The sequence below is a fragment of the Phalangium opilio genome, unplaced genomic scaffold (genome assembly GCF_054372755.1).
Source record: "Phalangium opilio isolate 3A_F unplaced genomic scaffold, DU_Popi_V2 ptg000070l_1, whole genome shotgun sequence".
Lineage (NCBI taxonomy): Eukaryota > Metazoa > Arthropoda > Arachnida > Opiliones > Phalangiidae > Phalangium > Phalangium opilio.
The window spans coordinates 6,987,449-7,112,534 of NW_028324182.1; the positions used below are offsets into that span (position 1 = coordinate 6,987,449).

The following is a 125,086-nucleotide window of genomic DNA, read 5'->3' on the forward strand; positions in this document are numbered from 1 at the left end:
TTGCTCAAATCGTTAATTCGATTCCTCGAAGCTTTTAAGGCACTTAAGAATTTACAGTTAACTGACGTTTGAGGTATTTGTTCCGAATGTAAAACGCGCGCAAGACTAGGCCTAATATTGAAAAGATTAAAGTCAACTAAAACCATTTGCTGTCCGTATTGGGTGCAAGCATTGCCTACGTTAACGTAGGCAACGGTGCAGGAATTAGAATTGTCGAAACGTGTTTTACGTTTTCCAGCTTTTTCATTTTATAACCAAGGCTTAGCTAAGCTCGAGTTTAAACCTTCAGTTTATGGTAGATGCAGATTATCATTATGATACGAAACGTACCTGAGGATGATCTTTAAACTGTATTTTACTTAATTAGTTATAAACTTGTTGTATTAAAATAAGAAAATTATAATTACAACACTAAATTACAGTAAGAGCCACGTGCCACGTTGGCGCACATTTACGTATTTTTTTATTATTTGTTAGAAGCCTAAGCATAGCCCACCCGATCACGCAAGCAGCTTGGTAAGCTCCCGCTCCCGGAGCAGCCCCCCATACGTAATAAACCAATACAGAATCAATGAAAATTATACATTTATTGATGCCATTAAATTAAGAGAACAGTTGTTCACATATAAAATTTACTATAATATTTACACTGTATTTTTTTTTCTTCTTTTTCTTTTACTCTCTGATTTTCAAGATGTCAGAAGATGCCCAAGAAACTGTTCACGACATTCTGAAAAAGCGCATTTTTTTTCCAGTAATTTTTTGTCTCAAAATTTTAATTTATCCCTAATTAAGGATATATTTTAGTTTTTAATATTTAAAAAATGGTTATTAGATTATATTTCTTATTTTGAACTTTTTAATTACATAGCTTGGGTTGTTTTAAGATTGAGGGATGGGGAGGGGGAAAGATATTATGAGGAAATGTGCCCTTTTCATATATGATATATTTTTATTTAATTAGTTGTTAGTTAATTAATTAATTTAACTATTCTAATGCGCTTTTTCCTTACTCCTGAATCATTTTATTTTTAATTCAAATTTTTATTTTCTTCTCAAATTTACTTAATTTTTTTTTTAAAACTAAAAATCTTGTATCTACATAAACCTCGTATCATTTTTATTTTACGGGATATAAGGTTATTGATTATTTACTTTTATTTATAATAATAATAATAACCTGACGGAAAACAATTAAAAAAAAATTAATAAAAATTGAAATTACTTTTATTCCAATTTTTAATTATTTTTACCTTTTCGTTCGTTCATCTAGTTTGATAAATTTAATAAGTGAAATTTTCACCATTGCGCTTGTCAAAGTATTTTGTCTAATATACAAGTTCACAGACTATTTCTTTAAAGTTTTTTGAACAAAGATAGTGTAGTTTTTCGTATGAAGAAATTCCGTAGAACGATTTCAAAGTTTGTTTAAATTCCGATCGCGCGCTGCTAAAATTGACATTTTAAAAAATGTTTTGGATATATTTTTTTTTTATTAACATAAGGCCTCTAATAGTATTTGGGAGACCTTTTTTTATGTAAATATTTTCAGCACCAAATTGTCTAGCTCTGATTTAATTATTTTTCTAAATCCTTGGTTAGTCACGGTGATGTTATGTACAAATTCTTTTTTAAGTTGGTTAAAAAAATTATATATTTCGTATATCCGTTAACGAAACATTTCAAATATGGGGGGGGTCAAAGGTCAAAACTCTAAGCTTTTTAGTTACGTAGTCCCAGGGAAAATAAATAAAACCAAAAATTAATTAGTGAATTCTAACGTGAATTGTTAGAAATTAATTAATAGCGTTGTTATTTATCTTTTAATATTATTTACCCGTGGATATTAATCTTTACGTTGTGGGGTCGAGGTAGTTACAAGACGGCGGTGGACTGAGCATAAACCAGCGGTTTGAAATTTGAAGCTTCCATCCACTGTCGTCTGCAACGGTAGTCCTAAACCCTTTCAACGTGTCTGACAATTCTAGCTAATTAATTATTTCGCACCCAAATTAAGCTTTAGTGTAAAGATAGGAATTAAGTTTTAGTTATCACCATTATATGCATAAGTCTTTTTTTTTTTTTTTTTGGGAGTTGACCTAATTTATAAAGATACTTAATTTACGTTAAAATTAAATCTAATCAGTCTAATCTTTTTAAGTTAACTCAACGTATTTCAGTTTTTTTAATAGCGCCATATTAAAATTGCATAGAACCTGACCAAACAAAAATTTTCTTTGTCCAAAATTAACTGAAATATAATTTATCTGCAAAACGAAGTTAAGGGCGGATTATGAAGGGGGGTTGACTAATTATATTAACTAAAGAGTTAATTAATCTAATTAAGAATTAAGGGTTGATTAAAAATATGAATATACAAGTTTATGTAAGTTTTATGTCTATACTGGGCTCCCCATAACGTTTAAATAAATTGTATTTCACGAAGGAAAAAAAAAAGATATTAGAAATAATTAGAATTAATTAGAATAATAAGATCACAGTTAATATCTCTAATCGATGTTTTATCAATCCTAAACCGAATAATATGCAATAAGGTTTTAAAGAAAAGCTTTACTAAATTTTGAATTTCAGTTGAGAATATTAATGAAGCCAAATTTTGCCAACTCATTAAGCCTTGTAGCCTAATTTTGCTGACTCGCTAAGCCTTGTATCGTAATTTTGCCGACTCACTAAGCCTTGTATCGTAATTTTGCCGACTCACTAAGCCTTATATCGTAATTTTGATGACTCACTAAGCCTTGTATCGTAATTTTGCTGACTCACTAAGCCTTGTAGCCTAATTTCTCAAAAATATTGAGAAATAAGCCTTTGATAGCCAGGTCTGTCCTTTTCCCCACCGTTTGTTTAAATATTAAACCACTAACCACGATTTAAATAGAATTTCGATTAAATTTATTTTCGATAACATGCTAAATCAACTGGAAAAATTTTTTACCGGTACTAAAACGCGAATAATGGTATATAACCAATTACCGCAAGTAGAGTGAGAGAGAGAGAAAAAATAATCATTAATTTAATTAAAATTAAATTAAATTAATTTTACCCCGAATTAACATAACCTTAAGTTTAAGGTTAACTTTAAGGTTTTTTTTAAATTTCGTTAATTCTAAGTAGGCCTATTAAAAACACTTAAAAATTTTTTAATTTTTATAATTAAAAAAAAAAAAAAGAAAAGAAATTGACCTAGCCTTTTTCCGTTTCTAAAAAAAAAATGTTCAACTTACATCAATTTCAAAAATAAATGGGATCAACTAATTCGTTCCCTTTTTGCCGTTGTTTTTCGTCATTACAAGTTGTAGCCTCGACCGTGGTCACCGTTTCTTTGGCACCGACCGATTGTTTCTCTAATTCCTGAATCGTCTTTTCGTTTTCAATGTTTTTTAAACTATCTTCGATATTTTCGAGCTCGTTTTCGCCATCAGGGGACAAAGGGCTTTGATTAGTACTATCCAAATCGGTAACTGGTAGATTACTACAATCATCCTCGATAACTTTGTTAGTCGTCGAAGAAGAAGTGTTTTGCTGATGAGGAAACGATGTCGGAGCATCCACGAACATTTCTCCTCCTCCCTCTTCGCTAGTGACGGACGTCGTTAAAGTGACCGAAGAATCGTTATCTTTCAAAACGTTCGCGCAATCCGAAACGTAGTTTGTCGTAGAGACGTCTCCGCACAAACGACGATTCAATTCGGTAGATGACTCGTTTTCTATTAAGGTATCTGTCATACACATTGCAACAAGTAAGATAGCTGAAACTACAACTTAAACTCGGGTATGGTCTAAAAAGCTCCGTGACTGTCTACAACAATAAGTAGCTGTTGCACCTTAATAAGGTGTTATCAGAAGTATATAATACTTCTCTTCGAGAGAAGTGTACAAGCACAAAGTGGGGTAAGTGTAACGTCACTCTTCCCAACATCGGAACATTTAGAGCAAGGTTACTAAACCGAATCACATACACGATAAATAGTTCCCTCATCATTACTCTATTAGCGTTTAAATATTTGGCAAGACGCATGCGCTTGTGCATTTTGACCCACGTCAAGACAATCAAGGTTTGTGGGATGATTGCTGGGGATTTAGCGCCAAAAAACTATAGAATTCACCTTACGGTGCGATGCCCATTTGTAGTTTATTGAGCGGGAAAGCAAACTAAAAGGGGGAGCCTGGGAAGAATGACGTTACATAACTAAAGCATTAAGAGGATACAGAGTGTCATCCTTCTTCTATTATCCCCTTCTGGTGTTATCAATTTTCATAAGGCATTACGCGTCAACATAATGTACTTACCATTATCACTATTGTCAGTTGAAACCAAAGGATTCGTTAAAAGAGCAATATCATCGGCGGAAGCGTGATGCAAATCGCAAACGCCTTCGGACGTTGATGAAGCCACCGAAACGAAACTATTTGGGCGACTTTGCTGGGAAGCGCTGTGATTTCCGCTGCTACTAGGAGACCGGGACCGAACGGAGCAATGTCTGTGAGCTTCGTGCATCAAATGTATTTGCTCTCGAGAATTATAAAGTTCTTTCCGAAGTTGTTTTCGTTCTTCTTCTCTACTACTTACAATAACCTAAGGGGGGGGGGGTGCAAAGTAAAAGAACAGTGTTTTACACACACGGAAAGGAGCCAACTACTAATTGGTAAATGAAGAATGAAGAATATAAGGCACGAACGAACTTACCAGTAGTTGAGTTAAATATTTATTTAACGAGGCTGATATACTTCTGAGACTAGTAGTAGTGGAACCAACTAGTCTCCCGTATTTGCGACCTATTTTAGGAGATGGTGAATTGCGAACTGTGCAAAAAGAAATGAAAAATAATGACGGTAAAGGGAGGGTGAAGTAGAAAATCAAGTGATTTTTTTATCGATTCTTCTACTAATTATAAGACCAGTCTGCATAGTGAAACATTCAGGAAATACCAACTCCGAATGATTTTAAAATTCAAATTAGGTTCAGATTTTAAGGATAATTTTAAACAAGGACCTCCGACCAATCGCGTAACGCACTGCCTTCCATTTAACAAAATTCTCGTGGCACGCTCCATGTCTCGCGCCACAATTGTCACGTCGCGCGCCTAATTTTATCAAATCTCGTGATAAATTTCATTCAACATGGAGCGTGCCACGAGAATTTTGTTAATAAGAAGGCAGGACGTTACGCGATTGGTCGGAAGTCCTTCTTTAAAATTATCCTTAAAATCTGAACCCCTAATTTGAATTTTAAAATCATTCGGAATTGGTATTTCCTGGATGTTTCACTATGCAGACTGCTCTTATAATTAGTAGAAGAATCGATAAAAAATCACTTGATTTTCTACTTCACCCTCCCTTTAAATCACGCAGGGATTCGCGTAATCCGAATGAAGCGGTGTATTCCTGAAACATTTCAAAAGAACAAAGTAATAACTCACCATCATCCAAACTAGTTGCGCTAATCGCGTCTTCCTCCGTTACTCTTAGGCTTTCGTTTAGTAATTTCGTTAATCGATTGGCTGCAAAATCATCGCCATCATGAACAATTCAAATAAAACTTCAATAATAAACAACATTATTTTACATTACCTTGATTAATGGCTGAAAGAAGCAATTCCTGGACATCTTTCTCGCCATCACCTTCCTCCGCCATTTCTAAGATATGTCCAAATTCTTCCTTGGGAACCTGTAATATTTTCGCCACCAATTCCTCCTTTTCCGCTAACGCCGCTCTAATTTGCATATCTTTTCTTTTCAGTTGTTCTAAAAAACAATCAACAACGAGAGTTACCAACAAAAATCTTCATGCATGAAGCTCAGCAATCAATGACGCGCTGTCTCTCTTACCAACTGGGGTTAAAACTGGTTCCGCAGTTTGTAAAATGGCACTTGGCCTGACAACCACTTCATAGGGTTCGATCAAATGAGGTCCATCAGCTATCTTCAAGATCTCAACTCTCTGAACCATCCTTTGCTGACCATCGTCATTTTCGTCTAGCTTACTACCAGGAGAGGACGCGACGACGTTGTCGGGTTGAGTCGGTGGGGAAAGAGCCGCGTCCATTTGAGAAGGTTGCGAAGACGCGCTTTCGTCAGAAGTGGACTCTGGATTACCATCTTGAGGGGAAATATCAAAGTTTGGGCCCGCTTCTTGATTCTCCATTTGGTCGTTGGGCTCCAAATGAGGTTCAACCGGAGCGACGCTAATTTAAGAATAAAGTTAATTGAACACTTAAATTAAATTAAATTAAATTAATAACTTACTCGTTTTGCGACTCAGCTTCTTCATTATTTTCCTCCGTTGATTCTATTCGATCAGGAACAACTAAAGGTTCTTGAGTTCTTGGTTTAGTTTTGTACAGTTCGATCGCTTCTGTTATATGCCGGAGCCAACTAAAGTATAACACGGAAGTAATTAGGTTGAGAAATGTCCTTACCGTACTGAAACCTTACGTTTTTCTCTCTGACATGGACGCCGCGGCAAACTCGTACATGGCGTGCTGATCAGAAGTAGTTAGGAGAAAGAAGCCCTTTTTATCTGTTAATTAAACTCATAATTAGTTAAATTACAACAACTTCTCCAAGAATAATTGCTGAAATAGTAAAATACCTGTCGCGACGTTTCTAGTGAACAAATTCCTAACTCTCAAGATTGGACTGGTCAACATCTTCCCCTCCTCTTTGCTCGTCGTAATGTTGATATTTTGAAACTTTAATACGTATTTCTCGTCCTGTTTTAGCAGCAGAACCAAAATATCTTCGAGTAAAACCACGTGAACATCTATGGACTTTTGTTTGTTCAGTTTCCAAGTTAAGGGACCCTCGTAAACGAGTTTGTGGTTGTTGAAGTCCAAGTGCTTTAGTTAGGAAGAATCACGTCAATATGTACACTCACTACCACAAGACAGTCGGGAAGTATTGGGCACTTACCCTAAACGCGTGAGAGATGGGCGAATCTATTTTGACGAAGGAGCTCTTATCGAGATTCTTCTGAAGCTCGCTAAGCCTGTGAATGTTTTCCGCCTCTTTCACGGCTTGATTGACGTGAGCCAGAATTTGGCGACTACATTCCACCGCTTTTAAAAGATTCGTGTGCTCGTCGGAGTTAGCTACATTCGAAAACCATGTTAGGATTATTTTAAACTAGACTGTATTAGTTATATAGGCTTACGAGTTGTATATTTGGCAACATTTTCTAATAGTAGAGGATATTTTGTGAGTCTCTGAAAACCCGTAACAATGATATCTTTTAGTTGAAGCCGCCGACAAACGTTATTGGCTTCAGCTTCGCTTAAGAACACAGCGAGTTTTTGATCTTTCCGTTGTCTATTCTTTAAGTTTTCGAGAGCCATTGACTGATTCCTGCAGAAAGTGGCCGCCGCTTTCTTCAACATTTCACCGGAATGGCCATCAAGCATTTGTAGCATAACTTCGCCGATATTGCCTATAATAGTGTCCTCCTTCCGCAAGCATTTCATCTTTTGATGAAATCCATCGTGAATTTCCAACATTTCTTCCACATTGGGAAAAAGTAATTGTAGCTGATCGGCAGGCAGTAACTGTTCGTGTAACATTGGTCGAAAAAACACCCTGTCTAACACCTTCAAGTTACGAACGTGTGTTCTTTCCGTATGGAATAATTCTAAAGATAACCAAAAAGTTATGTTAATCACGCGCGCGAGATTCGAGATTACATGACTCGTAATACCATTGATGACGTCTTGTCGCTTCTTTTCTTTGGGTTTCATCATTTTAAGAAAGTCCCAGTCGACGCTTTCCTGCCAGTTAGGCGGGTCAGCTTCCGCTTCCATATCGGAATCATCATAAGGATGGTTAAGTGAAGATGTGTTGGACGAAGGACCAAGAGTCAGGGTGGTAGCGTTGCTATTAACGCTATCGGTGGTCGTAGCGCTGGAGTTTGTCCGGTGGACCATCTCCTGCGAATTGCTAGGACTGTCGAGGCTAAAATTACGAATTGAAGCCAATTAACAGACTAAACTGACAAAATTGCTTCAAAGCAGTTTTCAATCATTTTCTATCTACGCAGTCTACAAATATACACTGCTTTCAAAATTCAAACGTTATAGAAGGAATTAAAATGCGTTAAATATTGTGTTGAATAAAAAACCTGAACGCACCCAACATACCTGGCTGACAGGCTAGAGTTTGATGAGCTTCCGGAGTTATTTAAATTAGACTCGACCTCCACATCACTCTTGGACCTAGGGATATTCGGATCACTCCGTTTTCGAAAAGAAGGCTTGCTATCTCTCTGTAACAATAAGAGTGGAATTGTTTTAGTACTTGGATCGCGTCTATTTACAGAGTAAAATCGTCGGTCAATTTTGAATATTTCTTTCAGGGTCAAATTTTTCTTTAAAGGTCATCCATCATAAATCAAAAACCCGAGAGTTATCGTTCAAACAAAGCGAAAGGCACGTAACGGCGCTCAAATTACCCCAAAGATCTGAAGTACCAAAATATAGTACATTTTCCTTTTGGAACCAACTTGACTGGTAAAACTACACTTCTAATGTACACAGTACAGCAAATGTGCCGGCTAACAACTCACGAGTGTTTGCTATTCCATTACATCACCCACGGATATATAAAAAAAGGTTTTTGAAGCTCACGTTCTAAAAGTGCATCGAGATTCAAATAAGAACGCTCCAATAAGTTCTAAATTAGATTAACTATCAATTAACCACTTAGCTGGACCCAAAAATAAAACAACAGAATTAAAGCGAGGTACGAAACGCCCTTTCTTGCTCTTCAATTAACAGTCTAGCTTAATTTGGCCAGAAATGAAATTACGCAGTTTCACGTTTTCATTCGATATGGAAGCAAATACGTGAATACGTTAAATACAACCAAGAATCTTTAACTATTAATATATTGAGCCTTAACATCATTTATTCCGAATGGATAAACGATTAATTTTCTAAATTACGCCCTAAGTGCAATTCACAAAAGTTACACGTACTACTTGATTCCCAGCCTATGACGCGTTTGACATTCATGAAGTTAACCGAATTTATTCAGTCAAGCGATAGGAGTGGAGTCGGTAAATTAAAGGTAACCATTAGCGAGGCCACTCAATCTTAGTGGTTTGGACGCTAATGACTCCATCATTTTTGCAATAACTAGCTAGAGCTCGGAGCCTCCTCGGCCTCCGTTTTGGCTTATCGCGTTGGCTGCATGGAAATTGGCGCTAATTATATTTTTTCCCCTTTCAGAGTTGGCACTAAGCATCGCGGTTATTAACTAAAGACGAGCTACCCTGATCCAGAGCACTCGAGAGAGCGAGTACGTAACAGAATTAAAATAATTTCTACAATCGAATTAGCTCGGAACTTAACGAACAATGACTGATGATCTAGATTATTTGACAAGGGATAATTCTGGAGCTTAATCACCAACCTACAGTTTTCCGTAAAAAGTTTAAACACAGGTTGTTATTAATTGCGTTTGTAGAAGTTCTGGATAATCTCACCCAATTGGTAACCTACTTTCAACAGTCGATGGAGATGATGGTTAAAACGTAAGTTCGGTATAAGTGTTCAGTTTATTTTCTAACGTAACGGTACCAGCAGTTTACACAACACGGTTGCAGAATGGACAAAATTCCGCTTTACCCCAAACAACTACGTTACAAAGGCTTTGAGGGAAAACAAAAATAGACTCTCCTCTTCTAGAGAAAAATCACTCACGGAGGCCCAAGAGCATCTCTTTTTCCGAGAACCTAAGCCTGTCAGACATCCTACGACAATTACTCGCAAATAATTAGGAGCTGGTATTCCATATTTGTCCAATGAACATTGCAGAAACAACAAGGGTGGGTATGCTTGGAATATACTAAAATTGCAATATTTTTTTGTTGCTTCCAAGCCACTTATAAACTATAATATTACATCAAAGCGACATGGTGGCGACAGCCTTTAGGAAAGAGGAGGAAATTCCCAGTAAAACAGTGTCTCCCTTAATGTGAAATATTTTATTGATAAAGGCAGATGTGCTAAGAAACAGTTCGAAATATCCATCAAATAGGCCTATTAAATTGTAACTAATGGAAACGTATTAAATAACCTAAAATTGTCTAATAATTTCGGTGTTAATTTCGTTCTACGGAAGTTTGTTTTTTCAAGGGGGGAACCCTTATTTCCCGTTGTATTTACGTGAAAACGTAGGAGCTAATACGAGCCCTAATCAATCTTGTCTTTGGTTCGTTTTTGGCGCTAAAAAAAAAGGCGCCAAACGAGTCGTAGAATGACTTCCAGATTTCTCGGAGATTAGGTATTTTCTCGGGCGCCAAAACCAACGTTAAAGATTCCAAAAATAGGAGACTTAACGCAACAACAACACAGACTCGTCACAGATCGATAAGATGGATAAAGTAATGGGAAGAATCCGCAAAGAGCAAGATCAATAAAAGAAAGCCGGGATGAAAGTTAATCGAGAAATTCTCACGGACCCAGCAGCAGTAGTTCGAACTCTAAACCTAGGCAGAACCCCCTGCCTAAACATATGGCTGTACAAATCATGGTTTTCTTAGAAAGGGGAGAGATGGGAAACATTTCCAAAATCTGTAGCGCATTTTTCAAAATAGTTGGATGAGCAAGAATAACCAACCGTAAATGTCAAAGGATTCTACCGCCATTTTTATAACCTGAATCCATAATTCCACAAAAGAGCTTAAGCTTACGTTTTCACGTTTAAATTCCGGGCCATCTTGGAAAATGGCGACTCAATAGTAATCACATAACTACAGCTTAATTAACTTCAGTTACAAAGTACATAAACGTTCGAATGATATCACGGTGTATAGAAACGTATCGGGGTTGTTTTTTTCTTTCTCAGGCAATAAGATGATCAACATTTTCAAGACCGTCGCCAAGTTTTTTAGCGCGTGTCGACACTCTTGTCTGGGGGTTAAATATTATTAAGGGTGCTTCGCTCGCTACCAGAGTCGTAAAACTAAAAGCATAAACCTTGGCATAAACGTATGTAGTTATGAGGAAATCTTTCAACGTCAAGGAGCGTGTGTTTAGCTTACGATAGCGTCGTAGTCGGCAATGAAAATACATAAAACGGGCCCGGCTAAAATTAAACTTTTAAAACTAGTCGTGACTTAATCGCCTCGCTTCTAAAACAACCCTTTAAACCCTCTCCCAGGGGAAGTTTCCACAGAATAAGAAACCCTGAAACGTAAATTAACTACATACTAAGCCTATAAACTGAAATAAAACAACTGGTAAGAAGTTATTGCGAAATAGGCCACGTAATTCTGATGTCTAAGACACCCTTCAGTTGTTAAATATCTTTTTGTCTAGTATCACTTAAACTTTCCTCACTCCCTGTAAAGTTTAAGGTTACTTCTGACTCACGTTAAGATATCTTAGTACGTACTATAAAAGTTTTGATCTGAATAAAATGACACACTAATATTCGGAAAAAGAAATATTTAAAGTTAGAAGAAATCAAATAGAATTCAATTCAATTCAATAAAACTTAGTGAATTGTAAATAAGGGTATTTCGCTATATGATCTATCCAATATCTGTCTCCTCTATCTGGTTAAACCTTCTTCCTTAGCGTTCAGATTACTTTGGACTCCTTTAGATTTGACAAACAATCCTTTTAAGTTTGGGGTCCATTAGATATAATTCGAGCCCATTACGCTTATAATTCTATAGTCCTTGGGCTAAGCTTTCTAATTTTTCATCCGTAGGTAGTCTAGAACTCAAGTATAGTTAAGAGTCTAAAAATTTTAGAGTAATTTACTAGACAAAAATTTAACATATATTATTGAAAAATGTATAAGCCAAAAATTCACATGGAAAGGTGTGTTAGAAACTTATACTTGGGCAAATGGTGCGCGTCGCAACGCATCTTCGTAAAACTTTGGGAACCACCGCTCCGCTATAACGGTGTAAGTGGAACCCATTCATACATAGGAAGCAATTTGACACTTGGCTTTAGTCCAGTAATTTGGTTCGTCGAGGGTTAGCAATAGCACACACGCGGCATTCTTTTGAGAAAGGTTTAAACCTAAAGCTCTTACTTCCAATTGGAAGGGGGGGGGGGGTTCTACGTCATCAACCCACAAATTTGACTTGGTAAACCACCCCCCACCCTACAACATTTCCATTAATGGCACTTCCCCATATATAAACTTTTTTTTCAATTGAGATTATATCATATCATCTCTTATTTCGCGTCATCAACTTCTGTAAACAAAGACATCCCTTTATGTCACCAAGGGCTATTTCGAGATTTATTGATTAGAAAAGACTAAAACATAAGAAGTCGAGGAGAATTCGTTCGAGATATGGGCCTGTCTGTTTTCGCTCTTATCATCTACATTAAATCATGCAGTAGGTAGTAAGTAAGTAGAACTGTACCAAGTTTCAAAAAAAAGGTTCTAGGAGTTTTCTATGGTAACGGTACGGTGTGCAAGTCTAAGTAAGATCTTGGCAGAATTCGAAAAGCTAACCATGAATTTTTTTGCCGAACGTTGAGAAACACGTACACTGACTGGCTCAGTGGCTCTTGACACCAAGAGTTAATTTAAAGTGAAGTTGAAACACAACAATATTCTTCTAATATTTAACAGGTTGTCAAGCTACCCTAGCTTTACTTGATTAGGAAAGTACTTTGTGAATGCAGGCAGGGAGAAATGAGGTAATGATGATGGGCGACCAGCGGCACTGAAACTCTCCAGTGTACCTAGCGCACTCCCCTATCCCTCGGCAGGGCTTGTTAAGTGCTGCCGCGTAGCGTCATAGTATTTGTATCAAAACTAGCTTCTATTTTTATGACAGAGGGGGCGTCCTTTACGCTGAGGATGCTGGGAGCCTGGGAGGACTTTGGTGCTGTAGGTGAGGTACAGAGGCAACGTTATAGGTATGGGGGTTTTCACCACTCCATCCCTCTCTCCTTCAAGATGAATGCAGCCTTTCTTTCACCTTCCCTTTATCATCTTTCCCAGGCCATAATCACGTTTTCTGACGTCTGTCAAATTTTCTAAACTAGTATTTAGTATTTTTTCTTTTACTAAAATATAATTTTATATTTCCACCCACGAGATTGGGACGGTATCGAATTTTTCAAGAAATCCTTTTCATGTATATAGACTTTGGGTTTGAGTACTGAATGCGGGCGAGAGTCTATAATGGTCTGATCTTTAAGAGCGGAGTTGGGTCAGTGAGCCTAAATTTATATATACGCAACGCCCACAGTTGCTTAAATATTGGAAAAACTAAAATAATTCGAGGACATTTTGCCCTCAAAAACAATCAATACCCGCGGGATTAAGAACAAACAAACACACACGGCCTACTTCGAATCTTTACAGCTCGTTAATGAATGGTTTACACCCCCATATACGGTTAGTGGTTAGCGGCCGTCACGCGGAAATTTCGTTTAAACATTCCATTAGTCTCACCGGTAAAACATTTAAGTGGGTGTCTTTGAAAAGATTTTTAAGAAAATATTTCTAAGAAATATCGCAACGATTCAAATACAAGTTTTTTCCGTAGGCAAGCTAGGTGTAAAATTACATTGGAAATTCTTAAAAGCTATGACTACCTTCCATGGCAATTCATTCCAAATAAATTTAAAATTCACCAACCACAATTAGAGTTATCTTAAAATGTACACCAGGTTTATCTGGACCGACGGCAAGTTTCTGGTGTCGTGCAGTGTTTGACTTCTAACGGAAGTTTGACTTCTAACTCTAAAGTACTGCCAGCGCCTACAGTACAATTTAACATGATTGATAGAAGTCATCATTTCAATGTTTCCCGATGTTTACAGGGGATAAGTATCCAAATTAACGATAATAAAATGTTTTACCCGATGATTTACTAAGTGTACTCTTCAATATAACCAAAAGGGTGATCGAGAGTTCAAAACATAATATTAAATTATTTTCATAGCAAAACCGGAACACTTCCGGTTTAGGGATGGGTGTGTGTGAGCCGCGGAAGTTGTTAAGGAGTCATAAAAGCGAAAGCGGTCAAAATAAAAGTGTGGAGAGCAGATGGTAAACGTCAACAGAAGAAAAACCAGTAAAAATAGGCGAGTGCGCAGATGCCCGAACTAAGTCCAGTTCGGACCATACATTTTACTCGCAAATAATGGACTAAGAACTAATATAAAAACAGGGGATGATAGCTGACTGACCTTCGAGAGTGATCCAATTCGATTTGTCTTTACCATGATGGTATTCTCTAGTAAATTAATCCATGCATCGCAACAAAAGTCTCACATTATGTTGCCAACAATTTGGTGTTTAAAATATCCATCGCTTCAAGGTACAACATACTAAAATTAATTTGTTACGCTACATTTTGGTAAAGAAAAACGGTCGATATTGTAACCCGTACCTAATAATACACGGCGTAATAACTATGACAAAAAAGGGCCAATATATCACGTGACCTTAGCACCTAACCACGTGATGAAACGGTGCTAATACGCAAAATAGGTTACGACAAAAACCGCGAAATCTCGCGCGGGCACTGGGGAACGACCGAACAAACGAAAAAAATATATTAAACTTGAGATTGCCGGAGCCGAAGAAACGCGCTCAAAAAACCCTCCGCTAGAACTAGAAGCATTTGATGAAAATAAAGAACCTATACCATTTTGGGGTCATACGCTTCGTTTTCATTAAAAATGTCGGTATACCGTGAGCGCCAGAACGTTTCGGCACCCCAGGCAGTAAACGAGTTTTTCCAATTCTACTTATACGTAATACCTGGTAATATCTTTCGCTATTAAAAAAGGCGCCCCTTAATACATTCAGTTTACACCTGCGCCGTTTTCACTTCGATGTATATATTTCTCCAGCTCTGTCTCTCTCTCTCTCTCAGAGAAAGATTTTGGATTGAGAATTTGGGAAATTGAATTTGATTACATTCGCCCAAAAGCTCTTTTAAAATTAAAAATGTATCTCGGTAAGGGGTTGATTATATAATTTACGCTTGGGTTACGCAATTTTCGCCTGACTTATTTATCCTAAATGAAACCAAACATTAATGTTTGCTGTAAACAACTTAACGTTCTCGAGTATAGACAACAACAACAAAGAAGAAAATTACGACATCTGATAATAAGTTATCAGTTAATAGAATGACAAATTTGAGGCCTAATAATTAATTTCGTTAAAAATTATCGTTTTTGTCGCTAAAAACTAAACATTCTTCTTTTTCGGTTCGATGTCCTCTTCCCCATATCCCAAAAATTCTTTCGCCTCCGGTAAAAACACGAAAAAGTCTCGTTTTCGTTAAAAAAATTCCGAAATCTTCTTAACGAATTCCATATTGAAGGTCGCGCCATCAACAACTCCCTAATATCATTCCAGCGTAGATGATCCATAACAGCTCATTGTTTATGGACCGCTTTTAGGTTTAAGAGTTCCCAAAGTTCCCCTGATTCATTAATGAAGACCGCGAGGTTTCTTGGTGAAGATACTCCGTTTTTTACAGGGTTATTTAAAGGGCCAGACCAGGTTTTGGGGGTTTTCTGGTTCGGAAGCAAGTAAGTAAGGTTTAAGAGGTCCTAATGGTGCGGAGACATGAGGCTTACGGCCTTACTGGGGACGGAAGAAAACCTTCAAAACCCAATACTTCCATACCAACTTAAACTTTCATTCTATCAGTTCTCCTGATAAGGAAGAGTTAAGATTGGCAAGAAAGACCGTGAGGTTTCATGAAGATACTTTATTTTTTACAGGGTTTTTTAAAGAGTCAGGTTTGGGGGTTTTCTGGTTCGGAACCAAGTAAGGTTTAAGAGGTCCTAATTCCTAATGGTGCGGAGACACTATGAGGTTTACGGTTTTACTGCATGGGGACGAAAGAAAACCTTCAAACTCCAATACTTCCACACCAAATAGAACCCTAACTTTCGTTCTTTCAGTTCTTCTGATAAGGAAGAGTTAAGATTGGCACGGAAGACCGTGAGGTTTCATGAAGATACTTTGATTTCTACAGGGTTATTTAAAGGTCCACGTTTGAGCAGAGGCTTTCTGGTTCGGAAACCCCTTAGGTTTAAGTAGTCCTCATGGTGAGCAAACACTGACGTTTGGGGAAATACTGGGACGGAAGTAAACCTTCAAAACCCAACCAATACTTCCACCCCAAATAGTACCCATTAACTTTCGTCTTCTCTACCAGGAGCACCACATTTCCCGTTGTCACTGTTACCAATTATAAATCATTGGCGAACACGAAAAAACCCTTCACTTTTAAACGATTAAAATACCTCGAAATAAAAATAAAAGAACATCGTTTTATAAATTAATGGTTTCGACATTGTAAATACAACGTACACGTGATTAGCTTCGTCATCCCCGAATCTCCATTCCCAAATTCTCCACTCGTAATCAACCAAGCGTAGATAACGAGGGTGGACATTAAAGGTGATCAAAGGGCACAAAGCGACTATAAAGTACCCAACATAAATTTCATTCTCAAAATACACCATGAACAAGGCCCGCGATTAGGAGATTCCTTCGAGAGTCCCGAGGCCTGAAAGCCTAACTTAAAGAGTATGGCAAACTGAAGCATGAACGGCATGGAATGGATCGATTCAATTTTACAAGGTTTATCCGTGAAAGATAGGCAGTGAGGGGGAAAAGGAAGAGATGATGGCATTGAAAAGAGAAGAGGGCCATTAACCGTGAAAGAATTGGGGGTTTTCGTTTTTGACAGGGACGGGCGTTGCCTTTATCGGACCAGCGACCAAAAAAGAAACAGATCAATTTCATCGATCTTTATATAAAGATAAAAGAAGAATCGGTGGGTAAAGGTTAAGGTACAACCAAAGTAAGGTCACGTCCTGGTTCAATTATTAAAAAGGACTAATAATCATAATCGTTATTCGTTCTTATTAAGTAATGATCGGTGGTTATATAACCACAAAAACTGAAGAATTTTTTGGGTAAGCTACTGAATTCTATTTACTGGTGTACATACAACACGAAGTTGAAGGTTACGTTACTCGTGTCAACTGTCTAACCGAAGGTCTAACACGGGTCACGGAAGTCAATTTAGTAGGTGAAATGATGGGGAATTAACACGCGAACACGAAGATGACTTCGAAACCCATCATCGTTACTTTTTGTTAGTATGGCAATACCAGACAGCTTGTATTTTCCAAAAAACCTTCTCATTTTCTTTTTTTTTCTTCTCCGCACATGGCTTTAATGGTTGTGGGTGCCGAGGAGAGAGTAGACATTGAAAGAGGCAATGGCGTTGACAGAATTATAAGATGATTACTTCTAAGTGAAGGCGATAAATTGAGGCAACAGAAAGGAAAACGAAACGCGAGATATAAACAAGATCATCCGGACAGTATAGAAAAGTTCACACAAACGGCGATATCTTGATACGAACATTGGTGCTACCCTAAATTAACTTTTTTACAAGTCCAGCGTTTGGAAGAGTGGCCTGGGTTAGCGCGAAAGTACTCGACGTAAGCAAATGAATGATGTCTTTTGAGTATTAGCAGAAGGGGATAATAGAATAAGGATGACACACTGTATCCTCTTAATATTTTAGTTACGTAACATGATTCTTCCAAGGCTCACCATCTATAGGAATAGCATTACACCCAACTTTCGAGGCTCATAACTCTGGTTCTACTAGAGATACGGGGGTGCCCTTTGAGTACCTTATAGTCCAATTTACCCCCCATCCAACCATACTAAAGACTTAGGGTTACGACAAACAGGGGTCGAGTAACTAAGCAAAATGTTCAAAAACATGGCCCGCCATAGGAATATCATTACACCCAACTTTGGAGGCTCATAACTTTGGTTCTACTAAAGATAAGGAGGTGCCCTTTGAGTATGTTATAGTCCTACTTGCCCCCCATCCAACCATACTTAAAACGTAGGGCTACGACAAACAGAGGCCGAGTAATTAAGCAAAATGTTCAAAAACATCCCCTCCATAGGAATAGCATTACACAAAACTTTGGAGGCTCATGTTACAATTACCCCGATTGTGAGATACTTCTGATATTAGGAATTCTCCGTATTTCCCTTGGTACTTTCAAATCAAATTGATTTACCGAAGTCTTTAAAATTAGACAGAATCTGAAAAGATGTCATCCTCCAAGTATAAAACTACTACAAACGGTCCTAACACAGTATCTCCCCGGGTTTGTTTTTTTTCTCTGCAACGGGTCTAAAATGAGATTATGGCAGAAGTAGCGAATGAAATATGATGTCGGCGAGGAGCACCCTATTCCTATTATAACTGGCAGCTCTGTAAAATTACCAGCACGTTTCCGCCAACCCCATACGCCCCCGCTCGCGCCAGAGAGAGAGAGAGAGAGAGAGGGAAGAACAAAACCAAGGATGAGAGTGACTCGATAGAGAGCGAAGAAAAATGGTGTAGGAAACCCTGAACGTAGAAGCTAAAAACCCTCACATTCAATGTCACCTAAAAGTACCAGAAGAGAAATAGAAAAGTCGCCTAGCCTCTGGTAACGGTCTTAACTGAAAATGATAGCGATTATAGCCGCCCATAAAAGCTCGGGAAGTTATAACGAAAAAGAACAAGCACGGTCTACGCAAGAAGATTGCTGAATGCCGAGGCTTAGGAGCAGCATAGTCCTATAGGACCTAGATCTGGGGGTGAAGGGTGCTTTAAAGGGTTACCCTCACACCAAATCACATTTCTTATTTAAAACCTTGTATGTTCAGTTTTAACTTGAGTGATGGTGCTTGCTTAATTCTATGGCTATAAAAGACAGCAGTATCGATTTTAAAAAAACAAACCGTTTTTCAATTTCCGTGACTGTATTCCTTTAAGGAGGAAAAGATAAGAAATTCTAAGGATGAACGGGACAAAGTCACGCAATCATCGGCCTTGAGAAATGACGCTTTCGTGTCTTCTTTGGTTTGACAATCGGAAAACAACCTCATTTTTCAGTTCGTGTTAAGCTTTTCCATTTTATCGGGGAATGAGTTTGTTTTACCGGGGTTTTGAAAGGAAATATTTATGAAGGAGAAAATATACTTAACAGATGCGAAATTTCGGTAAATAGTTAAGGTGAAATCTAGCTGTATTAATACTGTTCCCAATAAACATAATATTTTTTAGTAAACAGTAAGGTTTTTACATTTCACATCGTCCTATTGCCACTCTATGTTTACTAGCAAACCCATGTAAAACGCAACATAGCAGGACACACGATGAAGAGCAACATCTTGTCCTTGATGGAAGTTACCAAGAAGCGATATCTAGTTTACTAGGGAGAAGATATAAATTCGCCACATTTCTAGATTTATCTCCAGTCCAAACGTAGATCCGGAGTTAATCCCCGCCTCTAAATTACAACCAGCATCTCATTGGTTTTTGAAAACTCACGTCAGCGCAACGCGAATGACGAAAATTACGTATTTTCCGACTGAGGAGAGGCGAAATATCCAGGCCTCCTTTTACGCCCCCCCCCGGTATTTTGAAAGGGGGACTGGAACTATGGCTCGCGAATACTTAGGCATCTTATACCTTCTCCCTAGTGAACTAGATATCGCTTCTTGATGGAACCATGTCATGAATCCGTGTGAGGATTGTAAGGTGGTGGTGGTTCAAAGACTGAAAAAGACCGCTGTTTCGGTGATATACCCTACAGAGCTTTCCAAAATGGTCTATAAGGCATCGCCGCACGTAAGGATGAATCGCGAAACGTAAGATCTAATGGAAACCGAAGTTGGTTATTCGCACGTCCTCAAGTCTTACGTGTGCTCTTGAAAGGAAAGAATATTTTCTATGGAAGTCCTCGAAACTACCTTTTGTATTTACATCAACGTCATCTCCTTACATTGAACCATTCATTGTTGGTCTGTATGAGTCGAGAGGTGTTCTTACGTAACGGTAAGAATACACGATTTCATTTCAACGACAAAAACGGTTGTTGGTTTGTATTATTCCTTGGGACACTCTGAATAGATAACTCAAATAAGACCTATTTCTAAAATAGATCAGTTCTCTTTAGGCTTTTTAGTAGGCATGGTTTTCACGTGTCGGACACGGACTCAAGGCCACTTGGACACTATATAGAGTACATAGACAGTTTCGTTTGCTTGATCAAAAGAAGGATCCTTTCTTCAAAAGAGTGGGTGTAACATTACACCCAGGGTCACGTTTACTTTGGAATGGATGACAGTGAGTAAAGGCGGATGCCCACTGAGGTCGCTCGAAATTTCGCGTTCGCTTAAAACGCGTTAACGCGGATGTATTTCAAACGTTTCACGCGAAAACCATTCACACCGGAATTTTGCTTCCCGCTGGAGTCGCGTGAAAAAAGTGTAATTTTAGTTTTGAATGAAAAAAAAGAACAAGAAAAACTAATGGTCAAAATGGGTTCGAGAAATTTTTCTCAAAAGAAAGCAACAAGGGGACCTTCATAATTTGTTAGTGGATCTCGAAATTTCCGATCACAGGGGTAGATTTTGCAAAGGCTTAAGCCGAGAAGGTCATCGTATTCAATGGCTCATAATGATCAAGCCCGAATGTTGATAGAAAATTTTTGTACTAATAATTTAACAGTAATTAGTTCAATACAACTCTACCCAAAGACTTTAAGTAAATAATATTCACTCACTATCCGTATTCATTGCCAAAGCAATGGATCGCCATGAATTCCGATGCACTTCTCTTTTGCGGTGATTTTGATGTTTAAAATTATCAATTCTTAAATTAATTTTACGTTAAAATCCATTTTAATCCGAAATCAGGTATCAACGAAGGCTACTGAGTGATTTGTCAGTTTTAACAGACCGAAAAACGCGGAAAAACGCAACTTTCACAAATTATTCCACGCCATCTGTCGCTTATATTTTCGCGCGCGAACTTACGAAAATAGGAAGCTGCTCAAATTTCGCAAGTCGTCGCATGAACGCGTAGAAATTCTCGCGCGACAACTCTCCACCGATTTGCGCATGCGCACGCGCGAAATTTTCGCGTGAAACTTACACGCGACGCCAGTGGGCATCCGCCTTAAAGCAAACCAAGGTTAACTTATTAATTGCTAGCCTAGACAACGTCTCTCGATATTACGTGGCAGACAAAAACAGTATCGTCTAAACCTTAAAAACGTCTTAATTTCAAGGAGAATAGGTCACGGAATAAGATCAGGAAGTTGCGTAGTAAAGATACAGTTTTAACTAACGCCATAAAGTATATTGTTAAAAGGATTGGAGAGATAAATATAAATCCAAACATTTCGTGCGGAGAAAGCTTTTAAGATAAAATGAGATTATCTTAACAAAAATAAAACGAATAAATAATTAAGGACATGTCGATAAATTTTGAAGGCATATACTTCCGCAACTTGTAGTTGTTGTAACCCCTATTATTTTGTATTGGGGTATTCTCCATCGCGCCAAGAAGCGAGACCAGACGGAGCCCGGGTTCACTACATGGGGAGGGAGGCTAACCGACTCGCACTGCCTCTGGTGGGGCTTCTTGGCGAGAAGAAAAATACCCAATGGCGATGGCGACCTCGCCCCTGCGTGTTAGTTTCTCTGTATGTAATTCCGAATCGGTCTAAGAGTAGATTTTATCCGCCCGCCCCAATTGTATGGAGTAATAACACAGGAGTGGTTTTTTTTAGTTGAAGCAATCCCTTCAGAGCATACGAACTCAAACGTAACAAAATTCCCTGAGTTTTCCAGGTTTGTATGAACCCTGTTATAAAACTGACACTTCTCAAGCTACCCTGATTAAAATATACATTAAAAATTAAAACCCCTAGCTGCAAATAAAAAACTTCAACCTCCCTTTAATAAAATATTTAACGATTTTTAAAACGTTACAAAGGAGAAAGCGGTTTAAAAACTAGGTATTAAAAGGAGAAAGGGGAGGGTTCGAAAGGAACTCGTAGTAGAGGCTTGTTGTGTTACTGTTTCAACCTCCTTGACACGATTTTTACGATTTCACAAGCGTGTTGAAAGAAATATTTAATTTCGATAATGAAAACGAGGAAAAAAAATCTCCATCGGATAAAAAACAAATGCTTTAAATGTTCAGATTTTTTCTCTCGACACTAGGCTTAGCTCGCTTCAATGTTATTACAAGTAGAAGTATAGCAAAGCTACCAGTGCCACTGTGTTAGTTAGAAGTTTATTTTGGGTGATAAAAGCGCTAGGGAGATAAGACGAAACTCAAAAGCTTGCACAAAGAAGCGATATCTAGTTTACTAGGAAGAAAGTATAAATTCGCCACATTTATAATCTAGCTTTATCTCCAATCCAAACGTATAGTAGGTCCGGAGTTAATCCCCGCCGCCTCTAAATTACAACAGGCCAGCATTTCATTGGTTCTTGAAAACTCACGTCAGCGTGGCGACGCGAATGACGAAAATTACAGTCATATTTTCCGACTGAGGAGAGTGTAGCGAAATTAGCCCGGCCTCATTTTACGTCCCCTCTTGTATTTTGAAAGGGGGACTGGGACTATGGCGCGCGAATACATAAGCATCTTATACCTTCTCCCTAGTAAACTAGATATCGCTACTTGCTAGCACTTAATGAAGTCAACGTCGAGCCTTTGACGCTTAATTGTGTTGTAACAGGGATAGATAGACTTTTTTAAGACGGAATGGGTAACAGGGTTATTCGGGTGCGCGTCCTAGTCCACGACCCCCTTACCCGTGACGGAGGGGTATGAAAGAAGAGGCGGGTCTTATTTTCGTTATGGCTTTGTATGTATATCCGGGTCAAGTAAACGTCGTCTGCCCGTCGTCTGCCCATTCGTCTGCCAAGTTGGAATGGGCTCGGATTGTAATTTTTGAAATAACATTGTTTAAAAATGGAAGTTACACAAGACATAGGGCTTGCAACTGATAAAAAAACGGGGAAGACCCAAGAAAATTAAAAGTGAGTTAGAATTGAGTAAAAGTCTTCATAGATATTACAGCACGAACAGGTTTTAACCAAACACTAAGCTCACAAAACTCCTGACCATTCACTAAGCCTTGGTTGACTTCATCAAATTCGTTTACAAAATCATGAGGATAGTAGAAATGATTGGCTTAAGAAAGAATTAGCGAACACTTTTCACCTTTACAGATGTACTCCAAATCCAAAACACCGGCGCCAAATTCACTAACAACCTTCTTAATTGCTATTAAAAACAATTCCCGAATAATTGCCTGGACCCTCGCATTTAGACGGCTCCATTTTGAACCCCTGTGAAGACGCTTATCTGTACAACCATAGCCCACTCGATCCGCGCTCTATAGCTATAGCGCGAGCAGCTTGCGTCGTGACGCGCGTGATCGAGTGGGCTATGGTACAACGCAAGAGGGGTCGTAGTCATAGCGACAGAGTTAAACAGGAATTACGTATTTTTGGCCCTCCTTGTCAGCAACGTCACCAATACGTAGTTTTTGTGAGCCAATAAGATAATTTAATTTTTTGGTTACGTGTTGAAGGAAGGGACTATATACTCGTCTATGAGTCGGACTGAAGTAAAGGCCAAACATTGTTTATTCCGTCTTAAAAAAGTCTATCTATCCCTGGTTGTAAAATATGATAAGGTTTGTAAAGAGGAAAGGAGATTTATACTTAGGTTGTTGAGTTTGGTTAATTTTGTTATACGATGAATAAACCAAAATGTATTTCAAGGGAAGCGTGAAGACTTTAAACAAACTCATATAATTTGATGTTGAACGGTAAAAAATGCTCCAAAACGTTAATAAAGTTCACAAAAACACTTCACGTTGTTTTTTAACATATTTTCAAACTTGGCTTATAATCCGAAATGAATATTTTATAATTCTAATGCGAATATTGTTCGAACTGTTCATGCTTCGTTTACCCAACAACACATATTTAAATATATCTTAAAACGTTTCCGGAGCTGTAATAATATTCTCATGTGTCTAGGTCATTTTCACTCTTGATAAATTTATCAACCATTTCCCTAAATTTACAGGTATTCTTTTTAAGGTACGCAAACTGAATCGCACGCAGTCACGTGGGACCTAAATTAGTAACGCTTGAACGATAATAATTTTTGGGATAAAATTTAAGCAAAACTGTCGTTAAAAGATTAGAAAAAGATAGCCAAGATAGAAACCTCAAAAATTGCCTTTTAAAAAAAATTTACATAATCCGGCAATTTATTCTGGAGCACTAATTAAAAATTCAGGCGCTTAAGAAAAAGAAATATATATATATATATTAAAAAGTGACACGTTTCGAGGGGATATATACCGACTATATTGTCCTAGATATTTTCAATTACAAAACAACGGCGTCAAAAAAAGGGAAAGATCAGAAACGAAAAGAAAAAAAATGCTAGAAATTATGTTCTCTCTCTATCTCTTTGGTGTTTGAGAGGGAAACAAATTTAAAATTCGTGTCACGACTGAGTAATTAAGTTCTGTTAGGGCCCGGATATATTTCGATTTTAGTGTTTTTCTTATTTCTCGACATGAATTAATACATATCGTAATAAGTTCATAAGATATGTTCCATAAGTTTGTAACTGGTTACTGAGAGCAGGGTTGCCATTACCTGACTTTTCCAGGTTTTCTCTGACCTTTTCAGGCCGAAAGTGTAAATGTTTACAGCACGTTTTTAAGTGCTTATAATTAAATAAACTCTCTACATTAAGATTTCCAACGTATTTGTTGCACCAAAATGATTAAGAAACATTTTAACCATAAATAACAGTCTAAGAGATTTTTTTAAAGGCATTTACTTTATAAAAACAATTCTAGACATTTTTAAGGATTGCTCTAGAGTTTTCTGTGTTAAGAGAGGATGAGGATTACTCTTTCAATAAAGACTTATCCCCATACATTTTACCCACTAAAATCAAATTCCCCGACTTTGCTGAAATTTTCAAAAATTCCCTGACTTTTCCAGGTTTTCCCTGACCCGTGGCAACCCTGTGACTAAGGTGAAACGTCACAGATTCTCGTAAAGCAACGCCTGGTGGGGCGCTGTCAAAGGCTTATTACAGACTAAATAGGACCCAGATGGAAAGTGCAAAAACCGAGCTCTCGAACGAGCTCTCAGTAGGCCTAATACTCTAGCATTACAAAGTATGGGTAATGTCATACTTATGGTAGGAACATATCTTATAAACTTATGATTTCGTTTATAAGAGGGTCGACTGTGGTGAGAAGCATATATATATATATATATATATATATATATATATATATATTTCATATTTCGCCACGAAACTATTTCCTTTATATTGAATTGGGATTTACGTTTAATTCGAATAACGTCATAGGAGAGAGAGAGAGAAGGCAATTAGTAAAACTCAACGTTCTTAGAATTAACAGTAATGATTTGAAGCTAAAATTAGGTCCAGAGAAATAAATCGATTTTGCGCGGACGATTCTTGGAAATTTTGTTTACCACTTCATAAGTTCATATATATTTCAAAACTAATTTGAATCGTTACAAAAATTATTTAGACTATATTTCAAAATCGGTTATTCGGAATAACTTGTTATTGACGCTGTATTTTCCCGTTAGATATTTAAGATTCTAGTATATCAAGGTCAGTCCATTACTGTTTAAAGTTAGGCTAGCGGGACAAGGATCAGGGTTCGTACAACGCTTGGAAAACCGATTTCCCTGAGTTTTATCCCATACATGGAGTAATAACAACGGGAGTGGGTTTCTTTTATTGTTGTAGAGCAAACTTACTCAAACCTCACAAATTTCCCTGAATTTTACTAAAAATCGAAATTTCCCCGAGTTTGTCAACTATTTACTTCCCTAGGTTTTCCAGGTTTATATGAACTATGAACCCTGAAGGATGTAGGCCTATATGAGGACCTGTATTTTTTCTCGAATATTAGAGTACCTCAAATTCGTAAACCTCAGAAGATGTTCTCAAATAAAATCAAAATGTCCTGACACTTTTTAGCCTATTTTTAAACTTCCCCGACCAAAAAAATAAATCAATCTGGCCTAAAAATAATTAGAGAATAATTGAGAAACAAGGCCTGCCATCATAAATTACGCGGAAGTCTATATATATAAATTATTTTAAAACATATTTCAAACTTCAAACGGATATCCTTTAAAAAATAGTAAATCCGACGCAATCACTGTTACTCGATTCGAATATCAGATCTCGGGCATATCAGAGTTAATATTACAATTAGTTCCCGAACCAAACTCTAAGGAGTTCTATACCACAATATTTCTAATATCTGACTAAAAACGAAATAATTCCAATTCCATAATTTTAGCACAAATATAGCTAAATTAGAATTTTGGAGAGAAAAATCACCAGAGCGCAAAATACGTTATACGTATCAATCAAGGTTGCCTTAAAAAAAATAAGGGCCACGTTCGTGTAGTTACAATTCGCCTCATTAAGAATACCAAAGCCTTTTTGTCTCTAATTAATCCAAGACTACCGACATTTCAATGTCAGAAAGCCATGGCGCAGGGTGGCATTTCGTGCCTAAAATAGAATCGAATTCCAGGGGATTTCGCGCGGCGCGTGTTAGCTTCTAAACTTTCAACCCAGGCCGCTCTTAATCGTGGAAGGAAGGCAAAAAAAGCATTTATAACCATACCACCCAATGTACCGGCTTCCGCGAATAAACTAAAATATCCCCACGAATATTAAACTACAAGTTACGATATTTCGTACAAAGTGAAAAGGGTGAACCAAAAAACACTCGGAGAAAAATAAGAAAATAATTTCTCAATCAAGAGAAATTTTACAATTTAGAACAAATTTATGTGAAAATGAAAATTCCGCGAAATCGTATGGCAAATTCATCCATAACTTGACCTCGCGAAATCGAAAGTGACATCATTTTGAAATCAGATATTATTACGAGTGACTGACAACTCGCGTTTCGCCTGAACTACTACGCTAACCCTTTCAAAGGCGAATAAGGCAGAGAAGCCGATAAGTGTAGGGGCAAAAATAGCGCAATAACTGTTTGTTATTCATGGTGAGAAATAAGTAAATTCATTTAATAGAAGTACGATCCTGACACAAGACTGCGCGCCGAGGGAAGGGAGAAATCGGGAAATTTTTTTCCCCTTCCAATGTACATTGCACAAAAGCTTAGGGCCACTATCGACCGGCGGTTTCCGTCATGTTAAAAGGTAGGGATATTTGTTATTTTACCACCAAGGATTTGCTCAAACCTTTACTCCGAATAACATTTAGTTTTAAAATTCGCGTAAGGGATATGGACATTAGCCAACCCCAATTGCGAAGTTTAATCTCTTACATTACGCAAAAATGACCGCGTTCCTTGGAAAAGTATCCCACCCCTTGTTAAGCTTAAACCGACTTCCCCTCTCTCTCTCTCTATCCAGTAACCAGCGGATACAACATCTACTATCCCCCGGTTTGGTTCTTTTTCAACATAATATACCGGCTCCTTGGTAGTAGTTACTATTATTTTCTTTCAACCAAGGCCTACATAACCGTTTTTCTAGCACCGAGATTTGTGTGTAATAATAAAATAGTATACCTCGCTTTCAGTAGTAACGTAACGCAAAACGAAAAGCAAAAAAAAAAAACAAAAGGGTAGGCCTATAATAATAGGAAAAAAAATATTAAACTCACCCGTTGTCTGAAACTCTCGGATCTGCCAATTGAAGTTCCTTTCTTGGCACTGAAACGAGGGAACATGGCGAATTGTAGACGTTATCCAAGCACATTGCCAAACTTAAAAAGGTTGATATAAGCCTTTTTTTTTGTTTTTTGGTAGTTGTCGGGGTAAAACGGGTAATTCTAAAATAAATCACGATTTAAACGAGAAAAAAACTCCCATTGGTCACGCGCGAGACGAAAATCCCCCGTTGTTAAAACATAACGCGCAATAATTAATCCGAAAACTCTGTACTTTTTCCGATTGAAAACAATTTTTATACGAAACCATTCGTATTCATTGACATTTGTAGCCAAAAAGCCGCGAATAAAATTATAAACACAGCGCTCGCGCAAAAAAAAAAGGGAGACTGACTCCGATTTTCACTTCCCTTCCCGGTTAGGGAATCTCTCGTCTTGCTCGGAAGCCAAACATCCTATTATTTCCCTCTCCACTCCGCGTTGTGTAAAGGGGGACGAAAATTGACGTTTTCTAGACTATGGGGGTGGTTCCTCCTCCCGTTTTACTATCGCGTAGCACTAGGATTCAGAGTAGACTACTTTTAATTCCCTTTCATAAAGGGAAGGAGATGGGTGGGTGGGATCGAACACGGCGGCGGTGTCTGTCTCTTTGACTCCTTTACTGAGTGAGGCGCAGCTTCCCGCGATCCCTACGATTCTATCCTCAAAGACCGAATGAGACTTATCCAGAGAGAGAGCGAGAGAGGCAGAGATGCTCAGAGGCGCGTGAGGATGGGGGGGAAAGCAAAGCCGAGACACCGACATGGACGTAGGGGGAATGGAAAGAAAATTCATCCTCTCTCTCTCTTTCTCTCTCACTCATCTGGCTCGCCCTGAAAGTCTACTACTCCTTGCTCTATCTCTCTCTCTCTCTCTAAACAACGGGATCCCGGATCCATTCTTACCAGGGAGACTGATTCAGGGTGGCCAGGGTGCTTCCCTATCTATACCAACAATAAAGAGTATGGCTACGGACGGAGTGGGGTGGTGTACCTTCCCCCAATCTATAACCCAAGGATATTCGAAACAGGGTGGGACCCTAACAGTTTTGGTAGCTACCACATTAGTTAATTAGGGATTCTAGCGGTACATTACCATCATTCAGGATAAAAGAATACTAGGCCTAACTATCATCAGTAAATTATAAAGATACACCAAGAATTCGTGTCACCATCGATAATTTACAACTATTACCAATATACATCGAAGCCATGACATCATAGTTGGCCTAAGGTCTACTGTATAGAGCTTTCAGTTGGAGGAGGATCTTTGTACCGTGACATAATAATTTACGCGGCCATATTGGTGGGTTTTAAAGCAGGAATGAAGCTAAGACCACCCAGGGTTACAATATGGCTACCAGAACAGCGGTGAGACTTGGGGGGAGGGTGTGACGTACTACGATCCCATCTGAAAGCTCTCTATCCCATTAACTCTAATAAAAATCCCAAGTACAACACAAACAATACGAAAAAAAATGAATAACAAAAGTATTTCTACTCACTTATGAATTTTGTCAATGTTATCGGCAACACCAGGCGGAATTCCTAATGGTATTGTATCGTCAAAACCAGCTTCAAACCGTTCCCGTAATTTATCAACTCTCAAAACACCCGAATTACTCCTTTCAACTGTTAAAGAAATAAACGACAAAACTGACGCAAATTAGATAGTATAATTAACAAACACAAATAAAACGTTAAAAAAAACAAAAAAATAACAAATTAAGTAATATAGGACTAGTTAATAATAACAGAAGGGGATAATAGAAGAAGGATGACACTCTGTATCCTCTTAATGCTTTAGTTATGTAACGTCATTCTTCCCAGGCTCCCCCTTTTAGTTTGCTTTCCCGCTCATCAAACTACAAATGGGCATCGCACTGTAAAGTGAATTCTATCGTTGTTTGGCACTAAATCCCCAACAATCATCCCACAAACCTAGTCTTGACGTGGGACAAAATTCACAAGCGCATGCGTCTTGCCAAATATTTAAACGCTAATAGAGTAATGATGAGGGAACTATTTATCGTGTATGTGATTCGGTTTAGTAACCTTGCTCTAAATGTTCCGATGTTGGGATTGGGAAGAGTGACGTTACACTTACCCCGCTTTGTGATATACTTCTCTCGAAGAGAAGTATTATATACTTCTGGTAATATAGGCCTAATTAATAATAATAATCAAAATAGTTTACCAGGATCAATGATATGAGAGTAGTCATGACCAGCATTATTATCCATATGAGCCTCTTCATTCAACCGCTTCGCTCGTTCAACTGCAAGAAGAAATAAGACGGGGTTTTGGAAAATAAGTACTAAATAAATTTCTATCGAGAACAGAACAGAACAACGTCTTTGTAGAATAATCTTTAGGCCTAATTTTTTATTTAAAAAGGGGGTGAACTTTGTTCTTGAAGCAAGCTGGTTAAGAAGTAATATCTTAGCCAAAGACACAAGGGAAGTTTTAAGTTTTAAACAAGTATTTTGGGAATTGGGAAAGAACTAAGAACTAAGAACGAAAAAATATATAAAGGATTTCTTACTAGCTCCAATATTCGGATGACTGGGTTTCCGGCTTTTTCCGATGATATTTTCCATCAGGCCAGAATAACGCTCTCTTCGTTTGTCTTTCTTACTTTTAAAGGCACCAATACAGGACTCCTCAACAACTTTCACGCAAGATTTGTGAATATTCATTTCGCAATCTGGTGGGGGAAAACAATGTGTACAACAAACACGTCAGAGAATTTAAACATTAGTCAAAAAGGGCATGCATGCACTTACGTTGGCATTGATAACCCTGATTTCCAACTCCCCAAATAATATTCTGACAATGATTGCAATAAGTAACTGAGCAATAATGTTGAGGGACAAACTGATGATTTTGAACGCAAATACTCTGAATTTCATAAAAAAAAAATTAAGTATTACTAAGATGAAGAGTCTATAATGATGAGATGCAATAGTACAACCATGGATGAAGGATGCGCGTGAGGAAATTTGTTTTCACTCTACAGGATAGGCAACTCCCTATCTCGAGCGACAGAATATTCTGTATATACTCTGTTACAACATCGGTTGTCAGCACGCGCAAAGCTGTTTCTCTATGTAACGTAGCTTTGTACGTGCTGTCAAGAGACGAAAAACTTCAGGATCTTCAGGATTTAAAATATCCGCGAGTTTTTTAGCTCGAGTGCACGGACCTCTAGGCCTCAGTTTCAAATAAGTGTAGAAGGCTGTAGGTAATTTCACACCATTTGAAACTAAGGCCTAGAGGTCCGTGCACTCGAGCTAAAAAAACTCGCGGATATTTTAAATCCTGAAGATCCTGAAGTTTTTTGTCTCTTGACAGCACGTACAAAGCTACGTTACATAGAGGCCTAGCTTTGCGCGTGCTGACAACCGATGTTGTAACAGAGTATATACAGAATATTCTGTCATTCGAGATAGGGAGTTGCCGATCCTATAGCGTGAAAACAAATTTCCGCACGCGCATTCTTCATCCATGGTACAACTCAAAAGTAATTACCACCACCGTTACCTTTTTGTTCCTTTGCAAAAACTTTAATCTAGACTTTTCCTTTGCAACAAACGTCGGCCATTTATCAACTAGGGTTAAAGCCTGAGGTCCCTTAACACCAAATTGTTTTAGAATCGTCGCCAATGAGGATGCTAAAGCCGAATCTTCGTCAGAAACATTGTCTGGATCCTCACTGTGGTGGTGGTGATGTTTATAACATCGTATTACTACTTCAAAAACGAAATTTTAAAATCAATTTTTACACTTACGATATCTTTTCCAATGTTGGGACTAAAACTTGTTCGATTATTTTCAGTTCTTTATTCTTATCGTGTATCGCTTCGTCTAATTGATAGTCCTTTGGTCCATATATGTTTCCCAAACCAATGGCTCGTTTATTTCTAAATTCGGCTAAGACAGAGTTTAAATTTTCTCTGGCTTTTTTCCTGGCTCTCCTAAATATGGGACGCAGCGTGTCTTCTTTTTCTAAATGATGCTGAAGACCATCGTCTATTTCGTGCAGAATTGTTTCCTCAATGTCTTTCACTCGTAAAGGCTAACAATAAGGAACAATAAAAAAAAAGAAAGATTTTTTTCTTTCATTTCAGGTGTTAAATATTGATTAAAGCATTCCTTATTGCGCTAACTAGATCCATTAGCCGGCGTATGTTGTTCTTAGTAGGCCAAACTAGGCTTAAAACGCGTCTTTCTTTGTAGGCCAAACTAGGCTTAAGACGCGTCTTTCTTTGTAGGCCAAACTAGGCTTAAGACGCGTCTTCTCTTTGTAGGCCAAACTAGGCTTAGCACGCGTCTTCTCTTTGTAGGCCAAACTAGGCTTAGCACGCGTCTTCTCTTTGTAGGCCAAACTAGGCTTAGCACGCGTCTTCTCTTTGTAGGCCAAACTAGGCTTAATACGCGTCTTTCTTTGTAGGCCAAACTAGGCTTAGCACGCGTCTGTCTTTGTAGGTCAAACTAGGCTTAGCACGCGTCTTCTCTTTGTAGGCCAAACTAGGCTTAAGACGCGTCTTTCTTTGTAGGCCAAACTAGGCTTAGCACGCGTCTGTCTTTGTAGGTCAAACTAGGCTTAGCACGCGTCTTCTCTTTGTAGGCCAAACTAGGCTTAAGACGCGTCTTTCTTTGTAGGCCAAACTAGGCTTAGCACGCGTCTTTCTTTGTAGGCCAAACTAGGCTTAGCACGCGTCTTTCTTTGTAGGCCAAACTAGGCTTAAGACGCGTCTTTCTTTGTAGGCCAAACTAGGCTTAGCACGCGTCTTCTCTTTGTAGGCCAAACTAGGCTTAGCACGCGTCTTCTCTTTGTAGGCCAAACTAGGCTTAGCACGCGTCTTCTCTTTGTAGGCCAAACTAGGCTTAGCACGCGTCTGTCTTTGTAGGTCAAACTAGGCTTAGCACGCGTCTGTCTTTGTAGGCCAAACTAGGCTTAGCACGTGTCTTCTCTTTGTAGGCCAAACTAGGCTTAAGACGCGTCTTCTCTTTGTAGGCCAAACTAGGCTTAGCAACACGTCTTCTCTTTGTAGGCCAAACTAGGCTTAGCACGCGTCTTCTCTTTGTAGGCCAAACTAGGCTTAGAAAAGAAAAGGCATAACTCACCGCTCCAGGCACCAAAAACGTTGAATGAATTTCATAAGCCCACTTTTTCATCTCTTTTCCGGTTCCAGCTTCATAGATATTTGATAGTATGTAGAAGAACATACTGGCCGGACTTCGATTCAATATTAAATACTGGATAAATACAGCCAAGTGCGCTTGGTTTTTTAGTAACTTCCAAAGACTGTTGAAAGGGCCATGGTCATCTCGATGTCCCTGTGATGAAACCAAACATTACAAATTTTTTAAAACAGAATAATGAGAAACGGAACATTATTACTGAAGTACTTACCTCGCTGTCAGAGGACATTTCCTCTTCTTCCATACACACGATGTAGGGAGGTGACCCAATTTTGGATCCCCCATGAGTCATGATAGAACTAGTAGGAGAAGACTGTTCTTCCGGAGGTGTACCATACTATGAAGATAATTATTAGTTTTTAGTTTGTTAACATCATAAAGCGCGAAAACAATTCTTCTAAAACACTGAAGAGGTTAAGGTTAAAAACAGTTCAATGAAAACACTTTTCACCCAAAAAACAAATGATAGACAGACAGGCTTAGGCTTGTTAATCAAAAAGTTCGTATGCCAAATACCTTTAATGCGCCAGTTGTAGGCGAGACGATGAAAGACGAATTAGAATCGGGAGTTGAAGCGGAAAAAATACTAAGATCATCTTGATAAGATTGGGGACTCAAAGGCGAAATGGTTTCCAAAATTTCATTCTCCGATTCAGCCAAATTTCCCAATGACAAAGAACCGTGGGAAAAATTGGCATGCAAACATTCCGTAGGCGGCGTACATGCAGCCTAAATGCGCGTTACCAATTACCATCATTGTCAAACCAACACCAGCAAAACATTCTACAAAACTAGTTTCCCAAAATTATTCCTAAGTTCAACCAAATTAAGACGATTTTGAAATAAAGTAATAGCAATCAATCATGCTTTTCTTAAACTTAAGATTCTGATCTACTAAATTAATTTGTTAGTAGTAATTAGTTTTAATTAATTACCTCTTCAGCTCCATAATATTCGTCAACATCAATTCCTTTAACTTCATAACCATCATGACCATGGCCAACTGACGTTGGAGGAGGAGTTCCAGGTGGTGAGTTGTGAGGGCTTTCGCCAGGAAAGTCAAAATGGTGATATGAAGTACCCTAAAGGAGGAAAACGGCAATGGTTTTTGAAAAGTGAATTAGGACTTACCAACTTTCACCACCACAAAGTTTGCGATGACCTACCCGATAAGGCAAATTCGTGGGTCGCCAAGATTTGTTATTAGGAGCATCACAGTCATTTTGTAAGGCATCAGTTGCGCTCATTTTCCTAGGATAACATTGCTGACCCAATTCACTATGGGATCTTGTTAGTAACCATTCTGTAGACTTTATCTTCTTTTTCTCTTGAAGTATTTGTTGCAAGTTGATATTATGAAGCAGAGACTCGGGACTCGAGCTTTGGCGGGAATGTGTTGGACCAACGTGAGGCTATAAAGATAGACTCTTCTTAAGCCTAGTTTGGTCTATTAAGAAAGACATTTCTTAAGCCTAGTTTGGTCTACTAAGAAAGACGCGTCTTAAGCCTAGTTTGGTCTACTAAGAAAGACATTTCTTAAGCCTAGTATGGTCTACTAAGAAAGACATTTCTTAAGCCTAGTTTGGTCTACTAAGAAAGACGCGTCTTAAGCCTAGTTTGGTCTACTAAGAAAGACATTTCTTAAGCCTAGTATGGTCTACTAAGAAAGACATTTCTTAAGCCTAGTTTGGTCTACTAAGAAAGACATTTCTTAAGCCTACTTTGGTCTACTAAGAAAGACATTTCTTAAGCCTAGTTTGGTCTACTAAGAAAGACTCTTCTTAAGCCTAGTTTGGCCTACTAAGACTTTTCTTAAGCCTAGTTTGGCCTACTAAGAAAGACTTTTCTTAAGCCTAGTTTGGCCTACTAAGAAAGACTTTTCTTAAGCCTAGTTTGGCCTATAATTATATACTTTTCTTAAGCCGAGTTTGGCCTACTAAAAACGACTTTTCTTAAGCCGAGTTTGGCCTTAAGCCTAGTTTGACCTACTATGGAAGACTTTACTTAAGCCAAGTTTGACCTACTATGGAAGACTTTACTTAAGCCTAGTTTGGCCTGCTGTGGAAGACTTTACTTAAGCCTAGTTTGGCCTACTGTGAAAGACTTTACTTAAGCCTAGTTTGGCCTACTGTGGAAGACTTTACTTAAGCCTAGTTTGACCTACTATGGAAGACTTTACTTAAGCCACGTTTGACCTATAATTCTATTACTTTTCTTAAGTCTAGTTTGGTCTACAATGAAACACTTTCCTCCAGTCTTGTTTAGGCAGGAAATTTTTTTTTTAAATTCGTTAAGTTTTACATTAATCTTAAAAGTAAATCCTACCCATGTTTTTGCACTATTAGAGTTATTCTTTGAAAGATTCTCCAATGATGTTGAAACAGTTATGGGTCTAGCACCGGGAAAACCCGTCCAATTCTCATTATTGGGCGGTATATTCCGACTATTCTGTCTATTGTGATGAGCTGGGGGAGGATGGGAAGAAGGTACAGGGGGCGATGAAGGGGGTTTGAAAGCTGTCTCGTCCATTGGAACGGGTGACCGATCGGGCTTCTGCAACATAGGAGCTGAAGTCTATGAAAAAGCAAAGGTTAAGGGAAAATCTAGGTACAACTAAGGGAAAAACTGAGATATTCTTTACCTGATGGGTCAAATGCTTCCCGTGTCCATGAGCTGGTGAATGTGTAGATCGAGAACTTTCAGAATGGCACTGTCTAAGTGTTGGTGGAGAACGAGGCGAACGTGGGGCAGCGTATTCAGGATGGCAACCAGTCAGGCTAATTAGTTGTTCTTCTAAAGTTTTAATTCTTTTATTGGCGCTTTGTATCTGTTGGCAAACCAATTCTGTCGGGTTTTTAGAATACTCAGCTTGCAAAGTCTTTAAGAAACAAGGATAATTGGATCATATAACCATATTTTAAAATTTCAGACAAATAGAACAGACCTCTAAGAAGACAACTTCTTTATCATACATCTTTTTAATTGTTTGAATTCTATTATTATTAACTTCTTGCTGCTTTTCGGGATCAACAGGTTGAGGACCCGTAATTCTTTCGGATGAAGATGACAGACGATTTGTCTGATTTTGTCCTCCAACAGGATGTGAAGGAATAGCTATAGGCAAAACTGGATTGCCCCGTATTCCTCCCACACCCCCTTGACCAGGAGGTTTACCCAACAAAGTAAGTGCAACATATGAACCAGCTAAAAATATTGATTTTTATTATTATTACTCTAAAAAGAAGAAACCTACAACAACTCTCCGTGCCTAAATACTTTACTTACACTTTATAAGTTTAACAACCTCTTGGTGATTCGATTGCGTGACTAGGGTTCCATTAACCTTTAAATTTAATAGTCATGAATTTGAAACATAATTTTTAACACTAATTTTAATTCCTACTTTAATTATGCGGTCCCCTTGAAGAACTCCCGCCCTAGCAGCTGCACCATCTATACGTTACGATTAATATATATTAAATAAAGTAAACAGAGCTTTCTAGTTCCCATAAAATAGCAGGGAGCCCACTCTTAAATTTAAAATTCCTTATAGGAAAAATAGGAATTTTTTTCCGGAATTATAGGATTTTATAGGAGAAAAAAAACCATGTGTTTTTATAGGAAAATATAGGACTAAAAATGCTCATATATATAATACAATTTTGGGGCTTAAACTATGTAGAAAAATCCCAAAAAAAAAAATAAAAAATAACAAATTGAATTTTACTTTGAAAACTCAGAACAACTTAATTAAAATGAAATATAATATGTAAAAAAATGCAATTTTGGTGTCTATTCAAATGTGATCTCGATAAAAAAAAAAGCTAAATTTTGATAAATTTGTTGGTAAACTATACGAAAACTTCGACTAAGTCAAAAATATAGGATATTATAGGACCTTTCATGAAATTATAGGATAATATAGGATTGGTTCAAAAATATAGGAATTTTTAGTTAAAGGAATTATAGGACCGGTGGGCTCCCATAAAATAGGCTTAAAATCACATGAACATTACCTTCTTTAACAACTTGAACAAAGACTGGATTATCTCCAGAAACAGTTAACCCATAGCCTTTCTCATCCCTCTGAATAATAACGCATCTTTGTACAAGATCACCCGTGGCTTCTACTGGTTCCATGGTTTTACCATTAGGTTCATCTTTTTTAGTCACGAGTAAATCACTTTTGCTTAAACTACCCAACCTACAACAAAAAGGTACATAATCTCAGGCACACCATAGGCACATTTGCTTCAAAATATTAAGCTTAAAGAGCAATAAGAATAGACTAATGGCACCCCATGTTATTTCCCCATAGAGCTTAATACAGTCAAAGGCAGAGGACTGCCATTACCCTATAGTATCCAATATAACTTTGAAAATAACTCTTAAAAGTAACTTGAATAACAACCTATGGGGAAGCTTTGTCAAAGCAATTAGCCTGATAATGTCAAAGGTTACTTTAAATGATAAGCTGTCACACCTATCCTAATAAAATGTGTTCCAATAAAACTAGAGATAAAATATCTCTGTTTAACAATAGACTCATCTAGACTCATTACGTTTTTCATCATTTCATCTACAAATTTTTATTTCATATAAGCTACATGTAGATATAGAGAGGCCCAGGCCTATCAAATATTATTTGGATCGAGGTGGGGCTGAATTAAAAAATTAAGACGCATTTAACAATTAATTCTAGAGATTGGCTATATAGTTATGGTTTTACAATACGAATAATTAATTAATTTTAATGGTAAATAAAAAGGGAAATAAACTCTCGTTAGGCCTACTACGCTACACCCCAACAACAAAACTTATTTAACCTGAGAAATATCATATGAAATCAAGGAAAATTTAATAACCAAGGCTTAATGTCAAAAAACCTCGGCGTGAGTGAGTGAGTCTGAAAACTCCGGACGAAATTCGGACTTAATTAAGAAATAAATAAAAAAAAACGCTTACTAACTTGTCGTGTAAGCCAGAGGTTGGATTTTCCATAATTTTCATTCACCTTATTAACCTTTATCGTTCGATTTGTTTCTAATTAATTCGAAAAAGTGTAACATCGCTGATTATTATGGCTGACGACGGGTGACGCGCTTCTCTTGGCCTCGGTACTAGTCCGGTCGGATCTTACTAGCGGCGAATCCAATCACGACCTACCACAAGAACTGGAGGTCAATTACGTATCCCTTATAAACCCACAAAGGTCAACTTGGCTTAGGGCCTACTTCCATTCCCTCTATCCGTCGTATCTCTAACTATTCTATCTCATACTATTATTACGGGGAAACTTTGCATTCCACCGTCAGTCTGCGCGCAAAGTGGTCTCATATTATTCCTTTGTGAAAATTCGGAATATCGAGACCCGTCGTATACTTAATGACATCGCGTAGTCTGTGGTCTTATTTCGTATCCCATTCCCACACCAAAAAATAATACGCCACTAATTTGTGTGTTCGTAAACAAACATGAGTTTGGTATTATTATGTTTAAAATTTAAATTAAATTTCGAAATTTTTTTTTACAAAACGCGAATATAAATGCGATTAAAATTAACTAAGTTATATAAATTTTGATCGCAGCTCTGGAAGGATATTTTCTATCAAAAAAAGTGACTCAAGTGAGTAATGAAATGAACTGCCTACATAAGTACATATACATACATGCACTGGTTTTCCAAGTGTCGAGTGTTATTTTGATGAATATTTTTTTGTTTAATTTTTTAATTACTAAGCGTAAAAAAAATGGCATTTTCTTTCACTGATGCCCTGTGCGCGAAATATGGAGAAGAAATTATGGAGGGTTTAAACACAACTTGTGAAATATTTGTTGTTGGGAGTTTTCCTAGCCGTTCAACACCTGATGGAAGATATCTAATAGTTCCCAGGTCTTTATCTTCAACTAATAGCGGGATTTCAACAGCAGGATGTGAAAGAACGATACAAGAACTTTGCCATGACGTAGAAGAATTGGATTTAACTCAAAATCAATTATGCGATTTGAAGGAGGTTTGTTTGTTTAGACGCCTTATAGTGTAATGGCACCTACTTGCCTTTGACTGTATTAAGCTCTATGGGTAGTTAACATGGAGTGCCACTACTCTATAATAATAACAGAAGTGAGATGAGACCAGAAGTACTGAGCTAACAAAATTCTTCACTTGGCGAAAGTGAATATTCTTGATAAGACAAGAACGGTTGGCCCTCTGGTAGCGGTTTCTGAATTTTCCCTCCAAAACGTGAGACGCTCGCTCGCGGTGGTAGACGGCCGAACTAGATTCAAGCACCCACGTCCGTGTTCCTCCGCTTTAGGTTGAGGGGAAGGGGAAAGGAAATGTTTTTGGAACTCGACCAATTTTTTTCTCTCTAGCATAGGCGCGATTGAAGCGGCGTAAAATCCTCAAATTTGTTCACTAATGCCAGGATCTATTACCAATGCTAGAGCCCTTCACTTCTAGTCTCATCTCACTCCTGATAATAATAATAATAATAATAATAATAATAATAATAAAAAGATTTATAAACAATGTACTACTATAGGTGGATAAAATTATCTCTAAAATGTCAAGATTATGGTTTTTAAACTTGAGTCATAATGACTTTGAAGAAACATGTCCTGTTGAAATGACAACGTGTCCTAGCATTAAGTCTCTAGTTCTTAATCACACGCATATACCTTGGGATATTTTAACGTGTTTCTTAGATGCAATGCCAAAGTAAATAATAAAGAAAAGAATATTTAGAAAAATATTCAAATGTTTCAAACTTCCTCTTTAGCTTACAAGAATTGCATCTTAGTTTGAATAATTATAATTGCATTGAAATGGACACGAAAAAAAGATACCCGAGCGTTAAAATATTACACATCAGTGGCAATCCAATTAAAAATTGGGAAGATGTTGTACATTTGGGTCAAAATTTCCCTAAATTGGAAAGTTTAATAATGGTTGACTGCGCAATCCAAACCATCCCTGATCCTAATTTATGGACGCAAGATCTCTCAGCTCTACGTTGCCTAAGCATCAATAATGCCCCTCTTAAAGACTGGGAAGATATTGACAGACTTAATTGCATACCTCAGATTGAAGATATAAGAGTTTTGGGTTTGCCTTTTTTAGAGGTTAGAGTTCAAAACACTTCTTTAAAAAAAAAACTACAGGGTTCGTACACGACCTGGAAAACCTGGAAAAGTCAGGGAAGTTGAAAATGGGCCTAAAATGTCAGGGAAAAGTCAGGAAAATTGAAAATGGGCCTAAAATGTCAGGGAAAAGTCAGGGAAGTTGAAAATGGGCCTAAAATGTCAGGGAAAAGTCAGGGAAATTAAAAATGGACCTTAAAAGTCAGGGAAATTAAAAATGGACCTTAAAAGTCGGGGAAATGTCAGGGAAAAGTCAGGGAAATTAAAAATGGACCTTAAAAGTCAGGGAAATGTCAGGGAAAAGTCAGGGAAATTAAAAATGGACCTTAAAAGTCAGGGAAATTAAAAATGGACCTTAAAAGTCAGGGAAATTAAAAATGGACCTTAAAAGTCAGGGAAATTAAAAATGGACCTTAAAAGTCAGGGAAATGTCAGGGAAATTAAAAATGGACCTTAAAAGTCAGGGAAATGTCAGGGAAAATTTATTGGAGGGAAATTTAAAGTCTGGATAACAGTAGGGTAACCTTCTGAGACTTGAGCAGAGCAACAAATTTGCGGAGCTCGCTTCGCTCGCTCGCTCTAGTTATTTACAACAATAATTCGTGCAAAAATGACTCTAGTGAATTTAGATTGGTTTTCATATATGTTCGCCATGTACATTATTGAAATTGGTCAGGGAAATTTGTTCAAGTTAGTCAGGGAAAACCTGGAAAAGTCAGGGAATTTCATTCCAAAAATTTTGTACGAACCCTGAACTAGCTAGGTGGATATATATAATTATAATATATTAATTTCAATTAGGATTTAAAGGAGGTTGAACGCCGCCAGCATTTAATAGCCCGCCTACCAAAAGCCTCAAAATTAAATGGAAGTGATATTACCGTTAAAGAGAGGGAAGATGCGGAAAGGACCTTTCTTAGATATTTTTTAGATAAAGAAGAAAGACCAAAAAGGTTTAGATTACTTTATTTTTAAATAATTTTGCATAATCAAATTATTTAATAAACTAATAATTTTTTAATTTAATTTAATTTAATTACGATTAAAAAGGTTTTTTGATTTGGAGGCGATACACGGGAAGCTTCAACCATTGGTGGAAATAGATTTCACTGTGAAAAAAACTGCGAAAGTTGAAGTGCGTTTCTGTGATAAAACAGAAAAAATTACTCTAGATCTTTATAAAACGGTGCTAGAGTTTAAAAATCAACTCTCGGCTATATACGGTTTACCCATTAGTAAAATGAGATTATTTTACGTGGACAATGAAATGAGTGAATGTATGGGAGCTGAAGAATTGAAGTTTAATTCCAGAAAGCTATATGCCTATAAAGTTAATGATGGGGATGAATTTGTGATTGATTCCAAAAAATAATAATGAAGGAATTAATTAATTAAAATATTATACTGAATAACTAAATTGGGGAGAAAAAAATGAATGACTAATGAGGAAAAACGAATGAATAATGATCCAAAAGAAAAGAATTCAATGCCTTAGATTTCCTTAAATTAAGTAATAACTAATAATAAGCATTTGTTTTTAATTTTAAATCTTTTTTATCCTAAAAGAAAAAGATGTTCATTTAGGCTTTTAAATAATTTAGGTTGATTTTAATTAATTAATTAATTAAGTGCTTTAATTTTCCAAATCTTATAATTTTTTAATTTTTAACCGGTGAAAAAATTTAATATAATTATTTATTTTAATGTTTTTTTTAACTAACAAAGTCCAAAAAAATAAGAAAGGCTAATTAAAACAAAAAGTGGATCAAATTAATTAATTAATTAATTTTTAAAATAGATATAAATTTATTTTTTGTTTCTCTCTGTTAATAAATTTTAGATAGTTTAAAAAAAATATATAAACCATACCAAATTTTTAACTTAATTAATTAATTAATTAATAATAATAATTGCTGAATTTGCTTACCGCAAAACAAACTGTACATTAAAGATTATTAAATTTATTACTAACCAATATACTAATAATAATTGTGAATTTTTTTATTTTTTTGTTTAATCACTTTGTAGTTTCCAATTTAATTAATTTTTTAGCGGGTTCATCATTATTATCTTGAAGTGTGGTTAAATATGTACAAGCTTCTTTAAGCCATTTTTCAGAACCAGCAACTTCCGAGAGATTTTCAATGGAAACAACTCCTAGTCCAGTTTTATTTCTAACCTCTGAAGTTTTCAATTCAATAGTTTTAATCAGTACATACATACTGATTGAAGGCGTAAAAAAACCATACCGGAATGAATAATAGCTCCCCTGCAATTTTCTCTTACTGATGCATTTGATTGTTCCTTACTCATACCAAACAATAATCCTCTGAAGAATTTTATCAGTCAATAAATTTTTAATTGAACACAAAAATCAAGTATTCAAGTATTTGGGGGTAAATTTTGACTAGGGTTGTGCGGGTACTCGAAAATGATGGGTACTCGACTTTGATTCCGAGTAAAATGGTTTTCCTAGGACTCGAACGGGTACCCGGGTCCTGGTCCAAGGCCTAAAATTACCCGTTTAGGGCTTGTCGAGTCCATTTTTCTTTACCAACTTAATAGGCAACTTTATCAGCTACTGATAAAAATGTTTTCATATTTAAAAAAGTTAAAATTACTATTAATGTTTAGTTTTGAAACAGTTAGAAAAAAAACAGAATGTTTTAAGAGCAAATGAAATTTGACGAATTTTGGGCTCGGATTAAGAATTTTGGACTCGAAACCATGTTTTTTGGACTCGAAACCATGTTTTAAGGACTCGATGGACTCGAAACCATGTTTTAAGGACTCGATGGACTCGAAACCATGTTTTAAGGACTCGATGGACTCGAAACCATGTTTTAAGGACTCGATGGACTCGAAACCATGTTTTAAGGACTCGATGGACTCGACGAGTCCACTTTTCCAGGACTCGGACTCGGACTCGAAACCTAAAAATGAGGACTCGCACACCTCTAATTTTGACTAAAATGTTCTTACAAATTTGAGACATCTTTGGGACTTCTTAACTCCATAGACTAAGTATAAAAATTAAAATTAATTTATACATAAAAATTAAAAACACCTCTTTGGGTTTACGATACATGTTGTAATAAAGGGGCTAGCTTACTTTTAACGAGGCACTAGTTAAAATTATTTTCTGAAATTACATATATTTTTATTTATTTACTATAGAAATTTGGTATGATAACATTTCTAATTTGCTCATACCTTTCCTTTAACAACATCAACTAAATTATTAGCATTGGATATAATTAGAGTTCTTTCTGTTGAGCTTCTAAGGCAAGGGGAATATTGAATTTCAAAAACGATTCCATTTTGAATTGCCTGTCTACAATTATTATGTTTAAAATGATATGGCATCTTAGATGATAGGTCAAAGGTCATGATATCATAGTCTAACAATCCACAAATGTGCTATACACATACATAAATATATATATTTATTAATGCAAAACTGAATTGTGTTTAAAATTTATTTAGAGAATAGTACCTGAAATATTTTGAAATTACTGGGTTGGAGGGCTATCAAATCATATTTCTTAGTTACAGGGGATTTCATCTTTATTAAGTTAAATAATTAGACTCGGAAATATCATTAATTTAGCTCCAATTTCTTACCAAACGGTGTACATGATAATTATCACCAACTACTACTGTTAATCTGTTTAAAATCTTATAATTTCTTATGCCAATTTGTATCTCCGCTTTTTCATTTTCTCCTATAGCTACTTTCAAAGGTTCAGGAATCTAACAGTTAATCGTCATATTTTTTATAATAAACGTTATATCAGAAGTTAATAATTATATATTAAAGCTATATAGATAAGTTGGCACATACGTGTATTTCTTTAGAATCAAAAGTTGACTCCTCCAAAATAGTGTTTAAAGCCACAACCTCATATCCCACTGTTAAATAATTTTAATCCCATTTAAGGATTCAAAGAATTAAATTAAAATTTAAGAACTAAAAGTAACATGGATATTAAGCCTCTTTTTAAGCTTAAGCACAAAACATAATGTAGTAGTACCATAAGGAAATCATATCTCTAAGGGCCCAAGCGCATCTATTAGCAAAAACATCTAGTTCTGCTAGATGTGACGTAGATTTTGTATAGGGGCTCCTTCCGAATTTTTCGTGAAATTCGCGGGAGAGAAAAATAATTTTCAAAATCAGCCATGGCCGATATCCTAAGCCGGTCGTGGTCTAGACGCGAGCTCTGAGATAACGCTCCCAAGCGGTTGTGAATCAAACTAAAACACACGGGTAGGCGAGAGAGGAAGGACTGAGGGGAAAAAATAAGTAAGAGAATTTCCAGAACCCCCCAGCTCTCTCAGACACAAGAGGTAAATTCGCGCTTAGTAAAAATCGCGAAGAGCTGTCGTGAGAAATCTTTGAAGGAGGGAAAAATGTTCAATGCCGGGTTACTCTGCAACGAATGCGCTCGGCCTCTGTTTAGGCTATACAATTATTATACCACTTGAGATGAGACGGATGGCTGACCAAATCGGACATACATACATTTCAACCGTAATATAGAATCTTGGGCCCTTAGAGATATAATGTCCTTATGGTAGTACTACACGTGTTTGCCCGAATTGTAGACTCTCAACTTTTGAATTTCCCCAACATACTTAAGCCTTGGCTTATATATATATAAGTCAAAAAATATCTTACGTTTAAACGCCGTCTTCACGCGATCTAATATATTTGAACTTCCTACAGACTCCTTACTGTTTCTCACGACAATATTTAAGTCCATATTATAATAATTATAATTAACTTTAAAACGAAATGCGTTAGAGTAAACACCGAACACGTTTTAATTAACCACAAAAATTCTGCCAATCTGTCGTCTGCAATCAATGAGATAGAATATATATATTAAAACTAGAGTCACAACGTGAAATCTCGAGATCAACGTTTCGCGATACACCTTTTGTCGAGCATGAATCTTTATCAAATACGCGTGGCGCCAGGCCACCCTAAGAACTTTTTTATTACCGTCTGCTGCTATAATCTGTGTAACAAGCTGTCAAAATAGTTTCTAAACGTGTTAAATAAAATACGCGAGTTAAATAATAAAAACTCTAGTCCTTTTCAATCTAATAGACCAATTCGAATATTACATGCAGAGAAAAAAAACTTCCAGGGGCAAGCCGCCATTCTGAATAATTTCCCTCACGCCAGGAGACATCGCTAGAGGCATGACCGGGCTTGCTAGCCTCTAACACGCAGTGAGCTTGGGCTGCCCTCTAGTGGTGTTTCGTGGCGGGAGAGAAATTATTCAGAATGGCGGCTTGTCCCTGGAAGTTTGTTTCTCTGCATGTAATATTCGAATTGGTCTATAAATAGAAGAAATAAAATCATAACGATCTTTCTGATTGCAAATAAGCGAGAAAAAGTTGTAATTAGTTCCGCGAGAGGGTGACAGGTGGCGCTGTCATGTTTTGATAACCGTGCTTGATAAACACAATGTGTTTCGCGGTAAGCCGATTTGAATTGTAACTCTATCTAACTCATTGGTTGTAGCCAAGGAGTAACTACATAGGAGTAGAATTAGTAGAAAACGTGTTGACTCTTGAGCTAGAAATTTTCTAATAAGGAACCCCGAATTAATAAACTGGTCCCACCGTCTATTTTTTCCAAAAACGATAATTAATTAAACCCCAGGTTTTGGAATAAACGAATTAGTCCGAGCAATTGAAAACCTGTCTTATTTCCAACCCTGATCACAATGGCATCACTAAACCTGTAAACCAGCGTGCTCACAGTCACTGCCACTTGCAGTTGTAGTGTGCCAATTGTGACGACATTCGAGTGTAAAAAATAAATATAAAACATAATTAGTTTTAGCGTTTTAAAGCAGAAATTTACTATGAGCTTTAAACGTAAATTGGTGGCACTAAAACATCATGCACCAGATTCTTTTGATATCAAGAACCAACTCCAAGTTCGATACTTAGTGGTATGGTTGGAAGACCAAAGAATTAGGCATTATAAGATCGAAGAACGAAGCGATTTAAGGAATGTGGCTGCACCGAATTGGAACGATTCATTTAAAAGATATCTCAAAGATCTCAGTTGTCCCTTTGACCCTACTGAAGCGGATACCAACCTACCCGGCGTCATAGATTGGCTTCTTGGCTTCGCTGTCAGGTTGGAATACGCCGATGACGCTAAGAAATATAGTGGAATCACCGCGGAAACTGTTATTAAGAGCTACGCGGCGCCAAAAGTGGTCCAGAAGAGCGTACTTGATAATATGGACTTTGAAAGTGAAGAATTCAAATCTGGCGTTGAGAAATTAGCCCAGTTACTCAATGTCACTTCACACCCTGACCATTTAATTACGTTGGAAGCCATTTGCAATTTAGTCAAAGATAGATTCAATAAAGAAGCGCTTGAAAATATTGCCAAAAACCCTGATCCAACTGCTGGACTAATTTTATCATTGAAAGATACGAATCTAGGTTTTGAAACTGATGATTACGTCATGAGCTCAGCCGCTAAAGTGCTGAGGTTATTGTACATCCGAGATTTACGCAACCTTCAAACAAAAATTAACGAAGGAATTGTTGAGATTCAAACCATCACTGCTAATCCTAAAACTGATACTAGATTGGGAAAAGTTGGAATTTAAAATAATACTTGTGTATTATTTATTTGAAGTTATATGTATAAAATCATGAATAAAATTAAATAAATATGCATTGAAATAATTAGTAGAGGTGTACGAGTCCTAATTTTTAGATTGTGAGTAGGGAAAAGTGGACTCTTCCAGTCCTTGAGTCCAATGTTCCAGTACTAGCGACCGAGTCCTCAAAAAAGTCAAAAATTGTAAGCCTTTGCTAGCCTAAGAGCAAGTGCACCGTGCACGGAGTGAAGTGAAAACCGAGCACGGACTGTGGAATGTAATGCGTTATTGCGCAACATACGCGTGTTAAATAAAGTTATAGAGAGCTTTCAGATGGGATAGTAGTATGTCACACCATCCCAAGTCTTACCCTGTTCTGGTAGCCATATCGGGTGGTCTCAGCTTCATTCCTGCTTTAAACCCACCAGGTCTCAGCTTCATTCCTGCTTTAAACCCACCAGGTCTCAGCTTCATTCCTGCTTTAAACCCACGTCCAATATGGCAGCGTAAATTATGTCACGAGACTAAGCTCCTCCTACAACTGAAAGCTCTCTATATCAGTCTTTGCCCCCCCCCCCGTTGTCTTGACATAGCCTACTCGACCATGCTCTACTATAGAGCTATTTCAATTCGGGGGGGGGGAGGAGAGCTTTTGAGGCGGGGTTTCGCCAGTCCACGCCTAGGAGCCATATTGTGCGGGAAATTTAGCATAGAGTTCTTCAGCGGCCGCACGGAGGGAGGGTGAAAACCAGCTCCGTTTATTGGCAGGCCCAACTGTGACGTTTCCCCCCTTCAACTGACATATATACACATGATCGAGTAGCCTATGGTAATGAAAGACGACTTGTAGCTTTCTTTACCTCAATCCTCGTGAAGACGAAATGGACTTACCCAAAAATAGACTAGGGAAGGGGACTAGTGTTACTAGCCTTGCAGAGTGCACTGCCGACTCAGACTCTCGTCAAGTACACGTACGCCCCAAATTTCTAGAAAAACCTGTTGAATCTGAGTCCGAGTACTCGCACATACCCAATAATTAGTGACAATCTAAAAATTCCTTAAAATATTTTTATTTGTTAACTAATTAATAGTAATTAAGTAAATATTACACATTCAATCACCCATCAAAGATGTATAAGTGAAATTTCAAATTTCACACAAAATACATCCTTTAACCACGTGAGGGGGAGTGAAAAAAGTTCTATTTGCTAGGTGATTAATTTATAATTATTTAATTAACTATAAATAAATGTTATAACGTAGAAAGTTAAATAAAATAAAATAACCCTTAAAAATATTCAAATTTCAAAACTATTGCATTTTCTTACTATTTATAATTTGATTCTGACGCGTGTATCTAAAATTAGAAATATATTTCAAAAGATTACGTATCTATCAAGACTAGCTCAGCTTTTCGGAAAAAATGCAACAAAAAACAATATATAGTTCCTTCCTAAACAGTTTGTATAGCTCCTTTAGTTTTACGTGATTTTTTACCGCTATCCTCTATTGATCCTTGATCCTTCTCCTTTTTAGTAACAGCAGCCTCATTAGCGCAACATGGTTTTGTACATTCTTTCGGACTATCCCCTTCACTATCTGAACAGGGGGCGCCAGGGGTTCGAGCGGGGAAAGAGGAGGCATCAGTCGAGGAGGAGTTGCTTTGGTCCGAACGCGATCCCCTACTGTGACTGGACAACCTATCTTGGAAGACATCTTCTTCCTCTTCATCGTTCAATTGTTTATTGGAAGAGATGTTTGGACTGCTCAATGGTAAGTGAGGCATGTAAGGAGGGGCACTGATGCGGGCCTAAAGAAGAAGAAAAGAATCATGCATTTTATAGAAATCGATCATGGACTGACGGGTCTTAATTACTTGTGGTAATCCGCTACTGCTTCTCCTCCTCAAATTGGGACTATTATGTCGAGAGCCTCTGCCCTTTGACATATCTTCCAAAGGAATTTCCTCCGAACCTCCGGAACTACTTCCTCCTCCACTTCCGCTGTATGTTCTCATCCTAGGTGAATGTTCCCTGGATCTAGTCACGGAAGATCCTCTCTTCCTATTTGTTAAAGGACTACCACTTATCCGACGATGTCTTTCCCCGCCACTTCCTTCTAAAATAAACAGTATGGAAGCGTTGAAGAAAACTAAGCATGGGCGAATACCACTTTTTTACTATCGAGACGAATATCGAATACCCAAAAATTTTCTTATCGAATACCGAGACGAATAATGATTTTTTAATCGAATATCGAATAGTTAGGCTTAACGAAAATATAGTCTTATCGAATACTCGTCAAATATTAGGCCTACTATTCGCGAATATTAGGCCTACTATTCGCGAATATTAGGCCTACTATTCGCGAATATTAGGCCTAATATTCGCGAATACTTGTCGAATATCAAGGCCTGCTATTGACGAAGTACTAAAGGAGGTTGTTAGTACCCATTTTTTACAAAATATTTATTCGGAAATGAAAATGACTATGCTTTTAGTGAAAGTAATATTTTTAGGGGTTAATATTTCACATTTTGTACACATCTTGGTACCTGAAATAGCGGAGTTAGGCCTTGGCCCTTTGCGAAACTGGTTGTCGAATATTTATCGAATAGTAAAGTCGGTATTCGATATTCGTTCGAATAGTAAAAATGGGTTCAAACGAATACCGAGACGGTTAGGCCTATTCGTCCCGATATTCGATCGAATTATTCGTTTTAGACGAGTATTCGCCCACCCTTAACTTAGAAAACCAACCACAGATCCTCAAATACATTCTCAAACAAACCTTTAACATTTGAAGAGGGAGTTGAGCTGCCTTGATTGCTTCGAGAATGACTCCTTCCAGTACCACCACCACCGCCACCAGCAGCGGCACCATCTTGTCGCAAAGCTGTCGCGAATCCCGGAACTTTACTTCCAGAAGAGAATAATGGTCGATAAACCTGGTGGTGATGATGGTGGTGGTGATGGTGATGATGTCCCGAACCTCCTCCTCCTCCCCCACTCGATGGAGCTAAAGAGGCTGATCTACTTCTTAATCCGGCATCTTGAGAATGACTTCTTGGCAAAGCGGGCGCGTTAGACGTTGCTTCCGTATTAGAAACGCTAGAAACGGCGATACTGGACGGCCTCATAGAATGTCTGAGGGGTGAAGGACAAGGTTGGATATGATCAGGAAGTTCCAAGAGACGAGCAATCTGATGCATCTTTCTTTGACGAGCTTTGAATCGTCCTTTAGTTAATCTTTGTTTAGCGGCCATACACCTGATATTGTCGTCAAATATAAAGCGCGCTGTTAATAACGGAGCTCTGTTTCCTAAACTAGCGGCTACGCAAAGGTTATTGTTTGAATATGTAGTAGCAGCGGCTCCCGCGGGTCTGTGAACTGTGATATGAAGGCAACGGCTATCATCTTTGTCCCCAGTTACTTCAATATCCTAATTAAAATATTAAAAAACAATCTTGCAACAATTATTTCCACCATTAAACTAGAGGTGTGCGAGTCCTAATTTTTTGGTTGCGAGTACAAGTGTGAGTAGTGGAAACTCGTTTCTCAATACTCGCGAGTCCGTTAAGTCCCGTTTCTCAGAACTCGCGAGTCCCTTAAGTCCCGTTTCCCAGTACTCGCGAGTCCGTTAAGTCCCGTTTCTCAATACTCGCGAGTCCGTTAAGTCCCGTTTCTCAATACTCGCGAGTCCGCTAAGTCCCGTTTCTCAATACTCGCGAGTTCGCTAAGTCCCGTTTCTCAATACTCGCGAGTCCCTTAAGTCCCGTTTCTCAATACTCGCGAGTCCCTTAAGTCCCGTTTCTCAATACTCGCGAGTCCATTAAGTCCCGTTTCTTAATACTCGCGAGTCCGTTATGTCCCGTTTTCCAGTACTCGCGAGTCCGTTATGTCCCGTTTCCCAGTACTCGCGAATCCATTGAGTCCCGTTTCCTGTTACTCGCGAGTCCGTTATGTCCCGTTTCCCAGTACTCGCGAATCCATTGAGTCCCGTTTCCTGGTACTCGCGAGTCCGTTATGTCCCGTTTCCCAGTACTCGCGAGTCCGTTTCCCATTACTCGCGAGTCCATTGAATCCCATTTCCCAGTACTCGCGAATCCATTGAGTCCCGTTTCCTGGTACTCGCGAGTCCGTTTCCCAGTACTCGCGAGTCCATTGAATCCCATTTCCCAGTACTCGCGAATCCATTGAGTCCCGTTTCCTGGTACTCGCGAGTCCGTTATGTCCCGTTTCCCAGTACTCGCGAGTCCGTTTCCCAGTACTCGCGAGTCCATTGAATCCCATTTCCCAGTACTCGCGAATCCACTGAGTCCCATTTCCCAGTACTCGCGAATCCATTGAGTCCCGTTTCCCAGTAGTACTCGCGAATCCACTGAGTCCCATTTCCCAGTACTCACGATTTTTTTCAAAAAAATAAAAACTTTTAATGGAAAATTTAATAAAATATCACTAAAGAACTGCACGGACTCGCACAGGCCTAAAATAAAGCTTAACTGCTTACTTGTAAAAATCCAACGAACTTAGTAACCCCCCAACCAATTCTTTTGGTATCAGGTTCAACAAGAATTAGTTGAAAAACGTCTATCACCATAAACCTTCTAACTTTGATTCCATCTTTTGTAACAACGATACAACCTAAAAGATCACTATTATCTAAAAAAAAGAAAGAAAAATAAAAGAATAAAATTAATATAATAATTAAGTTATATAATTAAGCAAACGACGGTAATTAATGAGCAGCCCATACTATGATCTAAAACATCATCAACTTGTATACACTGTGAAACATTCGTTAACGGTAGCTGAGTTTCTGGTTCGTCTCTCAGAGTTAAGGAAAGATCCCGTAGAAGGAAAAATACTCTAATTGCCTAATTAAAATAGATTAGTTAATTAATTAGTTTAGATCTATTTTTTTTATCCCCTTTAGAAAAATTCTCACTCACCCTTCTTGTTCTTTCAACTTCTCCGCAGGGCAACCTTTTATTAAAACTAATTCCCGACATTGGTGTTCCAGTCGGAGGTAACAATAAATTAGCATCCATCATTAAATATTCAACGTTTAAAGGACGTTTCTGGAAACATAATCCTAATTCAATTAAATAATTAATTACCAAATTAATTAATATATTATATTACCATCATTTCCTGATATTCATCTTCAAACATGTCCAAAAAGATTTCTTCACTCTACAATTAAATTGAGAAACGATATTGAGTTTAACTTAACTTGGGAGTTAAGTAGATAATATTTTAAGTAATTAAAGTAAAATTTAATCAATTTACTTTAAAGAAATTGCGTAAAAGTTGACTGCTTTCTTCTCTCGACTGTTCAATGGCTGCTAAATGACGGTCTTCAAGAAAACTAGTTCCATCTTTAACCACTAATTGTTTCAACAAGAGCAGACTCATTTGTAAAGTGGCCAAACGAACTTTACTATCTAATTAGTAATTAATTTTAAATTTTAAAACAATGTAAATTAAATATAACTATTTTTAAGTCTTACTATATTGACAGCTAAGAAAAATAATCTTTAGGAGTCGTTCGACTAAATGAACATTGTACAATTTTTTGGTCTATAAATAAATAAACTTATAAGAAATTAATTCCACTTAATTATTAAGGTTTTAACTAACCTCAGAACGGTCAGTGGGCATCAATACCGAATCTAATAAATCTTGATTAATACCTGAAGTGATTTAAAAGTAATATTTAAAATTAAATAACTTTAGGTAGTGTTTAACTTTGACCCTACTAAGTGACATACCAGCTAATATAATCCAGGTTTAAATAAGTAAAAAGAGCGTAAAGCAAGAGGTTATTTTAATTAAGGGAAATTAAACTAAATTCTAAATGGAGAAAAGCAAAGACAGACAAGAGACAATAATACAAAGTCATAAAATATATTACCAGCATTGTGTCCTAGAGCGTATAATAAACACAAAGCAAACAGAGCTGCGTGATCATTCTCAGTACACTCTAATGCATTAAAGACTGCTTCCAGAAAAGGCCTTAAAAAGTAAAATTAAATTATATTATATTGGTTTTGTAGCTTTTAATTAAGCATGGGCGAATACTCGAGTAACTCGATCGAATATCGAGACGAATAACCGTCTCGATATTCGATAAGCCCCATTTCAGGTATTCGAACGAATATCGAATAATGAATTTTACTATTCGGGCCTACTATTCGTTAAATATTCGACTAACTATTCGTTAAATATTCGATTAACTATTCGTTAAATATTCGATTAACTATTCGAGAAAACAAAAATATTAACCCTAAAAATGTTTTAAAAAAGTAATGGCAGTTACACTTTTTAATGTATAAGTTTCTATGGGAAAATAGGCCTGAAGTGCTACTACTCTATAGCAGGGCCCCCAGCCGAATTTCGAAAATATTTATAGGAATTATAGGACTTTTTCATGAAAATATAGGATTTTATAGGACACTAAAATATTAATTTTTAATTTTTTTAAGAACCAGTAGTGCAAACAAAGGCCGAGTAATTAAAAAAAATGTTCAAAAACATACCCTCCATAGGATAGCATTACACTAAACTTTGGAGGCTCAGAACTCTGGTTCTACTTCTACTCTAGAGATACGGGGATCTCCTTTGTGTATGTTATAGTCCTATTTGCCCCCCATCCAACCATACAAAAAACTTAGGGCTACTACAAACGGGCCGAGTAATTATGGAAAATGTTCAAAAACATACCCCCTCCATAGGAAAAGCATTAAACGCAATTTTGGAGGTTCATAACTCTGGTTACATTAGAGATACGGGGATGTCCCTTGAGTATGTTATAGTCCTCTTTATCCCCCATCCAACCATACTAAAAACTTGGGGCTGTGACAAACAGGGGCTTCCAGAATAATAGAATTATATAGGACAATAAAATAAATGGTGGTGCACACTGAACGTTAATTCTGTTGTCAGAACCATAAAATACCGAGCTATTTTTAACTAGTTAAGCTACAATACGAGGGAAACCATCCCCATTTCATGATATTTTTTAGACCCGAATCCTGGGTTAACCGATGGTTTGCTTAGAATTCGCCCAAATTTCAAAATTATAGGATTTTATAGGATTTTAACCAACATTATAGGATTTTATAGGACAGTTTTAAAAATATAGGATTTTATAGGAATTATAGGACCTCTGGGGGCCCTGCTATAGCGCATCTAAATTCTAAATATAATTTAAATTGATTTTAATTAATCCTTCTATTTCTGACTATTCGATAACTATTCGATAAGGGCAATTTTAAGTTAAGCCTAATTATTCGATATTCGGTTCCCAAACAACTATTCCTCTTGGTATTTGATAAGAAAATTTTTCATTATTCGATATTCGTCTCGACAGTCAAAAACTGGTATTCGCCCATGCTTACTTTTAATTAAATTTATAATAATAATAATTACCTATCAGCTAAAGTAAATTCTTGATGAAGTTTAACCAAAGTAGTTAATGAAAAACGTTGAGCTTGAACTTTCTCTTCATCAGTTACATTTTGTCCACCATCAATAAAGTCTGAAGGAGTTTTATCAGGTTGCGTGTGAACTATAGATAATAATTCTCTTACAAAGAGGTTCTTTCTAAATCAACAAGTAAATATCTAGGCCTGCGCGAGTACTGAGTCCAAGTACTCAGTAAAGTTTTGGACTCAATCAACAATTTAATTTGTGACTTTAGTAGTAATAGCTACAGCAGATATGCAAGAATTCAAGATGGCGACGATGACGCCATCCCAAACTCAAACCAAAACTTGAACAAATATTTAAAAGTAAATGCACTCAAAATGTGCATTTACTCAGCATCTACTTGACCTTGAGCCAAGCCTTCCATCTTGGTGGTGGTGGTGGCGGCCATCTTGGATTCCTGGATATCTGAGTAGGTATTACCATGGATAAAAAATGCGCTTGAGGAAATTTGTTTTCACGCTATAGGATCGGCAACTCCCTATCTCGAACGACAGCTTATTCTGTATATACTCTTACAACATCGGTTGTCAGCACGCGCAAAGCTAAGTCTCTATGTAACCTAGCTTTGTACGTGCTGTGAAGATAGGAAAAACTTCAAGATCTTCAGGATTTAAAATATCCGCGAGTTTTTTAGCTCGAGTGCACGGACCTCTAGACCTTAGTTTCAAATGCATGTAGTAGCCTGTATGCAATTTCACACGTATTTGAAACTAAGGCCTAGAGGTCCGTGCGCTCGAGCTAAAAAACTCGCGGATATTTTAAATCCTGAAGATCCTGAAGTTTCTAGTCTCTTGACAGCACGTACAAAGCTACGTTACATAGAGAAACAGCTTTGCGCGTGATGACAACCGACGTTGTAACAGAGTATATACAGAATATTCTGTCGCTCGAGATAGGGAGTTGCCGATCCTGTAGAGTGAAAACAAATTTCCTCACGCGCATCCTTCATCCATGGTATTACTACTGACTTTTTGAGGACTCGCGAGTACTGGAAAATTGGACTCAAGGACTAGGCGAGCCAAGTTTTCCACTTGGACCAGTCCGCAACCTAAAAATTAGGACCCGCCACACCTCTACACTAAATATATCTCACCTTCAGGTTGATCACATTTATTGGGAACAAAAACATCATCATTTGATTCCTCAACTTCTCGCGACAATATTTCATCAGGAAGTCCTTCCGTCACTTGAATATTTGTCTCTAATTCGGACGAAACACTTTCTGTTACAGTGCTTAATCTACTGGTTGAACAAGGGTAATTCTCTTCTTGGGAGTGTACTGCCTCTATTATATCTTCTCGAATTGGAGATTGACAAACACTACTACGATGTCCAATTGTACTTTCCAAAGATTTCTCTAATGATTCTTCAGGGGGAACAAACTCTGGTTCTGAACTGGTGTCTTTGGTTGAAGCGGAATCGTGTCTATGTCTACTACTAAAGACTGACATGTCCCGATTCAAAATTATATGGGCTAATTGTTGGACCAGAGGTTTATGAGAGATTATTAGAAAAACCTTTAATTTCAATATAAAATTTGATTAAACACTGCTATTAATTATTTTCAGAAGTGAGATGAGACTAGAAGTGAAGGGCTCTAGCATTGATAGTAGATCCTGGCATTAGTGAACAAATTTGAGGTTTTTACGCCGCTTCAATCGCGCCTAGTGCCTACGCTAGAGAGAAAAAAATTGGTCGAGTTCCAAAAAAATTTCCTACCCCCTTCCCCTCAACCTAAAGCGGCGAAACACGGACGCGGGTGCTTGAATCTAGTTCGGCCGTCTACCACCGCGAGTGTCTCACGTTTTGGAGGAGAAATTCAGAAACCGCCACCAGAGGGCCAACCGTTGGTGTGTTATCAAGAATATTCATTCACTTTCGCCAAGTGAATTAAGAATTTGGGTTAGCTCAGTACTTCTGGTCTCATCTCACTTCTGATTATTCTTAATTAATTAATAATAATACCTGGGACAGCAAAAATAACGAAACTACGCTGCTAACATGTGGTCTATCATCCTATTTTATATAATTATATAAAAATGTAAGGTTTAGTTCAAAAATAGACAGTTTCCATTGCAAAACATACTTCTATTTGAGACTGCCTTCGTCTTTTAGTCAAAGAATAAACGTAAAGAGGAACTAGCAACCGATTTAACAGATGGTCACATAAAACGTCATTTAAAGCGTCAATTCTCAGACATAAGATATCATTGATATAATGCAAATGATCTAAATGCTCAGCAACTAAATCAGCTAGTCTGCCTTGTTGACTAAATCCAATAAAAAGTAATTATAATTAATCCCAAGTTAATTAAATTGATTAAAAATTAAACATATCTTACTCTGAATCTGCCCTAACACAAGTATCAAGTTCTAAAATATGATTCCCGATAAACCAAACCAAATTGGAGAAATAAGGAGCCGCTGTTTTATCCCTGATAAATTTTAACATGGCTTTATCATCCACTTTAAAATAAACAATTGAAAAACCTTAATTAATTAATTAATTAATGGCTAATAACTTATTTAAATTTTGAGCATCGCGCATTAATACATACAATTACCTTTAAAGACATTGAGAGTTAAGGTGCGAACTGCAATTCTAACCATACTTTCACTGTGATTAAAAAACTTGATAGCTTCAGTGTATAATGGAAAATCATTTGTATGCTAATTAAGATAATGGTTTAGAATGTATAAATTAGCTTAATAGTTATGTTAAATCATAGCCCACTTGATCACGCTGGCTGCACGCGCTATAGAAGCCCGCTCAATCGACCCTAAAAATGAGAATAACATAGGTTCGGTCTAAAATTCATGGGCGTCTATGGGAGGGGACCAGTTTTTTCAACGTTTTTGACAATATTAGTGCATCCACTGATTCAAATCTCTTGAATTTTTAATGAGACGTGTATTGAAAGGTTTGATATTATCCTGCAAAATTTAAAGTCTTCAGCTATAATAGTTTTTTTTATAAAAAATAAAAATCATCACATATTGAAAGATTTAAATCCTTCAATTTTTCTACTATGTGATGATTTTTATTTTTTATAAAAAAACTATTATAGCTGAAGACTTTAAATTTTACAGGATAATATCAAACCTTTCAATACACGTCTCATTAAAAATTCAAGAGATTTGAACCAGCAGATGCACTAATATTGTCAAAAACGTTGAAAAAACCGGTCCCCTCCCATAGACGCCCATGTTAAAACCAGACGGGTTTGAAAGTTTAGACCGAACCTATGTTATTCTCATTCTTAGGGTCGATTGAGCGGGCTTCTATAGCGCGTGCAGCCAGCGTGATCAAGTGGGCTATCGTTAAATTGAAAAAGATAACTCACTTCATTGTAAAAGAAGTGAATAGTGTGGCTATTGAGCTTCAGGGACAGTGTTTTTAAAAATGAAATGTAGTAAGCCATTACTTCCTCATCGGAAAAATCAAATTTATGTACAATTATGGAGTTTACGTGATTATTGGATAATAAATAATCTAAAGATATAATAGATAATGTTAATTAACGATTAATAACATTGAATAAACCTGTCTTACATAAGGAAGTTTCATTCCTAATGTTTTCAAATAATATATTTAAGGTTTGAAGGAGTTGCACGCAAACGTATCTACCACATTTTTGTTTCATAATTTTAAGGAAATAAGAAAGCATGTTCTTTTCCAGAAAGAAACTAAAATTATAATTATACGATTTTAAAATTAAATTTAAATTAAATAAAATTAAAAGGATATGCTAATAAAATTAAGTTAAATTAACTTACTCAAAAACAGTACTGTCATTTTGATCACCCCAAATCAATATTTCAGCAATAGATCTTAAAGTCTCCACTAACAAACTCCTATTTTGATCATTAACAGTTTGATTTTTGGATAATAAGTGATATAAATACCTAAGTAGATTAAATTAAAAGATACGTTATGTCAAGGTTTTGACATTTGCCATTTTATTAATTAAATTAAATCGTAGGTTGGTTCGTAGTAAATTGGGAAGCCTTGGACTTACTTCAGATGCTCCAAGGAATGTGGATTTTTTGGCTTCCATAAACTTCCAGAAAACCATCCTTTCCCGCGAAACATTTCGAAAGTTAAAGGTTTTGATATTTTAGATTTGATATTAATAAAAAAAAACTTCGTTAAAAGGTAAAATTAAATAACATTTTCGCGTTTTACGGCATCAGAATATAACACTGCAACCCCAAAAAGCATTCGAGTGTAATGATTCTGATTGGTTGAATAAGCGAAGGCCATTAAACCTCGTGACGCTCTTGTAAACAAATCAATGAAGCCGGCACTCCCAAATCGTGAAGTTCAAATTTGAAATCTTCGCGTGTCCAGAAAGGAAAGAGATTTGTATTTCAATTATCTTAACCAAAAGTATATAGATATATACTTTAGACATAACATTAATAGCTCTAAATTATCGAGTGCCTCAAGGTCGCTAGGAACTAGCTATAATAAATAAATTGTCAAAGTACTTCAAAAAACTCCTACACTGGAGTGATCTAGATAAAACTATCGAGGGGAAAGTTCCACTCGAAAGCGCAGTGTAATAGTATCCGGGTCGCGAAAATTCTCCATAAAAATATAATTTTTTCCCTTTGCAAATATTATGGCGGAGAAAATACCAGATTTAAGTGATCTAGTTAAAAACAGTGTTTCTTCTTTTCGCGAAAACTTTGATAGAAATCCGGAAATATGCGCTGTTGCTCCTGGCAGGGTTAACCTAATTGGGGAGCACACCGACTACAACGATGGCTTCGTACTTCCAATGGTTTGTAAATTGTCTCGTACGCGCCTGAAAGTAACTAAACAAGTTGGTTAGAACCAATATTAGCGTTTCACTCTCCTTAAAGGCGATTCCGTTTTATACGGTCATCGTGGGTTGCAAAAACCAGAGCAACAGTTGTACAATACATACATTATGCCCTCTAGCCGACTACCCCAAAATTGTCGAATTTCCCTTACCTAATAAAGATAAAGAACTTCTCCCCGGTCACCCCAAATGGGCTAATTACGTTAAAGGAGTCGTTGCTAATTATAAAGGTATAGTGCCATACCATCTCGGGTAAAATTCCGTGACCTTTACCCTATGAAAACCTTAGGGACTCTTCACGGTTTCAACGCGGTCGTTACAACCTCGGTTCCTATTGGTGGTGGACTTTCTAGTTCGGCTTCTTTAGAAGTCGCGACTTATACCTTCCTCGATGCACTGTCAGGAGAGTCTTCCCTTACTAGGTTTGATACTTTTGACCTTCAAATGACCCCGCACTATGCTTTTGTCCTACTAGTTAATCATTTAAAACGTCTTAATATAATAGTTTAACTGAAAAGGCTCTAGCGTGCCAAAAGGCGGAACACGAGTTTCCCATGATGCCTTGCGGTATCATGGACCAGTTCATTGCCTTTATGGGAAAGGAAAATCACGCCTTACTAATTGATTGCCAGTGAGTCGCGAACACATGGGTGACATGGCGTCATCGAACAAAGAATAACCTATTCCGAAAGTTCTTTAGGTTCTGAATTGGTGCCGTTTTCGAACACGGACATAGCTATCTTAATAACCAACTCAAACGTTCGGCACGAACTTACGGGCACCGAGTACTCAAGTAGGCGAGACATCTGCGAAGCTGCCGCTGTTAAGTTGGGAAAGAAGAGTCTACGTTTCGCTTCCATGGAAGACCTTAACTGTAACTTGTACCTAACCTTGTCGAGCCTATAAAACTTAATCATGGTAGCAACTCCTTAGCACTGAATTTGGACCTAAATAGCGAGATGTATCGCCGCGTGCGTCATGTCATAACTGAGATAGGACGAACTGTTGAGGCCGCCAGCGCTTTGAAATCTTCCGATTTTCAATTATTTGGCAAACTAATGGTAGCTAGTCACGAATCGCTCAGGGACGACTACGAGGTTTCGTGTCCGGAATTGGACGAATTAGTCGCGGCGGCCTTAGAAATTCCGGGGGTTTTGGGTTCCAGAATGACCGGCGGAGGTTTTGGAGGTTGTACAGTGACCTTATTGGAGTCCAACGCGGTGGAAAAAGCCATTAAACATATTAATGTATTGAACTACCTGTTTAACTCTAATAAAACACTGAGGTAATGTTTTTTATTATTAATATTATTTTATAGAGTAAATACTCTAGAAGAGCAACATTTTACGTTTGCAAACCAGCGAATGGGGCACACGTACGTCATCAGTTTAGTGTGAAACCATAATCTACGTTTTTGGAATAAGGTTCCGTAATATTTTCGTGTAACTTTTCCAAATAAACAAAATTGAAAATAAAATTGCGAATGAAACTTATTTATTTATATACTTTAATAGTTACCTAAGCCTAATTTCATTAGAGTATAGAGTTATTTATGTCTTTAATAATAAAAGCCTAAATCCTCGAATCGCTAGTAGACGTACGTAACAGATCTAGAGACTCGATAGATGAGATTTCCTATAAGATAGAGAGTATGTTATAAAAGGGCTAATCCGGGGGTATAAGCCCCAAAAGGAATGAACGAATGAGGACAGAGTGCACCGTGAGAGTCTGAGAGAATTGAGGCGTAACAAAGCCTACTTGGCAATCCAAAGCACGGTCTCGTCTTTAGGATGTTTCTTAAAATCGCGTCTTCTTCTTCTTATTTCTCTTAGTTAAGCCCCGCGTCGAGAAAATAGCCCAAGGGCTTACGACAGAGACCCTTTCAAGCTTCCAAACTATATTCTTTTTCGGGTCCGAATGGGGATTTTGGGTTTTTGCAGGGGCTACGGGGGTGTTTTCCTTCGCTTTATCGACGCCTAGCTTAAAGGGGGCTCACTCTCAACTCTCACGGAATACTAAAAACAAAAGTTTTCCCTTTTTTTCCATGAAATAGAAATTCGGAAGAAGGAAAAATTCCGCCCTCACGTAGTCTTGACTTTTCGCTTCAAAATGTTTTTAACATAATACGATGAATATATTACATTCACTTCAGAATGTTTAATATAGACAAGAAATCAATCAATAAAGATAATAAAGGGAAAAAATAAATATGTACAATCTTCTCCTTAACCCCAAAGTTAGTCTAGATCTTGAACTTTCGATATTTTGACTCTAGTGGTAGTTCAATCAATATTCATGGGTTAAATTACAAACTCCTGATAATACTCAAGGGTATTAAACTTGAAAGTCAAAATCCTTTTCACGACATAAACAATGATGGAATATCAAATACGTTCAATTTTACGCGGTGTTTTTGAAGAGGGGTTTGTTTTATTTAAGTTTAAACAAACTTTGAAGTAAAGTCAAAAATCACTGCAATGTTCAGAGTGATAAACCCCTCGCCTAATACACTGCCCCTGGTCGTAGCAAAGTTAAGGTAAGCCAGTTTATTTTCCATAACCTTCCAGAAGAAGCATCTAAATGATAAACAAATTTTGAGGCCGCAATAATATTTGACCCTCATTGGTATTTAGTTGGAAAGAATTCTTCCGGTGAAGAGAATTTTGACAAAGGAATTGTCCTCGTGAAGTCAGTTGGTGGTAGCTTAATGTCAAAACGGTATACGACCATCATTTCATTCTTCTTCTTCTAGAACCTAGACACAAAGGAGAACGCTCTCTCGGCTCCTTTTGACTTTTCTTTGGAGTAGAAACGAATCAACCAGTCCAGTCTGGCGTAGGGTCATTTGTCACAGCGGGATATCGTTGAAGAAAGAGCCCAACCGTTTTGGGAAAATTGACCAATTTTCTTTCTATTTCCTTACCCCTAGGTTCCTGGCTACTAGAATCCCTTTAATTTTGTCTCCACTTTCAACGGAATATATCTGAATTCCTTCTCGTAAAAAATTTAGCGTATTTTATGGTACTTGTTTATTGTGCATGTTTAAAAAGGGAGCAAAATTCAATAAAAAAAATCGAATTTCACGCTTAAATTCCGCATACTCGAGTAAATGGAATGCGTTATTTCATTCTTTAAGTATAAAGTTATATAACGGCATGAATAAATTTTATCCTCTCGTGAATACCGTACATTAAGTAGGACTTGACTTCCGATTAATGGATTTTTGAGATCAATGACAGAGATGTCATGTAAAGTGTAAAGATGAGTATCACTACGTCTTGGGAAAAACAGAGTAATTTGGATGGTATATAAGGGGGACGTTCTGGAGGGAAGAACCTATTTGCAGAATGCGACGAGCAATCCAATTAGCGGTCAATGGAGTATCGTCACTCTAAAAATTTTCCCCGCCTTTTCACTTAATCATGGACGACCCGACGAGGTCAATCGTGTTACGGATCGTGGTGGTTGCTATCTAGATTTGCCCAACGCGCTTGCTAACACAGGGAACGCTGACGCGGATGAATAAGCAATGTTAAAGCTCGTAACACAAAAATAGTGTTTATCAAGTGCGCCTGGGTTTAGTGGTCTGTCCACAAGAGCACCGCACTCTTCAGTCTAGCATAGATATCAGATACTATCATTTTACTCACAAAGTCGAGTACAAATCCGATAAGTTGTGCAGCTAGACTCGCAAAACTTCCGATATCTATTTGTAAGTGGCACTCGTGGTCCTAGTTTGGGGGGGGGGTCAGAAGAGCCAGCCGCCTTTTAAAGGGGTCTTCGTGAGTATTACTCTTCTCATGCTCCGTAAACAGATTCGGAAATAGTCTCTTTCGGTACGAAATCTAGGCTCTAGCGCCCCATCCATAAGAAAGGGCTTCACTCATCATGCGCCTCTTTTTATCAGCCTCTCTGCTCTCTGGTGAAAAGCAATTGGATTAGCCTCTTCCGCTAGAGTCGGGATTGAAGGAGGAGACACGCAGTGAAGTTTGACTCTTCTCCCGCTATTTCTTTATTTACTTTAGGGTGTCTTCTCCATCTCGAGGAATCGTGTACGGATGATTTTTGGGGTGGTTAAGAAATATGATATGGGGACCAAAGTGGTCTAAGCCTTAGTTAGACAGACCTATTTAGACATAACACCATAATATAGGATCGTATGTCACTACCATAATGTTGTTTACTGGTCAGCTATATTTCTCGGGGTCTAATTCATATTTAATTACACATATAAACAGCTAATCAAGAGTTACTAATATACGTCAAGATAGACAGACAACAGACAAAACTCTTCTGTTCTTATTTTTATACGATGATGAGATAAGATATGAATGAACTAAACCTACTTTTTGAGGTGAAATAATCACGCTCTATCAGAACTGGGGAGAAAATCAGTTCTATTTATTTTTCGTATAATAATTTTGCATAGACAAGATACAAATTTTCCCCCTATAGTTGACTACTTAGTTACCTGTACGAAAATGATGACGGACGAATTATTTTTCGAAAAGTCACAAAACTATTAGTTTTACGACGAAGATCTGGTTGAGTTCAGTCTACTTGTAGAAGGTTGAGGAGATTGATCAGAGAGTAATGGAGTTTTGGTTCGAGTAATTCTCGAATCTACAACCTGAGAAGAAAGTCCGATATTTTTACTCTCTTTCTTTTTCCACAAGCAAATGACCGCGCACGCTGCTGACGTCACGACACCAGCGCTGACCACGCTGGCAGTTAAGAGACACGCCACGAAGTACTCTGACCCGTATTGTCCACCGCAAACCGAAGGTCCCTCGTCCAAAGGGTCCCCGATAAAGTTAGCTTGAGGACAGTCAATATACCCGTCGCAAAGTTGCTCGAAAGCCAAACATGTCCGATTGTCCGGACACTGAAACTCGCAACGCGGTCCCTTACTGTCTCTGACGCGTACTTGGGACCATCGTAGCCGGAAAAATACTTGAGCTCCCGTTTTTGCACGAAACACGATAGAAATCTTGTTCAGAGATTCTAATTGTCCATATACGCGTCCCGTACTAGTATGTAGACCTTCGAACTTGGAAGTCCATCTTGGTGGCATGACTTCAACCGGTTTACTTTGATGTCCGCCGCAAAGCTGGGCGTAAGGTTCAGATTGGCCATCTTCCTGGTAGAAACTTACAGAGGCTTCGGTACAATTGCCGGGTAGTGTTAAAGATATGATTTTGACCACAACCGCCGTACCCGGTGTGGCTTCGATTGACCAACGGCAGGTAGCATTTTCTCGCCCAGAGTAATTTTTGTAGTAACCTTAAAATACATTAATGTACCGTTATTTTAATTCTATGAAAACCAAATAAGTTAAATAACCTCTGTTTCCAAGTAAAGGGGTTCGATATGATATCTCTCCACTCCCGGAAGCTGTCAGGCGTTGTCCATCCTTGTTGGCTCCAAAAGTGGGTGTCCCACAAATCGCGGCAATTGTTTCGTATTTTCCTCGAAAGACGAACGCGGTTGGTTCTCGGTGAGCCAGATAATGTATATGATACAAACGCAAAAGAATCTTCAATCTGGGTCCCTTGGAAACTATTTCGACTTTTTTATCGGCGTCTGCGCATAAACACTCCAAGAGACTTCCATCAGTATCGTAAGCAGCTACGTGGTCATGTGGGTTTACTCGAGTTTCGTCACAAGTGGATCTTTTCTTCGGCAGTTCAGTGTTCAAACCAACAGTTGAGATGGTATCACGTTTAGCACGTTGGTAGGGAAAAGGACATTGTTTCACGGGATCCAAGCGTACGTCATCAAGGACTAAACGTATCCTATCAGATGGTGACGTCGAGGAAAATATAATTGTACATTCTAACTGTTGTTTCCGCAATTGCAGGCGATCAGGTAATAGATCAAACAAACCATTCCTTTTGAATATTAAACTTGGGTTACTCACATTGATATCACTAATCAAGTAAGTTATCCTACCTGGATGTTCTGACGTCAAAAAGCTGATCGCACGCGGTTCCGGGAACAGCGGATTTAGGAGGAGTTCCGTTGAAGAACATAAAATACGCCGAAAAGTCGAACTGGGAACCATCGTGAGACCCTTCTGAGCTCTCAAAGACCACGTAAGCCTTTTCGCTAGTCGAAGTTAAAGTTTCGTTGGGTCTACGACTTGACCCGGCACAAAAATCTCCCACAAGTTTATCTGAGCTTGCAGAATCCGAATCATATATGCGCAATCGATCAGGACATCCTCCTCTACTTCCCGTCCCAATATTTCGATGTGAACTAAAACCTAGACGTCATTATACATAATAAATATTTTAACATTAACCGAAATCAACACTATAATCCGTGAAATTGAAGTGTAATATATACCTTGAAAGTGAATCCATATCTTTTCACCAGTTTTCCCCCTAAAGTTGAAGGAGCATTTGGTTCCGGGAGGATACCAATGTCTCAAACTGGATATAACACCCTGTAAAACCTCGTCGCTGTTCAACCACCAATCGCAGGACCCGTTGGCTAACATTTCTTGACCCCATTTATTAGAGGATACGCGACCTGTGTGACCACTTGTTGGACGACGTTCGGACCCAACCGACAAACGGAATCCGTCCGAAAATGGAGTTCCAGCGGGAGAAGAAACGAACACCACAGTAACCTGAAACGATGATTAATGTGCCTGGGTTTGAAAACATTTTAATGACTAAATTTGTCCAACGGAAGTATTGAAAACTGTTAAACTAACTCGATTTCCTTTGGAGACGATTCTGGGTAAAGTGCCTCTTCCGCAAAATTGGCCAATGAAATTCCGCTCGTTTTGAGACGCGCCCCACCAGTTCTGGGTTTTGGAGAGGGAGTATTTATCTTCGTAGACTCTGAGTCGATCGTGGGGGCAGAAAGAAGACGATAAACGATGCCCTTGGAATCCCGGAGCACCCCAGACGTCGAATTTATCAAGATAGTGACCTCCTAACGTCACTCGAGTGTCTACGAAACAAAACGCGAGATCATCTCAATCAAAGGGCTCTAGGCTCGATAAAAATGCTTTGCAAACTCAATATTTCTTTACCCCAAAGATACTATAACGGAAGATTAGCACCGAAATAAATAAAGGATACAAAACATACCTGTATTGTTAAATATGATGGTGTAAATGCAAGTGACATTTCTTGGATAGAATCCAGGATATCCCGGGCTCATGAGATCACAGTGACCTAAGCAGTCGATAAAAACCCGATCGCATCGTGTATCGGGGACCCTAAGCCCTTGATTGGGTGAAGCCATCTCTTTGTGTCTTTCTTTGGCCAATCTGTGTGGTAATACGGAGCTCCTGACCTTGAACCTCGTTTGTCTCGTGAACTTATCGGCGTGAAAGACCAAAGTAACCGAAACTGCTTCAGCTAGGTACGTCCTACTTCGACGTGTTTTGCCACACATCAGTCCAGCTGCATCAAACCCCTCCTTGATCCTATAAATAATTTCAATGTAACAAAAGTAGATTACCTTAAAGTGAACCTTACTCGTGCTTTTGAGCTTCTATTAAGGGAAGACCATAGTGTTTGATGTTAGAGCTACTAATCAATCTTTGTTGATGTTCGACCAATTGCAAATAACCTCCCGCGCAGTACGTTTCGTTGTAAACTTGACCAACTTGAAGCTCTTGAACTACCAGCTCGAATACACTGGTGGCTTTGGAATCTCCGTAACCCAAGAAACTGTAGACGCAGGTTAACGGTCGATCTTTATTGGCTCGGGTCACTTTAGGGCTTTTGACGATTCTCGTGGTCCTGATCGTTTTATTGCAACCTAAAATGGAAAAAGGAAACTATATTTTTTTAGTTTATTTTAGTTTCCTTTAAGGCCCAAAAAGAGTGGGATTTTCTTTATAGCTCCTTAAGGTCCATCGATTGGACTGGACGAACATTAAGGTAACCCCCGGACAAAGAAAAAAAATACCCCAATATTAAAACAAGTTTATGTCTTTCCCTTAATGCTCAATACCCTATAGGCAAAGCAATTTAGAAATAAGCTCAATATTCTTAGGAAGTTTCAATAAATTCTTTCTAACATAGATCTGAGCATACTACAAGACTTTTAAAATTGACATAATTCTAAACAACCCTGAAACACGTAACATTTCTCGCACACATTGTAACGTCTCTGATTTGACGAATGGAATTGTCACTCCACATACGTTTTTTTTTTCAATCTTTTCTATACCGGAATAAAATTCAACGGGAATCAAATCCGGATATATCGGCAGAGCTAAGAAGAAAAATTATTCATATCTTTCTTATAAAGTAGATCCCTCTGAATCTTCTATTCCCCAGGAAAGATTTCGACAAAGGATTCAAAGGAAAAGTGTTCGGGGAAAAAATCCCCTGTAATGTATTTTGAAAGAAGAAGAAAAAAGACCCCCACAAAAAATAAGTCAAGTTATAAGGGTGGACATTTCGACGCGTGTCACATCCACCAGTCCACACGAAACTAGTAGGAGTCTCGGACTACCAGCTGCTCAGGGAGCTTTAACAAAAAGACCAATATTTCTCCCGTCATCTTATATATGTACTCTAGATCCGACGTTGAAAAGCTACTGAAGTTTGAAGCTGGGAGATAGTTATACCTCCAGTTATAGGTATAGCTAACTTTCTCTTTTACACTATCTTTAGATGTACCCTGCGGTTTAGGGGCTGTTCTGATTTTAAGGTAAAAACTAGCACACATTGAGGGATTTCAAGATTTTCTACAAATACGTTCGGGGTCTCAAAAAAATTGGTTAAATTCTTTCCGAGGAGCTAACGGATCATCTAGACTGTTTCATCCTATTACGTAACATCCTAAGTATTGTCAAAGGTAGAAGTCCAATGGCTTCTCAACAAATAATTAGATTGTTGTAAACAACTGCGCACTTTATCATTTTTGATAACGTCCGAGTTAATCTATTTCTGGAGTAGTTATAGCATAAGGAGGACAGTCTGGAAAAAAAGGTGATAGTATATACTGTTAACGATTTCCAATGGTCTTTTAGAGAAACGTGCCAAAGTTGGGGTGAGATCCTTTGATCCGAGAAAACCACACCGTTGTCGGAAATCCATATCCGAAATCTAAGAATGTTGGACTTATTTTCCGGGACTAAAATTGGTTTTTTGAGAGAAATTTCGCACCCATTCTAAGGTTGCGACTACTAAAAAAAGACCATCTTTAAACTTTAGGGGAAGTCAGAGTCCCGACTGATTTTGTAGATCAACGTTTGCACCATGTTTAGTGTGTCTAATCGAGCGAAATTTGGACTAGTTTCGTGGATAGGCTTAGCACGCGGTGACCCCAGAAATTTGGGAGGCGGCTGACCCATCCGTCTCTGTCCACTTTTTGGGTACTTGGAGTGAAAAGAGAACTGGATAAAAGGGGGCCAAGTGGAAGGTCATCAGTCAGATACGATAGAACCACGTAGTAAATTCTCTCTCCTCTTCCACGTCAGGCTTCTTAAAGGAATTATGAATCGCATCACCATGCCGACTTGGTTTTAGATCAATGAAGACCGATACATTTTGCGGTTCACTCTCACTTTAACAATGAGAGCATTTTCTCGCATTTTCCCTACTTTATTTCTGTATTGTAATTCTTTTTTTTTTATTATTATTTGATGCCCTGAGATCCTGAGTTATTAAACGTCAAGAGGTGAATTAGAAGATCAATGGCATTTCCGTATCTTTCACTGTATTAATGCCAAAGTGAAAAGTGCCGTTTTCACTACAAAAGAATCTATAGCCGGACACCAGGCAGAATTGTATTGTACGCGCCTTACGAACGTTATTTATTTGCTATAAACCAATTGACCCATATATAGGCCTTTGAAAATTTCTAGTTTTAAAACGACGGTTTATATTTTATTGCACAATGTTGCTTTATATATTTGAAGGGAGCTAAATTAATTCGCAGCTTTTTTATATAGTATTAAAGAAATTGGCTTTCCTAAGAAGGGGCTAGCCCCTCGCGTAATTATTTTAGTTAATATATGGTCAAATTTAGAGCTAAAACATTGCAACTTAAGATAAAAAGGAAAACCCAAATATACGTTGGTTTCGAACGGAGGTTGTTAATAACGCGGGAATGACGTTTAAGAGGTGAGGTGGAAACGAAGGGGGGGGGAAAGACAGAAGTGGACCTTCCATTAAGATGTCATCTGCCGATGACGGTCAAATTCCTTCCACCTTACAAATAGTTTGTGCTAGAAAACCATTAACAACTGGTGTTGGCTTGCTATAAGGTAGAATAGACGGGGCACAAGCTCACCGATAAATCTATGGCTAAAGTGGTTGGAAGACCGACCGGGCTTACGAGTTACAACTCTTTAGCACTCAATATTAAACCTTTCACATCGAGTAACGAAAATAAAGAAAACAGTCCCCACTCCTTGCTGCTAGTGTTGCCTCATTTGACAACCTCTCACTCCAAACAGTCACATAGTTTACAACGTGACTTTATCTAAAAACTAAATGTCATATTCAGACTTAAAGAATTTAATTGTGTTTATAAAAGACTGTTTAATGAGAGGTTGGAGTAACTATTTTCACTTCCTTCTCGAACAAGCTCTCAGGGATCAAACGTATGATAATTTTATAATAAACTTTAAATTTAGTTGAGCTCCATACAGGGTGGGTTAGCTATACTTGAGGACGAGTATTACTTTAACTTCATTTTCCATTTCACCCTCTCTATAATTTTAACAAGATTTAAAAACCACACATTAAAATTCACGATACTTAGATTAAAATTAGATGTAACTATAACGTTTTTTAAAACAATATTTTGGTGCCCTTTCGAATCGGATCCCTTTTCTAAGTCTTGTTACTTCCGAGTTACTTAAGTTCCGGTTAAAGGAAACGGGACGAAATAGTTTACCTTTAGCGTCAACGGCTGATATGCACCACGAGTTAACGGCAAACATCGCTAGCAGGAGAAGCAGGTGGAACAGTTTCATTCCGGTTAGCCTTCTTCTTCCGTTCGGACACGAATCCACTTCCGGTTTCCGCACGGGTCCCGCGCGAGATTCCAAGGCTTCCATCCGCCTTCATCGAGATCCAACGACGTCTGAGTTTGACATTCCTACTTTTACCATCCTCTTTTTGTTGCCCAAGTTGGCCGCCCCCCATTGGCACCCTCTAGCCCCCTCGCTCCTTCTCGATATTGAATCTCCTTTTCCTAACCTATTCTTTCCAATTCACTCCGCTCTCTCTCTCTCTCTACCTTCCACCGAGGAGTGTCGCTTCGACACCCGGTCAGGGAGAGCTCCGAATCCATCTTCTTATAGTATAGCCAGAGCCTGCTATAAAGGGATGATGAAACAAACACTTTTGAAAAGCAACAAAATTAAATGTAAGTTCGCTAAGAGTAAATTTTAAGCCTTTTTTTTATTTTCCCATAAGTCGGAACCAGAAATTATCGCTAGAAATTTGAATTCTCAAGGCGATGTACCAAATTCACTCAGCTCCTAATGACCTTTCACCTTTACTTTAAGAGCACCCAGATGAGGGAGTCGTACTAATGCCAGGAAGCGGGGAGAGACCCTCTTTCTATGTCTATACATAAAAGCCCCAGATTTCACGCTTCCCAGTCAACACAGTCAACAAAGTGTTTTTCGGTTATGTTCTAGCTCTTATGTTTCAGGCTTTCACGTCCACAGTCCCACCCAGTTCCTCCTAGAAACTTTAGTGCATTTTTCTCGCTTCTGTCGATCGGAGTGTCCAGTGACCACGCCAGGACCAGACAACCCCTTGCTGGTAACCTCGAAAACAATTACGGGGTATCAAGAGCTACGCCCTTGCGTGTGACGTTTTCGTCAGCTAAGAAACTAGGTGAAACCTTTTTCAAGGTTATCAGCTCCAAATTATAGGTTGTCTAATTGTTGGCAGCTAAGCTAGTCAATGTGGAAAGATGCACTGGACTTAATGACTTTTTTTTAATCATCTTTGAGGCTTCGCTTTCAGTGTATTAAATATCATAGGAGTTGCTGGGAAAACGGCATTTTCTTCAAAAATAAATTATTATTATTTTTAATTCACTCTTCGTTACCGGGTGTAGTAAATATGTAGGTACTACTCAACTTTTTCGGCGTGGAAAAGTGTAAAGTTTATAGCCCATGTGATTAGCAAGTTTCAGTTGGCCGTCAAAACCTATGGATAGTGTGTTGCCAGTTATTTATGAGTGCAATTCAATCGCTATCTACAACAGACTGAAAAGCCCCTAGTTCTCTTCAATTCAGATCATTCGGTTCCAAATCTGAGATGCCATTTACAATTTACTGGCAACACTGAAGCGCGGTTAAAATTAAGAAATGGGGGAGGAAATTTCTCTAACCCCTTTACTGCACACTATCTATATGTTAAATCCAATCTCGGTACCAAAATCTGATCAATAGTGAAGAACGTGGCGCCATGTAGTGATCAAAGGGAAAATTAGGCCTACACCTTGCGTTTCCGTTCAATAAGTATATGCCTATTATAACAGGAATTCCCGGTGTCACCTCTATAATTTCCTCGAGAATAATTCTTTTGGCAATAATTCAGCGTACAACCTCAGGCCACCTAACCGTGGACGGCTGCTCACTAATTTTTAGTGCAAGTACCAGTACTTGTACCAGTGCAAGTACAAGAATATTGATCCCTCAATACGAACTCCCTTCAAAATAATTTATTTCATGATAAAATGTTTTTGAAAAATGGAATTGTTCTTAAAATATGGTAGATATTTAATTTTTTAAATGAATTTAGAGGAAATAAATCGATTAAAAGTAAAATAAGTCGATTGAATTAAATAGTGATTAAGGATTAAATTAATTAAAATAATTAAAGAAAAATTGTAAAATGTGAACTTCAGTAAATTGATAAACCTCACTCATATCGTTTGTTTTTATGGCCTTGGTCCAAACCAAACCGTTTTTTATAATTTTACTAGGGTTTGGTGATAACCCTGCGACACCCGCCGCCAAAGCGCTAGTGTCAGGCGTTGCTCTAAGCAAACCTAGTTCCATATTCAGTTCCTGTCCATGGTTAGGTTGTCTGAGATACCTTAAACAGCAAGCTTATATCTTACTTGAAATACCAGATCCTTGAAATCCAATGAAAATACAGGCAGATATTTCTGATTTCGGATGTACGATGAAGTCTATTCCACTCTTCGAAATACAAATGGGATTAATGAATAAATTAGTTTTCAATCAAAAAAATTGTTTTATAGGTCATACGTTGAACTAGATAAAAGTTCTACGAAACTTTGTTAGTAAATTGTTAATACGTTAGTATGAATATTCTAATTTAAAATTAACTATTCGTGCGTCAATCTATATGTTATCAAGAAGCGATATCTATTTTACTAGGGAGAAGATATAAATTCGCCACATTTCTAGCTTTATCTCCAGTCCAAACGTAGGCCAGGAGTTAATCCCCGCCTCTAAATTACAACCAGCATTTCATTGGATCCTGAAAACTCACGTCAGCGCGACGCGAATGACGAAAATTCCGTATTTTCCGACTGAGGAGAGGCGAAATAGCCCGGCCTCCTATTACGTCCCCCCTTCACCCCTTGTATTTTGAAAGGGGGACTGGGACTATGGCGTGCGAATACTTAGGCATCTTATACCTTCTCCCTAGTAAACTAGATAACACTTCTTGATGTTATATAGTGGTAAATAATCAAGTGTGATAACATAAAGTGTTTGTAGGATGAAATAAATAACGACACCACAAAATATTTCCCTACCATAATATAATTTTTGTTTTGTGTTTGTTAATACTCGTTCAATTCAGTTCAATTCAATGATTTTTGATAATGGATCTCCGAGATACAACTGCATGCCATTTTTTTCACTACTTTTTAATAATTAAATCAGCTGGCACTGAGACAACTTCATATAACATTTTAAATTTCTTTTTTTTATGCTTAGCAAACAACAATTGATAGTAGTTTATTAATTGGCCCAAATCACGACACGCTGTTTAAACATTTTGAGAAAACTTTCGAGGAAAAAGTTTATTCAAAAAAAAACTAATTAAAATCCAGCCAGGAAAATTAAATCGAATTAAAAATAATTAAAATTTGGAAAAATTGACCTATGATATTCTTTGGTATTGTTTTTTTATATATATATATATATTTATAGAATTATGATAATTTTAGGAACAGTATCATGCATAGAATCTATCAACATTATTATTAATTACCTTCTGTAATGAAGTTAATTACTTTTAAATAATCTTTACTAGCTGGATCTTAAAAAGTATATTTTTGGATGCGCGCGGCCATTTTTTATTTTTTATTTCCTAAAGCTCTAATACTTGTTTTTTTTTTTATTTTATTTTTTTTTCGGGGGGATTTTAATTGGATTTTTTCTCTTAATTATTATTAATTATAACCATTGCTTAACACCGAACCCTAATCTCTTAACTGGCAAACGTCCTTTATATTTATTTCGTGTACGTTACATTAATCTATTTTTTTCTTATTTAATTTAACTTTTTTTTTCTTTAGCAAAACTTAGATATCGGAATTTATGTCATATTCAAGATATAAGCCACAAAGATAGTTAATAATGCGGTCTTAACCAAGAGAGATAAATCGTCCTACTTGATATATTTATGCTTATGGATAATATTGGGCTTTGATTATATTTGGGGACGGCTAGGGTTAGGGTTCGCAACTTAGTTAAGAAGAAGTCGCTTTATTATTGACCGAAAAATGTGTACGAAATGTCTAGCGCTCTAGCCTTTTTGGCGCCAAAAAGCACACGTGTTTTCTTGTCAATTATTTCAAAATAGGACTAGTTTTAACTCCCGCAGTGGTGCAAAACGTCTAGGGAATTAAACTTTTTCGAACGCCTTTTTCGGTCAGTTTCTTAAACTCTCTAATAGGGGGGAATTTTGTTCAATTGGTAAAATGAAAACTAGGCTTAGGTGTTTCCTAGCTTAATGTAAGAATATAATTAGGCCTAAAATAGTAAGCTTAACGTTCAAAGTATTCTTTCCAGTGGCTTAATATTCTAGAATAATACATATTTTTCCTAATATCATTACGCTGAATTATGTTTAGCTCGATAAAACATGAAACAAAACATCGAGGCCATTTTGTTTTGAGTATATCGTTCGCGGCACGGTTTTGGAACAAACGCGCGCGAGCGTGCGCCATTTTGAATTTAATATTATTATTATTATTCTTTTTATTATTAGTCGTGATAAAAGTTTTATTAATTTTTAAATAGCGGAAAAAACGAACAGCTCTAGCAAAAATAATTTTGAAAAACTCTACGTCACGCCAAACGGGAATTTAAGAAAAACATTATTATATTTTTGGACTCGATTTTTCGTATTTTTTGTGTATATTTTTTTACCTACGTAAATTTTTTTTATTGGTGATAACTTTTTATCGTTATTTATTACTATTCCGTTTTTATTTATTTTGTTTTACTTGAAAGTAAGCAAGGCACTCTGATTTGCAAGTAATTTTTTTTAGCAAAATGAACAGTTAAAATTGACGAAATTAAAACTTTTTTTTAAAAATTTTCATCCTGACTTCTCTAATGGCACTTTTCTTTAAATGTTACCTTTATTTATTTTATTTTTTTGCGCGCCGTATTTTTATGTTTACCAACTACGCTTGTTTGTTTGTTTGTATTTTATGGGAACGATGAACAAAGATATACTGTAGATTTTTATTTTATAGAAAGGCCTAAGTTAAAAACCACAATTTGGGCTGGGCACCTCTAAAACCTTTCGACGCCAAAACGAAAAACAACTTTCTTTTTTCAAATCAAAAATCATTATAAATCTACAGGTAACTTGCGGACCGATTTTGATGGTACCGAAATCTATAGAAGTAAATGATTTTCCACCTCTATTTAAACTATATTCGATTATTTTTAGGTTTAGTGCGGATAAAAGTGGTCATTTTTTACTCCGGATTAATCTTGAGAGTTTCAGAATTGGAAAACTGTGGATGAGCGAGTGATTAATTAAAAAATGAAGACTATAAAATAATCGTTTTTCGTTTGGTAGCGGATTGGTCTAGAGGCGCTTGGAGAAGGGGGACGAGAAAAAGGGCTCGAAAGACGCCTCGACTACTTCAACTTTATAATTCTCGAATATAGGCCTAACTATCTCGGTTTAATTTATATTTTAAAGATAATGACGTTTTTATTGTTAGAGAGTTAATTATTAGTTTATTAATGGTGGGGGTTTCAGTTTTAGTTTTTTTATTCGCGTAAGTTTTACCTTTGGAGTTTATTTCGCGCCATTTTCCATTTTGGCCTTGGACCCGATCTTTCGTGGGTTGGTGGCTACCTCGTGTCCGATTCTTCCTGCTTCTGGGATGTCCCGCGCGAACGCGGGGTCCTGTTGGTGGTTTGCTTGTCTGATTCCTGTCCGTTTACGTGTTTCTCGACTCGTGTAAGTAGTCTTTCGGGGTGGGATGGTTGAGGGTTGAGATTGTTTTTGGGGAGCGCGTCCCGATTCGGGTCGGCCTACGAGTGTTTCAATCGTAGCACTTTCAAGGGAGATCTATTGCGTAATTGTTGAAGACTAGCCAACGGTGATAGTTGGGCCATTTTGGCCCTGGCCGACATCTTGGTTTGTTTGCGCGGGCTGTTGTGCGGAGATAAGAGCGGCTTGGACAGCGATTCGCCCCACATCTCCGCGATCTCGAAGGTGGCCGGAAAGACTTTAGTTCTGGATGGAGAGCCTCTCCAAGGGTCCATGGCGTCGACTATAGCCGAGCGAGTTGAACCCCCGCCACTTCCGTTTCTGGTGGGCGATTCGCTCCAACCATCGGTCGCGAAAGTAGGCTGACGAATCTCCATTTTAGCTGGCGATATCTTGGCCGAGCGCATTTTAGCCACCAGGGGCTGCACCTCGGGGGCGAACGAACGACTTCCGCTTTTCTTTGATCCCAACAAGCCCGAACCGGACTTTCCCATTTTCAATCTGGACCTGGAAGGATTTTCTTTCCACAACGACGGTTTGGCCAGCAATTCGATGGCAGCAGACGGCAACGATTTCTTGGTGACAGGCTCGATGACGCGAGGAGCGTCTTTGAACGGATTGCGATCGAGTTCTCCCTCGGTTTCCTTGAAAAACGAGGGCGTCGGCGGCGGAAGGGTGTTGACAGGCGTCGTTTGAATGGCCGTTGAGGTCATCGGCTTCGAAGGTTTAATTTTGGCTTCGATTTCGACATCGGATCCGGTCGTCGATAAGAATACTCTGGGGCTGATGTCTGGAGACGCCGCGCATTTCGAGGGCTTTCTTGGCGGCGGCTCCAAATGAGCAAAGGCAAATTCTCTCGTCTCCGGGGACTCAGTCGTCGAGCCGCCGGATGTGGCGAAAGGTTTGGCACGCGTGGAGGGCGTGTTCGTCCCGGAACCAGGTGTTGGTGGTCGGGAAAGTTCCTTCAAGGGATCAAAAAGAGCTAAAGGCTCGTCGGCATCTCCGTTTTCCACAAGAGACGACTTTGGCGAGGCTTTGTTTCGAGCGCCTGAAGAAACTGGACTGTTCGCCCAAGGATGGTGAGCGTCGGCTTTGACCGGTGTCAGGATTTGAGGATTGAATCCTCGACCATTTTCGCTGATCATTTCGGGGAAATCGTCAAGAGGAGAAAGAACGTCGCTCGGGTCGGAGTGAACTTCGGCGGCTGTGACGACCAACCCTTGTCCATATTCAGAGGCAACGTCCGGAGATTGACGTGCGCGCCGTTCCTGACCCGAAAAGGAAGCGGGAGAAGAGTGGGCGCGAGATGATAATGTAGATGGCGTCGGCGATGACGATGAGGATGGCGATGAGCGTCTGTGGGCTGTTGTCTTCTTGGGCGAGGCATCCGAGACTATTTCTGGTACTCGGCGAAGTTCCGCTGACTTCTTTCTTCCGGGTGTCTCCGGGCGCTTTCCCCGGTCTTTGGCCCTTCGCGGTGGGGAATCCCTCCACGGTTCGGGATCGGCGTGAACTTCGGCGCGAGTTATTTGTCGGGGTTCCTTAGCCGCGCTGGCGCCGTTGGAAGACATCGAAGACGACGAACGAACGGAAGAAGAACTCAACGGCCGATTGGAAGAACTCGTTCCTGGCTCGGACTGTAACTTCGGCGGCGAAGCTTGCCAGGGGTCAGATGATCGAGACCATCGAAAGTCGGAAGAAACGGAGGTGGACGCTACCGCCGCTCCGGCAAGGGAGGAGGATTCTATCACGGCGGCGCAACCGTTTTCCGCCCTTAACCTTATTGCTCGCGCCAGGGAGAGAGGGTCGTAAAGGTCCGCTTCTTCTTTTTCCGGAATGGTAAAGAGCATCGAAGGTTTTCCGGCGAATGGAGCGACTCGTGGTCGGGCGCTCTTCGAAGAAGAAGGGTCGTTGGGTGAACGTGCTTCGGGACTGTCACGTTCGGGAGCCGCTTTCAGGTGGGCTGCCGTTACGGCCGCCAGGGCCAGTCGATTGGTCGGGTCTGAGGCGGCAGATGATCGCCTCCTCTGGTTATTATGTTTGTGAAGGACGCACTTGGCGTGAGCCCCCAGCGGGACGGCGCCGTCTAGACCGGCGACCAGAGAAGGAGGCGCGCCTCCGTTGGCACTTGCCGCCTGCCTTAGGGCGGCCACGGGGAGAGAAGCCAAGCTTCCGGGCGGGATGGGTGTCGGTGCCGGGCAATTTTTGCCCGGACCAGACTGCTTCAACCGGAGGATTTTCGTCCGGCAAATGACGCATCGAAGAGGCAAGAGACGTTGAGAAACCGTCATCTGAATCGTTTTAACGAAACATTTGCGGCAGACCACTCGATGGCCACAGGGATAAGTTTGCATGGTTGCTTTGGCACTGATACATATGACGCACTAGACAATGAAAAAAAAAAATCAAGAAAAATACGGAATGATCAAAAAATAATCTTAAGCGAAAAAGGTTTAGAGAAAATGTCAAAGGTCCGTAGGCCTATAGTTTGCTTTTTTTCAGCCGGAGAAAATGGATGACTAGCGCATGAAAGAATATAATTACGCCCTCATCAATAAAGTTTACGCCCTCTTTAACTTCGAATATCGCCTCCATATAGTCTGTAAAAAATCCCACAAAATTTTGAGTAAGGCCGCTCCAAATCCCGCGAGTCTTCGAAAAACATCCTCTTTTTAAAGGTTAACTCAAATCCCTAATAAAAATTCGTGTACTGGTATAAGTAAATACTTTAAGCCCCTATCCAAGAATTCTGTCAAACTTGAAACCTTTAATCCATAATAATAAAAACGGGGGCTTTTTCCTCTACATTGATCTGATTAGGCCCTAGAGGCTTCCTGCATGGCTCATGCACTTGAACGTATTAGTTTAATTGCTCGTTTTACGAGCTAGAACACAAAAAATCTCTTAACGGTCCAACTTTTATCTGATAAAACAAAGACAAATAAATGTTTCCGAGCGTGGAGCAGCTGCTCTCTGGAGTGAGAAAAGGGATTCTACGTTACAACTTCAGCAACCCGACAAATATTGTTGTCGCATGACTAGTAAAACCGACTCAAAAATCCAAAATCGTAAAACTTCTGAATTTCGTGCACCGTGTGAAATATTATACAAAATCCTTATTATTATTTAGTAGAAGTTAGTTCTCAACATTATTTGTTGGGCCATTTATAAAAATACTTGTCCACTTTGGACCATAGATAGTGAAAATAGCTTAGTTTCAAATAGGACTACTTCTTCATTTAATTTCGCTACCAGCTCCTACAACTTCTTTACACATTTTCCCAGCATAACACCTGTATATATGGGTAGATTTTTTGAAGAAGTTTCTTGGGTTGGTCGTTTTGAAAGATGAGAAACGTCTCGAATAAAAAAAATCCTTTCGAGGAGCTATTTGATGCCTATGAGCTATTCTTTCTGGCACTTTACAAGAGTTTTTTATTTTCTCTATTTTTGTCCAATGCCTATTCTCCATTGTAGCGAAGGATAAAAAGCGGAAAGTTGAAAGGTGGGGTTAGCAGCTCGCTAACCTTTTTGGGTTATAAAAATTTAACGAGTTTTCTTGACTTTAATACTGAGCTTTCTTATCACCTTAGCTTTCAAGTAATAATCTTTTAGTTTCAGCCCTTTTCACCAAAAATTCCACTTAGGTACATTAAACCATAGATAACTTTAGGTATTAGTGCGGTTACTATACTGGGTGTTTCAAAGCGTCGTCAACCAGTCTCTCTGTAGTCAAGAAACTATATTTTATTAGATGTTACCTTAGAGGGAATAAAAGGCAATGAAAATTTTGGAGTCAAAAACTCAATTTTGTTAACGTAACTATTTAAATATGATTTCAAATTTGATTGAAGTTGTCGATGATTGGTTTTCTTTAGTAGGTTATACAACCACTTAAATTTTGATTTAAAACGTCATTAGTTATAAATGCCTATTTCAGCATTTTTGAAGGAGGAATATTTATGATATCTATGCTTAAGAACAAAAACTCCTTTTCTCCGACCATCATAACTTTTTGGACCGCCCGAATAAATTACGCGTGCGCATTTTCATGCAAATAGCGTTTCATTACTTTCTTCCCCTTCTACCACTTTTACTGGAACCAAAAAGAAAAAAATCCTTAGGGAAAATTTACAGAGGAAAATCACGAATTTGAAACAAGCTGGATACAGGTCTATAATCAGTTTCACAGTGTAAATAGCACTGTGGCGTTGACGCGAGAAAACAGTCTAGTCTATCCGAACTGAAGTCATTTTCTACCTTCCTAATAAATAACCGCGATAAATAATTGAGATAATATTGTCAATGACATCGTGGGGAATTATGAAAGTCCCAAAATTATAAATATTAAAGCTTTCGCGACATCTTAGAGAAGAACTTGCATGGGGTACTAAGTCACAAACTTTTGGTATATAGCCTACAAAATAAGAAATTCAAGGAAGAACAAAAATTAATCGTTTTCCCCGGATATATGATGGAAAAGGTGGGAAATGGCTGTTCAACTTATTTTTAGCTATCTCTGTCGTTAGCTAAAGTACGATAGAGAGCTAAGGTCGCGGGCATTGGGGAGACTTTAGAGGAAAACGTATCCCCATCTCCGATTATGGCAAGCGAATGTCTCCCAAAGGGGCTTTCTCCGAAGATCAAAGATTTCCCACGGGTTTAGTAACTTTAGTTTTCCCAGCCAAAGGTAACATCTAGTGGATTATCGAAATTTACGGTGGAACGAGTTAAAAACACCTTTAGTTCGGTTCTGTTCAATCCCCCAATGAATCAAACTCTTTTATATTTCCTTCACCAGCGCTTTTATGATTTAGGAAAAGATAGTTTCAAAAAAACGTTGAATGTACTTAGGCCTAATGTTTTTCTTTTTAATATATTAAATGGTAAATAAATTGTAGGGAATAAAAAAGTTACCTCTTCATCTTGAGATGACGCTAGCTCTGGTTCATGCTCTTCCAACCTCGTCAGGAGTTTATCCTTAAAAAGAAATATAAAAAGGGTTTTAATGAAAAATTAATGGACAACATTCAAAGCTAGAGCGTTGTGGTGGTGACGCATTTACGAGTGGTTATACTTGTATAATTCTAAAATATATTTAGTATTAACTAGCTTAGCTTCGGCGCAGTTCAGTTCAATTCAATTTAGGATTAGTAGCCTTCGGGCCAAAAATTCTTTTGAACGAATATTTGATTAATCTCAAACTCTCGAATTACATTTTAATATAAACCTAAATTTTGAATACAATGACGGGATTTTCATATCAAAAATGAATTTTCTAAAATTTAAACTAAAATTTCCATACCAACAGATGGGAAAATCGATTCTTTCTTTTTATGGCTTTCACATTGCGAAAGATTTATAGCTACGAGATTTTAAATTTGAACGAGTATTCTCGAGACGTTACATCGACCACATACAGGGTGTTTGTGAAAGGTCCATCAATAATGAAAGGGCGTATTTATTGGGCCATTTTGAGTCGAAAATGTTCTATGACATTTTTCCGTTCGGGCCACTGTTTTCAAGTTATGATTGGAGTAATTTACGGATGACCCCTTAAATTTAATTAAGAAATTGAAAGACAGCGCTAATTTAATGAAGGGGTCATCCCTAAAATATTCAAATCATAACTCGAAAACCGTGGCTCGGACGGCAAAATGTCATAGAACATTTTCGACTCAAAATGGCCCAATAAATACGCCCTTTCATTATTGATGGACTTTTCACAAACACCCTGTATATTTAACGTATGTTTTTTTCCAATTCCGTATCTTTTCATTCAAATTTATTTCCAAAAATTCTTGAATGCTTAAGAACCACCTTAATCTTACAACAAATTCTTGGTTCTAAAAGCGAGGTCCTCGTTTTCCGTACCGCTTTCAAGTTAGATTGACTTCTTCTATAGGGATAGCTGACAGAAACGTATATAGCAAAGTCTTTTCATTTTGATGACGTAAAAAGCCAGGACAGAACAGGGAAGGGGATATGTATGTCCCTTTTACAACATTTTGAAAGTTACGAAATGAAAAAGATAGAAGTTAGAAAAATAATTCAAATCCTGAGAAGAGGTTGTCTAACTTGTCCCCGTATTTCACGAATTATATTTTACAAACTGACGGTACCAACAATACTCTAATAGCAGACGACACTAGATTTTATTAAAACAAACTCATTAGTAACATCAGGGATAGATTTAATTTTAGAAGTAGGAATGGAGAACGGTTAGTATTTACTTCACTCTTCTTTCATACCCCTCCGTTCCGTGGAAGGGGGTCCGGGACTTTGACGCTCGCCCACATTACTCTGTTCTCCATTCCTACTTGTCTAAAATAGCAGACAACACTAGATTTTATTAAAACATACTCGTTAGTAACATCAGGGATAGATTTAATTTTAGAAGTAGGAATGGAGAACGGTTAGTATTTACTTCACTCTTCTTTCATACCCCTCCGTCCCGTGGAAGGGGGTCCGGGACTTTGACGCGCGCCCACATTACTCTGTTCTCCATTCCTACTTGTCTAAAATTAAATCTATCACTGGTAACATCATACGTAATACAATACTACATTTGGCATGGACCATGAGCCAACGGCGAAATTTTCCGCTCCGCTTGTTTGTAACAAATTTATAAGGTAATACGAAACCATAAACAGCTCGGGCGGAAACATTTTCTAACAAAGCATTTTTGTCAAAAAGAATATCGTTTATTTCTCTAGAGAGATCATTCCTCAAAAGTATAAATCTCCGCTCTCCAAACTCTTTATAGGTCCTTAAGGATGAAATAGCAACGCTCCCTTTTGGTTGCTACGTAACACGAATTCCAGGAAAAATAGGATCATTAGTGATAAACCGTGCTATCGCGATGTTTACGTTGCCAACGTTTACTTTGGCTAAATTCAATCTCTGTATATTCGATCAGTCACATTTTTAGCATGGCCTAGAATGCTTCTGAGTCAGTTTAGCATTGGTAAAAATCAAGATATTTTTAGCCAAATAATCTCTTAATTAAATCAAGGTTTTTTTATACATATGAATGATAGTTTTATCACGCCATATCGATTATCAATGGAGTAAAATCGTGACAGAATGAATTAACCGATAAAATCGGTTCGTATATAGATTAGAACACGGTCAATATACTTGATAAAGTCAGGCTGAAATCCAGTACGAGAATGACGGGCGAAAATTGATTAAATGCGGATGAGTTTCTTTTTGGTTCATCTCCCTGAGATTAAGTCGGTATTAGACATTGCGTGCGTCACTTTGCAAGAAGTTTCGCTCCCATAGGTGACATTCTACCACATAACTTCAACGTTCTTACAAAGCTGGATACGTTTTGTTTTAAATTAGCATCTATCTTGCAGTGGAAAATTTCGGAATGAATAGATTTATTATTTATCGCTCGCTTTTCCCAATCAATAGAGTTTGTCGAAGATAAACTGATATAAATACGTCACGACCAATAAGTCGTCGTACGCCCAACCAATAATCTAATACTTGACCGAACTTCAGACAGTTTCCCAAACCCTTTTCTACCTCAAGTTAGGCTTAACTGCTGTCTCTCATTTCACGGAGAAATAGGTAGCTAAGGTAGTAAGACCGTGCCAAGCTTGACCTAAATCGGAAAACGCGAAATGATCAAGATCGAGGAAGCGTCACAAATGATCTCTTCTCACGATATCCGCCTCCGTCGACCTTCTACCGATTTTAGGGGTCATCACGTGACCCCCCAAGCTACTCCTTCTCAAACTCCCAATACTCCTATACGAATAAACTCTTATTGGCTAAGCATCTTTTTGTTTAGTAAATTTTATCTCATCCTGAACCGATTTCTTCTCAACATTTCTTAAATAAGTATTTTATAGATAACGCGGGCGCAGGATGGAAATATGAATTATCGCGTTACGCAATCTTCTTTTGCTATATTTTATCGTGTCTTTGCGTCATTTAGGGATTTTAAAGAGCAAAAAAATAATGTAATGGAGTTTTTCGCATTCTCGCACCGGTAATAATCGCGAACTTCGGTGGAAAGGGACCATTATTCAAGAGTATTCCAGTTAAAATACTTCAGAACAAGGCTTAAGTTTTGTTACTAATAAGAAATAGGCCCTCGAAATTTCGTCGCGACGTTTTACCAATATTTTGTATGAAATTTTATTGGCGTTCTCATTGACACTTCATTAACTTATTATAGGAAGATCCTGATAAACTCACTAATTTTTGCAAATATTATATACTGAGGTCAGTCACCACGAAATTCTCAGGGCCTATAGGTGCCCCCAAGGAGATGAAAAAAAAAAGAAAAGACGTTTATCCAAAAGTTTTGCTGTGAAAAATGCAAAAATAGCGTTTTGGAAGATTTACGTGTATGTTTTATATAAAGAAAACATCAAAACGATGTACAAACACACCCGGTAACATCGTAAAAAGCGTTAAAAGGTATACTTTTAAGTAATAAAAAGTTTAGAAACCGCGCCTTAAAAACTCAACTCCAAAAAATAAAAGTATGAGTTGAATTATTTGTTTCACTGAAAAGTAGATAAATATTAAATTTATCTGTCAGTCTTTTGGAAAGCGTGACATGCTTTTTGATGTGTTAGAAATAACTATATTATCTAACTAAATACTTGATATTTTCATCATAAAACATTCCATCGGAAAAACACTATGGATGTTCATGTAAAAACTGTTTAAAATTAAGTGTTCAGGGTAAGCCCACTTACAGGCTCAAAGATATCATGTATTTCACCATGAATGAATGAATGAATGGTTTATTGACCCTTTTGATTACAAATCCCTTTTGGAACAGGGAGGAACCCTCTAACGTGGGTTCACAGGTCCGAAAATAAAAAAAAAAACTAAAACAAAGCATTAAATGTCGTACAATAAAAAAACACTAAATTAATATTTACACGTTACAAAGTCAACAAGAAAACTATTTACAATTATGTACAATGACAGCTGATCGACATATGATTCAATCCTTTAATAGGGCATGGGGCAGAGAAGGCGCAATTTCGCCCAATTGGCTAAAATACTTTTTGTGATAGTTATGACTTCCATATTTGGCCTATCCCCGAGAGATAGGCTATCCGCCAGGGTAATGGGCCCAAACCTCAGGTACGGGGCTCTTGCTTGTGCCAGGGCCGGACAAAACAGCACTACATGCTCGATGTCCTCTAAGACCTCCCCACAGAGAGGACAGCCGGCCACCTCCTTATCAAAAATGTGGGAAAGACGAGCGGATGTTGCTAACGCCCCCGTCCGGGCCAGGAAAAACAACCCACTAGCAAGGGAATTATCATAGAAAGGTTCTATGCCCGGTGTTTCCTTTAACGAATACAGGTTCAGACTCGGATGGTCAGCAACATCCCTCCGCCATTGTGCTTGAGAATACTCAGCAACAGCCTTATCTACCTTGGCATACCACTCATGTAACGATTGAACCGAGCTCCGGGACACTCCGGCACCATAGTTTTCGTGAAAAAACTCAACGCGCTTTAGCCAGGTAGTTTTCCTGGGCATTGCTCGAATATAGCAAAAAACCCGCTGTGCAATGCGCATGTCGTCCATAAACAATAACCGACCCAGATAGCGGAGCTTACTTTTAGCCTCCCTCTCCTCGAAGGCAGACCAGGCCATTTCACCCTTGACAGCGGCATATGATGTAATAAAGTTACCCCCCAACGCGGCCTTACCCACGGTAAATTGAGCCTGATTAAGTCGACGACTCGTATTAGACGAGAAACACATAACCTCATTCGCGTAGGTTAACGCCGGAACCGCGACAGCCTTCCATAGTGTCCTCATAACATTGTACTTATTGTACGAGTGGTACCCCTTGTGCTTTATGGCACCAGCCAGACGGGTGGCCTTAGCCATCACAATACTTTCCTGCGGTTCCAAAAACTTCCCCCTATTCGATACCTTTACACCTAGGTAGGTTACCTCAGTCACTTCTGCTAATACGCAACCTTGCAGGAAAACAGGGTCGGACCCCCTCTCAAAAGGCAAACTATTTTCGAGGACTACACATTTATCTGGGCTAAAAGCCAACCCATATTCCGCTGCGTAGGACCCACAAATATCCAAAATGGCTTGCAGCCCTACCCGCGATTCAGCAACAACAAAAATATCATCCGCAAAAAATCCACCCACTACCCGAGATTCCCGCGTCGCGCCGCCAGGGTACCTAAGCGTAAAACCGAGGTTTGAAGCCCTTAGGGCCCTGTCGAGAGGTTCCAGATATAGTGCAAAGAGGAGAGGAGACAGGGGACACCCCTGTTTTAAACCCACCCCACTGGACACGAAATCTGTTACCACATCCCCAAACCAAAACCGGTACTTTACATCCTCATAAAGCCTATCCAAGAGAGTAACAAAATGACCTGGAATGCCTAGGGTCACCAGCAACGCCCACAACCGAGTCCTACAGACGCTATCGTAAGCCTTTCGTAGGTCCAGAAAAGCGAATAACGCTGAACGTTGTTCAATTCGAGCAATGTCCAACAACTGGTATACTATAAAGAGACTATCAGCCCCTCGCCTATCCCGCCTGAACCCGTTCTGTAGCTCCCCCAAGATATTATTGGTCTCAACAAAATGTTCCAAGCGTGTTTTTAGAATTGCCACAAATACCTTAGAGACGCACTGTGATAAGGCAATTGGCCGGAACGAACTCAGATTTTCAATGTCCTTCCCTCCACCTTTGTACAACAATTTTATTTCCGTGAGGCCCCACGTCTCTGGGACAGTCGAATTTTGTAGGACTCCATTAAATAGTTCGCACAATACCCGACGCGAGCACCCGTTCAGGGATTTTATGAGGTCATACGAAATAGAGTCAGGCCCCGCCGCCTTTCCCGTGGGGAGAGCGTTGAGAACTGTATCAAGCTCATGGGGAAGAATATCATCGTGGAGAGAGTCGTCATACTGCATCTCTACACCGCCTTGCAGCCCGGGAAGGAACGCGTGACATTTTATGAAAGCTTCTTCCTCGGCCTGGTAGAATTCCGAGACTCGTAATCTAATAGCCTCTGGACCTGATATAAGATTAAAACCATCCTCCGCCTTTACTGCCGCCAGGGTCTGAGATGGGTGTGGCGGGTTAAATAATCGCCAAAACTTTTTACCAGCCAAACGTTTATCAGATAAAATATCCTGTTCCATGGCCCGATTTACTTCTCTAATCTTGCTTGCTACAAGCTGCGCGACTTCACGTTTACGGGCACAATAGGAGTTCCAAAGCTCCTGGATGTACTCCGGCGAAACCGTACTCGAGTGACGGCGGCCTTCCCTCGCGGCTTTACGATAACTACGATTTGCCTTTTTGCGTTGTTGGATAGCCATTTTAACGTCATGGTCGAACCAGCGCTTCTGTGGGCCTCGCGTACTTTTCCCCGACGACTGTCCTAACGTGTTAGAAGCCGCGGAAACCACGATAGATTGGAACTCTTCCAGCGTTATAGACGTCGTGTCACTCAAAGCTTCGTTGACCGTTCTTTGATAGGACTCCATTTTGGCAGGAACATCTGTCCGCCAACGCGGTCGCGAACGCGCCGGAACCACCGGTTCACGACGTCGACCCGAGATGTCTAAAGACAGCGTGATCGCGTTATGGTCACTGCCCAGGCTCAAAAAACCGTCCTCATCAATATCCATGCGCGACAGAATTCGTAGGAACTGATCATTTCCCAGTGCATAGTCAATGGTGGTAGCCAGCCCCCGAGCCGACCAAGTGAATCTGCCCACGCACACTTCACTGAGTGTGTTTAGGATCGTGAGATCTTGATCCATAGCCCATGACACGAATTTGCGACCCGTCTGATTATCACGACCATCTAGCTCCGGAATATGGGCGTTGAAATCGCCTAAGACGCAGACCGGTTTCCTACCATTGGTAGTTAACTGTGATAAATCCCTCGCGAGACACTGTAAAATGTTGGCGTTCCAACTCACGTCTTCTTTATCCGTCGCGAGATATACCACTCCGATAAGAACCTCAACCGATCCGCACCTGATTTCGATCCACATGTGTTCCTCGCAGGACCGCAAAAGTTTGCATGGGGTGGGGTCCGCAACCACGACTCCTAGACCACCACCTTTTTTCGCTCCCCTCTGTCTATTTAAGCCAAACCATTGGAACCCTGGACAAGATTCTGGGCTCTCGTCATCGCGCAGATGAGTTTCAGCCACCGCGAAAACCGCAGTGTTCGTTTGGGTCATCTGGGGATACAACTCAGACCACAGTTCGCGCTTGCGCCCGCTTTGAATGTTTAAAAATGATATTTTGAATGTGCTATTTACACGCGATTTACCATAGCCCCTGTAGAAATGTGTTTCCTGCTAAGCGTCAGTGTTCAGGGTGAAACCGAATAACAGGAGAATTTGCAAATATATTAGATTTAAATATAAACAAACAATTAGGAAATTTTAATGTTAAAAAGTGTGGAAATTAAAAAAAATTAATTAAATTTTCTATACTATTGCACTTTATATATTAAATTTCTCTTAAACATTATTATTTTCTCAAGAATGTTTAGACGAAATTCCAATAGGCCAAACATTCATTTAAAAAGAATAAAAATAAGTTGATAGGGGTTAGAAAACTTTTGGACTTGAAATGAGAATATTTATAAGCATTCTTTCCAAGAAAGGGAACTTAGCAGGCTTCTCTTTCAGATAGCTCGTTAAAGCTTAATGAGACGATAAAACTAATAGGGTTAAACCTTGGTCGAGCCTCTCCTTTGGCTGAGCCTGATACCAGTATTAATGGCAATAAGGAAAATAAGCGATTAAGCCCCACCGCTTTCTCAATTAATCGCAACCGGAATAGTCCATAATAAAAGACCCTGTCCTTAACACGAGGAACAGTATCAGAGCAGGGTAAACTCCGAGGTGTAAAACTGCCTGTCTTTTCCCTAATAATAATGTCCGCCATTAAACCTTCAAGGCTTATTCGCTTTTGCAATATTTATATTCGTTAAACGTAAATGAAGGTGCCCGTATCAAATCCCTGCAAATCCTAATTTTCTAATCTATTCCATAATGCCCTCATGGCTGACTAACTGATAAATAAAGTAGAGCCCAAACCGCGTGCGTTACCTTGGAAGCTGAATTTCCCCATGGAAGTTACTTTTCGGTAGTAGCATACTCACTAAAGGAAGTGTTTTTCTATTCGAAGTCATCTTAGAAAATGGCAGTCAGAAATGTTAAAGACATACTTTATAACAATATTCTACAGATATTTAAAATGGCTGAAACAAAACCAAGACATCTTGACGGGGTAGTGTAATTCATTGCTAGTTAACTACCAATGGCTTTCTTATTAAAAGGAAAACTGAGTAAATTCATGGTGAAACGTGAATACCCGGAAGGATTTTCTGTTAGTGACGTAGCTTTAGAATTCCTAGAATGTCAGCTTGTTGAAGGAGGAAGGGGAAGATGAGTGCCTTTGTTTTAGTCGATAATTATAACGCTTTGTTCTTTGGAGTCTTTGGAATTTCATTCATTCGCCTCAAGATTTTTCGCAAAGGCTTTTTCCCATACATTTTCATAACGCGATTGAGTGTGCATCCTTGGTTAATTAAATCTGATTAAATCATGATTACAATTAATTACGCTCAAGAGTAACTCGGAAACAAAGCCTTCTAATAGTAAAAAGCTAGCTGCTTTCTGAGTCCTCTAAATAAAAGGCACCCAGTTTCTACTAAATTCCAAAATTTAAATTGAATCGTCATCCGAAACTTTCCCCAACTTTCCAGCTTTAAAGGAAATGAAATATAAACCAATTTAACGAGCCACATTATTTTTCGGGGTTGAAAAAAGAAACGACTTGTTATCTTTTTTGGGGCAAGTTAGGTCGCGGTAATCCACGGGCTCCTGGGGATTTTCCCGGGATTCGTGCAGCTGCGGTATAAAGGGTTATACGAGGTCGACGTCTAACTTCCGGTCAGTAGCTGCTCAAATTGACCAAGCTCTTCATTTTTAGCGTCACGAACTAACAGCCGGCCGCGCCACGGTCATTTCCGTTTCCGGTCACTCTTTCAATCCTTTACAGGCGTTCACGTTCACGACGTACTTATGGCTAGGCCTCGGTAAGTTCAGTGATTCATAGCCAATAACGAAAGGTACAAAGAAAGGGAAACGTACGGTGACGTCATTATAACCCTTTCCATATTTCCGCGTTACCTCTGTCATTTACCTAAAGTCTCTGTTAGGTATACTTCACTCATTATTAGAGAGAAAATTGGGAAGATACGATGTCACATCCTCGATAATTTCGAGAAAGAACTACTAACCCTAACGTGATGTGATAAACAAATTATACAGGTAATTTTTCAAAGAGAGCGGTGCAGGTAATTTTGGCACAGCTAGGGGGCTATGCCTGTCAAATTGCCAAGGCTTAGGAAACTAACTTGACTACGGGAGGGTGAAGTTCTAAATGAAACTAGCAACAATAGGAAGATGCTGTTGGAGCGCGGGAAGTTAGAGAAGAAAGGAAAAGAAAGGAGAATCCCGTAGTTTCATTAATCACTTTTGACAGCTTGTAATTAAAGACGGCTAAGGTCACGTGTAAGAAAAGCGCTGAAAAAAAATACTAATGTAGAGCTCTACACGTCTCTTGACACCAGCGTGGATACTGTCTAGATTCACTCGGTTTAACGCCAGGAGACTTTTACTTTTTTCCATCTATGCTTGGGTGAACTAATTATAAAAAAAAAGAAAAAAAAGAGGTGGGGGGGGGCGAATAAAGAAATCTAACAGAAGGGACGTTAGTCATACTTTGCACTCTATTCAGAACTTACCTCCCTTAATAAACGACAGGGTGAAGTGGGAGATAATTAAAAAAACACACAGATTTAGCTAATCACAATTACGCCAAAAAAAGAAAAATGGCTTCGCTTAACAGATTTGCGATTTTTTTTTCACTATATGCGCTTATAATTCCGCTGATAAGCGAAGTTTGAGAGAGATTACTTTAAAAAAAATAATTTAAGGTAACTTTTGCTATATGTTCTCAAGTGAACGTGTTAGCTAATTTAACTATGTTTAGGAAACGTGGTCTAAACCAAAGGCAGCTCACAACGTACCCTTGATATTTTGATAATCAATTGCATTTATCATTCACTAGTTTGTATAACTATACGAGCTAAGCCTTGGCGAGAAAACTACGCCTCAGAACCGAAAAAAATTCCGTATTTCAATTTTTCACATCTTAACTCAATAATACTCTATATATTTCTCGGTATTCAAATCTCTATAAAAAAAATAAGCCGCTTAGAGCGTCTTGCGTATTTCATGGTATATAAGTCTTTTATAGTAACTCAAAATGAAATATACAAATCATTTTCTATTCCCCCCCCCCATCCCCATTTAATTTCCAGGAATTTTTTTCTCTATACTATGAAGTTACAGTGGAAGAATTTTTACCATTTTTTGTAGGAAAATATTCCATTTGGCATGCTGCCTTTTTAAACACATACAGACAGGACCCTCTATAAATAATGGAAAAGGATTATGGGCCCCCAGAATCCTCTTCCCGCCTTTTTTATCTTCAAGATGCCCTACAAGAAGGAAAAAAAATAGAGAACTATAACAAGAGGAGTAGAAAGACTGGTTGGCGCCATCGTTCGCAACTTCTGCCAGTAGTTCCAAAGAATGACTTTAGACCGAGAAAGAAACGGGTATAGAAAAGCACTAAATAAAAGCTAGAGAATCAACTCCCATTGTTATAATTCCCTCTGGTACCATAGAGAAATGTTAGAGTTGAAAAAGTTGGTAGAGATTATAGAATTTGTCATTCTTCTGTCTGAGTCGCTTGGACAAAAGTCGAAGTATAAGCTTGACCACTCTAAAAACTATTTTGATTGTTACAGACAAATTAAAGATTATAAAACTGTATTATATAGAATAAAATAATTCTCAATTTTGAAAGAAACATTCTTAAAACTTTCTTGACTTCAAATACCAGGACTTCATTCATCTTAATGGTAATATTGGTTGTAAAATGACCCTTCAACAGGAGTACAGTAAAACACATCGAAAAAATATATCGTGTGACGTTAGAAAGATCATGGAATTCTCTAATAAGGCAAGCAATAATCGATAAAACGGAGATAAAACTCCTTCTAAAAATAGAAAATCCCCTTTTTCCCTATATGTGATCCCACGTCATCAGTGCATGTCCCGCTTCCCAAAGAAGAAAATACAATACGCCAGCTGCGCCATATTCTTGTGTACAAAACTTCAAGTAATAAGGTCCAAAGTACATAACTGTAAGTGAAAGAAGTTCTCGAGGACTTTTGCTGAAGACTCCAAACAAAGCGAATCAGTTAGCTATTGGAAGTCAATACAAGTATATTAGTTGCCCTTAAGTTAATAAGATATGTTCCATATGTTTGTCACTGGTTACTAAAAGCTTGTCATGAAGTGACGTAGGTGATCTCATAAAGCGACGCCTGGTGAGGCGCTGTCAAAGGCTTAGTACAGACTAAATAGTAAGATGGACTACGAAACCGAGTGTGCTCAATTCTCGCGTCCTTCTCGAACTAATCTTCAGTAAGTATCTAGCATAATTATGGTTCTCTACGATAATGAATTGAAATCATTGAAGGATTCTTTAAAAATTAAAATTCGAACTATTGAATTTTCGTTTTACTAACTCACGCTGTATACGCGTGGGTTGAAACCCGAAAACCGCATGGGAACTGAAGTAAATTGCCAAATTGTTTATTTTATGTTACGAGCTTCTAAAACCCACACAAACTCGAGAAAAGAAATAATCAAAATCTAGTAAAACGCGAAAATAAAACCCTCTTTTCTCGCAAAGAGTTGGGAGTACCAAGCGAATATATATATCAACCTTTCCCTCTCTTATTTCTCTATCCTGAAACGAAGGTACTTTACATCCCACCTCGGCTCAGCATCATTCGCTTATCTTTACTCAGAGAGAAGAGGCGTGCGTCGCTTCCTCTTTCTCCTTCCGTATATATATACACTTAATCCTCTTCTGGCACGAGCGCCAACTGATAAACTATCAATTACTCCTTAATTTATCTTATCTCCTCTTTAAACTCTCGCGAGCTCCCATCACCCAAAAGAGATAAGTATTTAACACCGACTTTGAAATTAGAATGAGGTCGAAATTCCTTCCGGCGAAAGATTCTATGATTCTATTCAGAATAAATTAGAATATCTAAGTGTTCAATAGAAGCGTGATTATTTTAGTGGTTTTCTTCCGGTTCTGAGGATGATGATGATGATGATGTTGGTTATTCACGAATAGAATTATAGAATAGATTAAAATCCCAAAGTTAATTTGAAAGGTATGTCATCACGTGATGTCACCCCATTTCCACTTCACTTATATAACTTCTCCCGTCGTTAGCTGCATGGGCCTACATCTCTAAATTGGATGTGAGCCATTCTACGGTAAGAATTACCCGTTTTCGGTTGATTAGAGAAGCAGGGACATATAAGGTAGTACCAAATGATTGAACCGCGGAAATAACCTAAATTGTTTGACTGGCTAAGGCTTAAAACTGACCGAACGTTTTAAATATTTAACAATATAAATAAACAACGTCGGGATTCAAAGCGCAAGACTGACGACCAGCAAGAGCCGTACATACACGTCGCTTAAACCATTTCGTCCGTTTCACGAATTACGACAACGGACAGACGACGAGATTGGAGAGACGAGCTTTGGCATTTTGGTCGGTCCCAAAGGGCGGTTGGGTTAGAGCTTCGAATCCCTAAGAGTTCATGCATAATGGATGCTCGTTTCGGGTGATGGTCGGGAAAGACGAACGGGTTTGCATTATAGCGTAAACCTAGGAGTCAAGAGAGAGCAAGAGAGAGCTGGAGCACACCCACCCGCACTAAATTAACCGTATACAAAAAGAAGCTAACTGAGCAAGATGCCTGGCTAAGGGACAATTCCCCAGCCGTTGAAACCCAACTCTCGATACGAGAATAGTGCCGACCGAAACAAAATATCCGCACCACTAAAGGCTAAAGGGTATTAGGAATTTTGCGCCTAAACTATCGACCGTTTCGATGGAATGAGGGCAACGTGAAAGCTGTTGCCTTTGACTAAAGGGGAACGAGAGCTACGGGAAAAATCATCAAACACTCGGAGATGTTTTTAGTAGAAACGGTCTAGATAAAATCTAAAAAGTGGACCACGGTTCGTTAGGTTTAAAAGTTAAGGAGGTAAAAACTGAGAGGGTCAGTACTCAGTAGCAACGTGCCCACCTGAATTCCTACACTTAGCTTTGGCAAGGACCTAATTTCTCTAGTATCTTACCCCTCGACCAAACTTAGTAAAAAAATAGAGTGCCCCAAATTGAGGGGAAACTAAATCAGAAGTTTCTACCACGATAAAAACTCATCTTGAAGAAAATTATCTTAGATTCTATCTATAGGTATAAAGTATGTTGGCCTTATTTATTTAGTCTTAAGGTCCTAAGACCGTTCGATAAGAGAGAGAGAGAGAGAGAGAGAGAGAGAGAGAGAGAGAGAGTGAGAGAGAGAGAGAGAGATAGAGAGAGAGAGAGAGAATGAGCATTTGGAATCTACTTAACCAAGAGTCCTCGCTTTTAACAATATTGAACATAGGCTATAGATTTTAACCTATTTTCTGATAGGAAAATAAAAGGCAAATTGAATTTGCTACTGACATTTGAAATTTAAGCCTTAAGTTTCCTATAAAGTGAAACGAGGTTAGATTAGAATTTTGACAAACAACTAAGGCATAAACTTGATTAAACACAAGCAGGCAGGCCTTAATATATAAAGTCGTAAATATTAAAATGACAGCGAGTAGATAGAAGCGGGGAAAATTAATGGCGTAGGAGTGAAAGTCGGCCTTAATTAAGACCTAATTGCTTAATCAAACAAATGAATTAGGCACCGCTCCACTATATACAGACAAACAAGTGTAGAACGTTGTTTAACCTCTAAGAGACGAGAGAAATATTTCTGAACCACTAAAAACAGTCAAAACTAGGCCTAAAATTCAAACAGAAAACTACGGTTTAAGTTTAATCTCGCAATAAAGAGACATTCATTAAAGTCGGCTCATGCATGGCAAAAATGAACATTTATATTACATCGGTATGATTGGTTCTGTCTTTGTCAGTTAAATTAATATTAAAAAAATTACTTGTAGTTTTAATTAAACTATAATGAAAATAAGCCTCGGTCAGAATGAAAAAAAAAATCAATTTTCGATTAGGCTGAACTTCAAAATGAAATGTTTAATCCCGTTTTAATGAGAACTTTAGTTTTCTAGTTTTAAATTTGCTTCGTTGCCTTAATTTCACAGGATGAAAAAAAGATCGGGAGATGAAATGAAATCGGGCATTCTTTTTTGAATCATTACAAAAGGGGACTGGTCCAGGAACACAATGAAATCTCCGGAAGCGTACCAAAGAAAACAAGACGGGGTGGGTGAATGTCAAAGGGGAATAAAATTGCCCCCCCCCCTCCCGCTAAAGGGACCTGCAGGGACGAACTTTTCAATTAACTTTAGACTCACAAATGCGGGACACGTTTACTCAAATACCCCGCAACCCTCTCCCTCTACCATTCTCTTTCTAACTTCTACGCGGAATAAATTAAATTTTAACAAGAATAATCAACTTTAAAAGCTTAATTGTAAACGGTTGATAGCTTCTTTAACCCTGAAAGACAGTGACTTAATTGGATTCGGTTTCAGTTAGCGTGTTCGGTAAAAATAACTCTGGACTTCTATAACTTTTTATTGCAAGGTAGTAACTATAAAGCCGTTTTATGTTGCAATTTATAAGCGTTGCAACTTAGTAGGAGTTCTTTAAAATGTGTAAACAAAAACAAAGGTAATATATAGCGCATTAAAATGTTGACGATGCAGTTATCGCGATAGGATGTTTTAGTAACTTAACAGGTTTGCCATTTTCTAAGATTCGAGTAGATTTAAAAGCTTTCTTAGTGAAAATCTTACTAACTTTCTTACAAACTACTTCAGGCATCGTAAGTCAAACTTACCATCTATAAATTTCAAAAAATGATATTTTACATCAGCGTAAATATATTCCAGCCCGAATTTTTGCTATAGTTTTGGCCCATATTCGCGATAAATTTGAATAAATTCACAGGGTTCTATCTCTCCAACACGACAAACGACGTGGCTCTTTAGGGCCTGGCGGCGTGCTGAAATGCTTAACTATCATCTGGGAGGTTTCCCCTTTTACCAAGCTCCATTATTTAAAATCCTCCAAGCTTCTCTTAATCCTTTATTAAATCCAAAAATCAGCGTCTAACTCAATGCCTTGTCGAAAGAGACGACATAACACTTAATTTTAGGTATTTTACTTTAAAAAATGGAGCTCCATAGTTTGATTTTGTTACTATTTTTTGTACGATTCAGAGTGTGAATTTTAAACGTAAATATAGATCAAGAATTAAAATTGTTTTGGAGTTTCCGAGTTAAATAAACACACAAATACCTTTGTAATACAAGGGAAGTAATATGGCAAGGGCCCAAACAATAACTTGAGAATATGACAGTTGTATAATCCTTTCTATAACGCGGACAAAATTATATTAATCCAGTAGAACTTTAATCACGAAAGATTTAGACTCAAAGTTAAACCTTACTTCCTTCACTTTCGACATAAAGCATTTCCTAACGGAGATGGATTAAAATTTGGAATACCGGGAAGTCTAATAATATATTTCATACTCGCAAGACCGCACCTAGAGACTGTTAAGACGGGTCTTAGCGAAAAGGATTTCAATTTTGACGCGTTTGCTTCCAGCCTTACCGAAATACATATGGCAAAGGCTAAACCTAATTTTCATATATTCCTTCAACTTAGGCAGAGTGGTTAAAACTTGAAATTACATTAAAACCCTAATGGCGTTCGTATTGACTATTTATTTCTGACCAAATAAGGTAAGGGTACGTAATTAAATGTAAGTTCCTTGAAAGGGCTTAATTGCGAGCGTCAATCCAACGGAAGGACCAGATCTTTGAAGAAAAATATACTAAGTTCAAATTGGGAGCCAAGCTCAAGAAATAAACATGAAGTGTAACACCTTCCTATTTACCACATTTGTTTTCAATAAAATTTTGTCCGAGTTAATAGGCCTTGTTAGCGTGCATCGTTATACACTGAGTTTCAATAAATATTCAGTCCCGTATGGACCTTATAACAACTTAATACAAGCCGAGATTTTGGGATTCCAGAGAGATTTTAAACTAAGGGATTTTGTAAGCGGAAATAAATGGAAAAGTGGTCGTAGAAGAGGATTATAACCCTACTCATAATTTAAACCAACTTTAAATGCCAGCAGAATGGAAACTACAGCGAACGGTAGAGAGACAGTAGTCTGTGGAAGACAGTACTGTATTCTAAATCTGTAAGTGCAGGGATACAGATAAGCTTAAATACCAGTCCACGATTCTTATTTATATTTCTTTACTAACTCCCAAATAAACCTGCAGGATGAAATGAAAACAAGGGAATTAAAAAAAAAAACTTTTTCAGATGAAAGTTAGGCATAATACAGGTAAGATTATCTCTCTGAAATAAAGCCATATTGCGCGCTTTAAACTTATACACTGAATTTATCTAAAGTTGGTTCGGGGATTATTTATTTAAAAGAATTAGTCTATTTTTAAAGTAAAACATGAACAAAAAAAAAGAAATTTATTTCGGTTAAAAATTCTTAGCTCCTTTCGCTACAAAGTTTCTTTCAAGACTCCTTTTTCTTTACACAGTGGTTCCATACAAAAAAAAGGAGGGGCTCAAGAGAGGCAAGCTAAGACGGTGAATTCCCGAGAAATTTTCCATTTCATTCTCTATTGAAGAGTCGTTGCCCAGATAAACCTAGGGGCGCTGAAAAAGGGGAAAACTTCTCGGGAACGGTTTTTTACTTCGACATGAAGTTATCAAATACACTTAAAAGGAAGTTATCAAATGAAATTTTCAAAAACACAAACTAAATTTTCTATGGTGAAATTTAAATTAAATCTTAATTTACCACAAACTCCCCCCAAAAATGGGGATTTGAGAAAAAAAAAAGACTCATTTTTCTCTCTGTTTTTCCTTTGACTGTACTTAATTTGAAATTTCTATAGGGTATAGTAACTGGAGGGGTCGCTTAATTTCTCCTCCTAAGCTAGTTTTTAAGGTTGCTGATCTAATTATTCCATCTCTACCTTGATGTAGGTCCTGTACTCTACATAGTTTCCACAAATGACGTGGTAAACGATCATCCTTTAAAATTACTACGTCTCCAATCTTAAGATCACGAGCAAATTTTACTAATTTCCCAGATTTCTGGGCAGACCTTAACTCTAATAAGTATTCCTGTCTCCATCTCACCCAAAAACGATTTAACAATTCTTGGCGGTACTTCCACCTTTTAGTTAATTCTCCATAACTAACGGATAACTCGCCTACCTTAAACTTTCTAGGGGGCAGAGTGTCGAGTCTTTTTCCCAAGAGGAAGTGGGAAGGCGTGAGTGGTGAAGGCTCCTGTTTATCGCTGTATAGATAACTAACAGGTCTGGAATTAACTACAGATTCGGCCTCAATGACCAACGTTTCCAATTCTTCGTAAGTCAACAAAGCACGACCAATTACTTTCTTAAGGCAACCCTTTACCACTCCTACCATGCGTTCCCACATTCCTCCCCACCAGGGAGCTCGATCTACAATGTAGGACCATTTAATTTTCTTTTCCCCAAAATATTGTATAAGTTCCGGGGACAGGACACTGTTCCAGAGTTTGTTGAGTTCTTTCTCTGTCTTCTTGAAGGTTTTCGCATTGTCTGATAGCATTATGCGACACACACCGCGTCTCGCCACGAATCTTTTAAATGCCATTATGAATTTTTCCGCGCTCAAACTAGTGACTACCTCGAGATGTACGGCTCGCGTTACCGCACAAGTAAACAACGCGATGTAGGTTTTCGATTCTACAAACCTTTTCTGATCCGTGTTATACGACTTGACCATGAGTGGTCCACAAAAGTCGACCCCCGTGTTTTCAAAAGGCGCGCTTTCATTAACTCGAATTGGCGGAAGCGGCGCGGTTTCTCTGGCTAGAGCTTTCGATTTCACGCGCGCGCATTTTAGGCACTTGAAAAGGGTAGTTTTTACCACCTGGCGGCCCCGCGGAATCCAGAATCGCGTACGTAGACTTGACAGCGTGGAATTGACACCCATGTGCATGACTTCCTCGTGGCGTTTGTTTATCAACAAGATCGTGAACGCGTGGTCATTTGGCAAAATAATCGGGTGTTTTTCATCGAAGCTAAGGTTTGCGAAGCCTAGCCTCCCTCCCATGCGGAGAATCCCATTCTGGTCAATGAATGGTTTTAAATCGGCGATTTTTGAAGTTTGAAGAAATTCTTTTTTATCAGAAATAGCGTCGAGTTCTTGAGGGAACGTTTCTCTTTGAACCGTTTTAATCCAATAAGTTTCCGATTCCAATATCTCATCTGTATTTATCTCTCCTGTTTTCTTTTGGTCTTTATTTCTGACGTTAAAGACGAATCTTTTAATCCAGGCTACCACTCTAATTACCCGTGATAGTTTTGAATGATTCTTTAGGTTTAGCAGTGGTTCTCTTTGACTTTGAAAATTGTTTACGTAATATACAGAAGAATTTTCGTATTTCGCGCGGCGTTCGTTCTCAGCTTCAGCCGGTAAACTGGGTTTGATTTCGTTTTTCTGAGCCGGCCATTCACATTGTTCTTTCCACAAAAAGGACGGGCCTTTCCACCAGGTTTCGCTTTCTTTTAATTTGCTCGCGTTAACCCCTCGAGTCAAAAGATCGGCTGGGTTTAACTTGCCTGGAACGTGATTCCAAAGGATTGGATCTGTACTTTGTTGTATTTCGCTAACTCTGTTCTGTACGAACGGTTTCCAGGTTTTAGCATTGCTTTTAATCCACGAAAGCGTTACCGTGGAATCGCTCCAGAAATATTTCGACGGCTTTTCTTCGCTGAAGTATTTTTCGACAGTTTTCGTAAGCCTCGCGCCAATGACCGCGGCCATGAGTTCTAGCTTGGGAACCGAAAGTTTCTTGAGAGGTGCGACTCTTGATTTTGACGCGCCAAGGATGACTTTTACTTTTCCTTGACTTTCTGAACGGATATATATCGCGGCGCCATATGCCTTTTCACTGGCATCTGTGAAACAATGTATTTGGATCGTTTGACCATAGCCGTAATATCTCGGTACTTCAATTTCCGTAAGTTTAGTGAGATCTTGACACCACGTGTTCCACAGTTCGATCAAGTCGTCATCGATACGCTCATCCCATTTAGTTCCGCGTACCCACAGTTCTTGAAATAGGCATTTTACCACGATAATGAAGGGTGATAAAAATCCTACTGGGTCGAAAATCCTCGAAGAAGCTTGTAAAACGAATCGCTTTGTATTCTTTTGCAATCTAAGAAACTCCAATAGGCTTGTAACCTCGAAAAAGAATATATCTTGTTTTGGTTTCCAAGCTATTCCCAGAACTTTAAATGATACTGGCTGTGGTTGATCAGACTCTCCTTCTTCTAATAATTGCGTATTAAGCCACTCGGAGTTAGATTGGAATTTTCGGAGAGGCATTCCGGCTTCTTTTAGAATCTCTTTCGCTTCAGTGGCAAGGGTTAAAGCTTTTTCATTGTCATCCGCTCCCCCTCCCACGTCATCTACGTAAAGTTGTTCTCTCAATAGTTTGTAGGCTGTAGGGAATTGTTCCTTGTATTTTTCAATGTGATGGCGTATAGTTGCTCCTAGCAAATACGGGCTAGCGTTTAATCCAAAGAGAACTCTCGTCATTCTCAGGGTAATAATTGACATCTTATTAGGATCCAACTCTCTTCCTTCTATCCAAAAGAATCTAGTTACGTCACGATCTTCTTCGGCAAGACGTACTTGAAGGAAAGCCTTCTCGATATCCGCGGTAAAGGCTATACGGTTTTTACGAAATTTAATCAACATGCCTAACAAATCGACATTCAATGGATGCCCAGCATTTAGGCAATCGTTGACAGAAGGCGCGTTAAAGCCGTGAGATGATCCGTCAAATACCACTCTGACTTTTGTTGTGGTTCTCTGCTCGTTAACAACTTCTGAGTGTGGCAGGTAGAACGTACGCTCTGTTTCTCCTGGGGTGTCCACAAGTTCTGCCATCCCATGTTGAAGATACGTTTCTATTACTTTAGCGTATTCCTCAAACAACTTGGGTTGTTTTCTAAATTTACGTAGTTGATTGAAAAATCTTCTTTCGGCTACGGCTTTGTTATCGTTTGTTAGCTTCACTTCCGGTTTCCACGGAAGTCTAACAACGTAGCGTTCCCCATCGAATTTAACGGTCGATTCGAATTTTTCGTTAATAGAATCTTCATAAGCCTTGTCTTCTTCCGACTTGTCTATAATTCCCAGAGAATCCAAATTCCACAATGATTTCAGATTTTGAGAAACAAGTTCGTCTTCAGTTTGATCTTCCAGGGAATTGTTCACGTGCGTGAAGAATACGTTAACGCTGTACACGCTAGTATCTGTAACGCTTCCCTTCGCGTTTTCATGGGGTCCAAGAAAAGTCCACCCAAAGATCGTATCAACGGCTTTGAGTTTTGTAGAGAGATTTTCTACTTCGCCGGTGGTTATTTTCCATATAAAATCCGCCCCTATCAGTAGGGAAACTTCTTCATCCGTCGCATGTGGTCCTTCAGGAGGCGTGTCCGCTATTTTCCAACGTTTACCTTGAGTCAAGCTTTCGATTTCGTTTTTAGGCATACTAGGTATCTTCCCCCCTATTTTTGGGGTTTCTACCGCTTCCATGCTAACTCTGTTTGTTTCGTAAATGCTTCCGACGGAAAATTTAACGCGTGATCGCTTGACTTTAGTCAAGATTCCTGGGAAGGAATTAATATCAAGATTTTCCGTTCCTAAAACAGGAAGATTTAGTTCTTTTGATAACTTCGACGTTATATACGTCCTCTGGCTAGCAGTGTCGATGAGACATCTCGCGGAAACTTCCTTGCCGTTATTTGAAATTTTAACCCAAGCGGTTTGAAGGTAAATTACCGGTTTTATTTCCGGTTCAACTTGATCTGTAATGGCCATTGAAACTATGGTCTCTTGTTCTTGATTTTCTTCCGAGGTCGCTTCCACGGGATCGTCAGGGTATTGCTTTCCACAGACCACGTGACTATGGCGTTTAGTGCAATATTTGCATTTGATTCCTTTCTTAAAGCAATTTCTGGCAATATGTCCAGCATTTAGACAGACGTAACAGGAGCCTTTCAGTACTTCTTTTCTTTCTGAAGCCGTTAACCGTTTGCAAGTTGTTAAATCATGCGCTTCCTTGCAAAATATACATTTAGCGGCTAATTTTGTGGGGTTTGCGACCGTGGTGTAAGAGAATGTTGAAGACGCGGGTTTAGACCTGTGGCCTGAATGCTCTTTTAAACCCGAATCAAGCCGTTTATTATCTTTTTCGTTTGAACCGAACGATTTCTTTAATTGCGCGGCCTGTTCTCGACTTTCGACTTCTTCACGGAGAAACTCGACTAATTTATTCATGCAAAGCATTCCCTCTTTTTGGCTCCGGACGGAATAGTTCAAAACAATGTCTTCCGGTAAAAGTTCCGTAATCATAGGAATAATGAACGTGCCATAATTTTCAGAATCAACTTTTAAAGCTTGCAATCCACTTACTGTTATCGACAAGGTATCTAAGAGCCTTCTTAGACCCTTGATGTCCGTAGATTTCTTAACAGGTTCGAGAGACCTTAATTTGTCTCTGTGGGCTCGAATAAGCGTTTCTCTTTTTCCAAAGCGGTCAGTTAGCTTCTCTATGGCTTCTCCGTATGTTATGGCTAAACCGGAAACACACGTTAACGCGGTTCCTCCGAGGTAACTTTTTAGGTAGACCAACTTATCTTCTGGATCTATATCTTTCTTGTGTATAGTTACTTCATACTGACTCCAAAATTCTTGCCAGCGGCTAACCTCCCCGTAGAACTTTTCCACGTTAATTCTTGGTAGTTTTACCGAGGCCACGTTTCCCGCGTTTCTTAACTGATTTTGACCTAACGCGACACTGTTACTCTGCGAGTTTGCATTAATTACCGCACCGTTATTTTGATGAGTAGAAATGGATGGAGTAATTAAGGTGTTCTGAGATGACGCAACCGAAGGCGTGTGACTCGCGCACCGATTGTTCTCTTCAATTGTCTCTATACAGATTGCTTGATAATGACGCACCTTATCTTCAATGTCTTCGCTCTCTTGTAGGTCTTTGTCGAACAGGTCTTGATCCACAATCGTATTTTGGACTTGTTCGTCTATTAACTTTAACTGGGTGATTTTTTCCACCAATTTCAATCTATACGTCGTTAATTGAATGTTCGTTAGCGGCGTTTGTGCTGAAGGGTCAGTCTCTTTGTCCATCGCCTTGCACATCTTTGTTATTGAACTTCTTAATGATGCCCTTTTTCTTACGAGTCTTGCAGGGTCGTCCATCTTCACTAATCGTGCGTAGTTAAAGGCGCTTCTCGGACTCAATTCTTGTCTCCTCGAAGTATTAACCTCGCTCGCGATCTCTAATAAACTAATTAAACTGCTTTTATCTAAACTTCCCGGGTTTCGGCACCATGAAATAAAGCCATATTGCGCGCTTTAAACTTATACACTGAATTTATCTAAAGTTGGTTCGGGGATTATTTATTTAAAAGAATTAGTCTATTTTTAAAGTAAAACATGAACAAAAAAAAAGAAATTTATTTCGGTTAAAAATTCTTAGCTCCTTTCGCTACAAAGTTTCTTTCAAGACTCCTTTTTCTTTACACAGTGGTTCCATACAAAAAAAAAGGAGGGGCTCAAGAGAGGCAAGCTAAGACGGTGAATTCCCGAGAAATTTTCCATTTCATTCTCTATTGAAGAGTCGTTGCCCAGATAAACCTAGGGGCGCTGAAAAAGGGGAAAACTTCTCGGGAACGGTTTTTTACTTCGACATGAAGTTATCAAATACACTTAAAAGGAAGTTATCAAATGAAATTTTCAAAAACACAAACTAAATTTTCTATGGTGAAATTTAAATTAAATCTTAATTTACCACACTCTCGAATAATAAAAGCGTTTGTTTGAACTAAACTTTCTTTAGCTTATAATGAGGCCAAGAAAAGCAACGAGTAGAAATTCGTTTAACTCGTACGAACCAATCAAGGGACATTGGGGAAAAGAGAAAACCCACGGTGAAGGGGATATTAAATAAACCACCCACAGACACTTGGCACGAACTAACTGAAAACGTCGCTAAGCCTTGTCGGGTTTTCTCTATATATAGGGGTAGTTAAGGTGAAATTCGACCGTGGGTGTATATTTAGAGAAAAAGGCAAAAGACTTAATTAGCAGCCCTTTTCAACCGTAAAATTACTTTTTTCGCGAGCTCCACTTTCTTTGTTTTCCAAAGTGCCTTACTTAAAGGGAGCATGAACACGTAATGTCTGTAGAAGTAAGATAGAGTTCGTTTACGAGGAATATAACAAAGGACTTCGCGTTCCTCGATGCATACGAAAAGTTGACAGACAGACGCGACACTTTCTAATCTATATATAGATACATGCTGGTAGATGAAATTGTGGAGTGCATTTACGTGTTGACGTAACGTTAAAAGTTTGAAACTAAGTTTAATTATTGTCAATTGGAATATACTCTAATATGAAAACTCACTCAAGATTTTCTTTATGATCCCCCTAAAAAAACCTTCTTGAAATTAATATAATTTAATACTGAAAAAGCAATTTAAATCTGAACATAATCATACTGGAGCTCAAATCGAATATCTCGTGTTATTTACAAGACCCAAAACTTTCTTGAAGAAAAGCAATTTCCAAGGAAAGAAAATTTTACGTTTTCAACTTATAAATTAAACTTATATTTGGTGGCGGCTTGGTCTCGAAAAATTACTTTAAATTCCCAGAGGAACGTGAAATATTCATGATTTAAAAACGTCTTGACATTTTTCAGAATTGTAAAAACACCTCAAAAGGTAATAACTAGGTAATAAAGGTTTATAAAGTTTTGGAAAATTGCTTTAAATGCAAACCAAAATTGAGAATAAAATGGCCAGACATGGTTCTTTCCGCATATACGACAATTATATTTATTAGTACCCACCTGGAATCTTTCTTGGAATTATAAGCTTACCAGTAAACTTCTATGTAATAATTAATGATCAAGACGGTCGGTGAACCTTTGCTAAACCTAATACCCTACCTGAACGAAAAATTATTCCCAAGCTCAGTGTAATCAAAACTACATCATTAAAACTTAAATATCTTTAATCCCAAGACTGATATATTTTTTCTTTCGCTTTTGAAGCTTGAATCGCATCATTAGATCCAAAGTTTGACAACCAGTTAATACCTACTTACAGAAGAAAATTAACTAAAAGTTAGGCCTTACTACCAAAATATCAACATCAAGAGAGACGGAGTCCTACAAACCATCTTCACACTGTACAAGATGCGTAAAACCCTTAAAACCAATTCAATAACTACGAGATAATTCACTTCTGATCTTAGTAACTACCTCCTTAAAGAGCTCTCAAAAACATTTCTAAGAAAAAAAATTCTTAAGCCTTTGCCAAATAAAAAAAAATACTACACCTCTAACAAATGACCATAATCTCTAGGATAAAAGTTTGAGAACCTTTTAAATTTCTTTTCCTATACTATTTCTAGTATAGATGCTAGGCCTAACGCTGTACCTTCTTCTAGAGGAATACGCCAAGGCTTCGGGTCAAGAGTATATTGTTCGTGAAACTATAGCTAGGAAGAAATCTCTCTCCAGAAAAGATCCGGAGGAAACAAAGATGAATTTTGAAGCCTCGCTTGTCATCATCCGTTATTTGGAATTTGGACGCACCCAATCGAAGAAGGCCATAAATACTCTCTCCGATCTCCTTTTTTTCTATCTAAAACTAGAGACAGCTATCCAAGAAACTGGAACGGAAATCCAAAGTGAAATACGGACGTTATTTCGAAACAGAGAGAGAGAGAGAGAGAGAGAGAGAGAGAGAGAGAGAGAGAGAGAGAGAGAGAGAGAGAGAGAGAGAGAGAGAGAGAGAGAGAGAGAAGAGAAAGGGAGAGAGAGAGAGAGAAAGGGAGAGAGAGAGAGAAAGGGAGAGAGAGAAAGAGAGAGAAAGAGAGAGAGAGAGAGAGAGAGAGAGAGAGAGAGAGAGAGAGAGAGAGAGAGAGAGAGAAGAGGGATGGAGAGGAGAATGAAGAGATAGATACGATTTGGTTGTGATTTCTTACGGTTCAAGCAAGGACTGATATAAGATTCAGAACATATGAAAGCCGGCTAGAATGTTTTCTTTCTTATCCCAAAGAGCATAAATACTGAATATTTCAAAGTGTCCATCTACAGTATTAAAGACTATACGAATAATTAAGTTTAAGTAAAGGGACCTAGGGGTTAGACTTGCTTGCAAAGATGACGTCAACGGGCTACAAAATTCTAATGGACGACCTGATGCATTCAATAGTAACGTACAGTAGAGTCATGATAATCAGGCTGATTTAAAAGACTTAAATATAAAGTTTTAAAAGTTATTTATAGAAAAGTATGTCAAGAGAAAAGATAAGGAGGATTGAAGAAGTTTTGGAAGTTAAATAGAGTAGAGAATATATATATGAAATTCAGGATTAAATTCGCACCAGTGTAAACAGAGACGATGCGATTCAAGAATTAATTTCAAATAAAAGGCCCGCGAACGAACGAATGAATAATTTATTTACTCGCCTTCTCTGTCATACTGCAATACCTACAGAACATTAACTTAGTCTAACTTTTGATTTTAAAACAAGGTTTACACTTTTAAACTTTAAACCCATTTTACCCAAAAAGGTGTAAGGTATTGTTTCGTGTGGGCGAATACTGATAAAAGGATGTTAGGCATAGCTTAAAAGAGAGAGAGAGAGAAAAGAAAAAAGAGCGCGTTTTATTTTTACCTTAAAAGAAATGGGGCTTTCGTATTAAGTAATAGAGTACTTTCACTTTTCGCGGGAAAAAGCGCGAGCCAGGGAGTTAAATTCATAGATAACTTAAAACAATATAGCGTGGAAGGGATAATTCCAAGAATTATTTTGTTAGAACTTTTTTAAATCTGACTATACCTCAAATTTAGTCTACCGATTTCATCCCTCTGTACCATGTTGCGATTCGCAGACAAATAAAGTGCTAGTCATATCTCTTCTATTCTGAATACTTCTTGAACATTAAAGGGTGAAAAATATTTGAAATACGTCTTGGGCACGTGACTGAGTGAGTTTTAAGAAGCTTAGATCGTTTTATTTCAAAAACTACCACTGCAATTTCGCGAAAAACCGGACTAGGTGTCCAATCCCACTCCGTGTTAAGTCTTTGTGTCTTGACGTCACGTGGTAACTGTGACGTACTTCAAATGATTTTTAACCACCCGCCGATGCATTCTTTACAGTTCCTTAAAGGATTTCTCAACAGAGTTGAAGGGAAAATATGCCATCAACAAACACAAAGGCTTTGATTTCTTTTCACGCCTCTGCTCAAAATATATGTCCTATTTCACCCTTTCCCACGCACATAGGCAAAAACATTTTTCTCGGTTTTACTTCTCGTCAATAATTTCTGTTATCTATGAATAAACTCGTATCGTCGTAAAGAGAGAGAGAGGATGACACGAGCCATAAAAAGGAGGAAAGTGGGTACAAGAGTGGAAAGAGCGCGCGGTAAAAAGATATACACTAGCACACATACTACTAGATATTCCTTTTATCCGGACTACTTTTTCGGAAGGCCAACGCGTCTCCTACTATGACTTCCGTTCGGATAACGTCACCAGATAGGACAAGAGAATAAAAGAGCTCTTCTAACCGTAGTGTCTCGATATTTTACCAAACAAAGGCTTAACTAACGATGAAAAACGAAAAATTACAGCTAGGCTCTGAAAGAGATAAAAGAGAACCCGACTTTCCTTCCATAAAACAAGCGCGGCTTAAAAACAAGCGTTAGAGCTATCTATTTCATTCACACTGGATACAGAGTGTTTCTTGTACAATAACGTAGGTGAGACGCTTTCAAAAGATTGGTGCACAGTAAGTACGCCTCGTGTAGTCAATTCTAGTGTCGCTCGAAAGTGTTATATTAACATATGATAACTAATAAACTAGAATTACCTTCATCACTTCTCCCTAAAAACTGCAGTAACTTCATTTTTAAATTATTAGTTTCCGACATCCTAACATAATAATAAAAAATCCTACCGCATTTAATAAATAATAAAAAAGTATTGTATTAAATAACGAGACAATTGGGCCACTTGAAAAAAAAAAAAAATACCCGCATCCCATTCCAAACAACTCCCGCTGGGATCAAAATGGATGAAAAAAAATCCAAACTGAAAACCTAAATACCAATTTCGGATAAATGTTATTAATTCAACCTCAACGACCTATTTCGAAAGGGGTAATAAAAAATGGGAGCTCACTTTTTTATATAAAACTAACCGAGACTAGAAAGCTTCGAGCAGAGAGAGAGAGAGAGAACTAGAGAGCCTAACAAGCGATCCATAAGCTTCTACCCACAATTCCCCGCGCCAAGGCAAAGGGTACAAGCTGCTAAGCTCACTCTACTCTGTTCCTTCCTAAAAGGAACTGTAAAAAAAGGATTGAAGCTCGCTATATGGGCCTTGGAGAAGCGGACGGTCGAGGAAAAGTAGAACCGAAAGAGCTGGAATATTTGGTCCAGAGGAGGGAAGAGGATAGGAGGACCAAATTCATCCTTCTTCACCCATCCACCCATTCACCCACCCACCAAGCGTCATTGGAAATCGATGATAGTGCGGATGTTGGAACCTCCTTTTAGACCCCACCCCGAGCTAGCTGGTAAAATTCGGAGCGTCCGCCAACTTCCAAAGAACGTTATTTATAGAAAAGGGATGCCCAGAGAAAAGAAGTGGAGGATTGAAAAGGTGTTGGAGTTGAAATGAATTAACTATATAGTGTACTGATTCAATAGCCACATAAACAAGTGCATGGTTATGCGGTTTCCAGCAGCAGGTTATTTTAAATAAAGTAAATACTATTTATTAACATTAGTTGTAAAATTTGAGGTCGTAATTAAGAGATAAATCATTTTTAATTGTATTTTAGTTAAAATTATTGTTCAAATCTTTAAAAGAACGCCAGAAGTGCGCCCATGCATCACCAACGAAATTAGAGGAACAAACTCTTATTAGTCAACATGTAGACATTATTTAGATCGCGCATCTTCTACGTACGTGGGAGATTAAAATTTAAATTAAAAGTCACGCTCGCTGAGTTTCCTCCAAAAACGGGAAGAGATCCAATACTCCTAGAGTCTTAGCCCTTTTAAGATGGTCGGTCCCTTTTAAGAACGTCAGTCCCTGCACGTTCATTTTCGACGCTGGAGGAATTAGAGGGTGCGAAAAAGGTTCCGAAAGGCCATAAGGGAGAGATATACTAACTGCGCTAGAACGACAGTACCGTCGCACGATGTGAAAACGGAGACTGGCGAACAAACGAACCGTAATTTGTTCGGACGTCCTCATTACGATATCCGAGAGATTACTTACGAGTTTACGACAGATGCAAAGGCACGTATAGATTAAAAGCAAAGACTTTGTTTGTAATAGTAGCGAGGGGAAGATATTAGGTTCAGATATAAGTTCATAAGATATGTTCCATAAGTTTGTCACGGGTTACTGGTGGCTTGTCATGAAGTGACGTAGCTGAAACGTCACAGATTCTCGTAAAGCGACGCCTGGTGAGGCGCTGTCAAAGACTTAGTACAAACTAAATAAGAACAAGGACTGAAAAACCGTGTGTAGTCGCTTCGCGTTCTCGAACAGCTCCCAGTAAGTCTCTAGCCTTACGAAGTCTCATACTTATGGAACATATCTTACAAACTTATGGTTTAGATATAGGCGAAATTCTAGACGAATGTTTGGTTCACACACAAAGAAAGAAGATATCACCGCAGTCCCGCCCGCTCAATGAACTACCCTCGATACCATTTCTAAAACTTAATTAAACTGGTCTAATTTGGATAGTGTAGAGGAATATTTCGTAGAATAATGAGACGTACAGTGTCTTCTTAAATCGATATTTGTAGGGAGATTAAGACTAAGGCAAGGCTTATTAAGGAAGCCAAACTGAGATTCTGCTAAGCTATTTGTTTCAGCTTAAGTACAATAATTGCGAAAGTATGCCATTGAAAGAACTAATTTCCCCAGGGCTTACGGAAATGGGCTTATAATGCGCCCTTCGCTATAGATGGTTTTATGAATTATAATTATAATGGTTATTTATATTTATAAAAGTTAATACCATGAAATAAATAATGCGAATAATTATGGGTAACGTTTAGTACAAGATAGTATAATTTTAACTAATGATAAAAATCTTTAACATTATCTATGAAATCGATATAACAACTTACTCGGTATAAACAGTAAAATATTTACACAATTTAAGTAATTTATATATTCGCCAGTTTCAATTAAGATGGTTACTTAATATCAGTTACCCAACTAAACTATAGTTTCATGCAAGGGCTTCTTGAGACGCAATGATCAGTCAGTGAGTTAGTGGATATGGATATCACAGTGAGTTATCATTCAAAAAGAAATTTCTTCGTCTACCATCCTTCTGGGGCGAGCAGAATTGTAATGTACAAATATTTCATAGCGCTCCAACTTCATTTCCTATTTTAAACCCTTTAAACTGCAAGTCAATTTTTCAAATAACAGCGTCTAGTCAAGAATAGCTCGTGAAAATTTAGATTCGTACATTGGAAACTTGAAAATATAGCGGATTATTAATCTAGTCGTATTCCTATCACGTTTTTCCAGTAAACTCTTCGACAAAATGAATTCTCAAGCTATATGGCACGCAGCAGTTGCCAAAAGGGCTCCAAAATATATCCGATATTCTTAGCAGCTCCATGGGCCAATAAAATCGGGACATGAATCTAGATATGACAACTCAGAGAAGCGTCCAACTAGTATAGGCATCTAAAGGCAAAAATAGCTGAACTACGATATATCGGTAACAAGAGTTTAAGAGACCTTTTTGGGAGGGGGGGGGACCATAATAAATGCCGATAAAATTAAATTAAAAGTAAGTGAGTATAATTTAGTGTTATTGAAATGATTCAATTTGCTCCAATTGAAAATAATTACAAAAAAACTGAAGCCTACTCTTAGATGGCGCGAAACAGCAACACATAAAACTAAACTGAACCAAACTGAAAACATGATACCTTTCCTTTTCTTATAATTTAGTTTTTTTCAGAGAGACAAAATCCTTTGAAGGTGGGATTGCCTTGAGAGTTATGTCCGGCTTTTATTGGGCCATGGCAGCTATAACGCGAGAATTTCTTATTTCCCATACAGGGCGCGCATTTACGCTCCAATGAATTTATCGGATTCCAAATAAGAGACAAAATGGATGGTAAAAGCGTGCCGAGCACAGACGAGGGAATGGGCTTAAGGCTTTAAAAAAATATTTCGCATGGAAAAGAATCGACAGAGGCGTAAAGAAAAACGGAAGCAGAACGCACGGAGCCGGAAATTGAAAGAACGACACTTCCTCTCTATCTCAACAAGTATTAGTATAAGACAAAAACGGCTTCGGACTCATATAAAAGCCAAATGGAAATGTCCTTCGTGAAACACCCATGTTCTCATAGATACAAATCAATAACTTATAGAATATATAAAAGCTTTTCCACGTTTCTATTTTAAACCGTATATAAGATGGGGTATATAGTTTGACTTGCGATGCCTTCAAAGAAGAACTAGTAGCGGTTAGTGATGTTATAGTTATCATGGTTTATTGGAATAAGGCTTGTTTTCAATAGAATTAAATCTTAACAGAGATATTTCGCTGAGCTTAAGAATTCAATTAGTTACCTAACCAAAAAATGTTTCTCCAAAAATAAATAAATTTGAAGCAAATTAGATTTTTGAGAAGTTTAATTTCGAAAATCAGAGCCCCCCTCTCCCCAAGGGGCCAGTTACTCAGTTTAATCAGTGTACAATCTACCCTAAAATGATTTTACCAGTAATAAGCGGTGTGAGCAGTCCCTTGATGAAACCACCATGAAGAAAAATTTAAATCAAGAGACGATAAGTTTGCCTTCCTAACAGAGACAATTGTAAGTAGGTCGTCATTGTGCACTTAACCGACAGATCTCCGCTAAAATTATAGGTATTCCTAAAGAATTTAGAGGAGCAATCACGTATTGCGTAATAAAAACAATAACCAGGATAGCTTTCTTATGGAATTCAAATGTAAACGGAGAACTAGAAGTCTCGTATTATAGTCTGTCGTCGAGACTGGCTAGAGAGAGATCGTAAAAAAGGGGAGATTATTATTGGTCTTATTAAATTCCCGTATATAGAGCTTTAACGACGATTCAGAGGAAGGTTATATAAAGGTATAAGATCATTTATAATGGATTATATAAGGCGAGAAATTCAGAGAATCTCTCCAGCTTCTTTATCTCCGTGATAAAAGACTCGGGTATATTTATGCACTGGCTATTCTAATAAAGCAAAGTGGCGAGAGAGCTTTGCCAAAGCCTCCACGCCGGGAATATAATAAAAAATACTAAGCTAATATAGGTTTTCACGGCATGAAAAAGGCGCGCGCGAACGCGATTTTCCCGCCAAATCAAAGCCACCATTTTTAATAGCGCTCGGGAGGTATGTTATGGTTGGGAGAAAAAGCTTTTAACCAAATAGACTTCTTCCTAGGTTGTTGGCGATACAATCACGGGTTATAACTGCGAAGTTTGCTTTTGAAATATGGATTGGAATAGTATGAACGCCGGCCCGAAAATTACATAACCAACGCCCATAAACATTTACGAATACGAGCTTTAACAATGCAATTCTTTATCGCGAAATCTTCCTCTCTATTATTTTTTGTTTTCATTTAGTAAAAGCATAAGTTTATGTTCCATAAGTATGACACGTACTACTACAGCCTTTCTGACAAATTAAGAGCTAGGCTGCGTTCAGTAACCGGCATCAAAAACATTGATGACTAAAACATGACATCGATGTCTTACTGAACTCTTTTTGCGTCTTTGGGCGTGACGTCATGATGCTCATCGGATGCCCACCAGAAAAATCAGCTGTGAAAGGAGGTTTTTTTGATGAGCATCGGATTCATGACGTGAATTTCGTTATTCTGCGCCGCGATAAAAAAAAAATGGGAGGAACTACATCCCAATCTCCACCAATTTTAAATAATGAAGAATTGACAAATATTATCCTTATAGATAATAATACTAAAAAGCAATATATTATTTCGGTAAAAAAAATGGATTCTGACAGAATTTTGATCTTTGTAAATAGTTCGGATTTATTATTTAAGCCTCTGCCATAACGTTATCATAATATCGTCACCATTAAGAAAAGCAGCGATTACACAAAATTGTGCCGTTCAACAACTGCAACGTCATCATGATGTCAAAAGAACACCGATTTCATTTTCCCAAACATCGATGTTTTTCCTGATGAGTGTTACTGAACGCAGCCCTAGTTCGAGAATTGTCTTGATGGTGAGTGGGTGGTTGAGTGAGTAAGTAAGTAGAAGAAAATAGGCTTAAGGTGGTTTCACATTTTGGAGATCTCAATTTGGAAAGGCGGCCAAGAACTAATCAAAGGGGGCGTTCGAATTGGTCTAAGCCGTGTGGCATTTGGCTTTCTAGCGGTCTCTTTTCTATTCTATTTCTACTTCTTTAGGGAATGTCCGAAGAAATTAATGGTAGCTTGTCTCGGACCGAGATTGATGTCAACGCTAAAAGTCATTCGATGGCCTACACAGCCAAGCCAGCGCCGCGCCATACTAACCAACCCCTTTTATCCGCCCCTTTTTACCGACATAGCTAAAAAAGCAAAAAGAGCAAAAATCAAAATCGATATCGGCGATCGATTCTCTAGAAAGGACTGCTTTCGGTCTGACTGCAGAGCAAATATATTTCATAGGGACGTTTTGATTTTTGGAGAAGTACGGATTTCGTACAAATTATTTTCCTTCGAATACAGGGTATTTCTGATAGGTCTGGCATAAATTAAGGGGGATGTTCTTTGGGTGATTTTGAGTCAAAAATGTTCCATGATATTTTGCCATCCGGGCCACTGTTTTCGAGTTAAGATTTGAGTGTTTTAGGAATGACCTTTTAATTAAATTAGCATCATCTTCCAGTTTTTTTAATTGAATTGAAGGGGTCATACATAAAATACTAAAATCCCCTTATTTAATCTTTGATACTGATATTCAATTTTCCTAAATATTCAAATTCACTCATTAGAACACTACCCAACTTTTCATTGACCTTTCGAAGAAATCATCAATTATTCAGTTGACCTTTAGAGGTAGTCAATTTGAACTTGACCTTTCCTACAAATCCCCCCTGTTATGAAACCCCTTCCCAATTCCCACTGTTTTCCGTGTTATTCAAACACTCATTTTCACAACAGTATACGCGAATGATTGCAGGTTCTCGTAGTTTGTCCCAATTATAAACTTAATATTTGTCTTGTAAAGTTTCGATCAAGTTCCACCTCGTGCCTCGGGACAGGTCCCGAAATTCCTTTCGAGTTTTTTCTTCAAAAGAAGGCGGATAAGGTCAGTTTTCTGGCGGGCCAAGCCGTCGCGCTCGCTGGGAAAATTCAAAATTTTGATAAATGACTTTGTAGTAGTAGTCTCGTTTCCCAACTTTTCAATGGCCTTTCAAAATAAATTCCCCTATACTTCATCCGCGAATTTCTCTATTCAAAAAGCTTGTTTACGCAATTTTTGGGTGGCTTTTTCCATCCAAGGGAGATTTTTGGGGACAGGGGGGAACGTAAAAGATTGAAAAGTTTGATATTTCAGATAAAAATAAAATTAATCGTGAAAATTTCCCAGATCTCCCTTATACACTTTCTAAAAATAAGTTGAGAATATTTTTACAAATGAACTTTATGGTTTAATACCCTTAGAAGGGGATTCGGTCTCGAGAACAAACAGAATACCGCATCAAGAAATCTAGTTTAAAATTTATAAACCGATTTAAATATTTTAATCTTTACGCGGGACATCATTCGCTGCCTTTGAAATGCGTATGTAATATCGGATGCTATTTTCAGGCATTCGAGTTTACTTAGCCTAAAGAAAACGGAATTATATATAAGACTAGAAAATTAATTACAAGAAGCTTTTTGATAAAATTAACAGAATAAATAAAAGGATAGGCATAATATGAGTTTTATTTTCACTTAAGGTTTTCGTGGGTTAAAATTGAGCTTAAATTTAGGCCTATAGTTTTGTTATTTGAAAATCTAAAATAATTTGAAACCAGGGATAGATTTAATTTTGGAAGTAGGAATGGAGAACAGAGTAATGTGGGCGCGCGTCGAAGTCCCTGATCCCCTTCCACGGGACGGAGGGGGGGGGGTATGAAAGAAGAGGCGGGTCATAGCGACAGAGGTAAAAAGGAATTACGTATTTTTTGCCGTCTGCGTCAGCAACGTCATCAAAACGTAGTTTAAGTGAGCCAATAAGATAATTTAAAATTTTCGTTACGTGTTGGGGGGAGGAACTCTATACTGTGCTACGAGTCGGACTGAAGTAAATACTAACCGTTCTCCATTCCTACTTCTAAAATTAAGTTTATCCCTGTTGAAACTAAATATAAAATTTAATAAACGTTTGTTGAATTAGTCTATATTTTATTTGCCAATTATTATACGAAATTAAATTCAAAAGCTCAGTCTTAAATCATCACTAAAAGATTGTCTACCAAGTATGAAAGGGATTGGTCTGAAAGAAAAAACTTTTTCCACCCTTTGTACTTTGCGTGAAAGAGTAAAAATATCAAAACGGCCTCTTGAAAAATTGATGAAGCCAAATCTTTGAGAGACAGAATCATATCAAGAGTCTAACATTAAAGGTCAAAGGGGATAGAATTTTGTTAAAGAAGAGCAGGGTTTGACCTTGTCAGTTAAAAACGAGACCCCTAACCCAAAAAACAAAAGCAGGCAGCCTTGCCCTAAAAGCTAGCGCGCCACTCAGTGCGCTCTGACGTTTTTTCGAAAGGTCATAAAAAATGTTACAAAATTACCCAATTTTTATCCCTATATATATATATGGTTTGTTTATTTTGGAAATCTTTTTGGAGCCGGAAATGCGGGTCGCCTATTATGATTACCTTCTTTTTTGGTTCGAGTTTGTCTGGGAGTGATGAATATTGTTTCTGTTATCGATTCGGTAATTGTATCCAATAAAGGTTCCCCATTATTTTTTGGAAAACGGTTCAGGGTTTCTCTATTTTTAGATCAACTTCCCGCGTCTTTTCTTAGGTCCCATGGGGTGGAGATTCGAGATTGTATTTTTACTTTTACAGTTAAATATCTACTGCGCAATTACTTTCTAGCAAGAATGTTTAAGAAGTACTTAAGATTCGAGACTGAACGTAAATAAATACTTCTTCCGCTTCCGATATTTTAGAGTTTAGGCGGCAAATAAAGGATTTCCGTGAATTCACGATTAAGGCTATAACAAGAAGTTATATCTAGTATCTCAGAGAGAAGGTATAAATTCGCCAGATTTCCAGCTTTATCTCCAGTCCAAACGTACGTAGGTCCGGAGTTAATCCTCGCCTCTAAATTACAACCAGCATCTCATTGGTTCTTGAAAACTCACGTCAGCGCGACGACGCGATTGACGAAAATTACAGTCATATTTTCCGACTGAGGAGAGGCGAAATAGCCCGGCGCCTCCTTTTACTTCCCCCCTTGTATTTTGAAAAGGGACTGGGACTATGGCGCGCGAATACAAAGGCATCTTATACCTTCTCCCTAAGAAACTAGATATCACTTCTTGGCTATATTGTAATTCTAATTCTTATTCTTATTCTTATTTAATTGTTAAACCAAGTAAGCAGCTGCAAATTCGATGACGGAGAGAGCTATCGTGCGAAAGAACAACTTCAGTACAATAGCAGTTTGCATCACACCGAAGGTCACGGCGGCGGATTAACAACTACGTAGGTAGGAGAGTAGTCGTTGCAAACCCAGTATGCCTCTTGAATGGGATATCAGAGCCGAAAAATATTAAAAATAAAATGTTTCAAAGAAATTCTCGGCGAAAAAAAAATGGTCCCTCTGATGGTGTCAATGTTTTAATAGGGGAATAAGGGACCCGAGACAAAAATAATAAAGATAATGGGACAAAGAATGAGACATGAGGGCATTGCGGCGACGAAGGGGAGATGGAAGAGAACGGAGGGGGCGAAATGTACGTCATCGACCCAACGACGAAGGAAAGCAAGCTCTTGGCGTACTGCGGAGAGATGCAGAGCAGCGCTCGGAATAAAAGAGGGAGCTGCTATATACGATACCGGATCGAGGGAATTAACCAAGTTTGAAAATTTGGGAACATCCCAAGAAGGATTTCTTCGACTTAAATTCGTTATTTGTTATACAGTACGCAACCATTTGCGGAATGATAATTTAGAACATTTTTCCTAAGGAGTCAAGATACCCCAAGAAAGCTTCGGAACTATAATAATAGAAGCCAATCCATCCTGAATTAAAGATACAATCGATATTTTACAAAACTCTGTGGTTCCTATTTCGTCCATTTAAATGTTGTAACAAGTATTTCTTAATCATACATCTACTTCGAATTTAAAAGGGAAGATAACAGACTTGGAATTTCATGTATAATACGAGGCTTTAAACTAGATCTATTTCGTAAAATCCCCTTATTGTGGATTTTAATTAAGTTGAGGTTAATTATTTTATCTATATCTCAACATTGCTGTTGTATGTAACTGATTTATCTTCACGACCAACGTAACAGCTGAAGTTTATACGTGTGAATTATACCCTCAAATCGTTATTGTAAAGAATTAATTTTAAAATTAGCAAAATGGTCCACCACCACATTCCACATAAAGCGAGTACAATATAGTAAGAAAGCTGGATGTACTCACGATTTTGTGATTGAGATTAGTCAGTTCCTTTTCGGTGACCTTTCGCCTCTTTTGTTCCTGTTGCTGTCTTTTATACTCGGTGATCTTGTAGGCGAGGTACATGCCGGGCAGAGCTAGCACCACCAAGGGTTTCATCAGAGAAGAGTTCAAACTTCGTGGCATGGTCGAGCTGTGGCGCGGAATGATTTTCGATTATTAAGTATCTTAATACTGAAATTAATCTTTCTTCGCGACTCAATATCGAGAGATTAATCGATTATTATCGTCGCTAAAATAGAATAGGTTTGCCGAGAAGGAGAAAAATTTGATAGAGCTAGCGCGGATTTCTCATTCCACGACATCCGAAACTCAAAGTCCTTTTAAACGGCGGGAAAAAAGAGAGATCTTAAGCCTCGGTCTTGTCAAGACAAGGAGTCGAGAGAGAGAGAGATGATGAAGATCAGAGAGTTATTTATTGGGAAAATCTTCCCGCGTTCTTTGGAAGAGGAGAGGACATAGGGGCATTGCGGGGTTAGGGGTCAGGGAGGTACGGTTTTCGGGGGTCCCAAACGGACCCCTTTTCTTCTTTTCTCCGCTGGGTGAAGGATTTTTGCTCGGACCGGAAGGGGTGAAGAAAAAAGGGGACCGGGGAGTGCCGAAAAAGGAGAGGCGAAAACGCCGACGGTAGGTCGTCGAAAACCCGGCTGCCGCTTCGAGTCCCGGCCGCGACGCGAATGAAGGAAAACCCAACGACTCGCCCTCCCGCGGCGAAAAACGGTATAAATCCGATCGTACGACGGCAAAGAGAAACTCAGTCTAGGGTACAATTTTGGGGGAACGTCAGAGAGAGAGAAGATAAGGGTGAAAGGGGAACCCTAAAGAGCATGCGTCGGAACCGGAAGACGTCATCGATCTGAACTTCTCCGCAAATGCGCGCGCCGATAGACGATCGAATCTTTTGGAAAAATAGTTGCTTTTAAAACTAGGATGAAATAGTCTACCCAGTATTTGACGTTTACTTAATTTTCAGCGAGTTTCATTAAAAGTGAGTTTCGCAGCAGGGCAAAACGTTCCATCACATGGAGGGACTCTTAAATAATTATTTTCACACCTTAACTTCATATTCTCAACTATAGATCAATCAATAGTGGTAAAAAATTATAGATGCCTATAAACTGGCACTGTTTTAGTTCTAAACCATTTAAAAAAAATCATAAGGTTGCTTAGAAGGGTAAACATTTCTACAGGCGTTCTATGGGAAGTTAATGTTAAAGGCTCATCCTAAATGTCGGCTTTAACGCCGACATCGGTGTTCGGCAGAGTAAACATTTCTACAGGCGTTCTATGGGAAGTTAATGTTAAAGGTTCATCCTAAATGTCGGCTTTTCCGCGGATATCAGTTTAAACATATCTGCAGGCGTTCGATGGGAAACTAAGGCTAAACATTCTTCCCGAATTCAAAACGTAATTAATGTTTTCAAGTCAAACACTGGTTAATTAATAAAAACTAAAATAAAAATTAAGCGATGATAATTAATAAGATAAAAAATTAAAAATTTCCAAAATATCCATAGACCTACATAATTGTACGGAATGTTTAATTAATTAATAATAAGAAATTTATTGATGTCGTACAGTACCTAATTAATTATAGTCATTAAAACGACATATCCTGGACTTGTTTCCTAAAGTGGAATTTTTCATCCTCGCTTTTAGTTTCTAGCTGAAGAGTGTCAGAGAGAAAATGAGAGATAGAATGGTTTGCAATAAAAGTGAAAATAAAATCCCCTATTCTTTTGAAAGCCCTAAAATCATTGAGTTTTTACGAAGCAGCATTAATTTTTGAAAGGAAATTCTACTACAGACTATAAAAAGCTGGTTTCCCAGCATGAAGTCTCGTTTTATTATCAGAGGAGGAGGAGGAAAAGCGCATCGCGTTAAAGATTGCCTTTCAAATAAATCCCCAGAGAATCACCTCTCTCTCTGTCTCTCTCTCTCTCTCTCTCTCTCTCTCTTGATTCTCGAAGAATAGACTTCCCGGAAGAACGTTTACAATAAGAAATACTGACAGAATCGCGGCCGACAGACGGCAAATATAGAAGTCTTATCCAATACAATACTGCTGTGTTGACTACACGCTCTGATTTCATAAAATATTTATCTAAGAACTCTGAATTCGTACAATTATTTATGAGTCCAATACAACGGGAGCTATTTTGTTAAGCCTTTGTTTTAGAGTTCAGTTGTATTAATTTGCTCGCTATAACGTTTGACAAGACTTTAATCTAAGTTAGGATTCTTCAGACTTTTTGTGATTGGTTTGCGAAGCCGCGAACTTAGAAACAGCGGTCGTTATATTTACAAGAAAGCTGAAGAGAATTTGATTTAAATACCCTTAAAGGTCTTCCCACAGAGAAAGAGAGAGAGAGAGAGAAAAAAAACATCCGTAATCGGTTTAGGTCTAGAGCTCAAGCTAGAAAGGCAAGAAGTAAAAGACAGGAAGAAATAAGAAAGCCATAGCTTAAACCGAAGAACTTTCATAGTTTAGTTTGGTACTATAGTTGTGGTGACAGAAAGAAAAAGCCAGAAGGTCTATAAAGTTCCTTCCAGACTTTGCTAGTATAGTCGATAATTACGATCAAGTAATGAACGCTACACCGAACACCAGAGTTACAAGAGGCCAGAGGGGAGGAGTTTCCAACCAAGTTGAACCAACATAAATGTTCTCCGGCTATATCCTACGGTTTGCCAATAATGAGATTTGCATTGCCGCTATATCGCGCTTAATTAAACTTCTCCGGTCTCCTCGTATTGGAAACTAACTTTAGCCTAAGTATTTTGCCCTCAAAATTATCCGCTCAATACAATCTAGGCCCATATAGTTCTACGAGTTTACTAGCAAAGCAAACTTCGCGTACGGAAATGTTTACTTTGAACATCTTGGTTCGATTTCTAATAATTATTTTTTGTTTCGTTTTGATTAAACTAACACATTATACGATAGAAAATTCTTCATCATCTCTTCCTCGAAGTTTGTGGGTTCAGTTACAAATCTGCATATATTCATAATATTTCTAGTAACGATGAGGGAACCGCGTAAACCCTTTCGCTTCAAACAAAAAATACGTCTTTAGACAGACTTACATGTCAATAACGTATTGTCCAATATCCATTTTCTCCATGATCACTTTATTACGAAACGTACGAGTTCATATGAAAATTAAAATTTGTAGCTAAGAGATTTAGCGCTAGACTTAACGATTAAAAAGTTTGTTTGAAAACAGACGCGACTTTTCAACGTCTTCCCCCAAACACAAGCTTTTCCGAAAACTTCAGACGCGCGATCGACTGATGGTGGCAGTGGTCAAAAAATATCTAAACCTTTCCCGTTTGGCGCCAAGGCAGAAATGACTCGTCGACACACGCTACGGTTCAATTTTATATTCGCTTCGCTAATCAACTGGCTCGATAACATTAGCCCTGGCAAGACTCACGACTAACGATACTTGAGCAACTCCAACTTGGAAAAATCTCTCTTGACCGTGCGTACATACGCTAAACGCGTCTTAAACGGGGCTTCACGCAAATACGATAAATTTACCTTTGAATTAGCATTGGTACGTAATGCAAGGTGACTCTGTTAAATAAGTAGTAATAAAGTGCGCTGTTTGAATCAAACAGGCTTATCGTATAACATGAACTGTTTTTATAATAAAATGTACAGAAAAGGTATTGTATTGCGAATAAACTCAACTTGTCACGAATATAGTGAATGTTGAAAGCAACCAAATAGGCCATTGTTACGTTACCTGAACTTTTCCATCAAAAGAGACTAACATTTTGCCTTTACACCGCGATACTTTTATTCTTGTGATAATGAAATAGATTCATAGTTACAGAAAACTGCACTTGACTCACGCAATTTCAATATTAAATGGAACGCACAGTCATGATTTCTTGGTACGGCTAGACAATGATAACTATAAACATTTAACTTTAATTATAAGCAAATTCTAATTTCGCTATTCAGCGTGTAGAAACCTACGGCGGAGTGATATTATATACTAAATTCCGTAAAGAATAACGTAGATACAAACGGTAGTTCTTGGTATTACAGTGTTCATAGAAATTCTTGGAAAAAGTCAACATTACATGGAACACCTGCAGAAATCAACATTCGTGGAAAATGCATAATTTAGGTTGAAACTTTAAAATCAATTTCAAACAAAATGGCCCGCAGATATTTAATTTCTCCATGTTGACCAAATTAAGGAGAATTGAGGTTTAAGTTTAATTAAATGGTAAATTCTAGAATTATATATGTTTGTTGTTTTCATTATTTCTCAACCGGGCAACACTGTTAATTATTTCCCCTAGACAACGAACAATAGTATCTACCAATTACGCTCTTGAAATACCCTTTGAAACTTTTCTCTTAAAGCGAGTGTCGAGGGAGAAATTGAATAAAATTTTAAATTAACATTCTGCGAATTCAATTTGAAAGTGCGGTTCTAAATAAAATCTTCCTATCTTAAAGAGGGTTGACAATAGCCAAATTTCCCTTAAGAAACTTTTCCAAATAATGTAGAAATAGAAAAATAAGATGAAGAGTTTCGGGTTTGCTCTTAATGAAATTCCAGGCAATTTCAAAGACGAAGCAAAGTTAATTTTACGTTTATTCAAAACTTAAAACACCGCGACATTTTCGCACCCTTCTCGCAAATAAACGTAGCGCTCCAAATGATAATGTTAACAACGGGGCAAAAATTCACTGTGAAATATGTTTGTCGAGGGGCAAATCACTCCCTGGTTTAATTAAAAACGTACCCTTTACCAGACTTCATCACGATTAGATTGATAAACTCATGTTCCAATTGATTAAATCATGTTTGAATGTTTAAATGTTGATTTTCTTGTTTTAATTTTACTTTGTTTACAAGGGACCCTAATTAAGAGTGATCCGCCCCTCGATGTTTGTAACGTGTAATCGCGTAATACCAAAATGATTTGGAAGGTAGCCAGCAGCACGCAGTCAAGCAAGGCGCGAGTGTCAGTGTGAAGAGGCTTGAGTTAGACCTAACGGTCAAATCAATATTTACTTCGAAAGGGTAAAATGACGCGGGGGGTCACCTCCGGAACCAAACTAGTTTGTTCTCGGTATCTTTAGATTCGATCCCATCCCCTGTTCAACCCCTTCTTGTAAGCCCCCCCCCCCCTCCTTTGACACTTTCTCCAATTTTAAGTATTCCGATAAGAAAACTCAATTTCGCAGTTTCTATAACCTTGAGGTTCTCACGTTTATCTTAGAAATATCCATCGAGGAATGCAATAAATACTAAATATATTCGTTGAGGCGCTTGGACAGAACCAATATTGCTAACGCTAATTTAGAAACTCTTCACTCACCCACTATATCGAGTTTCGTCCTATTGTAATTATATAATTTAACCCTTGACCTTTTAGTTTGTAAAAGTTTGTAGTAAAACATTTAATGCCAAATTATATTTAATTCAGTGACAAAATTAATCTCTCAAAATTTAGGCCTCAATGAAAAATTTCAAAAAATAAAACTCACTTGAATTAATTATTCAGCAGCCCAGTGTGACGTCACAGAAACGATCGCCATATATTGGAATTCCAAGTTTTCTATTAAAAATGACAAATCATAAATATATAATTTGGTTTATAAAATAGCATATAGTTACAAAATTATTTAAAATTAACACTACAGATTAACTTTTTGGTTTTAGAGACAAATTCAGAGACTACAAACAGAGAAACCAACACGCGGGTTAGATTCCGCCATTGGGGCAGTCTCCCTCGCACCAAGAAGTATCGGCAGACGGAGCCCGAGTTCCGAGTCGAGATCCCTACGCGCGGGAGGCTAACCAACTCGCACTGCCTCTAGTGGAGCTTCTTGGCGAGAGGGAGAATACCAAAATGGCGGTCTCACCCCTGTGTGTTGGTTTTTCTGCTTGTAACTTCCGTTTTGTCTATTGGCCCAGTTTCAACGCCCAGTTGAGGGAACGAGATTGTAATAATCCGCGAAAGGAACTGAAAATATTCACAATTTTGAAAGTTGTAGCTCAAAAAGAAAAAAAAAGTCCGTTCTTTAATATAGTTCGATACTGTTGAGCTTGGTAAGGAAGGGGTGTATCGCCTGGAACCCCTTATTGCTTATATAACGGAGTTTTTCCATCTTTTTCCCCAAAGGAACTAAGAAAGTCTAAGAAGGCATTACTTCATCCTGCCCGAGACATCGGACACTTAACCCAAAAAGAAGAAATTCTAGTATTTACTATTCTCTATTTACTCCATTCAAAATTTAAAGTATCCCCTGTTTACATCAGTCAATAAGTTTATTTTTAACAAGTATTATACCCCTCGAACGTAGGCCACGTTCTTGGGAGGGGGGTTATCTAAGAAGAGGGGTGGTTGGGGGGGTCGCTTATCGACCGAATACCGAGAATGTAACGGGGTCAACCCGAGCACCCCATCATCCATTTCTCTCCCACCTCATCCTCGGTCTCAGCCTCTTACAATCCTCGAGGATCACTCCCTTTTTCTTCGCCCTTCACAGAAATAGCCTTTTTTACACCCCACTCCTTAAGGAGCTAGTCGGTCGCGATGTGCATGCTTGCTCGCTTCTTGAAACTAGAACCGAACCCGCCTTTGCCATTTTCTTAGCTACGTTTTTACTTATTTTTTGTTTCTCTTTTTATTAGCGTTGGGAGAAACTAGTCCTCGCGTGTCCTTCGAAAGGATGCGATGAAATTACCGCTGCGGGCAAGAAAGAATTAAGCAATTAGGCCTAATCACTCTTTATCATTCGGCATCAGCGAGAGAAGAACGTTAAAAGCAAATAAACGCGTTAATTATGGAAAGCTTAAAAGAAAAATAACATTAATTCGTTTATTGTGAAGTTCCTAATAGAAACGGGCAACCATTACATTTAAACGTAATTATTTAAAAGTTTTTAATTTCGGATAATTGAGTTTATCAGACTTTATCTGCTAGTAAAGTACTCCCATTATTGGTTGATAAGTAAAACCAGAAGTATATATAATACTTCTATTCGAGAGAAGTGTACCACATAGCGGGGCTATTGTAAAATGATTCTTCCCAACATCATTTTACATTTGGAGCAAGTTACTAGACCGAATCTCATACGCGATAAATAGTTCCCTCATCATTACTATACGAGCGCTTAACCATTTGCCAAGGCGCATGCGCTTGTGTATTTTTGTCCCACGTCAAGACAATCAAGGTTCGTGGGTTGATTGCTGAGGATTCAATACTAAACAGTTATAGAATTCACCCCATGGTGCCATTCCCATCTGAAGTTTGATGAACAAGAGAGAAAACGAAATAGGTTACATTACTAAAGCATTAAGAGGATACAGAGTGTCATCCTTCTTCTATTATCCCCTTCTGGTAAAACTGACACAATATTTTGTATAATTTCACGAATTCCGAGCCTATTGTATGACCACTACTACTATCTCGTTGGTAGTGGTATGACCTTAGACGGTGCAAAGCTTCCCTTATACCTTGTTCAAAGTGTAATAAAACTGTCTACACCTTCCTAGGTTGTGTTGGTTAATCCAATACAAGATGATAGACTTAGTCCTATACTTTATACGGATTTATAG

At 38.2% G+C, this 125,086-nt stretch overlaps 8 protein-coding genes and 1 long non-coding RNA gene across 18 annotated transcripts; 4 read left to right on the forward strand and 5 right to left on the reverse strand.

The window, feature by feature from the left end:
• Window positions 1–568: 568 nt before the first annotated feature.
• Window positions 569–37,995, reverse strand: LOC149661326 (rho guanine nucleotide exchange factor 12-like). 5 transcript variants are annotated; one of them, XM_089842798.1, is made up of 32 exons: window positions 37,811–37,995; window positions 36,858–37,045; window positions 36,245–36,294; window positions 36,127–36,184; window positions 35,786–36,045; window positions 35,483–35,719; window positions 35,167–35,394; window positions 34,008–34,253; window positions 33,777–33,923; window positions 33,358–33,570; window positions 33,053–33,178; window positions 32,764–32,976; window positions 31,425–31,711; window positions 31,177–31,348; window positions 30,420–30,534; window positions 30,179–30,340; window positions 29,831–29,911; window positions 29,139–29,265; window positions 27,590–27,638; window positions 8,142–8,275; window positions 7,712–7,965; window positions 7,175–7,645; window positions 6,934–7,112; window positions 6,614–6,860; window positions 6,457–6,541; window positions 6,268–6,396; window positions 5,851–6,206; window positions 5,593–5,766; window positions 5,442–5,522; window positions 4,709–4,824; window positions 4,312–4,597; window positions 569–3,740 (listed from the first exon to the last, which is right to left on the reverse strand). In XM_089842798.1, the coding sequence occupies exons 1-32, from the start codon at window positions 37,849–37,851 to the stop codon at window positions 3,253–3,255; spliced, it is 6,000 nt and encodes a 1,999-aa protein (XP_089698924.1). In that variant the 5' UTR covers window positions 37,852–37,995; the 3' UTR covers window positions 569–3,252. The 5 variants fall into 5 exon arrangements, with proteins under 5 accessions (XP_089698924.1, XP_089698923.1, XP_089698922.1 ...); XM_089842797.1 differs by having other exon boundaries at window positions 8,151–8,275; window positions 35,167–35,415; XM_089842796.1 differs by having other exon boundaries at window positions 35,167–35,415.
• A 77-nt stretch (window positions 37,996–38,072) lies between these two features.
• mlt (tubulin folding cofactor E like protein mlt) lies at window positions 38,073–41,724 on the forward strand. Of its 2 annotated transcripts, none has more exons than XM_089842807.1 (6): window positions 38,073–38,467; window positions 38,582–38,855; window positions 39,387–39,562; window positions 39,624–39,966; window positions 40,786–40,937; window positions 41,035–41,724. In XM_089842807.1, exons 2-6 carry the CDS (start codon window positions 38,592–38,594, stop codon window positions 41,354–41,356), a joined length of 1,257 nt encoding a protein of 418 aa, XP_089698933.1. In that variant the 5' UTR covers window positions 38,073–38,467; window positions 38,582–38,591; the 3' UTR covers window positions 41,357–41,724. The 2 variants fall into 2 exon arrangements, with proteins under 2 accessions (XP_089698933.1, XP_089698934.1); XM_089842808.1 differs by having other exon boundaries at window positions 38,073–38,458.
• Window positions 41,725–41,973: 249 nt separating this feature from the next.
• Window positions 41,974–45,323, reverse strand: Rpp30 (ribonuclease P protein subunit Rpp30). Its single transcript, XM_089842812.1, has 9 exons — window positions 44,666–45,323; window positions 43,829–43,896; window positions 43,609–43,737; window positions 43,481–43,549; window positions 43,198–43,404; window positions 43,097–43,126; window positions 42,967–43,004; window positions 42,234–42,313; window positions 41,974–42,165 (listed from the first exon to the last, which is right to left on the reverse strand). The coding sequence occupies exons 1-9, from the start codon at window positions 44,748–44,750 to the stop codon at window positions 42,002–42,004; spliced, it is 870 nt and encodes a 289-aa protein (XP_089698938.1). The 5' UTR covers window positions 44,751–45,323; the 3' UTR covers window positions 41,974–42,001.
• Window positions 45,324–45,561: 238 nt separating this feature from the next.
• On the forward strand, window positions 45,562–46,713 carry LOC149661329 (tRNA-splicing ligase complex subunit RTRAF). Its single transcript, XM_089842813.1, has one exon. The coding sequence runs from the start codon at window positions 45,867–45,869 to the stop codon at window positions 46,629–46,631; it is 765 nt and encodes a 254-aa protein (XP_089698939.1). The 5' UTR covers window positions 45,562–45,866; the 3' UTR covers window positions 46,632–46,713.
• A 966-nt stretch (window positions 46,714–47,679) lies between these two features.
• On the reverse strand, window positions 47,680–58,269 carry ema (C-type lectin domain containing ema). 3 transcript variants are annotated; one of them, XM_089842806.1, is made up of 21 exons: window positions 58,139–58,269; window positions 57,897–58,025; window positions 57,673–57,806; window positions 57,464–57,612; window positions 56,684–56,789; window positions 56,462–56,585; window positions 56,206–56,389; window positions 56,085–56,135; window positions 55,213–55,636; window positions 54,060–54,198; window positions 52,543–52,643; window positions 52,269–52,321; window positions 52,139–52,208; window positions 51,918–52,072; window positions 51,771–51,821; window positions 51,578–51,706; window positions 51,382–51,502; window positions 51,136–51,287; window positions 49,416–50,067; window positions 48,502–48,743; window positions 47,680–48,435 (listed from the first exon to the last, which is right to left on the reverse strand). In XM_089842806.1, the coding sequence occupies exons 1-21, from the start codon at window positions 58,210–58,212 to the stop codon at window positions 48,079–48,081; spliced, it is 3,597 nt and encodes a 1,198-aa protein (XP_089698932.1). In that variant the 5' UTR covers window positions 58,213–58,269; the 3' UTR covers window positions 47,680–48,078. The 3 variants fall into 3 exon arrangements, with proteins under 3 accessions (XP_089698932.1, XP_089698930.1, XP_089698931.1); XM_089842804.1 differs by having other exon boundaries at window positions 56,462–56,609; XM_089842805.1 differs by having other exon boundaries at window positions 56,678–56,789.
• Window positions 58,270–58,744: 475 nt separating this feature from the next.
• LOC149661331 (galactokinase-like) lies at window positions 58,745–60,425 on the forward strand. The gene is made up of 7 exons (XM_089842809.1): window positions 58,745–58,906; window positions 58,989–59,178; window positions 59,238–59,370; window positions 59,454–59,579; window positions 59,641–59,822; window positions 59,882–60,195; window positions 60,267–60,425. Exons 1-7 carry the CDS (start codon window positions 58,745–58,747, stop codon window positions 60,351–60,353), a joined length of 1,194 nt encoding a protein of 397 aa, XP_089698935.1. The 3' UTR covers window positions 60,354–60,425.
• Window positions 60,426–63,326: 2,901 nt separating this feature from the next.
• Window positions 63,327–72,043, reverse strand: LOC149661332 (uncharacterized). Of its 2 annotated transcripts, XM_089842819.1 has the most exons (9): window positions 72,026–72,043; window positions 69,827–71,097; window positions 66,445–66,730; window positions 66,052–66,392; window positions 65,670–65,911; window positions 65,297–65,582; window positions 64,901–65,213; window positions 64,292–64,839; window positions 63,327–64,231 (listed from the first exon to the last, which is right to left on the reverse strand). In XM_089842819.1, the coding sequence occupies exons 2-9, from the start codon at window positions 69,987–69,989 to the stop codon at window positions 63,477–63,479; spliced, it is 2,934 nt and encodes a 977-aa protein (XP_089698945.1). In that variant the 5' UTR covers window positions 69,990–71,097; window positions 72,026–72,043; the 3' UTR covers window positions 63,327–63,476. The 2 variants fall into 2 exon arrangements, with proteins under 2 accessions (XP_089698945.1, XP_089698946.1); XM_089842820.1 differs by lacking the exon at window positions 72,026–72,043 and having other exon boundaries at window positions 69,827–71,472.
• LOC149661333 (uncharacterized) lies at window positions 71,725–120,960 on the reverse strand. Of its 2 annotated transcripts, XR_016368839.1 has the most exons (5): window positions 120,579–120,960; window positions 117,456–117,624; window positions 80,311–80,373; window positions 75,187–77,777; window positions 71,725–72,098 (listed from the first exon to the last, which is right to left on the reverse strand). XR_016368839.1 is itself a non-coding variant. In XM_089842823.1 (4 exons), the coding sequence occupies exons 1-4, from the start codon at window positions 120,614–120,616 to the stop codon at window positions 75,435–75,437; spliced, it is 2,613 nt and encodes an 870-aa protein (XP_089698949.1). In that variant the 5' UTR covers window positions 120,617–120,960; the 3' UTR covers window positions 72,178–75,434. The 2 variants fall into 2 exon arrangements, 1 of the variants encoding a protein (XP_089698949.1); XM_089842823.1 differs by lacking the exon at window positions 71,725–72,098 and having other exon boundaries at window positions 72,178–77,777.
• Window positions 89,590–91,333, forward strand: LOC149661334 (uncharacterized). The gene is made up of 2 exons (XR_016369087.1): window positions 89,590–89,724; window positions 90,838–91,333. It is a non-coding gene; the product is annotated as an uncharacterized LOC149661334 (long non-coding RNA).
• Window positions 120,961–125,086: the final 4,126 nt, after the last annotated feature.

Excerpts from the sequence above, each read along its gene's own strand:
- LOC149661329 (XM_089842813.1), top strand. The coding sequence starts at position 45,867 with ATGAGCTTTAAACGTAAATTGGTGGCACTAAAACATCATGCACCAGAT.
- LOC149661332 (XM_089842819.1), bottom strand. The coding sequence starts at position 69,989 with ATGGAAGCCTTGGAATCTCGCGCGGGACCCGTGCGGAAACCGGAAGTG. Across the intron at positions 66,731-69,826 it reads ATCAGCCGTTGACGCTAAAG|GTTGCAATAAAACGATCAGG; the intron begins GTAAACTATTTC and ends TTTCCATTTTAG. Across the intron at positions 65,583-65,669 it reads TCGTCTCCAAAGGAAATCGA|GTTACTGTGGTGTTCGTTTC; the intron begins GTTAGTTTAACA and ends TCATCGTTTCAG.
- ema (XM_089842804.1), bottom strand. The coding sequence starts at position 58,212 with ATGTTTCGCGGGAAAGGATGGTTTTCTGGAAGTTTATGGAAGCCAAAA. Across the intron at positions 55,637-56,084 it reads CGTTATTTTTGCTGTCCCAG|GTTTTTCTAATAATCTCTCA; the intron begins GTATTATTATTA and ends TTGAAATTAAAG. Across the intron at positions 48,744-49,415 it reads TCCCTCTTCAAATGTTAAAG|AAGGAAGTGGCGGGGAAAGA; the intron begins GTTTGTTTGAGA and ends TGTTTATTTTAG.
- LOC149661326 (XM_089842796.1), bottom strand. The coding sequence starts at position 37,851 with ATGAAAATTATGGAAAATCCAACCTCTGGCTTACACGACAA. Across the intron at positions 37,046-37,810 it reads ACCTCTGGCTTACACGACAA|GTTGGGTAGTTTAAGCAAAA; the intron begins GTTAGTAAGCGT and ends TTTTTGTTGTAG. Across the intron at positions 7,113-7,174 it reads TGTTGCCAAATATACAACTC|CTAACTCCGACGAGCACACG; the intron begins GTAAGCCTATAT and ends TTTCGAATGTAG.
- LOC149661333 (XM_089842823.1), bottom strand. The coding sequence starts at position 120,616 with ATGGAGAAAATGGATATTGGACAATACGTTATTGACAT. Across the intron at positions 80,374-117,455 it reads CTAATCTCAATCACAAAATC|GATAAACTCCTGACGAGGTT; the intron begins GTGAGTACATCC and ends TTTCTTTTTAAG. Across the intron at positions 77,778-80,310 it reads CGTCATCTCAAGATGAAGAG|TGCGTCATATGTATCAGTGC; the intron begins GTAACTTTTTTA and ends TTCATTGTCTAG.
- mlt (XM_089842807.1), top strand. The coding sequence starts at position 38,592 with ATGGCATTTTCTTTCACTGATGCCCTGTGCGCGAAATATGGAGAAGAA. Across the intron at positions 39,967-40,785 it reads TGGGTTTGCCTTTTTTAGAG|GATTTAAAGGAGGTTGAACG; the intron begins GTTAGAGTTCAA and ends AATTTCAATTAG. Across the intron at positions 40,938-41,034 it reads AAAGAAGAAAGACCAAAAAG|GTTTTTTGATTTGGAGGCGA; the intron begins GTTTAGATTACT and ends ACGATTAAAAAG.
- Rpp30 (XM_089842812.1), bottom strand. The coding sequence starts at position 44,750 with ATGGACTTAAATATTGTCGTGAGAAACAGTAAGGAGTCTGTAGGAAGT. Across the intron at positions 43,405-43,480 it reads GTAATTTCAAAATATTTCAG|CACATTTGTGGATTGTTAGA; the intron begins GTACTATTCTCT and ends GTATGTGTATAG. Across the intron at positions 43,127-43,197 it reads TTGATGTTGTTAAAGGAAAG|AAAATAATTTTAACTAGTGC; the intron begins GTATGAGCAAAT and ends ATGTAATTTCAG.
- LOC149661331 (XM_089842809.1), top strand. The coding sequence starts at position 58,745 with ATGGCGGAGAAAATACCAGATTTAAGTGATCTAGTTAAAAACAGTGTT. Across the intron at positions 59,179-59,237 it reads AGTCGTTGCTAATTATAAAG|GGACTCTTCACGGTTTCAAC; the intron begins GTATAGTGCCAT and ends TGAAAACCTTAG. Across the intron at positions 59,823-59,881 it reads TTCCATGGAAGACCTTAACT|CACTGAATTTGGACCTAAAT; the intron begins GTAACTTGTACC and ends GCAACTCCTTAG.